General features: G+C 32.6%; 1 protein-coding gene across 1 annotated transcript; it reads left to right on the top strand.

Moving 5' to 3' along the window:
* Positions 1 to 5,746: 5,746 nt before the first annotated feature.
* On the top strand, positions 5,747 to 117,249 carry LOC131845416 (neuropeptide SIFamide receptor-like). The gene is made up of 5 exons (XM_059194480.1): positions 5,747 to 5,901; positions 60,650 to 61,187; positions 88,276 to 88,456; positions 108,120 to 109,193; positions 116,208 to 117,249. Exons 2-5 carry the CDS (start codon positions 60,743 to 60,745, stop codon positions 117,247 to 117,249), a joined length of 2,742 nt encoding a protein of 913 aa, XP_059050463.1. The 5' UTR covers positions 5,747 to 5,901; positions 60,650 to 60,742.
* The last annotated feature ends 26,930 nt before the right edge of the window (positions 117,250 to 144,179 follow it).

A 144,179-nucleotide genomic window follows, 5' to 3' on the forward strand; every position in this document is an offset into this window, starting at 1 on the left:
AACATAGTGATGTCCCACAGTTCGGTTTAACGTTGTACCTACAACTGATAACAGGCTTGTCAAGTGCGTATCAGACTCACAGAGTGGTTGTCTTCCGTAACTAGTTAAATAACTTTAATATACATAATTACTGTTTTAAATTTGACGCAATCATTATTTATAAGTATAATTAGAAAAAGCACGGGATAAATATATAATGCTTAATAATTAATTAATGAAAGTCTTTATTGTTCCCCCTGCTGCTAAGTTGTCTTATCTAATCAAACATTACAACACATTGATTCCATCAGGTAGCTGGATCTTCATCTGGCACGGAGGCTCACCTGGACAATCCACATAAAAACAAAAAACAAACGAGACGAAATCAACCTCAGATTTAGGAATTTGTACTGGATCTTAGGTAGAAACTCTAACTTTCAGTAGAGAACAAGTTTCTTCACAGCCTATTCGATACAAACGAACAATCAATTATTTCCTCTTTATAATATTAGTATAAATGTGTAGTGTGTACTACAGTCACATAAAATATCCTTTGGTAAGTTTACACTCTATCCTGAAGAGATAAAAACCATCGCTCATAAGAATATCCTACAATTCTTGTTCCTGACGGATCTAGGTAGCGAACTCTGCAAAAGGGCGACTACAGTAGATCTATATAGGTAGGTCGCAGTGCTACAGGTCCAAGCACCTGACGATAGCCCAAACTGTACCAATAATAAAAATAACAAAATGAAGACTAATCTAATTATTAGGTTATAGCCAGTAACTTATAAATATATATTTTTTTAAGAAAACGACGCAAATCGTTTCTGTTTCATATCATTGTGTAATTTACGACTTGTTTACATTGGCTAGATAATATTTAGGAATAATTAACACCGTTCTGTATATATAGGTTTTTTTATTAGCTATAAAAAGCAATAAAAATATCAATTAAACTAGTGGCAAACTAATGTAACAAATAAACATATGAAATTAGTAATCTTACAACAAGTAGATCATTTGAGAGCCTCGGTGGTTTAACGATTTAGCACACCTATTTACTTCGGATAGTCGCGGTTTCGATTTCTCGAACGGTACATACATTTGTATTCATAAGTATGACAAAGTTGTCTAGTATCCTTTTTTTCGGACTACTCTAATGCTGTTGGCGCAGCTGGCCTTTACAGCTTCACTGGAAAGATAGAGGCCGAGTGCAGATGGCACTCCAAACCCGCGGAAGGACTTATGGAGCGGCTGAAGGCCAACTTCCGCCTGACGGATACGACTTTAGTCTGAGGGTACCGCTAGGGGTTCGAACCTCGATTCAGGTCGTCGTAATTTTGATACCCGTTTGAATGTGATGGGGGATCGATCGGACGTAACAATCTCTGCTTAGCTAGGGACTACAAGATGCCGCTGTGTGGATTGTCCAGTATCATTATTATTACATATCATTCATGTACATACTTACATACATGATGTCAGCATATCTATCGTTTTATGTATGTTATCTATACGTATATAGATATAATGTATTGAATAGATAAGTACATAATAGTTAAAAACTACTAGTGATCCACCTCGGTAATGCGCCGTTATATTATTTATATAATGTAGGTAAATCGTAAAACTATATTCATAAGTTGCACATACATATTTTCTCTATGTATGAACTATACATATAGACCTTTTGTAAGAAATTCTCAAACCGATAGTGAAAATCGTATGAAAATACTTTATGTGGTTTAGAAGAAATAAGCGTACAAACAGACATGCAAAAACAATGACTCCTTTATATTAATAACAGGTACATACTAGCAACTTTTATTAGCGATGTAAAATCGTCCAGTCTCACCTGTTTCAGCCGCCAATCAGCATGCTTTATTAGATGTGTTTCGGTTGAAGGGATAAGGTAGTGAAAATGCAGGATAAGAGGATATGGAGATGATTTCAATTAGTAATATGTACATACTAGCAATTTTTATTAGCGATGTAAAATCATCCGCGTGGGTATCTCAGTCTAAACTATTTCAGAAGCCAATCAGCTTACTTTGTGAGATGTGTTAGTGTGGAGATGGTTGGAGCCTAGAGATGAAACTCTTCGCCCTAGCATCAACACCTGTGGCACCATTTTTTTGTTTTAATTTTTTTTTAATTTATTTTCTTTGTTATATATTTTTTTCTCCGTTTTTCAACAGCATTGTGTATTAGCGATTCCATAGCTACTTAAAGTTGCAACGATTCGGGAATAGCTTGGTTGAGATTTAATAAGTAACGTATTACAACAGATACAGCAATAATACTATGTAATATAGATAATATAATATTATTGTCTATATTACATAGTATTACGTATATATGTATGTAGAGTAGCGTGCAGTTGCGGTATCGAGCAACTAAATTGGCGATGGCTGATACTAAAAGTATTGCGTGTGCTCCGTCCTATCGGCTTTGTGAAACAATGTTCATTACTAATTGTAGAAAATGCCTAAAACCTGAATCGCGCTAACATTTTTTTTTATAATTCTGTATAAATACAACGATTGTACTAATCCTATCGGTCTCTTCTGAGACTCGCTGATTATCGACTCACTATTGCGTTCCAATACGTGTGGTCGGGGTCAGTGTTTACACCGGATACCGCGAAATTAGGCAAGATAATTAACTGGACTAGTTGGGTGTTCGATGGAATCATTTGACTTCACCCTTGTGATTGGGAGAATATCGTATCAGTGGTTGTAACCCCCTATGGAGGGGTTAAAGACATATCTTCGATTTAAGGGGGGATATGTATTTCGATGCAGTGATCTTTGGAGAGATCCATATGATTTGCTTACTTTGAATATGCCATCGACCATTTCTCTTAGGGTTCTTGTGGACATTTCATAGTGGGTACTTTGGTGGGGAGAACGTTCTCGAGCTCAGGTACTGAGGAAAGTATATTACGCGAGAGAGAGTACATCGAAACTAGTGATATGCATTCCTGGTAATCTGGTTCCAGAACGCTGTTCCCGCTACCAGTATGATGGCAGAATCCTGAGTGAAATTGTTGATGGCATGTTCAAAGTGTCCAAATATTAATTATCTTCCTGGGAAACGTAAGCTTCCAGAGGGTGGAAGGATGCGGGGAAACCATACTCCGTGTCTTCCGCGCCTGGGAAGCATACGTTTCTTTTATTACTTAAATAAAAAAACGTGATCAGAGAATAATGTAACTGTTGTAACTGTAACTGTTTCTCTAATTTTCCAGCCCGAAAGGGATATGGCGTGAACATAGATAGATGATAATAAGCAATTAATTTATATTATTTTAATTTATATTCCTTAACATACATATATGTATGTATATTTAAAAACAATGTCATATTTATTAATTTTTAAAAGTTATACATGTACTCGTTAATGTTCTCCTATCTGTTAGAGGGTGAGAAGCTGGTGACCTGTAACATAGGATAAACGTACCTAGCTTAGGGCCCAACTATCACAAATGTACTATACATACTTACCTGAATTTTATTTATATTTGTGTTTTGTACGAGAGTAAACAAAAACACACAATACTATTATTACAATACGAGTGGTTTCTATACTCTCTCGTGCAAAACTTCTACACGGATTGTAACAAAATTTAGTACACTGATAGATCGTATTCTAGAGTGTGAGGTAATCCGCTGTATGTAGTTAGTGCTGGAATAATACTGGTGTAACTAGCAGCTTGTCCATCATTCATTTTAGAAACTTTATATTTTTGGTATCTGTTTTATATATCACTATCCTTTGACTACATTTCTTCTTCCCTGAGAGCCCTTTTGGGAAATATACACATTTATTACTATTTATAAACATTTATATATTATTCAGATTTTTAATGAAATAGTCATTGTGTTCTCGTTCCAGCCACAACTAGAAATTCCACGCGTCAAGATAAGGTAACGGGCCGTACACAGCAGCCTCCAAACTTTTGCAGTGAAACTTTGAACATAACAACACTTTACAGAATTGTATATAGAATAGAATGAGATAACTCTTATATCCATACTTAGGTATCCATAAAAAAACACAAAAAATTTCAGTCATCTCAAGCTGGTCACATTTTATTAGTTCAAATTGCTGATGAAATGTTACAAAATCATAAAACCCTCCTAGGATTTCTAGATTTTTTGGATTTTGAGACTCCTCCGATCAATTGTTATGTTGAATATATTACCAGTGACGTAGGTAACTTAGGGATGAACCCTTATATAAAACAATATGAAAAATATTTCCATTATCGCATTACTTTTTCCCAGATTGTCTTTGGCAAATGCACCAATGTTCCGAGCATAAAAAAAAGCTCCGAGCTAAAAATAAAACAGGATCAACTCATCAGGATCAGGAGAACAGGATCTTGCATGCTTGCACGTCAATTTAAGAACACTTCGTTATTGAGAGTATATAAAAAAATATTTACATTAGAGAAATAAATATTTTGTTGTAAAACGAATTGACAAAAATTAATTGAAAATGTTATTATACTGAAATTTTAAAAAAGGTTTTACGTTTTTGTTTGCCTTTCAAATGGGTCGATAGTCAATACATATACATAAAATTGGAGTGTCTGTTTGTAATATTGAAATAACCATTACTAAATGTATATTAATATAGATATGGAACATACACCAAAATTACATTTTTTACAATTTTTGTCTATTTGTTTGTTCCGGCTAATCTCTGAAATGGCTGGACCGATTTTGACGGGACTTTTTTTGGCAGGTAGCTGTTTTAATAAGGAGTAACTCAGGCTACTTTTATTGTTTTATAATAAAGTTAAATACCACGCGGACGAAGTCGCGGGAACAACTAGTAAAAAATAAATTCATACCAGTTTATTATTTATGCGTGTGGCATGAATGTGTCTATTACATTTTAAAGGTATTTAAATTATAATGTAATAATTAAATTACCTTTATTTTATAATAAAAATGTTTTTATTGTAAATTGAAATATTAATTGTTTTCCACAAAACAGAGAACTGTTGTTTATATACTCTATGGCTTCTTTACATATGTATAATATTATGAAGTGTCATAATAAGACATTACATTCGGTACCTTTGTTTAATAAATACGTAAATTGTATAAATTAAATAAAAATATTTCCCATTGTCATTTAAAATTATTTTTAAATAATGATTCGCCTTGATTTTGCAAGTATTAATTTATGGTACGGATCTATTTTTTTTTAAATAATTTCCGTGTTACTTACAAATAACGTAGCTTTGTATATTGCTATACTCATTACAAATAAAGAAAAACAATTTATATTGTAACTTAGATTTAAATAAGAAATGATAGGTGCTCATTTCTTATTTAAATCTAAGTTGAATCTTAATAGATTACCTTACCTTACCTTACATACACAAGTACGAAACTTTTTGTTAGGAGCCTTGGCCGGTTTTTTGTAAAATTAGAAATCCAACCTTCAGGAATACCACTCCAACTTGTAACACACAATACCAAGAATCCGTCAATAATTAGTTTTACACTGTAGAAAGAGCCCACATATTTTTTTTCACCATTGACCTGCTTTTCGACTAAGTTACGGAAACTTTTTCGTTCGACGCGTCATCGTATCCGAACACGTCATAGACAACGGCATTCATATTTCGAACGGCTTTCCCGCCCTCGCTAAAGCGTGATCCTAATGAAAATTCAGATATGACGAAGTATTTTTTTCTGAGCTTCACTTCAGATCAGTAGACGCGCTACCAGCGTCTTGTTCGCACGTGTTTTCTGTATTGGACGCGTTCAAAGTTTCTCGCGCACGTTACCACGGAGTGTAAATATATTTACGATTGTGTTTTTCGGTGTCTAAATATTTTTATTGTGTGCTCATATGTGATTTGTTATAATAGAAGTGGCGGCAGATTTGTTTCTCGCAGTAAGTGTTTTATTATCTTTATTTTCACACTGACTTTTATAATAAAATATAATTAATTATTTAGCAAAGAAACAACTTCCTCTTGATATTTGTTTAATTTTCAATTTTTTTTATTGAATAATAATTTATTAAAACAATGCAAAATTGTTTATTTTTATGCGACCAAAAACGAAAACAGTTTTATTTTTAAAGAAAATAGCGAAATAAGTGACGGATAAAAAAATAAAATGTATAAGATAAAATTTACAAAATTGCAATAAAATTATTAATTTAAACAAAAAAAAAATTACTTTACCTATATTAGTTAAAAACTTTTGTGTAAATTTATCAATTAATAGAGAAACTATTTATTTTTTGTTATTAATAACATTTTCACCTACATATAATATTAATTTTTTTTTAACAAAAATACGTATTATTTCTTAAACCTTGGACGCTCTGTAAATAGCGGTATGGACGAATTTAGTTTTTAAAATGTTTTTTAGTTTAAATATTTATTTCTAATACTCACTTCATATGAATTCACTATATTTCGATTTATATAAAACAATTTTCTTCGTTATATTCAATAAATACTATTTCTTATATTTAAAACTACACATTTAAAACATATATTCTAAAACAGAATATACCCGAAAAATATTTGCTGATGAACTAGTGCTGCCTCCTGGTCTGCCCTGATCAGTATGACTGATTGAAAAAATGGTAGATAAAAAAATGAAACGATATAGAGTTTGTAAAAAATGGGTTTTAAAAATATTTGTTTAAAAGAAAAAAGCCAGGATTTTTGCAAATTCTTCTTGTACTAAAATAGTAAAAAGTGGTAGATAAAAAAATAGAACGAAGTAGAGTTTGTAAAATATCGTCTTTTCTTATTGTATTTCTTCTATAGGCACAATAAAGAGTTTATAAATAAGAATAAATAAATAACACTGGACAATTAAAACAGCGCCACTTAGTCCCAAGTTAAGTTACCTAAAGCTTGTGTTATGAGTACTAGATGACTGATAAATATATACACATATTTTTTCGTAAATACATACATAATATACATAGAAAACACCCAGACTGATACAAACAATCATACTCATGAATACAAATGTTTGTGCCGTGCGAGGAATCGAACCCACTACCATCGGAAGCAAGGCGGTGTATTGAAGTTTGTATAAAATTAAAATGTAAAAATATATGTTACAATATTAATGTTACGATGTGTTGGACATGAGAGCTAATAATAACAAATTCTTGGGAAGTCCTACTGACAGATTCTCTATTTTTACAATGGAATGCGACTAACTGATTGATTATCTCCAAGCAAGTAGCCATAAATATATAATTGAATAATATATTTATTAAATGAAATCTATATATTTTATACTAGCTACATACTCGCCTCGGATTCGCACGGGTGTACATGTATTATATATATAAACTTTGCTCTTGAATCACTAATCTAAAAAAATCGCATCATAATTCGTTGCGTAGTAGAATAAGATTTATACATATATAGGGTGGGACAGACAGCGAGAGCGACTTTGTTTTATACTATGTAATGATAATAATTATAATATACGGAGCTTACATTGGTAATTTAAATCTTAATTAATGTTATAAACGCGAAAGATTGTGAGTATGGATGGATGTTTGTTATTCTTTCACGCAAAAACTACTGAACGGATTTTGATGAAACTTTCAGTAATATACTCTAGGTATTATAGATACTCTAGGGTGGTGCGACCATAACAGCAATACAGTGAACACCCAAGAGGAAAAGGGATAGATATAAAGTTGTGAATCTAAGAAATATGACAAAATCAGTAGATAGACGGCGATAACATATGTAACACTAGCTGTGCCCGCGGTTTCGCGCGCATGTTTTTATAGCTTATATGTTATTCTGATGTATAAGCTAATTATTAAATAAGTATTGTTAAATAATTTAATAATTCTGATGTGTAAGTTTTTTTTTAATTGAGGGTTTTGGGTTATTGTCAGGCTGTTAGACCTGTACCACTCCGACCTAGAACATAGATATATTTTGCTCTTTTTCAAAGTCAAGTCAGTGTTTAGAATCGTCAGGGAGAATAATTGAAGATTTCTATATAAAGATTCTATATTTTTAGGAACAATGGTATTTATCTCCTCAGGATAGAGTGTACTTTCCAAAGGAGATATTTCGTTTATGCATGAGCGGGCTACAACCACATAGGATGTGCAGTGGCGTTTCTTCAGCATGGTAAAATCTGTAGATTTTCGGAAGAGAGAATCTGAAATAAACTGCTGTGCTAATTTGTTAGAAAGTTACAGAGTACGAAATGGAGATGAAAATATGCAACTAGTTGGCTTATATTATCACATCCATCACGATATGAAGACAAAGTTGCGGGTAGTAACTAAATAAATAAATCACCCTGGACAATTAACACAGCGTCATCTAGTCCCACGGCGAGCAGAGCTTGTGTTATGGGTCTAGTGACAACTGATAGATATAAATATTTTTTTTGTTAATCATCATCATCATCATCATCGCAGCCCGGAAGACGTCCACTGCTGGACATAGGCCTCCCCCAAAGATCTCCACGACGATCGGTCCTGCGCTGCTCGCATCCAATGCCTTCCAGCGATCTTGACCAGATTGTCGGTCCACCTTGCTGGAGGCCTTCCCACGCTGCGTTTTCCGGTCCGTTGTCGCCACTCGAGGACATTACTGCCCCAACGGCCATCTGTCCTGTGTTTTTGTTAATACATTCATAATATGTATATAACAAACAATCATACTCATGAATACAAATGTTTGCACCGTGCGAGGAATCGAACCCGCGTCCACCAAAAGTAATGCGGTGCACTTAACCGCTAGACTACCGAGGTCGTCAAAGTTATTCTTATAATAATTCCGTTTCATCATATGATGCATCTAAATCATGCATCCCTAAACACCTGGACCCATTATTCCGCTCCAAATCTTTCAGCAGACCATTTCGGCCCATAACAACAGTAATAAAGCTGGTCTTTTGGCTATAAAAAATCTGACCCCTCATGTGTCTTCATTAAGATATACAGGAACAAATGTTCTATAATGCTTAGCCGTTGTGACCACACGTTGTCAACGATAAAGGCTGTCCTGAGAGTTGATAAAGACTGTCCCACATAGGGTTAATATTGTAACAACAGAATATATATACTATACTTTTTTAAATTTGAAGCGTTTACTAATATTATAAATGTGAAAGTAACTCTGTCTGTCTGTCTGTCTCGCTTTCATGCCAAAACTACTGAACCGATTTAAATAACATTTGGGATACATATAGTCTAGACCCTGAGAAAGGACATAGGCTACTTTATAACGTGAAGAAAGGGTTGTAAGTGGTTGAAAGTAGAGATGAAACGTTCTATGGAAATATCGTCATTTTTAAAGCTAGAAGCTTGAAACTTATTTTTTATGTTTTCGACTATCAATATGATATTCAAAGTTTGTACGAATTTTACCCTTAAGGGAGTAAAATGAAATAGGGGATGAAATGGAAATTACTTATTAGTCCTCTATTTCTTGCGAACGAAGTCGCGGGCACAGCTAGTTAAGATATACAAAAACAAATGTTCTATAATGCTTAGCCGTTGTGACCACACGTTGTCAACGATAAAGGCTGTCCTGAGAGTTGATAAAAGCTGTCCCACAAAGAGATAATATTGCAACAACAGAATAAATCTACCTATATACTGTTTAGTATTTATGATTATAATTAGGAAAATAATGGGCTCTTATCACGTTCTATTTAGTAACAATAATTACTACCAGCTGCTCTTCAGTTTACCCGTAATCATGGCGTTTTTTTTTAATATCTCAGGACAATTCACACATCGACATCTAGTCCCAAGCCAAGCATATCTTGTGTTATGGGTACTAGCCAATTGATATAAATATATGGATACATTTTTTTGTAAATAAATACATATTATATACATAGAAAACACCTAGACCGATACTAACAATCATACTCATGAATACAAATGTTTGTACCGTGCGAGGAATCGAACCCATGATCAACGGATAGTAAAGCGGTGTGCTAAACCACTAGACCACCGAGGCTTGAAACACTGTCGAAATATTGGGAAGAATTTAACATGTTGGAAGAATAAAACAATAAAACACTCAATAAAAGAAATAAAACATGGTTAAAAATCACGGGATGATGTTTTCTAATTTTATCTAAAAAAAATTAATCGTGAACCTCTGTTTTTAAATAATATTATTAAATACAGAATAAAATTTACACTAACTTTCTAAAAAAACACTAATACATAAAAAATAATTAGTTTTTAGCGTAGGTAAACGTTTAAAATCAATAATAAGCTATAAGCTGTAAAGCACCCACGCTACTTGTTCTAGTCGAATAAATTGCTCCTTAATAACTTCCTTTTCAAGAGAAATAGTAGTTAAATAATAAATCAAAAGGAATAGTAGACAAATGAAACCGATTTTATCAATATTATAATTACTTCTATTGTCTTTTGAATTAAAAGAGGAAAAGACGTGTTCTGTAGTTTAGTGTTGGGTGAGATTATTGAATATTTTTTCTTTATATGCGATTTATACACAATAACGCGGCGAGCGGACGAAGTGTAGGGCTCAGCTAATCGCTCATATATGCTCTACGTGACCGGCCCACTTCCAAGTGTTATACAGTGTTTCAAAGCGTCTATAACCTTCGTTGTTTCTTTTATATAAATTTTCTTTTTAAATTTAAAATACTACGTTCCATTTTTGAAATGTCTGTAATTTTATTTGGAAATATAAATTGACAAATATTTTTATTTGTTGTCGGCCAGTAGATACGGACATAGAAAATTCTTTATTAAAAAAAGCAATTTTGAATTTCGAACTCACGAACTTTAGCATCTTTGTCGTGGTAGTAAACCAAGCCATTACGATGTCTGAAAATAGATATATCCCTGGAATTAACATATACCTAATATATTATAGTTTGCTCACATAGTACAACCCATATTCATATCTAAATAACCCATTAATATTATAACTGCACTTTATCATACCATTAGACAATCTAGCGTTCAATAAGCAATAAATTGTCCGCATTTAGACCGTACTCATGGCCACCCTCGCCGGATGAGGCGACTGCACTGGCCATAAATCCTGTCAATTGAACACAAAATTGATACTAATTTGGTTGGTAGCCGAATGTAACAGAAGTAGTTCTATTTTTGTCTTTTTTGGGCAGAAATTGGGACACCATATATGACATAAATAAATAAATAACCCCTGGACAATTAACACAGTGCCATCTAGTCCCACGGTGAGCAGAGCTTGTGTTATGGGTACTAGACAACTGATATAAACACTTAGATTTTTTTATAAATACATACATAATATACATAGAAAACGCCCAGACCGATACAAACGATCATACTCAAGAATATAAATGTTTGCACGGTGCGAGGAATCGAACCCACGACCGTCAGATGTGAAGCGGTGTGCTAAATCGCCAGATCACCGAGGGTGTCAAATAAAGACTTAAAAGGTATTGCAAAGGAAGGTGGAAGATCAGGAAGTAATTACACGGATCAGATAAAATATATATACTTTTAATAAGACCTAATTAAGTAATTATAATGGATTTTCAACTTTAAAATTGTAGAATTAAAGTTGAATATTTATTTAATAAATGATATCATATGACAAGCCATAAAGCTGTGTGGAAGTTTTAGTAATTATATTTGTGTTAATTAACATTATTTTGCGTGAAATTGGCTCATAATTTGGTTGGTTTCTTATTTCTTTTTGCGTGTGTTTTAATATATCTTCTAACTATATCTTAACTATATTTAGTAACTGTATGATACCAACTTTGCTTAGTTTACGAATAATAGCGGTCAGGTCAGGTCAGTTAGCACATGATGAAAAAATTACTAAGATTTATAATGATGGTTTCCAGTGAAACAGAGTGGAGTTCCCCTTGGAAACCATCGTGATGAATTCAATTTTACCATGTATGGTAATTTACCATGAGTTAGCCTATAATGATCCTGATCTCATGCTCATCTTATCATCCGTCATTGCCAGCGTAAACCTCACGCGACAACTGCACCATTCAATTATCATTCATAAGAAAAAAAATGGTCTAATAACATAAATAAAATAAAATACATTACTAATTAATATTGATTGACAACCTCGGTGGTCTAGCGGTCTAGTACACCGCTTTTCGAGCAACGGTCGCGGGTTCGATTCCTAGCACGGCACAAACATTTGTATTCATGAGTATGACTGTTTGTACCGGTCTGGCTGTTTTCTATGTATAATATGTATGTATTTACAAAAAAATCTATGTATTTGTATCAGTTATCTAGTACACATAACACAAGCTTTAGCTAGCTTAACTTGGGTCTAGATGGCGCTGTGTGAATTGTCCTGAGATTATTATTATTATATTATTCTTACAAAAACAAATACAATTAATTTAGAAAAAAATGTGTTAAAAAATGTTTAAGATAAGATAATTTATTTGCCGGAACATTTACAATATAAATTATACTAGTATTTAGGTGCAAATGTTACTCTCATATTCAAGAGGTTTGCAAAGTAGATTTGTTAGTGACTAACAAATTAATAAACAGAAGATTAAATGTTAAGTCGATCGAGTCGACGATGGTCGTGTGTTCGATTTCTCGCACCGTACAAAAATTCATGAGTATGATTGTTTGTATTGTTGCAGGTGTTTGCTATGTATATTATGTATGTAAATACAAAAAAAAGGTGAATTAATAATTATAATTGTTGTCTAGCACTTATAACATAAGCTCTGCTTTGCTTGTGACAGATGGTGCTGTGTGTCCAGGTCTATAATGTAACTTTATTTAATACTAGCTGTTCCCGCGACTTCGTCCGCGTGGTTATTTAACTTTATTTTTCTAAAATAAAAGTAGCCTAAGTTACTCCTTATTACATCAGCTACCTGCCAGAAAAACTCCCGTCAAAATCGGTCCAGCCATTTCAGAGATTACCTGGAACAAACAGACCGACAGACAGACAGACAAAAATTGTAAAAAGTGTTATTTTGGTGTATGTACCGTATTTATATCCATATGTATGTAGTAAAAAACGGTTATTTCAATATTACAAACACACACTCCAATTTTATTTATATGTATGGATTAATTTATAATATATACATATATGATCCAATTATTATAATTTATTCAACAAATAAACGAGAATGAAAAATATTATATCCAGATCACATTAGGTATAGGTTTCTTAGAATCATTCAGCTTCGGTAGATACATATCACCATACAGACAGACATTTGCATTTTATTTACATGTAAATCTTGTAGCGAACTAAGCAGGCTATAAAACAACTAAAGCGGAAACTAAAGTCTCACTGTTTCAATTTCTAATAATACTGAGAGAACGGTCTTGTCAAATCTTACTCTGTTCCAATATAATTTACGAAAAGACTGTATACTTATGGAAACGTATTTTTTATCGATGATAATGGAATGGTGCACCCGCCTGCGCTAACGGTTTACGCTGGCGGGGCACAGTGGAAGATAAGATGAGAATGAAGTCAGGTCAGATAGCCCATCGTGAAAAATTCATCTGGAATTTATCACGATGGTTTCCAGGGGGAACCGCGTGGAGGTCAACCTGACATGGTACATTTCTAGCAATGGGGTCGACAGTTCACATTACTAACAATCCCTTTTCCCCCCATGATAAGATGTACATGAGGTCAGGTTAGTTAGCCCATCGTGACAAATTTACCAAGAATTTATCGCGATGGTTTCCAGGGAGAACCGCGTGGAGGTCAACCTGACATGGTACATTGCTTGTAATAAGATCATCAGTCCACATTACTGACAATCCCCTTTCTCCGTACATATTTATATGATTCAAAAATTAATAACTACTTTCTTATCTGAATGTTTGTATGCCAATATTTTTATAGGAAGAGCACAAACGGGTCTGTGGCTCACCTGTTGATAATGATAAGTGATTAGAGCCGCCCATGAGCAACCGCAACATCAGAGGAATTGCAAGTTGCCAGCCTTTTAAGAAGGAATAAGCTCTTTCCTTGAATTTCTTATTTAAGGGATGTAATAATAATAACTTCACAATATACATAGCACCGTTTAATCCCAAGCCTAGATCTAGTGCTATGAATTCTAGGCAACTGATAGTGTTGTAACTAGCTAATTAAAATATAATTTTTTATTCCAAATTTGTATTTGAATATATAGTAGTTTTATAGTGCATTCTGTACTCTCATTTCAGTTCTGTTCAGACATATATTCAGAAAGTGTCAATACTTTTTGAATATATTTTCTCCTTATACCTATTCTTTTTCGTTTTACCTATATACACAAATAAAATAAAATCACAATAGACGAAATACTCAAACACTATTTTTAAAATACACACATAATATACATAGAAAACAACCAGACCGATACAGACAAGCATACTCATGTATACAAATGTTTGTAGCGAGGAATCGAAACAGAGACCATCGGAAGAAGGCGGTGTGCTAATCCGGTAGCCCACCGTGGCCGAGATGATGCAATCTAGACTGCATATAATATATATTTATATAGTTGACTAGAAAGTATAAAGATATGACATAAATTTATATGTTGAATCATAATATATTATGCATATTTAGATTTACATTAATAACTAACTAACTAATAACTAACTAAGTTTATTTTAGTTTACAAGCAGATGGCCGTGTCTTCGTCTTTTATTTTATTACGACGAGTTTTATATCCCTTACAATAGAAATTATTAATTACTCATACAAACGTTATTAATTACTCAGACATTTTTTTAATAGTTTAGTTTTTAATAATAGTTCTAATTGTAGATTTAATTAATTTTACTGTAATGATGTCTTTAGCTACTAAAACAGACAAAATCTTTGCGTCCATACTATATATACTAGCTTCCCCAACCAACGGCTTCGCACGGGTGTACATGTATTATACATGTTAATCTTCCTCTTGAATCAGTCTATCTGTTAAAAAACCTTTAGTTTTAAAGATTTAAGCATACATAGGGACGGACAGACAGTGACAGCGACTTTGTTTTATACTATGTAATGATGCGAAAACAATATAACTGTGTATATATTTATTTTAATTGTTAATTATATAAATAAAGAAAATTCACCTAAAACAATCTAGTAATCAAAAATCTAGTCTATAATCGTCTCTTATCGTTAGTTTCATCTATCTTTATACAAAAATTCATCATAATCACAGCTTGAAAAGTGTAGTGGTTTAGCATACTGTTAACATCCGATGGTCGCGGGTTCGATACCGCAAACGGTGCAAACTCATGAGTATGATTGTTTGTATCGTTCTGGGTTTTTTCTATTAATATTATACAAATAAAATATTATTTACATCAGTCGTCTAGTACCCATAACAGCTTATGACTAGATGGCGCTTTGTGAATAGTTTTTAGATATTATTAATCAATCAATGAAATCATGAAACCTTCAAGAAAAGAGCTTATTCCTTTTTAAAAGGCCGACAACGTACTTGCAATTCCCCTAGTGTTGCGGGTGCTCATGGCGATAATCACTTACCATCAGGTGAGCCGCACGCACGTTTGTCCCCTGTGTTATAAAAAAAAAAATCAGCATTTTATTCAAGAAAATATGATAAACAAATATACGCATTTATAAATTTTAATATAAGTTAGGATTCAGATACAAACTACTATTTTTCTGTTAATCCATGCTAATTTTATAATCTCTATTTTATTACACGAGTTATGAAAGTTGTTATCCATGTGTGTGTGTAAACCTAGATGGTTGAGTGGATTAGCACAATGTCTTAATTTCCGATAGTTGTGGATTCAAATCCCGCATATTACGTGTGCAAACGTTTGTATTCTTGAGTGTATCTGTTGATATTAATATTTATGAATATATATATATGTATACCAATAGGAGACTAGGCTAACGATATGTATGTATATTTATGAGTAGGTATATATATTTAAAGACTAAGATGTATAGAATTTAATCGATTATATAAAACTTTCGTGTCGCCGTGTTTGTTACCTAACTCCTCTGAAACGGCTTTATCGATTTTTATAAAATACTAGCTTTTGCTCGCGGCTTCGATTGCGTTAATTTAACCCCTTAGGGGTGGCATTTATCAAAATCCTTTCTTAGGGGGATGCCTACGTCATAGTAGATTTATGCAAGCAAAGTCTCAGCCCGATCGGTTTAAATTGACAAAGTTTCATACAAACTTTCATCCCCTATTTTATCCCCTTGGGGGTAGAATTAATCAAAATTATTTCTTAGCGGATGCCTGCGTTGATAGATCACTATATCAGTCACGAAAAATAATATATATATATATATATATATTATTTTTCGTACCATTCAATGACAAGGGTGACCCACACTTGAATATTTTTTTTTATTATTAGGACATATTTGTATTTATTTTTTTATTAACCCTAAATTTTCTCCTATTTTTAAAAGCGATTTCAATTTATATGCCAGTAAAATTGAAAAAATTGTTAGTAATTGCGTACATATAATAATGTTTGCCTCAGCTTCTCAATATCTGGCGTGTGGATAGATAGACGTACTGTTGCTATCCAATAATGAACAAACTATTTGGAACAACGATCTTCTTAAATTGTCCCGGCGTGCTAGCAAAGTGGAGGGATTCGATTAATCCGGGAACGAGTTTGAGTAGTGTAACGCTGATAACGGATTAAAAGGGACTTTCCTGATTGTACCAGAACTAAAATGTTACATTAATATTTTAGGAGCATCGTTGTTTTAGTGGTTCACTATCCCTATTTAGAAACAATTGTTTAAATTTGGAACGCATAAAAATGTAATAACTAAAAAAATGTTGCATTAATAATTCGGGAGCATCGTGCTTTAGTGGTTCACTAACCAAATAAAAAAAATAACCTAGAATAATGAACCTGAAACAAAAACCTTAAATTTTTTTTATAATAACTAAAATATATTATTAAAAGGTAAAAAGTCTTTAGTTTAAGGAAGCGTTAGTTTAAGATGTCGTAGACCTTTTTGACCACACACTCTAGTGTTATATCTTGTGATAATATTTTTTTTTGTAAATGTTCAACATTTATATTAACTATCTCCATCTCTGGTGTTAGAATGGGATATTATAATAATAGTAAAAACTTCAATAACGTACAGACATCGTCTTGTAATGTTGGATTATAATTGTTAGTAACAAAATTGCCCATTGCTAGCACTGTGTAGATTTGATAAATCATATTCGTAATATTAAGAATCCACGTGGTTCCTTTACATAGTGATAAAACAAATTTATTCGCGTTCTGGTACCTGTACCTGTGGGGAATGTATGCTGTCTAACCTTTTTTTAAAACTATGCTAATGCTGTTTTTATTAATACCGGACAATATCTGCGCGTGCAGATGGCTCTCCAAACCTGCGGAAGGCGTGGGAAAGTAATTGTTAGTACTGTGAACTTATTACTCCATTGCTAGCAATGTACTGTATTAGGTTGATCTCCACGTCGTTCCCCTTGGAAACCATCGTGAAAAATTCATGGGGAATTTGCCATGGTGGGTTAACTGACCTTACCATTATGCCCATACTTATCTTATCATCCTCCACTGGTGCTCCGCCAGCGTAAATCGTTAGCGCATGCAGTTGCACTATTTCATTAGCATCCACAAAAAAAAAATCTCTGTGAATTCTCGCAAAGTAACAGCTTTTTATTACGGGCCATTGGTGTAGTTCTTATTTAAATATATTTAATAGCATCTCTCGAATTACTTGCGATATTTTATTATATACTTGTACGTATAATGTAACATTATTTAAGTAAACTTTATAAAATTATGTATATAGTTAATGTTTATAAGTCAATAAATTATTTAAAAGAGCAACTCCCAAGTTTCTTGCTCGTTCTTGTGACGAGACAGTTTCCGAATGAGCGGTAGATTAAAAAAATTAAGTAATGACTATTCAAAATTGCTTAAATGTAAGTTTATTTCATTAAGAATTTTCTATTCTATTCTATTCTGTTCTATAACGCTTTCCATTTACTTCCGGCCCCATCAAATCATTTACTACGCAGTAGTACAAAAAAACATGTTCGGGCAAAACGCCAAACCGCAAATAAACAATCTTTTTACCACAAATCAAATCAAAATATCTTTATTCATGTTATATATTACAAACAATTACTATAAGTAAAAAAAACTCGTTAGTTTGGAATGTAGGTTTAGCTGAGGAGATGAGAACGCATTCTAGTGTTATAATAATAAACTCTTTTAATAAAGATTTGACAGCCTCGGTGGTCTAGTGGTTTAGCACACCGCTTTACTATCCGATGGTCGTGGGTTCGATTCCTTGCACGGTACAAACATTTGTATTCATGTGTATGATGATTGTTTGTATCCGTCTGGCTGTTTTCTATGTATAATATGTATCTATTTACAAAAAAAATGCATTCATGTATGTATGTCAGTTGTGTAGTAACCCATAACACAAGCTTTGCTTAACTTGGGACTAGTCGGCGTTGTGTGAATAATCCAGGGTTGTTATCTTATATATAAAATTTTAATTTTTCATCCCCCTAAATGTTAGGGGTAGTCCACCCCTAAATTTTATTTTAATTTAAAGGGACAGCTAGTTATTATTATATATTACTTGTTTTTTTTGTAATTTGAATGGCAGACAAGCTTACGGCCTACCTGAAGGTAGTGGCAACTGTCTATACTTTTTTTCGAACTACTCTAATGCTATTTTTTTTTTTTATGGATGATAATGGGATGGTACACCCGCCTGCGCTATCGGTTTACGCTGGCGGGGCACCAGTGGAAGATGATTATTATTATATATTACATCGCGTTTTTTTTGTAATTTGAATGGTTTCAATGACAACCGCGTGGACGGTCTACTTGAAGGTATTGTAGCAATGTCTATACATTTTTTTCAACTCCCCCCACTCTAATGCTATTGGCCGCACCATTACCGGACGATAGGGGCCGCGTGCGGATGGCACTCCAAAGATGGCACTCCAAACCCGCGGAAGGCGTGGGAAAGTAATTGTTAGTACTGTGAACTTATTACACCATTGCTAGCAATGTACTGTATCCGGTTGATCTCCACGTCGTTCCCTTTGTAAACCATCGTGAAAAATTCATGGGGAATTTGCCATGGTGGGTTAACTGACCTTACCATCATGCTCATACTTATCTTATCATTCTCCACTGGTGTCCCGCCAGTGTATACCGTTAGCGGAGGCGGGTACACCATTCCATTATCATCCATAACACTAACCCTATATATAGAGGGAAGGGATTGTTAGTAATGTGGATCGATGATCTTATTGCTAGCAATGTATCATGTAAAGATGACCTCCACGCGGTTCCCCCTGGAAACCATCGTGATAAATTATTGGTGAATTTGTCACGATGGGCTAACTGATTTGACTTCAAGCTTATCTTCTCATCATCCATTGGTGCCCCGCCAGCGTAAACCGTTAGCGCAGGTGCACCATTAGTATGAGATCCGTCTGCTTGTCGTGGCAGATTCACCAGGAATATATCACGGTTGTTTCTAAGGCGACCCGCGTAGAGGTCAACCTGACATTACCATTGCTAGTAATGGGGTCCTAGTTCCCATTACTAATAATCCCCTTTTCCCCCATGTACATACGTTATACGTCTACAAGATTAGAGCTTACAGCTAAGCTTAATTAAATTTACGTCTATTTCCTTATCCCAAGATTGCTCTATGTTTGGTTACATTACTCGCAAGCTACCGATCTGCTTTGTCGGCGGCGATAGGAAATGTGCAATTATTTAGTGTAAGTTTTTATTTAACTTGCATTAAAGTTGATCTTAAGTTAGAGTTAAGTTTGTCTTCTAAGTTGTAAGAGGCAGTCATCAGTGCCGAGATGCCGCTGAACAAGTGATTTATTAATTGAAGTGTCTTTTTGTAAATTCAAATTAACAACTTTTCATTAAATGCATAATAATACGGTATAAGGTACTTAGATAAAAAAATATAAAAATTTTGTGTTTGCTTATTTGGTCTTGCTAATTTCTGAAACGGCTGGATTGATTATGACGGGACTGACGCTTACTGACACGCAGATTGCTAACGTTATAAGGAGTAACTTAATCTACCGTTATTTAAGAAATTTAAATGAATAAAAATGAAGGCAAGGAATGAACAAGATGTAATATTTTTTTATTCATTTAGATTATTAAATATAAGTAGTTTTATAAATTTTAAAGACGACATATATAAGAATATGTAGATATTAAATAATTATATATAATATATGATTAATGAAACAGTTCAAACTAAATCTAAGTCGCGAAACTGACAACGCCAGTCTGCCATGCGAACAGCAGCATCGATACATCTTCGGCCAATAGTCTTCTTTCATGAAGGTGAACAGATCACATTTGTAACAATTAAATAGACAATTTATCTATGTATCAAATGATTTTGTAATAAATTTAGAATTTAACACTATAGTAGTTAAAAAGAGTCAAAATACACGATTATATTCATAGCGTTGTTATATTTCTGCAACGTCGGCCCACAATCGTGACTAGACGTCGTATCATTTCAGTTTATGGTTGTCTATTCCCATGAATTTGTTGTATCACTTGTAACAAGTTAAAACGACGTGTCACGTTACTGCCCTCTCGGATGAGTTCGCTCCAGCACAACAACTCACAAGTTGTTGTGCTCTTATTTTTCCGAGCACATCACTTAGAGGAAAGTTTGTGTTTTAAAGGATTTGTAATACTCGAACAAAACAAGTAGTATATAAATATATATCTATAATACACGGATAAAACAACTATATATATCTCCTATTAATATTATAAACATAACAGTTTGTGAGTATGAATGGATGTTTGTTATTATTTCACGCAAAAACTACTGAACGGATTTTAATTAAAATTTACAGTAATACACATTGTGCGTCTCAGAATATAATATATATTGTACAGGTTACACTATAGAGAAAGAACAGAAAAAATGGAAAATATTTTTATTTCACTAATATTATAAATGGGAAAGTTTCTGAGTATGGATGGATGTATGTTTGTTACTCTTTCACGCTATAACTACGGAATTTGATGACACTTTATAGTAATATAGCTTATATATCAGATAACATACAACAGGCTATAAGTTAAAACGATATAATGTAAATTGGGCGAAATATAGCGATAAGTGTGATGCAGACGAAGTTTCTGAGTAGTAATGGGAAGGTATCTAATTATGGATTAATAGATATATATGTCACACTTTCACCCAAAAACTACTGAACGGATTTTGTTAAAACATAACAGATATCTATGTTATAAATCGGCCTCAGTGGTCTAGCGGTCTAGCACACCGCTTTACGTCCGATGGTCGCGGGTTCGATTCCTCGCACGGCACAAGCATTTGTATTCATGAGTATGATTGTTTGTATCGGTCTGGGTATTTTCTATGTGTAATATGTATGTATTTACGAAAAAAACAATTATCTATGTATTTGTATCAGTTATCTAGTACCCATAACACAAGCTTTAGCTACCTTAACTTGGGTCTAGATGGAGCGGTGTGAATTGTCTTGAGATAATTATTATTATTATTAAAAAAAATTCAGAATAACACACAAGCTATAAATTTCATGCTGGTGAAATTACGGGCATAGCTAGTGGATACTGGAATATTGCACCCGCTTGTGCTAAGGATGATTATGATGCTTATATAATATGATTAGATGATTATGACCTCATTCTCATGTTATCATCCTCCACTGGTGCCCCGCCAGCGTAAACCGTCAACGTAGACAGGTGCACCATTCCATTATCATCTAATAAAAAATAAGTTGGGAAATGACAATAAAGACACTGACACTTGAAATTAAAATTAACAGAGCTTTATTAATTTTATTTCTTAAAGATTATTATCTATCTGCAATCATTAAACATAGAGTACAGAGTTTTCTCACGCTAAAACGCATATGTAATAATTACCGTACCATATAATCATTGGCGTTCGAGTAAATGGAATTCTAAACGCGTTTCAAATCTTACGTATTAACTTAACTATTACTATACATCTCCCTACGACGGCCTCGGTGGTCTAGCGGTTTAGCACACGCTTTACTTCCGATGGTCGCGGGTTCGGTTCCTCGCACGGTACAAACGTTTTGTACTCAATATTGTTTGTATCAGTCTGGGTGTTTTCTATGTATATTATGTAGGTATTTACAAAATAAGTCTAAGTATTTATGTCAGTTGTCTAGAACCTATGCAGACTGCGAACAGGGATGAATGGAAGCGAAAAACATATTACGCCGACCCCAAATAAATGGGATAAGGAAGAAGCGGATGATGATGATGATGATGATGTCTAGAACCTATGCACACAAGCTTTACTTAGCTTGATACTAAGTAGGGGGCCGTTCAAGTATTACGTAAGCACTATAGGGGGGCGGGGGGTCTTTCCTTTGCTTATTTTGGATGACTATGTATAATGATTACGTCATTGTAATTTACTTTTTTACACGAATGGCAGCCCTCACATTGTCTTTGTTAAAAAAACAATACATTAATTGAGAAATGTTTACGTAAGCATGGGGGGAGGGGTAAGAGCTTTGCTTACTTTTGCTGACAACGGGGGATGAGGGGTAAATAATTGTGATAAATCTGCTTACGTAATACTTGAACAGCCCCTAGATGGCACTCTATGGGCATTGTCCAGGAATATTATATTATTAGCTGACCTGCGCAACTCCGTCTGCGTTACATTTCCCCACGCTTTTCAATATTTTTCATTGCAGCTCTGCTCCTATTGGTCGTAGCGTAATGTTATACAGCTTAAAGCCTTCCTCGACCAATTGACATATCCAACAGAAATATAATTTTTCAATTCGAACCAGTAGTTTCTGAGATTACTGCGTTCAAACAAACAAACTCTTCAGCTCTATAATATTAGTATAGATCTATTATTTTATCTGGAATTAACCACGATAGTTCTCAGTGGCGACCTTGTGGAGGTGAATCAGACATGGTACACTAATATCAATGGGGCCACTAGTATCCCTATTGCTGTTACTACTAAGTAATTTTAATGGTATGAGGAAATAGATGAACATACGGCCATACCTACTAAAATCATAACCCTCCTTTTTGCTTCTCCGTAGTTGAGTAATAAACATAAACACTAAAGAACAACTTCAGGCAGGCTCATCACGTGAACTAGAGCGTTACATATATCAATTGATATGAATGAGTAGTTCTGGGAATAATAGTTCGCGATTGGGATCGGTCAATTTATTTCACCGCTCTTCTTTTAACCAGTTCGTTCGCTCCTAACTCGATTTAGAGAATTGTAAATGGCGTAAAAAAATAACTAAAATAAATAAGAATATTTAGTTCTTATTTCTTTAGGTCGTAAACCATTTGTTCAAGCGTCAATTGTAGTATATTCTTGCTTTTTATTAGGACGTCCCACATCTGGCCTGTTTTTCTAGCCAGCAAACATGTTCTTTTAAAGTGAAACGTCTAACTAATACAGGGTGTATTAGAATTATTCGGTTAGAAAAATGCGTTACCGTCGAGGAAGGCGTGGTAGCGGAGAGAGGTCGTCGGCAGCCCCCTGGAGCGCTAGCAGAGCGCTATCGTGTTGTAAGAGAAAGAAGTAGAGAGAGAGAGCGTTGAAGTTTTTCTTCTACTATGTGTCCCAGCACACATTCCTTTTTTTTAACCACACTTCTATAGTATTAATTACTATTACCAATATAGTTTTATGACGAAACGAACTATGAACTAAAGAGCGGAATATCTGCGAACTCTTTCGTTTTAGTTCGCTAGCGAACTACACAAGACTAAATATGAGATTTAAACAGCTTTTTAAACGTAAGTGGTCGTTGTAGCAACTCATCAGCTTATAAACTCATCACACCGTATCTATCTGCGTGAAGGTTAGGTGATATGAGCTTGTTGCATATACATACATTAGTACCTAGCATTATTAGTCGCAATACCTAAATATATAAATACCATCTATAAGTGTGTTTGTCACTTATATTCTTTTAACCGGCTAGACTGATTTTGATAAAATTTAGTCGTATATTTCAATGGGTTTCGGTTTCTTAATACCTGTTAAGTACTAATGAACGGAATTTGGTTCTTGTAATGTTTTTTGTTATTGTATTTATCATTTATTTATCATTCATATTATATATTTAAATACTCAATAGGCTACGGTAACCGTTTACCATCAGATAGGCCGTATGCTTATTTGTATTATGTTTGAACCTAAATTGTTTAATTAACTTTCTCACTTTGACAAATTTAAATAACTCGTAGTTTGTATTTCACTATGTACATTTGTTTTTACGAAATAATTTAGTTTTCTTAATTGTATTGGTATATCTTTATCTATTTTGTGCAAGTAAAGACTTGTGTGTGCTAGATATTTCCATTATACAATGGTTACAGCAATATAAAACAGGAAAGGAGTCCCGCCAACGCCCCAGGGCTCCAATTAAGTCGTCTGATAGACATGCAACAATTTACTATGAGTGCTTTAAGATATATCGAACGATATGTACAATTAATTCGCAATAGGATTCAATGGAAATAGATATTGTTACTTAATTTTTTTATAAATTTTACTTAATTTGCCGGTAAAAAAGATTTCATTGTCTTATAAAACATTTCCTGTGTAAAAAAGCTTGTTATAAAATTGAAGAATTTATAAATGATCATAAAGTTTTTGTAGAAAACATGTAATTTAAAATTCATAGCGCTGACAATGTTATGTATGTTATATATATGAACAATGTTATTGAACAAAGATCAAGTGTGTAGCGGTTTCTATGTTGATTGTCGCATGCCTAATCCTTAATAATGTAAATCTACTTTAAACAACATTTATTTAAAAGAGCAACACACAACACACAAGTAAAATAAAAAAAATGTTACTAGTAAAAAGTGCAAATTCCAAATATTTTTATTCATGTTCTCCAATATGATGCAAGAAACTCTGTGTTCCGAACATAGGTATTTATATAGGTGTATATGTCTAACATTAAATAAAAATCCAGTGCATGAACAACTATCGCTATGCACGCTCGTCATTCAAGTAATCGTTTAGTGATTAACCACGATTAGTTAATTAACCACGACGATTTCCAAGGGGACCGCGTTCGTAAATATTCAAATTTTCAAAATATTCATGTAGATCTATTACAGACTCTATTGATATGTCAAGTCTACCATCAGTTCAGAATTATTTCGAGATGAGAAGAACTGACAAGAAACTCAGCTCGTATTCTTTTCAAATAAATGTTGTACATGTTCACAATAGGTTCACTATGCCTCGTTACTAACAATCTTCGTGACTAATATTCTCTTAATAAATATATAGGTACATTTTATATAAGTAATACGAGTAACCAAGTTGAGAGCGCGCCGACAATCAAAATATTGGAAAAGTTTCTGAAGTTCAAGTTGAAACGAAGTTTTCGACAATTAGTTTTAAGATAGAATATACTAATAGATAAATAAATAATTTATTGTCAACGACTACAACACAACAAATTACAAATAAGAAATAACATATAAAGTTGGCAATAGGAGCTGCCCACACTGTTGCTGATATAAACACAACCTCAATAAGGTGCACCTATACAGCGCTGGTCTGTACTAGATAGAAATACAGTCAGTTTTCGCTTTATTAAATACTAGCTGACCCGTGACTTTGTCTACGTGGAGTTTAACTTTATTTTTCTAAAACAAAAGTAGCCTAAGTTACTTGTTATTACATCAGCTACCTGCCAATAAAAGCCCCGTCAAAATCGGTCCACCCATTTCAGAGATTAGCCGGAACAAACAGACATACAGACAAAAATTGTAAAACATGTTATTTTGGTATATGTACCTTATTTACATTCATATGCATGTAGTAAAAAACGGTCATTTCAATATTACAAACTATTTTATTTATATGTATAGATAATGATTTGCCAAAAAAATTATTAGAATCTTATATAGTCTGTACTTATATATTGTAAATTACAACCTGTACGTCAGTTAAGAGGAAGTGGAACACTATCGCTGCACAGCATAAGTTCATTTCCTTTATTTGCAAAGATAACTTGCTTATTACAGTAATGCATTTTTCCTGTTCATTATGAACGTACTGTATTGATAACGGTTTTTCCTTTAAACGATCGGTTTCCACCTTTTTTATGCATTTAAAGTTACAAATGAGTAACGATAAATGGTAGTAAGTCGCGAATTTTTTTTTATGGATGATAATGGAATGGTGCACCCGCCTGCGCTAATGGTTTATGCTGGCGGGGCACCATATATGGGTACATCTCAATCTTATTAACATAATAAACGCGAAAGTTTGTAAGTATGGATGTTTGTTACTCTTTCACGCAAACACTACTGAACGGATTTTGATGACATTTTGCAGTAATATAGTTTATACATCAGAATAACATATAGGCTATAAATTTCACGCAGATGAAATCGCGGGTACAGCTAGTAGTATTATAAACGTGAAAGTTTGTGAGTATCAATGTTTGTTATTTTTTCACGCAAAAACTACTGAACGGATTTTGATGAAATTTTACAGTAATATAGCTTATGCATCAGAATAACAAATAGGCTACACACAATAATTACATGTATATATAATAACATATATTTTTTATCGAAATTTACATATTGATATTTAACGAGGGTGAAACCGAGGGCACAGTTAGTTATATATATGTACACTGTAGGTATGTAATATTCTCTTATCTGTACTGTAACTTGGTTAATATAAACGGTTTCTTACTAAGGTTCAAAAGAAACGGATATCCGATTATTTTTTTTTTATTTTAATTATTTATTGTTTTTTGTGTGTATTTTATTTTTTCATTTTTATTTTACGTCCATTGTAATTATGAATGTCGCATTTCTAATCATAAACTGAACAGATACCATTTCATTTATTTCCGTTTGAAGTAACTAGTTTATTTATATTTTTATTTATAAATCTATGATGGTAAACAAGCATACGGCCCATCTGATGGTAAATGTTTACCGTAGCCTATGGACGCCTGAAACATCAGGGGTGTTACTTGCGCGTTGCCGACTTTCAAAAATCCTTTAATTATAATCTAGTTCCATTTAGGCTAAAAGAATTTTATTATTTTACAAATGTACATAGCTATAGGTATTATTTTTGAATAGGACCTGTTTATCCTATCAACAACTATGCCCAAAAACATTTACACTTGGCCCTATATTATAGGCCAAGGTAAATTGAAACGGATTTCCGATAAATGGCCCATTCCCGAACAGAATCCGCCAATAAAACTTGTATTTTATTACGCTAAACAATCCTTGCGGTCTGTGTGGATAACTCTGTCTCAGGCAGGTTCCTTTATAAATTGAAGACTTCCGATATGTCAGTGAAATTATAGTGTAATGGGACATAACGTGTTAGTTTTTTTTTAATCTACCGCTCATTCGGAAAGCTGTCTTATCACAACAAGAACGAGCAAGAATCTTGTGTGTTGCTCTTTTTAATCTCACGACAATTCACACAGCGCCATCTAGACCCAAGTTAAGCTAGCTAAAGCTTGTGTTATGTGTTACTATATAACTGATACAAATACATAGATATACATTTTTTTCATAGATTTTTTCATAGATTTGTACATAGAAAATACCCAGACCGATACAAACACATATACATACACATGAATACAAATATTTGTCCCGTGCGAGGAATCGAACCGCGACTGTCGGAAGTGAGGCGGTGTGCTAAACCGCTAGACCGCCGAGGCCGTCCATTCGAGTTATAAAGATAATGTTTTCTATATCCGTTAAATATTGGCGATAGGGAAATAAGAGGATCGTTAGTAATGTGGACTACCACATTGCTAGCAATATACATGTCAAGTTGAACGGATGGTGGCACCCTCTGGAAACCATCGTGATAAATTGATGGTGAATTTACCCGATGGGCTCATTGACTTGACTTCAATCTCATTTTATCATCCTCCACTGGTGCTTGTGTAAACAATTAGCGCCTGGGTGCACCAGTTCATTATCATCTATAAGAAAAAAAATATTGGTACAGTTACTACCATTTATCGTTACTCATTTGTAACTATGGTACAATATAAAAGATCTATTATACCTATATTTAATGCAATCGACACTCGGTTAATGCACTCCATTTCAGTGGTCTGTTGCGGATCACTTACAAGTTAAGTGCTCACTTCGTTGTGAAGATCGTGTGAACTTGATGTTTTAATAATAGCAGTGACGAAACGAACATGCATTATTTATATATATATATATATAAAATCTCGACGTTATTATGTCAATCCGTTAGTCGGTAAACTCGGAATCTATGAATATAATGAATGAAAAAATACATAGATACTGTATCGTCCAATGTTGCGCGCTCCTAGCAACTATGTAGTTACGCGTCTGTTTGACATTTCATTAATTTACTTTATAATGTTAGTTTTAAAACATAAAGAACACTCAGTTGACTAATTTGTTACTTACATTTCAAATTTAGAACCATAGTCAGTCACGTGATGTTGGTGGCGTCACTATTATGCCGCCACCAATAGACAGAAAGAGATAGAAATAGTACGCGAACAAGGAGGGAACGTGCTTCTTTCTTTCTGTTCAAGGCAACCGAGACGACCAGACGTGAAATAACGCAATTTATGTGGAGTGTAATTTGAAAAACGAATAAAATAAAGTACTGCTGCATCGACGTATCATTTCTGAAACTTCCCAATAATGATTGAGCGCAGAGAATTTGAATTTTTTTGTAACGTAGAACGTAATCTGGACGTCATTAATTATACGCGGGAGGGAGTCTTTGGGGATCTGTAACACTACTCTCGCTACGATGGACTTCGTTATGGCGACAATCCATTACGTTTCCCGTAATTGGAAATTTCCAGATTTGAAAGTGACTTATTGGCAACTGAATTTTTGGCGGAACCTTCCATGTATTTGATGATCTGATTCATCTTATTGATTTAATCTTGTTGTGTATAAATATAAATACATTGTTTCTATTTAAAAATGTAAACTTACAACGATTATTTAACACAAATTTCTTGCACATTCTCTTGTGATGAGACATCCTTCCGAATGAGCGGTAGATTTAAAAAATTGTGGTGATTATTCAAAAGTGCTTAAATTAAGGTTCTTTGAATAAAGAATTTTCTATTCTATTCTATTTTACGGCATTTATGGAATTTTTTTATATAAATGGAATGGCATGCTAACGGCCAACCTTGCGGTAAGTGATAACACCTATATATAGCAACAGAACTACAGATATCTCGTTATCATGTAACGCCAGGAATACATCTCTTACGTTGCAACTCTGAAGGACTAAAATATCGTACCCTATTATTTTTCTAGATAGTGCAGCTAAGGTAATTTGTTCACTGGTGAGGTAATGGAGTGATTAGTTTTAGGGTACAAAGGCATGTACTTAGATGGTACAAAAATCCCTAAATTTAAATTAAAAAAAAATCTCTGCCGTCTAAACACATCTTCCAAAGCAAGCTGTTCGGCGGCTGAAATTAGTGAGACAGAGACACCTACCTGCGTAGGTACCTAGGTAGGTACGACTTTCTACAATGTGTACCTCGAATACGCCACTTTGATCTAACAAATCCTTCGTAATTCTCCACAGGGGCACCACCAGCATGTACTGTTAACGTAGATACTCACCTGTGATAACGGAAACTTTTCGTCACACACAACCACATTGAAGAATCACCTTCCAGCAGTGGTATTTTCGAACCGATACGATATTAAGATTTTCAAGAAAAGACCTGACTCCTTCTTAAAAGACCGGCACCGAACCTGCAATTCTCTTGGTGTTGCGAGTGCTCATGGGCGGCGGTAATCTCTTACAATTAGATGAGCTGAGTATGTTTGTCTCATATGCTATAAAAAAGTTGTAAACTATTGTTTAAAGAATACTTTTATTCATTTTAATTCCCTCCGAAGTCGCGGGTAACAGCTAGTACTAAATGTAAATGTATTTGGTGCACAACGGTGTAGGTATATAGCAGGTATAAATATGCAATTCGGAATTAATTCGCGACGGGCGATGGCGGCCGTTTTAATAAAAACATTTTGACACCAATCTACGAAGATAAATTAAAACCATAATACATAACATTACGCTACTATCAATAGGAGTTCAACTGCAATGAAAAATGATGCAAAAACTGGGAATATGTAACTCAGACCTAATTCCGCGAATCAATATTTAATATGATAAAAGTTAAAAAGAAAACAATAACACTAGTCACATTGTTTTATGGGTACTAGACAACTGATATAAATACTTAGACATGTTTTTTGACAACATATACATAATTAACGTAGTAAACGTACAGACCGATACAAACAATCATACTCATAAATACATGTTTGTACGATACGAGGAATCGAACACGCGACCATCGGAAGTAAAGCGGTGTGCTAAACCGCTACACCACCGAGGTGGCCAATAAATCACCGTATCCATTCAACTGTCGTCCTGGTTTTGTACGCCTCACTTGTTACAGCTTCGCAAATGACAATTTGTCGTCACTCGCTAATTAATTTTAAATATCCACACTGACGCATGCAAGTGTTGCTCTTTCATACAAAAACTAGTAAACGGATTTTAATGAAACTTTACAATATTGAATATATCTTCACTGACGCATGCAAGTTTGTGAGTATGGATGGATGAATGTGTTGCTCTTTCATACAAAAACTAGTAAATGGTTTTTTATTAAACTTTACAGTAACATTGAATATATCTTCACTGACGCATGCAAGTTTGTGAGTATGGATGGATGTTTGTTAATCTTTCATGTATTATTTCGTTTAATCAATATTATGAGTTTAGTTCAGTATACAAATATAATTCAAGCATGATATCAATATATTATATCATTACATATTATAAAACAAAGTCGCTGTCGCTCTCTGTCCATCCCTATGTATGCTTAAATCCTTAAAACTACTCAACGGATTTTGAAACGTATTTTTAATAGGTAGAGTATTCAAGAGGAAGGTTTACATGTATAATACATGTAGTGGTAGTAGGTGGATAGCTAGCTAGTTAGGTCATAATGCACTCAAATGAATTGAGACGATGATAACTATTAACTAAGACCGTGATAATTGAAATTTAATCGAGCATAGATTAAACATAGATATGCATCTACGGACACAGTGTAATTGTGTAATTAATTCTGACTCGCGGCGGGAATATAAAGTGATTCATTTTGTACTTTGTCGCAATTAAATTGTCATACTTGCTTACGTGAGTACGTTGTTTTGTTAGATGTTAATTAGTTTGAACAAGTTAAAAGTGATTTTGAACCTCTTTACTCTGGTAATAGGATGTTTTATAATCTGAAACATGTTATTATATTTTTTTTATTTAGTTGTGTCTTAAATAAATGGTCACGCGCTTATTAGTAGATTTTGTTTTGTCTATGATTGATTGTGAATTTGTAGGATTATGTCTAAATATGATATTAAAATTAATTGCATTATAAAATATCTTTGAAACTGATTTGATTGAATAATAAAAATGTTTAAAATATATATTGAATCTTATGGAAGTTGTTTTACGATTATGATTTGAACTTTATACAATTTCTTTTTTCCTTTCAATTTGATGCTTACCTTCAGTAAATCTCTGTTCAAGATGTTTACTAAAGAAAGCTGTTAAATGAACAATTGCATTATTATATCACTTTTGCTATTTATTTATTTTATTATATTATAACTACTTATATCCTTACTAATATTATAAATGTGAAAGTAAGTTGTTACTGAACCGATTATCATGAAAATGAAGCGTCATCTAGCAGCCAGTAAGTATACGCCGGGTATCGACTAAAGATCAAAGTCGTATCCATTAGGTGGGAGTTGGCCTTCAGCCGCTTCATTAGTCTTTCTACGGGTTTGCAGCCCCATCTGCACTCGCCCCTTATCATCCGGTTAACCTAAGGGGAACAGCATTAGAGCATAAAGCAAGCTGCTTGGTGGTTGAGTTAGATGAGACAGATGTATAACTTTTGCAAAGTCATTTGGTACTAATACGACCAAAAATACAACATAATAGTCTTTTTAAGGGTCACATAGAAATACTTCATTGATTATTAACATTAATTTAATTTCAATTCTATTCCATAAGAGATATGTTTTTAAATGGAACTTCTTGCAATTTGAAATAAAGCCAAAGCATCGTAAGACGTGTCGCGGCATTGTCTCACATCCGTTCTTTGAGACGTCACTTGTAATCTCAAAGCTTTCAGACACAAACAAAGCATCTTCGCTAATGCATCTCATGCACTATACACATAGAGCTGTGGAAAACGTGCATTAGAACTTATTAAAACTACTCGAAACCGGGGACAGCTGCTGTCTATCGACGGGTTGGAGGCGGGATTTGTTATTACAAGGGCTAGTGAAGTAGCTTCTTTAATGTTGGTATATAAACAAGCTAATAGCCCGGCTGATAGATTTTTTTTAAGTATTCTAATGCTGTTGGCCGTAGCTGGCCTTTACAACTTTACCGTACGTTAGTGGCGAGGACTTATGAAGCTGCTGAAGGCTGGCTCCTGTCTAACGGATATAATTTTAGTCTGAGGGCACCACTAGGGTTTCGAACCTCGGCTCAGACAGCCGTAATTTCAATCCCTGTTTGAGTTGGATAGAGGACCGATCCGGGCACGCGCAGGAACTCCGTTGTTTGTGCTGAATAGGATGGTTGGGGTCATCATTTTCGCCGGAGAGGACGGTGTCGTGTGCTTGTGATATAGTGTGGTAGGGACGGAACGGATGAACACTTAGGCAGGTTAGTGACCGTTATGGGGTCGTCGGGGTCAATAAGAATAAGCGTATATCACGTCATCGTTCGACGCCCGCAGTAGCTCTAATACGTTGCAATTTCCATTTATTTGAAATTTGAGATAAAGTTTCTACAAACTCACCTGTATGTGTAATATGTGTAACTCAGTCTTACCTAGTTAAGCAGCCAAGTAGCTTGTTTTGTAAGTTTTCTTTCGGTTGAAGGGTAAGGAAAGGTAATTAAATTACAGGATGTGAAAGCATAACATCATTGTCCTATGGAGATGCGACGCATATGTAGTATGATGGCCTAATGTTTTTGGAGTTGTTAATATGTACATATAGGCGACGGTTACCAATTACCATCAGAAAGGCCACCTTATTTACCATTTCAGTTATAAAAAAATAAGATATATCATAAATATAATAAGTATGTTTGCTTTTTATGTATTTCTAAATAACGCTTATTATTATATATATATACGTTCATTCATTGTTATAAGAATAATCTCAGGACAATTCACACAGCGTCATCTAGACCCAAGTTAAGTTAGCTAAAGCTTGTGTCATAGGTACTAGATAACCAATACAAATACATCTTTTTTCCACACATACATACATATTATACATACAAAACACCCAGACCAATACAAACACATATTCATCGATATAAATATTTGTGCCGTGCGAGGAATCGAACCTCTGACCATCGGATGTAAAGCGGTGTGCTAGACCGTTAGACCACCGAGGTCGTCAAATAAGAATAGACATAATCTTTACGATAGAGATGGATTTAATACACTATATATGGGATCCATATTATCTCAGTTAAAGAAATCGAAGTAGTGGGCAAATGGCAGTTCGACATAAATGTCCAACAATAACAAATTTAATTTTATTTACGACTCATCGTACGAGTATAGCGTAAAGAAACTGATACGTAACAAAGTCAACATGTAAATCTGTGACAGTGTTGCCAGATGACTGATTTGTTTATCCCAAAGTTTTGCTCAAAATTGTCCTTATTTTAGGGCTCGAAGAAAATCCCCCCAATAAAGAATGGCTGCATTTGTAGTGATCGTTTAACAAAAAAAATGCTCCTTTGGTTTCTTTAGTTTTTCACTTTTTCACAAATGATTTATATTTGTATATTTCCAAGATGCGTAAATCTTATGTTCTTCTATTTTTTAGTCATCCTCCTGATAATGTGTTGTTCTTTCCAAAAATGAAAATAACATATAATTGTCTATTTTAGAAAAATATATATATTTTTTTAATTTTCGGTCATAGTTATGGAGAAGTTCACACTATCCTTTAACTGTAATTTTTGTCCCCACAAAACTCCTCATATATTTGTTTTCTCCAACACCAAAATCCTATGTAACTTTGTTGGGATAATTCTCAATCTGGCATCACTCACCGTTGCCCGTCGAACTTCATTTAGGCACCGAGCAAATGATCACTACATTTTACATTTGGAGCCGTTGACGTTTTGACATATGTTTTGGCAATGTTGCCAACACTACGGCTGTCATGACGTTTGGAAAGACTTTATAAGATTAGTAGATTGAAAATATTGTTGCTTCAAAATGAAGACTTACAATTATGGAGTGTTGATGTAAGGAGATCTGTGATCTTCCTGATTCCCAGCCATCTGTATTGATGGTTATTTTTATAAATGATAATGGAATGGTGCACCCCCTTCTTACTATGGTGGTGTGGTCAACTATCCTAATTCTTCTATGCCACTTTACTGTATCCTGGACATTGTACTCAGAGAACTCGAGCTCCATTTTGTCGTTAGCACCGGCCAATATTAATGGTATATGCTGACGGGGAACCAATAGAGAATGAGTGAGTATATACACTATATACCACTTGTCAGGTTGACCTCCACGCGGTTCCTCTTGGATCTCATTGTGATCAATTCCTGCTGAATTTACCACGATGGTCTTTTGATCTGACCTCATGCTCATCCTATCATCCTACACTGATGCACCACCAGCGCAAATCGTTAGTGTAGGCGCGTAAAGAATACCATTATCATAGGAGATTTAGATTATCATTGGAGAATGAGGGTATGAATAAAAAGAAAAATACGAGTATAACTTAAAAAGAGTTTTGCTCACAGATAGACGTTGAATCTTTGCTCTACTGTCATCATTTGTTTAATAGGGATAAAACTGTATATTACTACGTAATATTATATTATCTGTGATATTACTATATACACACAATATTTATTTGATTTAGGTTTAAAATATACTTAGATAATATGGTTCACCTATAACATAGCTTCTGTGTTTAGTATAGAGTTGTGGCTTTACAAATAGGTAGATATAGACTTAATATCAATATTGATAAAGGAACTACAGAAAACAATTGTATTACGAGACAATATTGTACATTGGAACTCGTAAATATTTTTTTCTCTGTTCCATTCCGAGTCCGCATTGGATTCAACGGATTTCATATGAGTATAACTATTGATATGCATTACATATACAGACGGACAATTTTAGTACGTTGTATTATATATTAAGATATAAATAGAAATAGATTTATTGACGACCTCGGTGGTTTAGCGGATTAACACACTGCTTCACTTTCCGATGGTCGAAATACAAACATTTGTAGTCACGTGCATGTTTGTTTGTATTGGTCTGCATGTATGTTTTATGTATATGTTTATAAAAGTTATTACGTGTGTATATAATTTATTTAATAGTTATACTGCAAGCATACATTTGTTCAGGAAATATCTATTTAAAACCTAAACCTTTAATTGCCTGTAGTCTTCAATATCGTATTAAAATTAAAGGTTTTCATAATACTAGTGACTACATCTACCTACTTATTTCCGATAAAACATTGGCCGTCCTATAATATAGTGTACCTTTGTTAAAAATTTAAATCTGTTCAGTCCTTTAGTCGTGGAAAGAAAAAGAAAAGAAATATTAGTAAGCTCATTTAAAAAAGAGTAAGAGCTGATATTCTTGTCAGTTCTTAACTCGAAATCACTCCGAGCTGACGGTATATTTGACATATCAGAAGAATCTGTAATAGATCTACATGAATAAAGGTATTTTGACTAGATTTGAGTATGAATAATTGCGATTTAAATATCTTGTATGTAGTATAGAGAATGCTCGTCGTTCAAAAATACGATATACAAGATATTTCAATTAAAAAGATATACATTTCCAGATGGATAGTTAGAAGCATTAGTAGATTAGTAGATAGAATGTTAGCATTTTTTACCGTCATTCGAACTCTTTTAACGAATACCTATTTGTGATGTAAATGGGACTTTTGAACAAGTCCATCGAAATCCATTTAGCGTTCGCTGACAGTTTGACTGATGTTTTGGCAATGTTGCCAACGTAACAAATTGAAAACAGAGTACCACTATGGGCGAACAGCTCATGGGGAATAGTGACACACTCACACAAACAAACACAGAGGCGAACTACTAGGCGTTTAAAAAAAACAAAACAAAAAAAAATCTTCCCTAGCGTGGCACTAATTCTGAAGTTAAGTTAAATTTAATCCATAATTCATTTTCTGTCTTTTTTTTAATTCTTTTTCTACTATTATTCGCTTAATTAGTGGAGCACCCAGTTACTAGTTACCTAGGATTCCAGAGCAGATGCGGATATGTATTAAGATGATCACCCCGAAGAGGTCAGTTCATTTTTTAGTGGATGACAATGGAATTATACATTATATTAATTTTTATTAGCATGGTGAGACCACATTGGAGGAAATGACTACCGGATGAAATGAGTGATCAAATTCCGATTCGTTATCGGAACAAATTCATCCAGGAATTCATCACGATTGTTTCGCCTATGGACGAGGCATCATAATGTATTGAATGGAGTTCGGTTATAGATTGGAAATCTAGTATTAACTGTTTGTGACAAATGTTGTCGTGAAATAAATATATTACTTTTATATATACCAATGATATTTTAATAGTAGTGAAATTGGCATAAAATAACGATTTTTTATAAGAAAATTCATGTTTTTTATGGATGCTGATGGTAAACCCGCTATATATACATGCTAACGGTTTACGCACCACCTTTGTGAAGGATTATATTAAGATGAGCATTGAGGTCAGGTCAGTTTTTTTAAAAGTGAAATATATTAATGACTGTGTTGTCTAAATAAATTTAAACGCTAAGTACCAGTGGAGGTATAGGATGGATGAGGTCAGGTCTATCACGCAACAAATTACAGGATTCATCACGATTTTCCAATGAAACCGCGTGGAGTCATGCATCTGACTGGTATATTGCTAGTAATGAGTTACATGAATACATCATTACCAATCAGTATAAAACAATTCTTATATATAGCTCGTATTAAATTCTTTAGTTTAATTAAATTCTCGTATTAAGTTAAATTCTTGGTGAATTTGTCACGATGGTTTCTAGTGGGACCGCGTGGAGGTTACTAATAATCCCCTTTCCCCGCACCTGTGTCATGTTGTCGTGTCAGAAAAACACTCGTATTGGCGTGAAATCGATTTTTTTTTAATAAATAAAATAAAGTGTGTTGTGATGGGTTCTTTTGTGGTAAACACTCGACTCTATAATATGTATGACCTTAGAACCATTTTCTTGGCGGCTGAAATAGATGAGATTGAGGTCTACCTCGTTCTTAAAACGAAATATATTAATGACTGTGTTGTCTAAATAATATTATAAACGCGTAAGTTTGTGAGTATGGATGGATGTATGTTACTCTTTCACGCAAAAACTACTGAACAGATTTTAATGAAACTTTACAATAATATAGCTAATCAGAATAATGCATAGGTTATAATTTAAAAATATATGTTAATTGGGCGAAGTATAATAATAAATGTCAAGTAAGTGACGCAGATGAAGTTGCGCGGGGCAACTAGTGTGACATATATACATAGACATACACGTGGTACGTGATAGTCGTCAGCTAGACAGCCCGGCGACAAAAAGTTGAGCGACAGTGATATATTCGGAGTAGTGCGTCAGAAGTTCTGGGCTTATCATGGTTTTTTTATTCGCTGCTATATAAATTGCTAATATTACGTTCCCGTGCCAATGACTTTTAGTTTATTTATTTTAAATGTTATATGTACACTACAAGAGTAATAATATTGTAAATGCGAAAATTTGTATGTATGGATAGATGGATGTATGTTTGTTACTGTTTTACGCAAAAACTACTAAACTGATTTTGATGACACTCTACAGTAATATAGCTTATACATCAAAATAATTCATGGGTTATAAATTTCACGCGGGTGAAGTCGCGGGGACAGTTAGTGGATAATGGAATGTGTACCCACCTGTGGAGGATGATAAGATGGGCTTGATGTCATGTTCATCTTATCATCCTTCTGTACGCCACTAGCGTAAACTGTAGCAAAGGCAAACTAATTCATATGTATGGAAATGGAATATTTCCATACATATGAATTACACGTTATAGGCGTACTTACAAGCTTCCAGAACAATCTGGTAGCTGTAGAATTAGGTGAGATATAGGCCTCGTCACAGGCAACTTGGTACAAAGCCATATCCTGGCTAACGCATGTACAAATTTATTAACTTCTATCGTTGATTAAATAGAAAACTCTCATTTTTCAAAATTAGAAGCTAGAATTGCCTACTTTTATATAAGTCAATTAAATTAACCACGCCGTTTTAATCATTATCTAAATAATTTTGAAATGATATATAATACTTTTGTGTAAGTTTAAAACTTTAATAAAGAAAAAAATAATTTCTATAAATAAAAAAAAACTTTAAATGCTAGTCTTGTAAAGAATGTACATTTTGAATACTGCCATTTTTCTATTTAACCGACGATATGTCTATAATCTGTTCATATTATGAGTTAAATTGAGTTTTATTTTTTCAAATAAATTAATTACACAAATATCATTTTTAACGCAAACTGTTTTTGAGAACTTGAACGAATCGACAAATAACCGTCCGTACATCGAATGAGTATAATAAAAAAAATGGCCATTCAACAGTACTTAAAGTTTATTTGAATAAAGATTAATTTGTATATGTACCTATTACGAACAGTTTTTTATCCAATACTTAACGTCAATAAAGTTAACTGTCTTTAAACATAGTTAAGTGTCAGTTGAAGGACATAATTGTATTAGAGTGGGCTCACATTATCAGGTTCAGTCCGTACGGTCCGTACCGATAACGGTGTTTGATTGGCGCATTTCTAAAAATAATAATCTCAGGACAATTCCAACAGCACCATCTAGTCCCAAGTTCAGCAACCTAAAACTTCTGGTCTGTACTAGATAACTGATAAATACATAGATATAATTTTTATTAAATACATACATATTATATATAGAAAACACCTAGACCGATAATCAATCATACTCATGAATACAAATGTTTGTGGCGTGCGAGGAATCGAACCCGCAACCATCGGAAGAAAGGCGGTGTGCTAAACCGAGACCATCGTCGAAAAAAAGGCGTAGCGTCGCAGCTAATCCGGCAATCTACAGGAGTAACGTCCGGAATTCTTATCGGAAATGTATGGATACCTTTATTAACCCGTAAAGTGTTTGACATGTTAGTGTTGATAAGTAAATATTAGCAGACAGACGGAGAACGTAATTAAATTTTATTCATATTTCATATAAAGTTTTATTGTGTTGTTTGTTTGTGTTAACAGCGGACATGCTAATGATGTTTATTTTAACTGACTCTCTGAAGAACACTCGATACATTCTTAGATCATATTAGAATACTTATATTACTTATATACTTATTGTAGCCGACGTGCCTCGCGACTGCGAACCGGACCTGTAAAATAAAAACTAAAATATTAATAAAAATAAAAACACATAAAACATATAGAAATAACCATAATGTATATATAAATCCATACTTACCTTTTACTATATATATGTATAAATTGATGCTTCACTGGTAAAATATATTGTTCGTTCGTAGGGTGTATCTGTAAAACTTAATGTTACATACCTGTATACCTACTTATTTGGTAATTAAATTGATCCCACCGCTTGTGCGTAGATAGCGACACCTATACCAGTTATCACTTCCCTCGCACCGCACGCGAACGCGTCCACTATCCTCACGCTATATATGCGCAAGCGACACGGACAGCTGTACACTTCTATCGATTTTCATTACGGAATATTTCACCACTCCACGCTTAACTGTATCGGCTTCACTTATGCTTTTATCTAAACAAATATTACATAGAACAAAGGTTGATTCTTTTTTATGTTTATTTCTTTCTTAAAAATTAATTAAAACCGCAAAATTAAATCGTAATAAAGAATCTTTTGTGCATCAACACACACAAAACTCCTAAGAGGTAATACGGCTAGTGTATTTCCGTACAAATATATTTTCTTGTTTTATCCCTGGATGACAGAGTGAATATTTAACAAATATCGATAATGAATGTGCTGATTGACTAGCACACACAACTTTAAGAGGCAACGAGATTAGTATTTCTATACGAAATATTTTCTTGTTGATGACATTAAAGTGAATATTTTTCTTTTCATAAAAGGTACATTTATTATTGGCACGACCTTTTGTTTTCTTGTTTTGATGTGTTATTTTTAAAAATATAAGACTACACGAAATCTAGTCAATTCTGACTGTCGTTAACCGTCTCACACTTCATACAGGCGCGTTTTCCCTATGTATGTTATTTTAATATATGTATATATGTATGTATATGTATATCAGTTGTATAGTACCCGTTACACAAGCTCTGCTTAGCTTGAGGTTATATGGCGCTGTTTGAATTAATAGGGTAATTTTTTTTCTCTTTTTTTGGCAATAAGAAGCCGTTATATAAATACGTACATTAATGTATAAATATAAGCATATTTTTACAATAATAGTTTATTACTAAACGTTAGAAGCAGATATAGCATAATACACTAAAAAGATTCCATGTCAGAAACATTATTTTTTATATTGAAAATGTAACAAAACGGAAACTCTATTTCAACAGACAGTCTGACAGCTTACATGTAGACATCATCAATTGCCGTGTTTATTATTTGTACTAATATTATAAAAAGCTCTCCCAGAGCTTGTTTGATTGGTTGTACGCGCTAATCTCAGGAACTTCTACGAATTTAAAATTTCTTCCAGTGTTGGCTGCCTGGTTTATGTTGGAAGGCGGTAGGCCTTAGTTGCGGCCTTAGGCATTTAGCTCTTTAGTTGCGACGGTCGCGGATTCGATTCCTCGCAAGGTACAAACATTGCATGTTTGTTTCTAGCAACCTGGGTGTTTTATATGGGTATTAAGTATTATAAGTAATCTATGTATTTATATCACTTCTCTAGTACCCATAGTACAAGACCTGAATTTTACCAAGATTTTTTTAATATAATATCACGCTACGACCAATAGGAGCAGATCATTAATGAAATTGTTGCCAAAACGATGTAATGGGGTCAGCTGGTGTTGTATAAAATTGTTTACTGTATTACAATAGTATCGTAAGTCTCAACTATTTGTAAATATGTTTCACATATTTAACCCAATGTTTTATTCATAGAGCTTTTCTTTCCTATGAATTGTATGAACTGTGTTGAAGTTTCATGAATAAATACATAACATATTTCAGTAAGGAACGTACTGTGGTACAGTTTTTTCGATGGGAAGTAATGGGGTTGTTAGTAATGTGGACTGATACTGCTCGGAATGTATCATCTCAGGTTGACGTCCACGCGGTTTCCCCTGGAAACCATTATGTTCAATTTCTGGCGAATTGGTCATGATGGGCTAACTGACCTAACCTCATATTCATCTGTCAGCTAAACCTTCAGCTGTTTTATCAGTTTTTAACTTCTAATCTACGCGACATAGTTAGATACGGTTTTATGGATAACTTTTACAGTTTTATTTACTTTTAACTTATTTTTTAGTTTTAGTTACTATCAATATCTTTAGTCCAAAGACATAAGAAAATAATAAAAAAATATAGAGAATGATATAAAGTATCAGCATTCCCTTAAACAGGACATAGTCAGTAGGTATGGAAGAAACAGAGACCATTTTTTCTAAATTGTCCTTAAAGCATACCTTCAGGTGCAGTATACATCATAGGTAGTATACGGGATCAATTAATTATTGTAATATATATATATACCGCTATGTCCTATAGTAGGGAACGCAGATAGAACATTCAGAAGAAAAAAAAACTTAATTTAATCCAAAAGAATTGCCATTTTCTTGTACAGTCTGCTCTATATTTAGAAAGCTAAACACATAATGTTGCACCCATTGACGTCAGTTTCAACCGGCAAAGCCAAGCGACAACCATAGAGGTAATATGTATTCACGTATTAGAGAAACCGCTACAAATAAACATTGCGTCATGCTTGGAAAAAGAGAAAAAGTCGTTCCTTATTCATTGCATATTTAATTATATTACTTTTGTAATTTTACAATTCTTAATACACATTATGCCAGATTATAAGCAGATAACACTTTTATTTAACCAAATGCATTAATGATGATGGTGTACTGTAAAATTGTAGCTATTGTTGTTGTACACACGATAGGCGATATTTAGTTTATACTAAGCCCATTCATGTAATTTAGAATTACCAGGATTTATCTGTTGTAAAAATAGTCTTATTTTATGTTGTAATTTATCATTGCCAAATTCATTAATTTATTTGCACCATATGGTAGATCCTTACTATTTTTTTTTTAATAATATTGCTTTTTGGCATTCAATTGCAAATATACTAATATACCATACAATGGCGATGTCACCACATTTAACTGCGATATCAGCAACAAATGCGTATCTTTGTTTAATTTATGATAATAATCAATTTTGTATGAATATGAAGTGAAGTGTGGTGGATTCACTACAATTGGGATTGCGTGACAAATTTCTCTAGTAAATACATGATACCACAATGGCAATCCCATACAATATAGTTAACCGATACATAACTGAACCACAACACGAACATGCCACCAAAATAACTATACTCACTATGTAAAAGCCATTACGTCAAAGATAAGCCATACAAGTTTCCCAGTGACATAAATCTAGCACCATTCACTGCGTCGAAAGCTCACACGCTTGGCTAAGGAATAATATATTAACCAGGTATTTGGTGTTTAAAAAGAGCTTTCATATTTTGTGTAATAAAATGATTATAAGGACGATTAAAAGATGCTGATCTCATTTGTTTGTGGTCGGCGTAATATATTTATCTCTTCCATTCATCTCTTTCTTACCACATCATCTTTCACACAGTCCCTCTATCTATTTTTCGGCTTTCCTTAAGCAAATGATTGTAAGGAAGAAGCAGATGCTATCCCATTTATTTGTGTCGGCGTAATATGTTTTTCTCTTCCTTTCATCTCTTTCTTACCAGATCATCTTTCACACAGTCCATCCATCTCTTTTTCGGCTTTCCTTAAGCAAATGATTGTAAGGAAGAAGCAGATGCTATCCCATTATTTGTGTCGGCGTAATATGTTTTTCTCTTCCTTTCATCTCTTTCTTACCACATCATCTGTCCATCTTTCACACAGTCCCTCTACCTCTTTTTCGGCTTTCCTTAAGCAAATAATTGTAAGGAAGAAGCAGATGCTATCCCATTTATTTGTGTCGGCGTAATATGTTTTTCTCTTCCATTCATCTTTATTTGCAGTCATCTCGTTATTCACTCCGTTCTTGCCATATCATCTTTCACACAGTCCATCCATCTTTATTTCGGCCTTCTTCTACCCTCATGACTATCCACATTCATATGTAACACCTTTCTTAATATACTAGAGTTTTTTCGGTGAGTGTATTTCGGTTGGGATGGTAAGGTATCTCATCTCAACTCACAATTTAAGAATACGCTTTAGGTAGATAATAATTATATGTACTATAAAAAGTCTACATTTAATGTTAGTTATTTGGCTACAAAATAGGGTTGTCAACTTTAAAATACTGTCTCGTATGAAGAAGAAATAAAATATGTAAAATTTCGTCAACAATAGTATTTGACCAATTTTCGTAGTTCAAAATCTCGTACAAACTTGTATGAGGGCAAAATGTCCTCGTACCGAAAAAAATCTCGTATTTATTTATACAAGGATAGTTGGCATCCCTGCTACAGAACCGTTTTCTGTCACGTGCATACCTAACATGCCCAAATGTACCACATTGTGATTTAGTGTTTTAAGCATAGTATTTATAACTTACTAACATTTAGGCTATTATTTCACTTAGATGTTGATATGAATGTTTTATTGCCGTAGTTTAGTTAAGTTTTAGAAAATGAAATATGAAATATTTGCTACCCGTGCACTTCATACACATATTCTATACATATAAACCTTCCTTCCGAAGCCGGGACGGGTGGAAGGAAGAACGACTGGACCTGGACAATTAACACATCATCTAGTCCCACGGTAAGTAGTAGTTGTGTTATGGGTACTAGACAGATGATATAAATAATACGATATATATTTTTTCCTCGTTATGGTGCCACTGAAAATCATCTGTATGTTCACATAGGACATACAATAAAGCTGAGTTTCAGTGTCTATATGGATGTATAAATGATTATTTTATGTTTATTTTTAATTATCTACATGGTAAATTAAGTTTAAGTATATATACATTTTATTTAATCTTTTTTTTCGTTTGTTTGTTTTTTATATTGTAACATTGTAGAAAAGTACTGAATAAATATTTTTTCTTTCTATATTTTGTAAATACCTACTTAATACATATGGAAAGTGTTTCTCCCTCCGCCACACGATGCATCTGGCTCCCGCAGGGATCCAAGATTCATCCATGCTTAGAAGATAGCCTGTTTAGTTAACTATAGTGACATAATTGAAGCATGGTATGAGTACACTACTCGAAATTTCAGTAACAATTTTCAGCCAAACCACTGTCTGAAGATATATGCTGTGTGGGACTGTGTATAGGGCGCTTGGGTCGGCGCAGCCAATGATGGTGGTAATTAAAGATGCAATATGTAAAAGTAATTGTATATTATAAAAATATATGTTGTAACAAATTATATGAAAGCAACAGCAATACAAGGAATCAAAAGAAAGGAATAACAAAACCATAACAACCGATCTAAAATTAAATATTAAAAAATAAGGAATAGTCGTACAAGCCAGCGGCCCAAATGTAGGGAGTCCTGTACATATGCCAGTAATTATATGTATATTTACTATAGTTTAATATTATATTTAATTTGTACGATAATTCTTGAGCTTATATATTTTGTTTATTTATGTAATTACATAATTTTAGAAATATATTAGTTCGTATATTATTATTTTTCTGTATTTTATGCTTGTGAAATTACACCGCCTCTGAACAACGCGACTATTGACTGGTACAGAATGACATTAGTCATTAAGTCAGCCATGTATATTTTTTTTTGTGTGCAAAAAAAATCAATTTTGTGTGCAAGAGAATAAATAATATATTTTTTTACATAAAAAAGCATCTGCAGTCGTTATCAAAAATTCTAAGTGGTTGAATAATAAATTTCGGATATAAATGCAATAAATCTGCAAAATGCAAGACAAAATGCAGGCAATATGCCAAACAACAATTTGCAATAAAGCTAGGAGCGGCCAAGCGGCATAATATAAATAGATAGTACGTATTTATAGTCTAGGCCGTTGTATATTCGTAAGGCGTATTGTAATATTTCTTTTATTTATATCGTTGGAGAAGCTACAGTTGTATAGTAATGGAAATTGGTGTTTGTTGTTCTATTATTAGGTATAGTACCTACTAGCTGACCCAGACGTTGTTTTGCCATATAAATTAGAATCGCTATTGAAATATTGGGGTTCGTGCTAGAAGGGTGAAAATTTAGGGTTGTATGTTGTATTTTTCAATCCTAAATAATAATAAAATGTAAATAAAATATTATGTCGAAAAAATAAAATTTAAAAATATATTTGGGGGTGGATATCCCTTACCACTTAGGGAAATGAAAAATAGATAGTAGCCGATTCTCAGACCTACTGAATATGCATATAAAATTTCATAAAAATCGATTAAGCCGTTTGGGAGGAGTATGGTAACTAACATTGTGACACGAGAATTTTATATATAAGATATATATTATAGTGCGATTATTAATATTTTAAATATATTGTGTATAAAAATATATAATGCATTATTTACCTAAATGTATGACGACCTCAGTAAACTATCTATGATCGTGGGTTCGATTCCTCGCAGGGTGATCAAACATTTGTATTCAGGAGTAGTGATACCTCTAGTGTCTCAGGCGCCCATAGGCTACGGTAACCATTTATCATCAGGTGGGCCGTATGCTGGTTTGCCACCTACGTATTAAAAAAAGTGTTTAATGTAATGACCGATAAAATATTATATATTGTATATGTATCCACAAAACAAATGTATCTAAGTGTTGTATTTCTAACAGTAGTTTAGTACCCATTACACAAGCTCTGCTGTTTAGCTTGGGCCTAGTTTTATAGCATATAATTGTAATATATATATAAATATATCGTTACTGTAATCCTAGACGGGGTTGGTCAGATAATATTATCTTATCTGTGGTCAGATGCACTGTCAACTGCTGTCATCGCGTCATGGCGACACTTGACATGTCTAAACTCGGATGAGCCTATAATAAAAGCTGACATTTCAGAGGGGAAGATCTGCTGCTGCATCTCGTTTTAAATTGGTTACATATAAATGTTGCCTGAAATAAATTGCCATAAACAAATAAAAACTCACACATGTATTTTTTTTTATATTTGTATGTTATGAAGGTAAAATCTGTAATCACGATGCTCTTATTTTATGTTACAAATAATAAAATGGTAACCAATGCACCTGGGTATGTCACAAATGAACAACTGCATCATGATCTGGAGATAGACACTGTCAAACAAGAGATTTTAAAACAAACCAAATCATACGATGAAAGAATGACAAATCATCCCAACCGCCTGGCAAAGACACTGATGAAAGTGAGCCAATCTAATCGCAGACTAAAACGCAAAATGCCTCAGGACCTTGTCAAATAAGCAGTGCATATATGAAGTAAAGTAGGATGTGTGTAACACATAGCGAGCCTGTCACGACGAGATGACCCAACAAACATACTACTTAATGTTCAGTTGTGACAGATTGTAGTACACAAAAATAAATAAAAAAAAATAATAATAAAATGAAGCCGCCTTTGCTGTCTGTTCGCTTAAATCTTTTAAACTGCGCAACGGATTTTAGGGATGTTTCTAGTAATTATGTAATACTAGCTGTTCCCGCGACTTCATCCGCGTGGATTTAACTTTATTTTTCTAAAATAAAAGTAGCCTAAGTTACTCCTTATTACATTAGCTACCTGCCAAAAAAAGTCCCGTTAAAATCGGTCCAGCCATTTCAGAGATTAGCCGGAACAAACAGACCGACAGACAGACTTATATTTATAAATAAGTCGGCAAGTTATTTGTTTATCAACTTTAATAAAATATGTACCAAAAGTCAAACATAAACATGTTTTCTTCTGCGATATTTTTTCAACACTTTGAAAACTTCCAAATGTTATAATTAAATCCAACAAATTATCTGAAACCGACGCTTCCAAACGAAGTGCGAACTTCGGATACGTTCAACTTTTCCATTATATGATTTGTTACGAAACGGTGGGCACAGGAAAGCTTGCATAAATCCCACTCAGCTTTTTACTTTTTTTTTATCTCGCAACCGATCTGTTTGAAGTTAAATTTATCAAACACCTGATTATAATCGGCACTTTCTTAAAAAGTTTTGGACAAATTATAACATAATTGAGGAAGTTGAAGATCAAAACCAGATTGGTATCTGGACGCGACACTACTAAATCTCGAGTAGGCTTCAGTATGTCATGTTATCGTTGTATTTCATTCAAAAATACCTAGTTCACATTTCTTGTGATCATATCAGATGGGAAACTGTCAACACGGTAGAATTATGTAGTCAGTAGTCTAATCTAACCTTTATGGCAAGCATTATTTTTTTATTTACTCGAGTTTTCTATTTGACGGCCTCGGTGGTTTAGCGGTTCAGCACACCGCTTTAATTCCGATGGTCGCGGGTTCGATTACTCGCATGCCACAAACATTTGTATTCATAAGTATGATTGTTTGTATCGGTCTTAGTTTTTAATATGTATTATGTATGTATTTACGAAAAAATATATCTATGTATTTGTATCAGTTACTAGTACCCATAACACAAGCTTTAGGTAGCTTAACTTGGGTCCAGATGGCGCTGTGGGAATTGTTCTGAGATTTTTATTATTATTATTAGTTAATGTAGTGTATTTATTTTATATTATTGATGGTGTGTAGCCAGGTGTACTTGTTTTTTTAATTTATTATAGATATATTATTTATAGACAGAGATAAAGAAGTATTGCTTAATAGCCTGCCATAGTACCCTGTTACTTATAAAAACGTTAAACTATTGAACCTATCTTTCTGATTTGAATTGAACTGAAAAACTAGATTGTTTTGTACTTTTCTTAACAGTTGTTTTTTAATTTGTATATAAGGATAAGGAATGCTATTGAGGATGGTGGAATGGAACATTGAAATTTGTATATAGGTAGTAATGGAATGGTTATGTAATGAGCGAGAATTAAAGCTTGGAATTAACAATTAAGACAGCATGAGTTTCAACCTTACAGGGTAATGAGAACTACATATCAATTTTGATTATTTAAAATGCATTTCAAAGATTTTCTAATAATCTACGCAAAAGGAGACTGGTTGAAAATACGCTCAAAGTTTATATTTTTTTGGTTCAGAGTGGAACTACTGATTGGTATAGTTAGCGCATGCATGCATTGGCTTGGCTTCTCTCCAGCGTTCTGATGTCGCCGCACAATTCATTATCTAGCAAACCAAAAATGGGTTGTCATATGAAATAATTACGTACCTATCGTACAATAACATAACTAATTACTGTAGTACCATATTTTACAGTTTTTGTTATAAAATGTCAAGCCATTCATTAACATTCATTACGCATATATCATTAAGGCGTCACTTATAATTTTCTGTTTTTAGAATTTCGTAACTGTGAATGATTGGTTTTGTTTTATGTTTGAATGTCAGAGGAAAAGAAATAATAAAATAAATAACTAACTCTGGATAATTACTACAGATCCATCTAGTCCCACGGTAAGCAGAGTTTGTGTTATGGGTACTAAACAACTTATATAAATACTTCGATCTCAACAACATATTTTTTTGTTTAAATGCAAATAAAGTATTATACATAATATACGGATAGAAGGAGAGAAACCGGCAAATCAGAATCTAACAGCACAAAGTACGTTTTTTTTTTTTGTAAATGCATACATAATATAAATAGAAAAGACCCAAATCGATACAAACAATCATACTCATAAATTCAAATGTCTGCAACATGCGAGGAATCGAACTTCCGACCATCGGAATTAAAGCGGTATGCCTAACTACTAGACCACCGAGGCCGTCATAAACGACTTCGAAGTGAAATCGTAATTTTGTTGTAATAAGTCATATTGCTGAGACAGTTTATAGTTTAGTTTTGTAATGTAATAAGAGAAAATGTGGAATATTATAGTTTATGTGACTAGAATGACAGTTAGACAAAGAAATACAGAGTAAAAAAAAGAGACAGTCGACTTATAAGACCACTGCCTCTTTGATGGTAGATGGTATGTTGACCCACCTGCCATAACGGTTTACGTTGATGGGGCGCCGGTGGAGGATGATAAGATGATAAGGACAGGTCAGTTAGCCCATCAGGTTAATCAACGGTAAGTTTGGATTTTATTACTTTTTATGTAAAACGTTCCACGTTATGAAATCTGTACGTAAATATTAAACAAAGAATAGAATAGAATAGAAATATATATAATCTGTATTTAAATAAACTCAATATAAACACTTACAAACTATTAAGTCATATTTTTTTATTCGGAACGCAGATTCACAAGAAGAATAAGCAAGAAACTTGTATTTGCTCTTTTGAATAAATGTTTTTTGTTTAAATAAATAATTGCACAATAACAAGTAAGAGGCATACGATAGTCAAAATCAAAACCGCTACGCACTAATTTTTAGTGCAATCAGATAATATTGTCAGCGCTATGAGTTTTAAGTTTTTTCTATATAAACATTATTCCCATTTACAAACTCTTTAATTTTATAATGAGCACTTTTACAGTACAGTACAGTGTTTTATATGACATTTGAATATATTTTCAGGCAGATTCAGATTGTCATTTTATAACTTTAAATATATATAAAAAAGACAATGCAGTCGACACAAAAAGAATAGTAATAACCTCAATTAATTGAAAGTCGGTTTGATAGTTACATCTTGGTGTCAATTAGGATCAACATTTCACTGGAAAACAGCTGGATTCTTTAGAATCCGCCATATTGCGTTTTATTAATTGAAAATTCTGTATATATATTGGTTTATTTGTAACTTTGTTTACATAATTTCAGTATATTCATTGACTTATATAAATAGGTACCTATTGGAGAAATCTCCATGCCAAATCATTCGTTGCTATCTTCTATCTTAGTAAGAGTACCTACTATAGAGTCGACTAAAGTAGGTACATATACTTTTATTATATTAATAAAAATGTTATCTGTTAATCAACTAAATTAAAGCTTGTCTAATTAATATGTGCTAATAGTAGATATATATATATATAAGTGTTTGTTTACTTTTTTACGATTTTTTTTTCAGTCATTTATTAATATAAGGATTTTCGATCAATGAACCCACTTTATTCAAAGATCATTGACTAATAATGCGAATAAACTACGTTATGAACTAACAAAGTCAGCATCAATATCTATGCCCGATGTATAATGAACGTCAGGCAAGTTCAGTTAAAGGGTCGCAGGTAACAAATCAAATCACATTTATTTAAACGTAAGAGCAGACAATTTACTTAAGTTATAATTGTGATATATCATTTTTTTTTGGTAAATAAAATTAAATCACAAAATAATGAAATTTGCATTTGTTAATAATGATTATTTAACAGAAAGTTCGACTAATTTATACATATAAACTTAACATTTCATTTTACTAATGCAATATTATGTTATCTGTGATTATACCATGTTATTATTTGGAAGTAATAACGAATATTAAAAAATCATTATTTTATTTGTGTTTACAAAAAAAGCACTGTTATTTTTTAATTGCACTGTATGTGTATTTTCTAAATGATCATCGAGAAATATAATTATGTAAAAATGTAGCCTTGCAGTAAAATTCCTTCACGGTAGTAAAGTAGCAGTCAGAGTCAGTCAGAGTCAGTAGAGGCAGGATCATCAGATTGTTTAGCATTTTTAATCGTATAAATAACGCTATGACCCAATGGTAGTAGAGCGAAATAGAAACGTTGGGTAGTCGTTACGCGGGTCTGAAATCATGTTTAATTATTATGTATATTCTGGGTGTTAGTTTTAAATAATCTGACTAACGTCGTCTTCATCATATCTTATTCTGGTATCCCGGTACTAGAGAAAGCTAAAAAAGCTAGCGAGCTAGCGTATATCAGGGCACCTCCTGAATGGAACAGTGTTCCTAACACTACATACATCATCATGTATGTAGTGTTTCTAACACTATTCGATTTGATTCATTTTAAAAAATACTACGACCCTCGAGTAGACAAGCACTGTATTGCGTTATCGAATAGTGTTCCTAACACTACATACATGATGATACATGTTGTGTTAGGAGCACTATACGATTATGATTCATTTTAAAAAATACTACGACCCTCGAGTAGAGAAGCACTGTATTGCGTTAAATGTTGATATAAACAACACGATTAAAGTTATTTATGTTGTAGTTAGGGCGACTAAATCGACTAATGTCATAACAATAATCATCAATTAAATTGTTTGTATCTAGTTTTGTAGTTATTAATCTGTGAGACGGAGGTAGGCTTGCCTCTTCTATTTTGGATTCAAATAATAATATCTTAAGACAACTCACACAGCGCCATCTAGTCCCAAGTAAAGCAGAGCTTGTATTATGGGTATTAGATAACGGATTTAAATACATAGACACGTTTTTTTTATAAATACAGTGATAATATATATAGAAAATACCCGACCGATACAAACAATCATACTCATGTATAAAAATGTTTGTACCATGCAGGAATCGAAACTGCGATCATCGGAAGTAAGACGGTGTGCTAAACTGCTAGACCATCGAGGCTGTCAAATATATGTAGGAAATGTGACTTGTTATATACAAATTCGTTGGTTATATTTAAGTGGTGCGTTCATCAGATGTGTATAGTTGACAGTATTTCTAGCTTGTCAGATCTAGTTATCAGATTAGGGGTAGCTACCCCTATCGGATAACAATCGTAAAGATATATTACTATTACAATCTCTATAATTTATTTTATTATTATTTTCAAACGACTTAAAAAGGTGTAATTTTTTTAACTGTATTTTTGAAATAAAGAAAGGTTCAATTAAATGGTGTTGACCAAAATTGATGAATGGCCATCACGTACTCATTCATTGCTATTCGGAAGGACTACATCGCCAACCTGCGTATTCTGTAATTTTATTGTAACTCATCTATCAACCAAAATACATGTTACAAAGCAAACTGCTTGGCACCTGAAATAGGCGAGACAGAGGTGCCTACGCAGACTAATTTGAACGAAGTAGATAGTCTCGGTACATCTATATTCTTATACATATAAATAAAATTGGGGTATCTGTTTGTAATATAGAAATAACCGTTTTTTACTACATGCAATGAATATAAATACGGTACATACACCATAATAACATTTTTGTCTGTCGGTCGGTCTGTTTGTGTCGGCTAATGGCTGGACCATTTCAGAGATTAGCCGTAATAATTGTTTTTACTACATGCAAATGAATGTAAATAAGGTACATACACCAAAATAACATGTTTTACAATTTTTGTCTGTATGTCTGTTTGTTCCGGCTAATCTCTGAAATGGCTGGACCTATTTCGACGGGACCTTTTTTGACAGGTAGCTGATGTAATAAGGAGTAACTTAGGTTACTTTTATTTTAGAAAAATAAAGTTAAATTCCACGTGGACGAAGTCGCGGGTACAGTTAGTTGATAATATAATCTAAGTTTGACTCTATTCTCCGCATTTAGCGTCTCATTTAGACCGTTGTGCGTGTAGAGATGAGACTACTAAAGTAGCCAGCCATGCTCCTCCCAGAAGCGCAGAAGTCTCCTGGAAACTTCAAAGGCTTCACGAAGCGACCTCACCGAGGATTTGTGTTCGTTGTGTGGCTACTGCTACGCACTCCAGGATTACGTGAGCAGCTGTTTCTTTGGCTTCAAAACAGCCCCGACGAAGAGGAATGTCTGTAGCACCTATTGTGTACAAGTGTTTGTTTAAGGGACAGTGGCCCGTCATGTTGATACATTGGTTTGAAGTTTCCTTTTTACAAGTACGAGTTTGATATGTAGCCAAATTATATAAGATATTTTACAAGCATAGGATTCTAACAACGCAAACCGAAAGAAACTTCGACCATTAAATCTGTAAAGTTTCTTCGGAAAATGGTTATAATGATAATTATATTTTCCAGTTTTACGGCCAAACATTTACGAACATTTTGCGAAGTAAATAATTGGATTTTTTCCATCTCCCTCTAATCGCTTCGCTCAGTTGCTGTATCTCGCTTCTCGTGTAAAAGACATTTTAATAATAAAGCAGGTATGGTGACAAAGTTTAATAAACTGTGACACGGCAATAAAGGTGTTGTTACAGTATACCGAGTGCATCAAATACTGAACCACTTTAGTATAGTCGTACCTTTAAACAATATATTGTATGCACTGCATTTTTAGAAAAAGTTACCAAAATTAATACCTACAGGATTACTAGTATATGGAACGGTATAATTAAAGTAAATATGTAGAATACAAACCAATATCTTTCCTAGAACTAGAGTAATTCTTTTACTAATTTTAAAGTATAGAGAAAGAAAGAAGAAAGAAAGAAAAATATTTTATTCAGTGCAATGTCAGATATCAGAGAAATAGTATTATTTCTCTATAGCACCTCATTTGACCTTTTACTGTTGATTTGTATATATTTAATTGTATGTATATGTATTAGTATGTATATACGTAAATATTTATTAATTATTATGATTCAAATTCAAAATATCTTTATTCATGACAAGAAACTCTGCTCGTATTTTTTTTTAAATAAATCACGTTTATATAGACTCTATATATAGAATATGTTTTAAACTGTCTATATCAAATCTACCGTCATTTCGTTCCATTACCCTCTACCGGTGTCTATTCCGTTATTACCCATAAATAATAGAGATGAGTTGGAAATACTATTTTAACTATACTATTTTTTTAACTGGACAATTCACACAGCGCCATCTAGTCCCAAAGTAAACAGAGCTTGCGTTATGGGTGTTAGACAACTAACAGAAATACTTATATATATATTTTTTATAAAGTACATGGAAAACACCTAAATCTAAATCATACTCCTGAATACAAATATGTGTATCTTGTGAGCAATCGAACCCGCGACCATCGGAAGTAAAGCGGTGTGCTAAACCACTAGACCACTACGGTCATCACGCAATTACATAGTTGCAGAGCTGGCTGAATTACTTTTATATTAAATCAAGTACAATTCAACTGTTGCTTGACTTCTGCAAGTGTAAATTGGATTTTTCTCAGTTACTCGCTCTTTATTAAGAAGTTAAATGATTAAATGCAGCGCAATATTTCCTCTGTAAGTTGCGAATATTAAATGTCAAATCATTTTATTATTAATATCGTTAAACGCGTTTTAACACGAATAATTTTATGGTAAATAGAGGTATTTAATTTAAATATTATGTCGATTTTCTAAAATATGAAATTTTTGTGTTAATGATGTTTTGAACTTAAATGGACTCAATCATTACTAGTCCATCTTATACAAATATATATGGGATTATTTGTGAAACATCATTTTTTAATTCAGAATTATTATATAGTTTTAGCACAGATAATATAATATATCATCATCATCATTGCCTTGCCTTTATCCCATTATTTGGGGTCGGCGCAGTATGTCATTCTCTTCCACTGCTCTCTATCGGTATAGATAATATATCTTTATAGTTTTAGTAACGGTTATCATATTAATTATAATTACGGTTAACGGGAGTTATAGATCGGTAATCGTAGAAAAAAGTTACATTCTGATTAAGAATATCCTTCTTTTTTACCCTAAATCCAGAAACTACAGATAATACGAAACAACGATGTAGACTTACATTTGCTTTATCTGTGGTTTTATTAAGGTGACTTACTACGTGAGTAGTTGCATAGAAATATTTGTTTTAATTAAAATATAGGGATTGTAGAATTTAGACCCCGAATGTTGTCCTAATTGAAATAATGTGTACTTTTGTTTACGATGCTAGCATTTGTGTGTACAACACGACCTCAGTGGTCTAGCGGTTTAGCATACCGCTTTACTTCCAATGGTCGCGGATTCGATTCCTCGTACGGTGCATTTGTATTTATGAGTATGCTTGTTTATATCAGTTTCGGTGTTTTCTATTATGTATTTACAAAAAATTATCCAAGTATTTATATCAGTTGTCTAGTACCATAACACAAGCTCTGCTTACCGTGGGAGTATATGACGCTGTGTTAATTGTTCAGGGTTATTTATTTATTTTTATTTATTCGTATGTGTATGTCTGTTTATATTGTTCTGTATCTTTTATATGTATATTCGTTATATGAACCTAAATCTCACTGAAAATATTGTTTCTCTTCTCTTCAATATCTAAACGTAGTAATGTTTAGTTACAACAAAATATAGGATATTATAACTAATATTGCTATTTATAACTATCAACTTACAACCCTATTCTCATATGTTTAGGTCTCTAAGCGACGTGTACTAGCCTAAAGGGTACTAATAATCCCGGATTTCTTGTGTCCCGACGTAACTCGATTTCAATCAGTTGTTACAACACGGTCCCTTGAGGAAATCACGACTTATTTACTTATTTTATTTATTATATAATTTTTTTAGACGTGACTTAGTCTTTTACTACTCGGCATAGGTCCTAAAGGTCGTAAGTTGAATTCTGAAAATGAGCCGAACTCTATGTCTCAATTTATATTTTTAACTGACTGTACGGTGATTGAAAACACCGATAACAAACCAAAATAATCGTAGTTGCCGAATTTTAAAAAGCATTAATTATTCTTCTTGAAAAACCTCATGCTGTAGTCTCTAAGGACAATCTCGGCAGGTAGTTCCACAATCTAAGTGTACGCGGGAGGAAACTCCTCTGAAAACGTACTGTGTGAAACCACTTAGGTTCCAATGTGTGGGGATGAATTCCATGTGGATGGAGTGGATCGATTTAGGTTCCAATGTGTGCGGATGAATTCCATGTTGATGGATGCGAGTGGATCGATGGTACCTAGACTGTAATGGTTTGTAGTGCTTTAATATTATACATTTTTTTTTGTATTTGTATATACATACATACATTTATATGCAAAATATAAAAATATACCACCTAAAGCCTGACTGTTATAGTTGTTGAATATAAATAAGAAAAGACCCGAAATTGACAATTAATTTTTTTATATATTTGTCGAATTAGGTATTATTTTGTGGAACTCTATTCATTCGCAGTTTGGTTTCGCTGAACATCAATGCCTGATGAAGCCTTGTACAGAGGCGAAAAACTTGTCGATATATGGATATATATTAATAGAAATATGATTGTGGGGACACAAGTACAATAAAATATAAAATAAAATTAAATAGCGACACCTTATATGTACAGTGGTGAGGTGATAGCCATCGTGATACAAAACCGTATATCTCATATATAAAATTCTCGTGTCACAGTTTTCGTTCCCATACTCCTCCGAAACGGCTTGACCTATTCTCATGAAATTTTGTGAGCGTATTGAGTAGGTTTGAGAATCGGCCATCATCTATTTTTCATCCCCCTAAATGTTAGGGGTAGTCCGCCCCAAAATTTTTTTTTAAATTTTTTAGACCAAATTTCTAGTTTCTTTTTTTATGATACAACATACAAAAATACATACAATCCTAAATTTTCACCCTTCTATCATCAACCCCTATTTTTTATAGCGTTATTAATTTATATGGCAAAACAATGTTTGCCGGGACAGCTAGTTATAAATAAAAACAGTGCACGTGTCTCTCCAGTTTGCTGTCGTGACCCGGTCAATATTGTACTCGATGAGATAATTCGGTTGCAGTGTTGTTACACCACTGCTCTGCAGGGAGCCAGCCTCCGGCTAGTTAATTGCTGATCACCCCGCTTTAATAGCCTATTATGTACCTAGTAATGTACCGACTTGGTGATTTTCAAACGCTACTCGTAATTTTCTATGGATACTAGTCTCCTTTGATTTATATGTACATTATATATGCATTTATGTTTTACTTATTTAGGTAAATAGGTAAAATACATTTTGACGCCTACGCTTAGTGCAGAGACCTTTTTAAATAAACACAACTCACCACTTTGTTTAATTGTCATAGGTTAAAGTTAAGTTAAGATCTATATTTGTAAAGTTGTGTCTCATGTGAAATGTCTTTTCTTAAAATAAATATTATTATTTCCAAAAAAATGTATCTAAGTATTTGTAAGCTGTGTAGTACCCATGATGATGAGTTCATCGTCAGGGGTACATAGGTGGTTTGGGATACCTCTGTGTTGATTGTTTGAGGTTGTTATCGGTATTATTATTTTTTTATAACTTGTGTTATGAGTACTAGACAATTGACATAAATACTTAGATACTTTTTTGTAAATACATACATATTGTACATAGAAAACATCTAGATCAATACACACAATTATACTCATGAATGCAATGTTTGCATTGTGCGACCAATCGAACCCGCGACCATCGGAAGTAAGGCAGTGTGCTTAACCGCTAGATCACCGAGGCCGTCGCATATAATATGGCGCATGGGTGGAAAAAAGTCATTAAAATAAACATAATAAATATTTCTTCACTACTGTTCAGTTCAGTATACAGATTCAATTGAGAAGAACTGGCAAGAAACTCATTAGTTTTTTTTCAAGTGTCAGTTTTTTGCAATGTATACTTATGTAAATGTCTATATCTAACATTAAGTAGAGTCCCGTGCATAAACTATTATTGAAATGCATATTTGTCTATCATCAACAGGGTGACAGAGTCCAGGGTGATAGATACCAGTCCAATCTCTTATAAGATTATTATATTACTCCTCAAACAGCAGAACAGTTTCGTTGCGCCAGAAATAAGCATTAAGAGTTAGTTCTGATGATCACACAGCATAGAGGTACATTTGAAATAAGCACTACATGAAATAAGCAGTGTTGCTTATTTATTTAGCAGCGCTGATGAGAAAAGTTAGCATGTATGACTTTTCTAACTTTTGTTAAACAGATAGAGATGAAGCTTAGGGAACTTACGCTTGTTATATTCGTACTAATAATACAACTACTACATTATTTTTTTTAAATATTGGTGTAGTCTTTATAACAGTGTAATTAGAACATAATTGCTTATTATAAGTCGTATAACCAAGAGGTTGTGAGTTAAAAACTGGTCGATATCGAAAGAATATTAGTATTTATATTTCTGACTGATTCTCGGTGCGGCTAAGCCAATTTTCTCACTGCTGAAGTGATGTAGCCCTAAAAGTCCCTAATATCCCTATCACAGAAATAAAAAAAAATTACCACGGACTTAAAGCGCCTTGGAAATAGACAATACTCACATCGAAAAACTAGTTCCGTTGTCACAACAAAAAAATCTCGCTTATATTTGTATTTATGACAGTGCTATTAAAAATACTAGATGAACCTATCGAAGTTCTAAGAAGTCTATCTATGTTGCTATAATAATGGGTTCCCTAGATCCCATAACTAACAGCCTTTCCCAGATTTTTGTAGCGTAAATGGCATACACCAAGCCACACTAAAACAAATTAGACTTAACTACAACCAACAGTATCGAGGTCGGTGTTAAACTTATAAGATTAAGTGAGTGGGTAGAGTGTAAGTTTGGGTATCTAATTTACTTAAGTTACACAGGTAAATTACGAGTTTGCCTTCTAAGTTAATTTTGTTTTTCTTCACTTTTTTATGTAATTAATAACAATAATAATAATAAATAATCTCAGGACAATTCACACTGTGTCATCTAAACCAAATTAAGCTAGCTAAAGCTTGTGTTATAGGTACTGGATAACTGATGCAAATACATAGATTTTTTTTGTAAATACATACATATTATACATAGAAAACACCCAGATCAATGCAAACAATCGTACTCATGAATACAAATGTTTGTACCGTGCGAGGAATCGAACCCGCGACCATCGAAAGTAAGGCAGTGTGCTTAACTTCTAGACCACTGAGGCCGTCATCGAATCGTAATTGGAGTTTCAACAAACTGATGATCTACATGTTCATATAACCGTCGCTATATTATCATTATGCCTTTTCTTTTGAAAATCCTCATAGAGACCCGAACGCAATAGAGGAGGTAAACAGGTACTGCCGGACTAACCTACACTTACCGGCTAAATACCTCAAACTTAACCTTCTGTCAACGCATCAGGGGAGGAACTCCCGGACTCTTACCGGCTAAAAAGAAAAGGCATACATTGGGGTGTGTCTTTTCTCTCATATCAGTTGTCTACTTATAACACAAGCTCTGTTTACTCTGGTACTGGATGGCTTTGTGTAAATTATCCAAGGGTTATTATTATTAATCCGAGACAACTGTAGGCTCGCGTCCTGCCATGTTGAATTGAAATATTTTCAGCGGAGGACGCTGAAAATAAATGACAGGTGTTACTTTCAGCAAAATGTCGACAGCTGGCAATGATCCTGATTGCCTAATTTAGGATTACATCCGTGAGACAATATTTTTCTTGCGCAAATATACTTTAAGCAACCAAAAAAATCTCTATTTGCTTTAATTATATATTACGCATATATAATTAAAGCAATATCCTATATATATTATAATAGCAATATATATAATTAAATGTATAATATATTAGCAATACATATATATACTTAAAATAAAATCACGACTAATATCCCAAATGGCAAGAAAAGATTGACTACCAATCTTTTCAATTATCCACGTAGTGTGAACGATCAGCTTTTTGCCATAGGATAAATGTTTGGTTTTAATACCGTTGTTTTTTTCACTGGAGAATCATTAAAAAAATTATGGACACCAAATTTTACTTGTTTTGCCGAGATTTGAACTCACGTACATATGTATAAATAGTGGTTACTAAGCCTATTTGTTGCTTCAATTATTGCGTATAGAAAGAAATTTTAATAAATTGTATTAATCGCAATACAAAATTGAAGTTCATTCATTATTGTCTGTTCTTATTAATTAGCAAGTTTTCTTTAAAACATTATGTTACACGCATTATCGAGGATGTTTTATGAAATAGCTGTTGTTAAATTTATAATCTGTGTTATTTTAATGTTTAGCTATATATGTTAAGCTATATTACTGTAAAGTTTCATCCAAAACCGTTCAGTACTTTTTCTGTGTACCTAAGAGTAACAAAAATCCATTTCTCCGTCCATACTTCTAAACTTTTACGATTATAATATTAGTTAAAGCAAGACAAGGTAGCAAAAGTCCTACAAATATTAAAATTAATGTTATTTTGTTTCAGATTACAACCAAATATCGAAGTATGAGATAGAGTGGCGCACCGTCGACTCACCGACGAAAAATGTGAAATAATGAACTCACTACCATCACTCACATGATTTCAATAAACAATTACACACAAATTCAGGGTACACCACAATACGCTCACATCTCATACAAAAATGACACCCACAATGCGACGCTACCAAAAATCGAGATGTTCAATTACGATTACAACTCGAATAACACATTCGAGTACGGGAGTGCGGTCAATGGAACTGCGGGTGTGTCGAGCCTTAATTTCACGGAATACACTGAAATACCGTATTACATAAAGGCCACGTCGATGACGTTCTGTATAGCCATAATGTGCTTAGGTGTTATAGGAAATGTGATGGTGCCAATAGTTATTTTGAAGACCAAGGACATGAGGAATTCGACTAATATATTTCTAGTGAATTTGAGTATAGCGGACTTGATGGTGCTGTTGGTGTGTACGCCGACTGTGTTGGTGGAGGTGAATTCGAAGCCTGAAACGTGGGTGCTGGGAAGAGAATTATGTATGTACATAATATATTTTTAATTTTATAATTATAGGTGGGAAAGAGAAGGAAGCATCGTGTCGTCTCTAACCCACACAGCTGGCGTCATGTGGCCATTATATTGTGTGTAACGGTGAGAGAACAGTGGTGTGTATCTGAAAGGCGATAATTAGGAAGACAAGCAGTACATATTAATAAAACAAGTACTATTATATACTTGCTAGTATTTATTTTATTATATAAGTACTACCAAGTACTTTTTATGTGGTTCATGATAAAAAGTAGGCTGTATCGTTTGCCATTCCGTATGGTTTTATGTTAATATTATGTAACTAGAATAGCAAACAAAGTGACGGCTCACCTGATGGTAAATGATACAATGGATATCACGTTATCATGTGACACTGGTAGTATTGCTATTTCAGAGAAAATAGTTCTGCATCTGTATTGCATTTCTGCATTCATGTATTTCTCTGTCATATCTCACTCTTCAAACTAATCAGCAATTAGTTTACAAAGCAAGTTATTTCTCGTGCGAGGAATTGAATCCGCGACCATCGGAAGGCGGTGTGCTAAATCGATAGACCATCGAGGCCGTCTAACCACACAAATATTTACTATGCTTATATAGTATAAGTATAAGTACAATAAGACATGCTTCAATTTATAACACCTCTAAATGTTCTAAACTGAGAATTGAACCAACGATTCCTCGAATAAAAGCATGAACATAACTTGAATTCAAGCAAACATGACACTGAACTCGGTTTCAACTTTCTCGTATTATTAAGTTGAAAACACAGTAATCGAGTTGTAAGCTTGGAAATATCGTAATTTTATTAATAAAAAATATGCATACACAAATTGGATTGTGACTCGCAAAATCGTTAAATTTTGACAGACGAAAGATTATGGCGAATTTATGTACAATACTGGATCGTTTACTTCGTTAAATGCACATTTCGTGCGAACAAAAAACAACTCGTATAACTGTCATTGGTTATTATAAAAGAAATTGGAGTCATGTTATAATGCAAAAATGGATGCAGTTTAACCGATTTGAAAAAAAAGGATATCATATGCAGACATATTTTTTTAAATGAATAACATTGTGTTTACAACTTTGTTACATGTAGAGTGTTAATAATAAATAATAATAACCCAGAGCCATTCAGACAGTCCCACCTAGTCCCAAACTAAGCAGAATTTGTATTATGGGACAACTGATAGAAATACTTAAATACATTTTTTTGTAAATAAATACATAATATACATAGAAAACACCCAAATCAAAATACAAACAATCATACTCTTTAATACAAATATTTGCACTTGCCAATATCCACCTGGCCCTTTTCTTTTAAAATAAAAAAAAAGTTTCTAAAAATAAAATAATTTCAAAGTAAGATTATGGTTTCTATAATTAAATGTTTGAAACTGTGTGATATAATCAGTGATTAAAGTTTTAAAGAAGATAAACTTCTTCCTCGATGTCAGGATTTCGGTTGGCATTGTAATTACATTTGATATCAAAAGTATTTTAAAAAAGTTTCTATTTGAGGTGGAGCATCAGAAAAATCTTAAACTGTATATTATTTCTGTCACTCATATTCTTATTTATACCAAGCTGACCGGTAGGGATAGTGATTACATGTTTGACATGTGTAAGTGGTAAAAAATAAACGAATTTGACTTTCATTTTGACTTGGTATCCAGATACATAAAAAAAGAAAAAGTATATCTCATATATCTGTGATAACTACGATAATAATAAAGTGCTCTTTGCCTGTTTCATCACTAAAAAGGAGATGGACGAATATGGGAAAAAAAAGTCATTTGATTGCATTCTTATTTCAAATCTTATTGTAATTTAAAAATGAATACCAAACAGATTTCAAATTCAAATTCATAAGCGACGTTCTCGTGTAGTTTTATAGGACAAGTTTATAACATTTACTAGAAAGTATAGTAAAAATGTTATTTAGATTATATTAAAGTTTAATGTGGCAACATCGAGGAATTGTGAAAGGTGCATCTTTTAAATATTAAAGTAATTGAGTACAAACTTTCACGTGACTCTAACATCATACAGTTACGTATTGTTCGGATAAAGCTGGCAACACACGTAACTTCAGATACGTTCTGATGATTCTTTGTTTATGTGTTCAAAGTCTGTTTTTTCTCTAATTAAAAAGGCAAAACAAGCTGACGCATGACGGCCCACTTGATTGTAAGTGTTTTTTTTTCACTCTACTCTAATGCAGTTGGTCAAAGCTGGCCTTTACAGCTTCACCGGACGATAGGGGACGAGTGCAGATAGCACTCCAAACCTGCAGAAGGACTTTGGCAAGTGTAAACCATCGCCTATTTACATGAACATCATCGCTGATATCACGTTGCCATTTCTGAGGAGTATATAGTATACGGATATTACGCTTTTATTCTGTAATTTCAATGCATTATTCCATCTTTACATTGAAATATATCTTACTAAGCAAACTGGTTGGCAGCTGAAAGACGTGAGATCGAAATGCTACCTTGTCAGATTGACCTCCATGCGGTTATCCTCTGGAAACCATTGTGATAAATTTCTGGTGAATTTGTCATGATGTAGTTGATTGGGAGACTGATTGAGGCGCTGACCTGACCTCATGTTCATCTTATCATCCTCCACTGGTACCCCGCCAGCATAAGCCTTAGCGCAGGCGGGTGCACCATTCCATTATCATCTATTAAAAAAAATTGGTTTGTAGAGAAAAGATCTATTACGACAATACAAAATATTATAATAATGTAAGTTTATTTGTATAAATGATTACGTATTCTATTCTATTTTACTCTGGTATCGGTGATACAAAAACTAATATAACCAACTGACCACAGATTTGGCAATAGACAATTCTAACATCAGTAAACTTGTTCCGTTGTCGAAACAAAAAAAAAACTCGCTTCTGTTTGTATTTATATCAATTACTGTGGCAAAGAGTGTCATCGCTACCGGCTCTATTGAATGAGGTGGAGTCACACTGTAAGCGGAGTCTCAACGAGTTATCTCTTATTCTAGCCGACCCACGTAACTTCGTTTGCGTCACTTATTGATTACTAGCTGTACCCGCGACATCGTCCGCGTGGAATAATACTTTATTTTTCTAAAATAAAATAATGTTTCTAAAATAAAAGTAGTAGCCTAAGTTACTCCCTATTACATCAGCTACCTGCCAAAAAAAAAAATCGGTTGGTTTCAGAGATTACAAACAGACCGACAGACAAACAGATAAAAATTTTATTTATATGTATTTACCCTATTTATATTCATATGCGTGATTAAAAAACGGTTATTTCAATATTACAATATATAGACAATTTATATTTTATGTATTATTTTATAGAGATATAGATAGCGTGATTATATATCCTATATCCTGTCTCGATAAATGGGTATATAACACTATAATAATTCTTTAGTAAAGATATAGAGACAACTTATATTTTATTATTATTTTATATGTATGTATGTCTATAATGTATTTATAATATGGGCCATTAGTAATCTGAATTACATACTTGAAATTATGAATTAATTCATTCTATTTCCTGAGATTAGCGCTGTCAAACAAACACTCTTTAGCTTTCTAATATTAGTTTATATATATATCAAAAATATCTAAAAATAAATATTCAATAATTAGTTCTTTACTTTATTATTACAGTAATGAGTACCTATCTAAATTAGTTAATTCTATCGTTAAAGTAATTTCTTTAAAAAAAAGATATTTTTATTCGTTTATTTTTATTGTAATGTGTGCATTTTATCGGTATGGATATCAAAAACATATTACTGTAATTTTTTATCTACTGCTACCGAGTTGTAACATTATAATAAATGTACGTGGTAAACATTTTATGGATTTCCATAATTTTTAATGAAACCGCTTATTTTTATTATGTAGATGTCCTTGAATAATACAAATGATTATATATATATATGTATTTTGTCCAGTTCAATGACCTAAAATCCGCTACGCCTATTATGTAATTAATCCGCTCACATACGAACCATATCCTATTGCTGACCATTCGCAGCATATGCCGACATTGTGTTAAATGACCTACACTAACAAATACTAGGCTACAGCTGCGTCCACCACAACCCTTATTGCATTAAATTATAGTTCAATTTTGTTTAAATTTCACTCCGGAATATCGTGGCTTTTTATACCACAATGCGCCCTAATTAAGTGTAATAAAGCGTACGTCGTGGATTGTCGTGGTATAGGGTTGCCACTTTATGTTCTAGTTAGTCTGCCATCCACACAAAAGGATGCGAGTTTAGACGGGGTGGAATTACAATGAAGGAGAAGGAATTAGGAGGAGAGAGGGAATTAGGAGGTTAGAGGGGGAACTGAGGCATCGCCTTCGTGAGCGTAGCTTCGCCTTGGCAGACGTATCAATAAGATTTCTTCCAAGTGTTGCGTTGAAACTAATTCTCACAGTGGACCGCCTCTGGGATTGCAGTAGAATGCGCCAGTGACTTTGAGACCCAATATTTTTTTTTAAGGATGATATAGAATAAAAGACTCGCCTACGCTAACGGTTTACGCTAGCGTGGTACCAGTAGAGGATGATAAGATGAGCATGAGGTCAGTTCAGTTAGCCCATCGTGACAAATTCATCAAAAATTTATCGTAATGGTTTCCAGGGGGAACCGCATGGAGGTCAACCTAACATGGGACATTGCTACCAATAAGATCATCAATCCACATTACTAACAATCTCCTTTCGCCCCGCCGTATGGTGTTAAGTTCGCCAAATGTACTGTACTGTATATTATATTGTGTGCATTAAAATTAACTGTGTAAAAAAAAAAATGTAAATAAATAACTATAAACCTGTATTTTAGATAATTAAATAAATAAATTTTCAAATAAATTTTCTTTTGGACTGAAAAACAAGCTGTAAATATTATTTGAATTTATGACTTTCTCTGTTTATAATTCAATTTTTTTCCATTTAACTCTCAGTTCATGACTGTCATAGTATTTGGTATATATGTAACGTTATACGTGGCATATATATTATATATTGGAAGTTATATATTAATTGTATCTGGATTCACCGGCTTTGGTGGTCTAACGGTTTATTCACGGTCGTGGGTTGTACCCGTCGTGTAATAGAAATATTTATATATATTTTCATTGCTTATATTTTGTTGAATTTTTTTATGTTTATTTTTAAAAGACAATTATTCTCTGCACCACCTATGGTTGATCAAATGAGCATGGTGTTAAGTCCGCCAAATGTACTGTACTATATATTCGATTGTCGTGGTTTACCCGTCGTGTAATAGAAATATTTATACTCAAGAGTATCATTGCTTGTATTTGGCTCAGTGTTTTCAATATTTTTAAAAGACGATGCCACTTGATGGTTGTTGTGGATCATGAAAAAGCATGAGCTGTAAATTTGTATTTGGAACAGAATCGATGGTCATTTGTTTATAATAGAAATATTAATACTGAGTATCATTGCTTGTATTTGGCTAGTGTTTTCTAAAGTAATTTTTTTTAAAAGATGTATATATATTTATGATCATATGAGCATGAGGTTAAGTTATTTAGCCCATCGATGGTCGTGGGTTGTACCCCTCGTATAATAGAAATATTAATACTCAAGAGTATCATTGCTTGTATTTGGCTCAGTGTTTTCTAAGTATTTTTTTAAAAGACGATACTGATGCACCCTCATGCTCATATGAGCATGAGGTTAAGTTTTTAGCCCATCATATCAAATTTACCAGTAATTTATCACTATGGACCTGACATGGTACATTGCTAGCTATATTGTACATACTCATCAGTTCACATTACTAACAATTCCCCTTCTGAGTACAAATTGTAGAATATAATGGTAGTGTATGTAATATTTTATTTTATAATTTAAATTTAAAAAAAAATTACATAATATAAAAAAATTGTATTCTGCACTCCTTCCCTATATAAATCATAAGAGTGCGTAATTTCATATTTCTCCGTTCGCGCAAATTTCGTAAAAATTGGTAAAAGTTTTTGTTTCACGTATAGATAAATATATGCTGATACAGAATTTAATTATCTACAATATTTTGAATTACCTTTCATTTGTAAAAAAAACTAAAATTTACCATCCAATTAGTCCTATTATATTTTTTCGCGTGTTGTCCACGTTGACAGCCCTATCACAAGTGATTTAGGATGCCCAAGAATTAAAATACACTTTCCGCGAATCGTGTTGAGACCATCACACTTTATGATCTTTTTATTCCCCACTTACATTTGTATTTTCGGTTGATATGTGATGATAATGACGAACACTTGGCTATTCTTGTAATGACTCGGTGTTACAGCAAGCTCTTTTATTGCCATTCAATGGGTATCATCTCCAATTGATAATACTGTCACTTTTTTTTATTATACGACTTACACGACGACTTATAGGACGACTTATACGACGACTTATACGACTTATACGACGACTTCGTCCGCGTGGAATTTAACTTTATTCTTCTAAAATAAAAGTAGCCTAAGTTACTCCTTATTACACCAGCTACCTGACAATAAAAATCGTCGTCAAAATCGATCCAGCCATTTCAGAGATTAGCCCGAACAAACAGACAGACAGACAAAAATTGTAAAAAAAATGATTTTGGTGTATGTACCGTATTTATTGTCATATGCATGTAGTAAAAAACAGTTATTTCAATATTACAAACAGACACTAATAAAGTTAAATTCTACGCGAACAAAGTCGTGGTAACAGCTAGTTTAACAATATATTCGTGACAATTTTATTCTAATTAATACAACTGTTTTTAGGTGTAATAAGTAACATACAAACAAACAGATAGTTTTTGTCTCGTCAGATAACCAAATAATGTTACCGAATTGGGTTTAAGGAAAAAACAAATTCAGTGAATTTTCTTCCCAGTTCTTTCAGTAAAATCTGAAACTGTCTGATAATAATACAAAGAAATTTGACTAAAATATTCTAAAAAAATAAATGATTATTAAATTTCCGAATTGTTATTTCAACAAACTATTCTCATATAGTAATATACCTGGACAACTCACACAGCGCCATCTAGTCCCAAGCTAAGCACAGCTTGTGTTATAGGTACTAGACGACTAACATAAATTATTAAATACATTTATTTTCTAAATACATACATATCATACATGGAAAACACTTAGACCAATACAAACAATCATACTCATAAATAAAAATATTTGTTCCTTGTACATGCGCGGAATCGTGCCCACGACCATCGGAAGAAAGGCAGTGTGTTAAACCGCTAGACCACCGAGGCATTCATTGACTAAAAGTCGTACATCAATAAATGATTATTGAATTTGTGAAATGTTATTTGAACAAACAATTCTCGTATACATAGACCGCCACAACGAACAGTGGCAAGATATTTGCACCACATTATTCTCTGTCGTGAACGCCAGAATCAGATATTAAATTTCTAGGATAGCAATGAAATTGGCTTAGTAATGTGAACACAAGTAAGTTATACAATAGGCAGTTGTAATTCGAACTTAGTCGTTCTTTTTTTTTATGGATGACTTGCTACTCGCCCTGGCTTCGCCCGGATGTACATGTATTATACATTCCTCCAGAATCACTCTATCTATTAAAAAAAAACCGCCTCAAAATCCGTTGCGTAGTTTTAAAGATTTAAGTATAAATAGGGACGGTCAGACAGCGACAGCGACTTTAGTTTTATACTATGTTATGGTAATGGAATTTAGTGCACCCCCTGCGCTAACGTTTTACGCTGACGGGGACCAGTGGCGGATGATGAGATGAACACGAGGTCAGGTCAGTTAGCCTATTGTGACAAATTTACCAGGAATTTATAACGACGGTTTCCAGGGAGAACAACGTAAAGTAATCAGTGCATATCAAAAATATATATATGATAATTTAATAGCTCCATTTAATATTTAAAAGAGACACGAACATCTTAGCGCTCCATGAATTCATCGTGCGGGTGTCGGCAGAGGGGAAAACTCCGAGCAGTTCCCGAGATTTGTGACTCGGTTTTTTTTTCGGACTACTCTAATGCTGTTGGCCGCAGCTGGCCTTTACAGCTTCACCGGACTATAGGGAGCGAGTGCAGATGGCACTCTAAACCCGCGGAAGGACTTATGGAGCGGCTGAAGGCCAACTCTCTCCTGACTGATACGACTTTAGTCTGAGGGCACCGCTAGGGGTTCGAACCTCGGCTCAGGCCGTTGTAACCTCGGTCCGCGTTTGAATTGGACGATCGGAGGGGGTGACTCGGGTGTAAGTCTAAGGGGTCTCTTTGTCGACGTACGTCGACACTCACCTACACAGTTCCTGTTTCTCTCCCTGCCCAGCCAAACCTTACAGTACAGCTTTATATACACGTTTTAGTATCAGTATGGATACAATTGAAATTCGACAACTATTATCGGAATATTATAAAAACATATCCACAAGTTAGTTATGTGAAAGTTTCAATAACAATTACAATAAAAAGTATGTTTGAAAACTAATATCGGAAATTGTAATCACACAGGAATAACTATGAAACTAGGATATTCCCATATGTTTTTTTATGTTTAAACTACTAGATGTTATCAGTGACTTTGTCTACTTTTATTAAATATAAGTTAGTGACTAGCCCGTCTTTATACTGTAATAGTCTACGTACACATCAAATTTCATTCAAATCCGTTCAGTATAAAAATGTAAGAAACAAACACATTTACAATTTTAAATAATGTTAATATAAAGAGTATGAATAATATATGGTTTATTAAATAAACCACTTACATATATTTATAAATCTATTTTCGTAACCCAATTACTTCTTTCTTATCCCATTCATTTGGGGTTGACATAATATGTTTTTCCCTTCCATTCATCCCTGTCCGTAGTCATCTCGTTATTTACTCCTTTTCTTGCTATATCATCTTTCACACAATCCATCCATTGTCAGCCTATCTCTGCCCTTATAACTTGCCACATTCATATGTGATGTGTTCTTTAAAAAAAAAACTCTTCATTCTTACGTATTTAGTAACCCAATAAAAGTAGACAATAATATCAGTTAACATTTTTAGAATTTTTTAATTATTAATGTACATTAATAATTTGAGAAGTATATGTTTTTTGTATGTATATAAGTATTATTATGTAGTTAGATGTACGTGTATATAATATATAATTTGTATTTATTTAATAATACTTGCTATAAGTACTTGTTATGCCTCGACTAGAACAGTCTAATCACTCCTCTCCATCCTAAGGTTGCCTCAAAGAAATCGCTATTTAGCGATAAGGCCGCCCATCGTTATCTCTATATTGTAATTGTTGTTTTTTTTTATATTTGGTGTACATATTAATTTATGTAATTGTTAATTTATTTCTGTAAGAGAAACAATAAAGAGTTATTCAATGCATTCATTCATTTTTCAAATAAATAAACTTTTACAAGAATAGTAATTTATTCATTCGTTTGCAAGTTAATAAGCACAGATTTAATTGAAAAATTAATCCTGAAAACAATAAATAATTTAAAAAAAGAATTATATCTGTTGTTCTATTTGCTTCGTAAATTTGTTTCCATTTACACAAATGTTACTTTTCCCAACACAAAAGCTGTACTAAAATGAATAACCTATTTTCTCTTTAATGTAAAACAATTAATTTTCAATTTATTCCATGTAAAGGCATATTGCCTTTGTTTTACTTGAGGTTTACTGTATATTTAATTAAGTGCGTTGACCTCGATTGTCACTTCCGACTTATGTCATTTTGCGTCTTTTCAACTTATTTTTAAGACGAAAACTAATAGTCTGTATTTTAGTACGCGAAGCAAAAACTACATAGGTACCTCTTTTTACGAAAATTGAGCGGTTGGAGAAGTAAGAAATTGCGCACACTTATAGTTTACTACCTGTGCCCGCGACTTCGCCCGCGTGTTATAGTGACATTGACCAAATATAGAAAAAAATATTTGATAATCTAACTCAAAAAAGGCAACGAAAAAAGATTCCTAGTAATAGAACACGCAAAAACTACCGGATTTTAATGAAAAATAAGCTTATTCAGAATAACACATAGGCTTCCTTAAAAATGACTATTTTGAATACAAACTTTCATCCCCTATTTTGTACTCTCTATTTATTTTGTGTCAGGCGCGAGTTGGCCTTCAGCCGCTCCATAAGCCCTTCCGCGGGTTTGGGAGTGCCATCTGCACTCGCCCCCTAATGTCCGGTGAAACTGTAAAGGCCAGCTGCGGCAAACAGCATTAGAGTAGTCCGAAAAAAAAATGACTATGCAAACACTGTAAACCTATTTTTCAAGTAATTAAAAAACTAGCCTGGATTCTGATTACACCATCAAGGGTCTTGATTTTCACTAAAAGGCGCAAACACTACTAAACAAATATAATATACATTAATTTTTACTACTGAACAGAGATTAAGTGCGTAGCGGTTTCTATGTTGATTGTCGCATGCCTAATCCTTGTTGTTAATTAAATATAAGTAAATCAATATTTATTTAAAAGAGCAACACACAAGTTTCTTGCTTGTTCTTCTTGTGATGAATCTGCATTCCGAATAAGGGGTAGAATAAAAAAACTTGACTATTCAAAAGTGCTTATATTAGGTTTATTTGAATAAAGATTATTTCTATTTCTATTTCTACTAGTGGTCGGCCAGTGTTAAGAGCGATTTTAATTTATATGCCAAAATAATGTTACCCCGCAAACATTGTTAAAATACTGATAAAAATACTAATGCATTAAATACGTAGGCGTGGATAATGGAAAACGGGCCAACGATATCCCGCCAGAGATTCCAATAGTTTCCGTGCCATTTCGGAGCCACTATGTCAGCCAACAGACGTAGTCTTCTGCATTGTCAGCAAATGTCCTTTGGGATCCATATCACTATATCCGTAGTAAAAGAAACTCTATAACGTTACTCTTAAAAGCGTTTTTCAATTGAAACGATAAGTTAGTGTTTTTAATATTGCCCAATTATTAACTTGTAAAACAACTGTTTATATCGTACGCTTATATTGTACTCCATTGTCTCGAATTTAAATTAGACTTTAAAATAAAGTTTTCAAAATTTGAATATTTTTTATAAAATATGACTTCCATAAAACTAGCAGTACCCTGCAGCGATGCCTGCGTACTTAAAATATGTTATTTTTCTTCTAATCGGTCACTGTTTTTGAGTTTATACATTACAAACATCCAAAAAGTTACTGTTTCCTCTTTATAATATTAGTCTATGATATAGACAAGCTTAATTTGTTCCATAAAAAAAGGCTATTTCGCTAAAAAATACATAAAAGGCAAATCACATTAATTATTTAAATTTAAATACTTTGCTTATACCAACAGATCAGGCTACTTATATATATATTTTAAATTTTAATATGTTATAAATGTATATAAGATTTTTTATTAAAAACAAACAACCCTACCTATAATGATAAGAAAAAAATACTGATAAAATTTAAGTAAATTATTTGTGGTAAAAAGTAGCTAAAATATTTTAAACAATTTGATATCAAAGAGAAATAAAAAAAAATCTTGTTACAACATTTTATCTTTCAACAGTACCTTCAAAACGTTACCTCTAGTAAAAGAAATATAATTGACAGTCTGAGATAACAGCAAGGGCCGTTTATCTTCGTGTAATAAATCAGTGGTCGCCATTTTGTGTAGATCAGTGTTTCCCAAAGTGGGGCCCACGCCCCACAATTGGGGAGCAATTTGATTGATAAGGGGCCCTTATCAATCAAATTGCCCCCAATTGTGTGGAAAATGGACTCTATTAAATAAATTATAAAGAATTCGTGATTCGAAATTTAAATTTTTCATTATATGTGTCGAAAATTTACTTACTATTTCGTTAATCATTTTCTGGTGATTTCTTTGTAAATCCTATTGTTTAAATTTTTAAAGTAAACAATAAAATTGTTTAATGTTATAAATTATGTATGTTATATGGGGTGAGAATTTTAGAAAAACTAAGGTGGGGCATGGCACTAAAAAGGTTGAGAGTTTTACAGGCTTCTACGAGTATAATGCAAATTGAAGTTAGGTCTTAACTACTGACATCACTTTGTAATTGATCACATTGAAATTACTATGATGATCAATCCAAAGATATGATAACATAAGTTGGCTAGACGGCTTCGAAATGTGATCATATTAATATAATATTACTGGTCAATACACACAACGCCATCCAGTCCCAAGCTAAGCAAAGCATGTATTATGGGTACTAGAAAACTGATAAATTCCTTTTTTTGTTTTTGTAATAATAATAATAATTTCATGACAATTCATACAGAGCCATCTAGACCCAAGTTAAGCTAGCTAAAACTTGTTATAAGTACTAGATAACTGATACATATACATAGATATTTTTTTGTAAATACATAGATATTATACATAGAAAACACCCAGACCGATATAAAGAATCATACTCATGAACACAAAATGTATGTGAATCGAACCCGCGACCATCGGTCGTAAAGCGGTGTGCTAACCACTAGACCACCGAAGCGCAATAAAATTAAAGTCTGCGCTGACCGCTAACATCGGATATGTATAGAAAAATACCCGTAGAACACTAGTCTGTATCTTTCCACATAGACCGACATATTTATTACATATAGATAATTTCGTCAAAACAATAGTGTCAACTGAAATAGCTATGCGGGCGCAATTCGTTTGATTACGAAACACCCGACTAGAAAACTCCAATTATTGGCCGTTTAAATTCCTATATATATATATATATATATATATATATATATATATATATATATATATATATATATTTACACCTTTGTTACCTGTTACCTCCCAATGGAACCACGATCCAGGTTTCATGTTTGGACATCGTTCTTACCTGTGTTGGGGACACACATACAAGAACTTTCACGTTTACTAATAAGACGTATGTCTGGCCGTCGTGGGCTCTTGCTCTATTACAGCTCTTGCGCTATTAAAGGTAAACAAATAAAAGTAAAAATTTTTTTTTACTTTTATTTGCTTACCTTTATATATATATATATTTGGATTTACAAATTCTTAGGCTCCCACTGCCTTTTAACAGAAGTTTTCACTGCAGGATATATATTATATTATATTATACATTTTTAATAATTACATATATATTATATACGTGAAATATTTGTATATAATAGATTTAATATTTAAAAGTTTACGCGTGTATGCAGTGTACATATTGGGCATCCGTCTAAGCTAACGGTTTACGCTGGCGAGGCACTGGTGAAGGACGATAAGATGAGCACGAGGTCAGCTAGCCCATTGTGACAAATTCATTAGGAATTTATCACGATGGGCTAACTGACCTGACCTCATGCTCATCATATCATCCTCCACTAGCGCCCCGCCAGCGTAAACCATTAGCGCAGGCGGGTGCACCATTCCATTATCATCCATAAAAAAAGGCAGATATTGAAGACTATACTATGACGATCTCGGTGGTCTAGCGGTCTAGCACACGACCGATGGTCGCGGGTTCAATTCCACGCACGGCACAAACATTTGTATTCATGAGTATGATTGTTTGTATCGGTCTGGCTGTTTTCTATGAATAATATGTATGTATTTACAAAAAAAATATCTATGTATAGGTATCAGTTATCTGGTACCCATAACACAAGCTTTAGCTAGCTTAACTTGGGACTAGATGGCGCTGTGTGAATTGTCCTGAGATTATTATTATTACTATAGAAAAAAGATGAGGGAAAATATTAGAACTCCTGATACGGCAAAATATTTTATGAAAATTATTATTGAGGTAAAAGTAGAAGGAAAGATGGGGTGGGGACGACAAGGCACAGCTACATCAAGCGAATTAAAGACAAAATTACAATTGATTACAGTTGCTACATTTGAGATCAGCACGGACCTTGTCATGGCACTCAAACATAACAAAATTATTATTATTGTGATACAAATTATAAATACGTAGCATTTATAAAACATATATATGTATATAATATATAATTTGATATTGCTCATATATACCTATCATATTAAAACTTAGTGATTCTTTTAAGTATTTTATAAATAGATTGTCGTTATATAAAAAAAGGTCATGAAGTTTGCGCCTTAAAGAAAAGAAAAAGTTGGGCCGTTCAAAATCTTCTTCAAGGTTCTAGAAACTTTACTTCGTTTATCATCTTTCTTCTCCTGGAGTTAGATGTATGTAAATACTACCTGTTGCTGTCGGCTTTGTTCGCGTCGTCTCGTAAAATTAGAATTGTCAAAAGTCTTTTCATAGTTAATGTATATGCAAAAGTTTGTGAGTATGGATGTATGGACGTTTGTTACTCTTTCACGCAAAAACTACTGAACGGATTTTGACGAAACTTTACAGTAATGTAGCTTATACTCGTACATCAGAATAACACATAGGCTACAAATTTCATGTGGATAAAATCGCGTGCACACATAGTACATTATATAATAAACCTATTTAGAAAGAAAACTATTATTGTGTACTGTATTATTCAAAATAGGTTTTAAATAAACTAAGTATTATTTAAAACCTATTCTGAATAATAGCTTTCTAGACCTCGTTTTCACTTTGCGTTTATAATCAGTCAGGATAAATTGACTGATGACGACCTCGGTGGTCTAGCGGTCTAGCATACCGCTTTACGTCCGATGGTCGCGGGTTCGATTCCTCGCACGGCACAAACATTTGTATTCATAAATATAATTGTTTGTCTGGGTGTTTTCTATGTATAATATGTATGTATTTACGAAAAAAAATCTATGTATTTATATCAGTTGTGTAGTACCCATAACTAGCACCAAGCTTTTGCTACCTTAACTAGATGGCGCTGTGTGAATTGTCCTTATTATTATTAAACTATATAAGTATAGATACATATTTGAGAAGCATTATAATATATATCACTATTTGCTTTTCATTATCGACAGTATAATGGAGCAATGTGTTAATTATTTGTTATCCAGCTTAAACCACTTATGTAGAAGCACGAGTTTATAATCACTTGACTAGGCTTGGGTGTGTTTATGTTCGTACTTCAAGGAATCTTCATATACAGATAATATTAGATAGACGTAGAAATATTTTATTTATCTTCTGTACACAGAATAGAAAATAAAACTAAAAATTGAGGATCGTTCTTACCTGTGTTGGGGACACACATACAAGAACTTTCACGTTTACTAATAAGACGTAAGACTGGCCGTCGTGGGCTCTTGGGATATAAATAAAATAGATCCTCAACTAATGATAAAAATGTATATTTAGAAAAGTTACAGAAATTGATACTAGAAAATATTATATAGAATTATAGCTGTATGTGCCGAGTAGGGTTCATCGGGAAATCGTAGGGATTTGTTCCCGGGAAATCAAGCTCGAGAAAAGTCGAGAAATCAAGTACCTACATATATTGAAATTAAATTGCCGTTTGTTTTGCTGCGTGGCGGCGCAATAATTCAAAATATTAAGGTTTTCTTTCACCAACCTTGAACTCCGGCCGCCCACGGGGATTGTGTTGCAGGTCGAAATTTCCAGAACGAAAACGTTGGAACCAAAAATGTATTGTTTTCTTTTGCGACACCACCGCCATACACATCATTAATACTTCGAGCCGTTTCGGCAGCACTAGTGCCATGGCGGAACTCGTACTCGTACTGGTAAGTGACGCGATATTTTAAGTTTTTCATTTTGTAAGCTGAGCAAGCATATATATTGCGGTTTTCGAAAAACAAATGCATGATTGAATAGCCGTATAAATTTGAAATTAGAATTCCTAACCAAAGAGGAGATATTTAAGATCAAAGTGGCCAGTACGACAAAAGGCTAATTTCATTTTTTTTTTGATGTTATTGGAACCAAATAATATCAGAAAACGTACGTAAATGTAAATTTCTCAACAACCCGAGAAATTAACCTCGAGAATTCGCGAGACCCGAGAAATTGAAAAGCTCGAGAAATTATGAACCCTAGAGACGAGTGACGGATGATCTGAGAATATTTTATAGGTGAAATGTGGAACGTGTCTCTCTTGTATGTAAGCGGTCAGTTGTCATGAAAAGAGGTAATGTGAAATGATTATCATACAAATATATACAGTACACCATAAACTCTGATTATCAGATATATAGTCTTCAGTAGGTAAGACTGTGCAATAGCTTATATAGTAGAAGATATTGTTGTATACTAACAATTATGCTCCTAGACAATACATCGAGACCCAAGGTACGCAGAGCTTGTATTATGGATACTAGACAACTAATATGAACAGTTGAACACTTAGACATTTTGTAAATACATACATAATATACACAGAAAACATCCAGACCGATACAAATAATCATGAATACACAATATTGACACAGTCATTAAAAAACATATATATATATATATATATATAAACACCTCTTTGGGCACTTTGTTGATCACGCCACAACCTAAACACTTGCCGATTCCACCTTTTGCACTGAATAACTTGACTCCTACCGCGTATATCTCAGGCGGTATGGCAACGTCGCATTCTATTTTGCGATGCGGCCATATATATTCGTCGATAGTACGATATACTCGACACTTTTTTTACTAATAATTCGTGACTGAATGGCTCCGAACGGCTAAATTTTTGGTATACACAAAGACTTTTTGGCTCTGAATATATTCCAAAAATCAATTAATTATGTTGATCACTTTATATACTCGTCCTTACTGCGATACTTATCATATATATATATATATATATATATATATATATATATATATTATATATTATATATTCACAATGCTCCATATATGCAAGCTCCAGCAACGGTGGAGGCAGGGTCCCCCCTGCACCGTACACCGCACCCCGCGCACACAAACAAATTAGATATTTTTTGAATACACAAAGACTTTTTGGCTCTGTATATATATTTCAAAAATCAGTTAATTGTGTTGACACTTTATATACTGGTCCTTACTGCGATACTTATTTTAATCCGAATATATATAGATACCGTAACGGTCTATCAATTATGAATTTACTAATCTAGATATTTTATATTCGCAATGCTCCATACATGCAAGCTCCAGCAACGGTGGAGGCAGGGGGAGCACCGTACACCGCACCCCGCGCACACAAACAAATTAGAATAAATTAAATTCATAAGATTATTTATGTATTTCGACTGCCTCGGTGGTCTAGTGGTTTAGCACACCGCCTTATATCCGATGGTCGCGGGTTCGATTTCTCGCACGATGCAAACATTTGTACTCATCGGTCATCGATTGTTTTCATCGGTCTGGGTGTTTTATATGTATTTACAAAATAAAAATATCTATTTATATCAGTTATATCAGTCTGTGTTAATTGTAGGGTTATTTATTATATTTTTATAAACGGTTATCTTTTTATATATCGCTATCGACAGTGAATTCATAGAAATGTCACTCTAAAAACAAAAATAGTTTTGTGTTTTGTATTTCAAATACTAAATGCAAAATAGATATTTTCAAAATACTTTTTAAAAATTAAGTACCTTTTGAATTTTTGTCCAAACCTCAGATATTTTATTTATTTTAGGTATATCAATCATTACATAGTAATATAAAAACAAAGTCGCTGTCGCATCTAACAGTACATAAACAAAGAAAGAAGACTTTGGCTCTGATACCGTAACGGCCTATGAATTATGAATTTATTATACCTAATCTAGATATTTTATATTCGCAATGCTACGTACATTGTAATATCCGCCTCCATTCATTGTAACGGTGGAGGGACTAAATAGTTGAATAAAACTGAATAAGCAGTTGCTCCACTCTATAGGTACTGCGTCGTCGTCGTATGCTGTTCATTTTTTCACTCGTTTTGGCGCCAAGAGAGGGTCACATAGTCGTGGTCAAGTTAAGAACTTATAATTTAATTTTGATAACAATAGATACAAGTAAAAAGTAGGTATTATATTAATGTACGTAAGTACTGTACTTAAAAATATTTATTCTTTACTGTATGTACATTTGAAAAACTTAACACTTAAGGACTTGTACATATACACGTACATACTGCCATTTTCTCTTAAAGACATCCAGAGAAGCACTATTTATCAAATACGCGGGGTGCACCGACCTTTGACCTTATAACACCTGATTCGCGCGTAACGAATTACATTGCTACTTTTTGGTATTTTATAGTGGATATGTCACTATAAAATATTATTATTTCTTTAGATTATGACATAATAACATAGTTTACATGATTTTAAGGGAAACATACGATAAAAAAAAATCCCGTAAAATGTAAAAGATAAAAATGGTTATTGTTGGTTATCCTTAAGAGATAGACATATACCATCACGGACTTTTTTGTTGACCTTATTTTGATACATCTCAAAGCACTAGACAACACGCATTTTCATTAAACAGTATTGTATTTTTTTATTTCTTTAACTTTAATGCACAAAAAAATTTGTACATGTGGCGGACTTAATATTTTGCCGCGTTATTTACCAGGCAACCATGAGTGGTGCAGCGAAAGATTATTGGCGGTGCACTAATATAAATAAGAAATGTCAAAAAAAGATTTATAAAGATAATAAATATAAGCAAAATATAAATTTCTATAAAAAAATAACAATATACATACATAAATATATATCTAAATATAACCCATAAATGTATAAATATTATATATAAGTAAATACATAATGATCCGATAATCAAATTATAAGTACAGTCTCAAATTGAAAGTAAGAAAATCAGAAAATATAGAGAGAACTATATGGATATAACAGAAAGATGTGAAAAAAGGAGAAGGACAGTAAAAAAGTTACAAATTTAAATAATGTTCCCGCAATTTCTGTTTAAATGAATTTATTACATTATTATATATATTAGGCATACGACTAGCCTTATGACTGTTACTTTTTTTTTAATCTATACATCTATACATGTAAATAAAATTGGAGTGTCTGTTTGTAATATTGAAATAACCGTTTTTTACTACTTGCATATGAATATAAATACGGTACATACACCAAAATAACATATTTTACAAGTTTTGTCTGTCTGTCTGTCTGTTTGTTCCGGCTAATCTCTGAAATAGCTGGACCGATTTTGACGGGACTTTTTTTGGCAAGTAGCTGATGTAATAAGGAGTAACTTACGCTACTGTTATTTTAGAAAAATAAAATAAAATTTCACGCGGACGAAGTCGCTGGGGCCAGCTAGTCTATAGATATACCGAGATTTAATGTTTAAGTTGCTATTATGTTGTTGACAAAATTTTACTGTAATGTTACTATTACGTTATCCTACACAATTTGTATTATTTTGGATGAATAAATAAATAAATAAATAAATAATAATCTATACATCTATACATTTAATAAAAATTGGAGTGTCTGTTTGTAATATTGAAAAAACCGTTTTTTACTACATGCATATGAATATATATAAGGTACATATACCAAAATAACTATTTTTATAATTTTTGTCTGTCTGTCTGTCGGTCTGTTTGTTCCGGCTAATCTCTGAAATGGCTGGACCGATTTTGACGGTACTTTTTTTGGCAGGTAGCTGATTTATAAGGAGTAACTTAGGCTACTTTTATTTTAGAAAAATAAATTTAATTCCACGCGGACGAAGTCGCGGGGACAGCTTGTTTTTAATAAAAACTGTTTATTTGATAAAAAAACATCTTTTTTGTGGTACTTGAGAATGTTGAAGCCTGTTGTTTGTAATATTGAAATAACCGTTTTTTACTACTTGCATATGAATATAAATACGGTACATACACCAAAATAACATATTTTACAATTTTTGTCTGTCTGTCTGTTTGTTCCGGCTAATCTCTGAAATGGCTGGACCGATTTTGACGGGACTTTTTTTGGCAGGTAGCTGATGTAATAAGGAGTAACTTAGGCTACTTTTATTTTAGAAAAATAAAGTTAAAAACCACGTGGACGAAGTCGCGGGAACAGCTAGTGTATAATATATTAGAGATACCTACGTGTTTTTTTATTGATGACTAGCTGTACACGGGATTTCGTCCGTGTTGAATTTAACTTTATTTTTCTAAAATATAAGAAGTTAAATTCCACGCGGACGAAGTCGGGTGTACAGCTAGTTGTCGGTAGTCTAGCGATTTAGCTAGCACACTGCTTTGATTCCTGCTTGGTGGTCGAGGGTTCGATTCCTCGCACGCTGCAAACATTTGTATTCATGAGTATGATTGTTTGTAACGGTCTGGGTGTTTTCTATGTATAGATAATATATATGTATTTACGAAAAAAAATCTTTGTATTTATATCAGTACCCATAACATAATCTTCAGCTAGCTTAACTTGGGTCTAGATGAAGCTGTGTGAATTGTCCTGAGATTACTATTATTACTATAATAAATCTTTTCAAATCAGCCGATGTTTATTTTTGCCATAATACGTGCTGTTACCATGTGATAATATTACGTACGTACTTATTAAACTATTAACTTATTATTAAATTGTTTGTAACGGTCTGGGTGTTTTCTATGTATAGATAATATATATGTATTTACGAAAAAAATCTTTGTATTTATATCAGTACCCATAACATAATCTTCAGCTAGCTTAACTTGGGTCTAGATGAAGCTGTATGAATTGTCCTGAGATTACTATTATTATTAATTGGTACACAGGTAAACTACTAACTAGGCCATATTGGTGTTGTTTGTTATGGTGAAAAAACTAGTAGGTATATATATAAGTTACACGTACAATTTCAAAGACTTATTTCTTGAAAACTACTGGCTATTCTGAAATAAAACTTTAGTGTTTGTATATGTAATGTTTGCATATAAAATATGATTAAAGGTTACCAGTGTATTTACACTTTTACTGAACAAACAGAGTTGTTTAATACTGAAAATATTGTGTGGAAGGCATCAATTACTTTCAGTGCATGTATAGCTTTTTTCTTTTCCTAATTATTATTATTATTAAGTTTAAAGTGGTTGAATTTTACGTAAGGGGTTTTTATACATTATTTCTAATGTACCATTTATTTTAAGTTTTTTAAACTCTATTCATCGAGACCTATCTAATGAGTCCAAACACGATATTTCTGCGGTAAGTTTTCGAAGAGTATGTTCATCATCTGATAATACTGGTGCCAGCATGAAGTCAAGGTTAACAGATAACTAATTACTTTTATTTCGTCAAAATCTTTAGATTACGTATAATAAATTCATAATATCGCTACCTATTCAAATCAAAACAAGTATTAGGTACTTCATGTACTAGTATATAAATTCATCAACACACAAGTAAATGATTTTTAAATATATTCAGAGCCAAAAAATCTTTGTGCATTTAAAAAAAATGCCGATACGGATTCACTATTGCAGGAAATTGTTGAAAAAATATATATCGAGTATAAGTATCTACTACTATCGACGAATACATTTGGCAACAACGCATGGTCTCGGCCGGAACGGCAACATCGCATATTAGAATACAAAGATAGTGATAGAAAGAGAGAGACAGTGGATCAGCAATATCTACGGATCGTGGCTGGATCAACTAAGTGTGCAAGTGTATATAAATATATATATATATATACATTTGTCTTTAATTCAAAGGAAATATAAATAATGAACGCATCACATTTAAAACAGTATAAATAGTTAATAATTTAATAATAAGTTAATAGTTTAATAAGTACGTACGTAATATTATCACATGGTAACAGCACGTATTATGGCAAAAATAAACATCGGCTGATTTGAAAAGATTTATTATAGTAATAATAGTAATCTCAGGACAATTCACACAGCTTCATCTAGACCCAAGTTAAGCTAGCTGAAGATTATGTTATGGGTACTGATATAAATACAAAGATTTTTTTTCGTAAATACATATATATTATCTATACATAGAAAACACCCAGACCGTTACAAACAATCATACTCATGAATACAAATGTTTGCAGCGTGCGAGGAATCGAACCCTCGACCACCAAGCAGGAATCAAAGCAGTGTGCTAGCTAAATCGCTAGACTACCGACAACTAGCTGTACACCCGACTTCGTCCGCGTGGAATTTAACTTCTTATATTTTAGAAAAATAAAGTTAAATTCAACACGGACGAAATCCCGTGTACAGCTAGTCATCAATAAAAAAACACGTAGGTATCTCTAATATATTATACACTAGCTGTTCCCGCGACTTCGTCCACGTGGTTTTTAACTTTATTTTTCTAAAATAAAAGTAGCCTAAGTTACTCCTTATTACATCAGCTACCTGCCAAAAAAAGTCCCGTCAAAATCGGTCCAGCCATTTCAGAGATTAGCCGGAACAAACAGACAGACAGACAAAAATTGTAAAATATGTTATTTTGGTGTATGTACCGTATTTATATTCATATGCAAGTAGTAAAAAACGGTTATTTCAATATTACAAACAACAGGCTTCAACATTCTCAAGTACCACAAAAAAGATGTTTTTTTATCAAATAAACAGTTTTTATTAAAAACAAGGTGTTCCCGCGACTTCGTCCGCGTGGAATTTAACTTTATTTTTCTAAAATAAAAGTAACCTAAGTTACTCCTTATAAATCAGCTACCTGCCAAAAAAAGTACCGTCAAAATCGGTCCAGCCATTTCAGAGATTAGCCGGAACAAACAGACAGACAGACAGACAGACTAAAATTATAAAAATAGTTATTTTGGTATATGTACCTTATATATATTCATATGCATGTAGTAAAAAACGGTTTTTTCAATATTACAAACAGACACTCCAATTTTTATTAAATGTATAGATGTATAGATTATTATTTATTTATTTATTTATTTATTCATCCAAAATAATACAAATTGTGTAGGATAACGTAATAGTAACATTACAGTAAAATGTTGTCAATAACATAATAGCAACTTAAACATTAAATCTCGGTATATCTATAGACTAGCTGGCCCCAGCGACTTCATCCGCGTGAAATTTTATTTTATTTTTCTAAAATAACAGTAGCGTAAGTTACTCCTTATTACATCAGCTACAAAAAAAGTCCCGTCAAAATCGGTCCAGCTATTTCAGAGATTAGCCGGAACAAACAGACAGACAGACAGACTGTACTATGCTATACTATGTATTGATTGATATACCTAAAATAAATATAATATCTGAGGTTTGAACAAAAACTCAAAGGGTAATTTATTTTGAAAAAGTATTTTGAAAATACCTATTTTGCTTTTAGTGTTATAGTACTTTAACTGTTATGTTTTAAGTAACAATGTTTAATTATAATTAATACTACTGCACCAACACTCCGATCGTGCAAAAAAATTTGCTGTTTCATTATTTTTTAGTTCAATTAGTGGTCTACCTAAATCCTGGGCTAAGGGGGGGGAGAGTCATGACCCCCCATGACTCCTAAGACCTCCATGACGCTCCCCCCTGGATCCGCCGTTGCGTCTTCTCTTCATTCGCTCAGTAACGTTGTTACAAAAGGAAAAATTCCCGTCCAAAAAATAACAAGTATTGAGGTTTGATCTGGAGTCACGTTACTCCAGACTGATTTCTATGAATATTTAGATTAGATAGACTATTATTCTTGAAATACTAGCTAGACATTATTAAGTTACTGTAGCCATAATGTAGTAGCCCAAACGTGCCAATGAGGAAGCCCTTGGCAAATGCTGCACCCTGATTGGCCCGTTTGAATTGGATCAAGAACTGCTCGTATGCCAAAAAGGTGGATTTGTATAAAATCGTGTATAAATCGCGTAATTATTATTATTACTCGTCGTGACAGTTGTGGCTCAAAACGGATCAACATTTATATATGGTCATCTGGCATTAGATCAACAAAAGGCCTCCGGATCAACAAGTGAAAAAGGATCAACAAAAAACTACCTATACGGCACGTCTGAGCCACAAAGTGCCCAAGGGGATATTTATATATATATATATATATATATATATATATATATATACACTTACTATTTAATTATATACATTACTAGAAGACACGGCCACGCGTTGCTGTGGCTAAGGTTCTTAAATAAAATAATATTGCGACTATAAATTGAGATGTCCTATCTTTCAATTTGGATCAAATTGCACACAATGTGCAAATCAAACTTGCAATCGGTTCAGTAGTTTAGAAGTCCATCGCTGACATGCAACGTGAGGGGGGAAAAGGGGATTGTTAGTAATGTGGATTGATGATTTCATTGCTAGCAATGTACCATGTCAGGTTGACCTCCACGAGGTTCCGCCTGGAAACCATCGTGATAAATTCTTGGTGAATGTGTCACGATGGGCTAACTGACCTGACCTCATGTTCATCTTCCACTGGTGTCCCGCCAGCGTAAACCGTTAGCGCAGGCGGGTGCACCATTCCATTATCATTGATAAAAAAAAAAGACATGCAACGTGACACGTAATTTTTGTATATAAAAATTACCCAGATAAAACTACATTGAATGTCAAGACTTAATATGAACAGTGGTAGGTACAAAAAGAAGATTATTTGTTAGAATATGTTACAAGTTATATGGTCAGTAAGTCACCATTGTAATTGTGATAAATATGGCGGATTATATCCGCCATATTTATCAGAGATTGGGCTGGGTACATAAACACCCACTCAGGACCAAAATAATACATATTGCTACTTCATATCAGTATTTGTAAGACGCCCACTACACAATAAGTACATATTTCCGTTTCTTGTGAGGGGTCGAGTAGATTTAATTCAGAACATGAGACTGTTCTAAACTATATTGCACCAGTAATAGAGCAGAGCTGCGGATAGATGAAAAATTATGGGCTGATATATTCGTCTACCTTAACACGTTTTCATTTGTTGCTTATGTTTTTACTAGCTACTCGCCCCGGCTACGCACGGGTGTACATGTATATATGTATATATTTAGAGTTAATTATATTGGAAAATGTTAATAAAAATCAAAAGAATAGAATAGAAGATTCTTTATTAGACAAACTAGCTAGCGGGTGTACATGTATAATATAATATATATAAAAGTTCCTCTTAAATCACTCTATCTATTAAAAAAACTTCTTCAAAAACTGTTGCCTAGTTTTAAAGATTTAAGCATACATAGGGACGGACAGACAGCGACAGTGACTTTTATACTATGTGAAGATATGACTAGCTGTGAAACTTCGTCTATATCACACTTACTTGACATTTATTGTTATATTTCACCCAATTTGACAGCCTCGGTGGTCTAGTGGTTTAGCACACCGTTTTACTATCCGATGGTCGTGGGTTCGATTCCTCGCACGGTACAAACATTTGTATTCATGAGTATAATTGTTTGTATCGGTCTGGGTGTTTTCTATGTATAATATGTATTTATTTACAAAAAAAAATTTTTGTCTACGCATTATTATACCTTAAGTCTTAAACAAATTAACATAGTAAATATGTTTAAATACTTTTAAATAGTCACATTTTTATTCTTCTCTCACATTCTGAGTTAGCAAGTCGGCACGTAAAGAAGATTGGTAAAGAAAATTACTGATGTCCTTTGGAAGAAATCTTGATTTTTAAGATTTTATTGTAAAGTTTTATAATGATTCTATACATAAATATAATAGATTTTTGCGATAGTGTCTTAATGTATATGGAAATAACTATATAGATCGCAAGTTTAATAAATACCTTTTATAATAATTATAGATTTTTACAAAAATTACTTTAACGATTTGTTTTATGGTTGACATTCAAGTGTTTTTAAATTTTATGTTTGTTATTATAGGTACGGTAATATACTCAACTTGGTTGCTAAAGCATTAAATACACGTAAACATATAAGTAAACACATCGTATCAAATATCATACATGAAGTACAGCGGATTCTTTCAAATTCAATGCAAATACTTATCCACTAAAAGCCTTCACACACACAGATAAACAACAAGATAGAACCCAAACAAATTGAATATAAAGTAGTTTTTTATTTACTTGAGCTCATATATAAATATGTTGTTTGGGAGTTTGTCGGCTGCAGCGTTTGGTAAAACATTACAGTTCGTTCAATATAGTGTAGTTTCTTAAAGTTGCTTGTAATTTAAATTCTGTAATGCAATTTTAGTTTACTTTCTAGACGCAATAAAGAAATGTTAATCTACTCATCGAGCTATACTTTTTATATAAATTTATCTGCCTAGGACTGTCTCAAAATCATGCGGGTAAACAGTTGCGTTTATAGCGCATAAAAGTTTCAGTGTTTCAGTTTGAAGAATGAAATGTGGCAGTGAAATTATTGAATACAAAGGCATCACACCTTGAGCTTCGGAATGATAATACATACATGGCATTACTAGTACTAGGGTAGTAGTAAAGTCCGGCTGCTCAAAGTGTGCGTTTCTGACAGGTCGGGATCGAATGGGCGATGTAACTTTGAACTGACGTACAAATTACGGTAAAATTTTATATATCTTTTATTTGCCTTATTAACGAGTAATAACATTAAAAATTTAATAAATATTCCAACTCACAATAAACTTATTAATTTTGGTCTAAAATTATGAACTATTAAATACTTAACAAATATAAAAAAACATTAGTTTTTAAAAGTCAAACCACATCAAACTGCGCTGTTTCAAGGTTATTTGGTTATATCAATACAAAAACAAATAGTTGACATAAATAAATATTAGCATTCTGCACTCCTTCTCTATATAAACTAAGTGTGCGAAATTTCAAACAAAGTCCGCGCAATATTCGTAAAAAGGCCTATAAAAATTTTGCTTCATGTATTGATAAAACTATTTATTGTGATATTTATTTCATTAGTACAGAACCATGGATTTGCAATTCCTTATCGCACTTGCCCATTTTTATTTCAGTTCATGACGTAACCACATTTTTGTCTAGCGCCAGTACAAAGACACGTTGTTTCTACAACTAATACACAATAATTTATACCGCCCACCTACCTACGACAAAGTGGCATATACTCGTAAATCCAATTTTCGTGTCATCTAATCTCGGGCCATCAAAGCAGTTAAATTACAAAGCAACTCCTTTTCGCAGGCTTGGCGGTACCTTTCGTGGAGCTGACTGTCACCCACGCGTCTGTTCTAACAATTTTGGCGATCAGCTTCGAGAGATACTACGCGATCTGCGAGCCACTGAGAGCCGGCTATGTGTGTACGAAGACCAGGGCAGCTCTTATTTGTGCTCTGGTTTGGTTCTTCGCAGCATTATTTACCAGGTATATAATTGATAAAGTGATGATGTTAATTGAAATTTAGTGATTATATTGATGATGTTTTGGGTGTTTATTAATTAAAGCGTTGAGTGATTGGGTAATAATTAAATATTTAGTGTGATAAGTATTATGGGTGCACCATTTTTATAATAGTAAATAATTACGGTTGAGTGTTTGGGTGATTAAATAATAATAGTTGAGCACTTTCTAAAATAGTAATAATCTATTGGCGTGTTAATATTTGGGTACAAAGTATATAATTTTTAAATAATTACAATGTGAGCGTTTGGGTGTTAAATAATAATTTTTGAGTTAATAATTTATTTAATATTAAAATTAATTATTAAACTATTAAATGTTTAGAATTATAATTTATTTACTAAACATCTGGGTGAAAAGTATTTGATATATTAAATAATTTCAGAGTACTGCGTCACATTTTTTTATTCGATTTTGGTATATAAAATAATAATAGTATTGAGTATTGGGATACTGGTATACAATTTGTCCTATTTAGTGTCATAATTAATTACAGTGCCTAGTGATGAGATGATAATGAATATAGTGTATTTTTTTATGTTATAATAGTCTCAATGTATCAAAATATTTGCTTTACTCCTCCTAAATTTATCAGTTCTATTATGCTCCTATATAATATCGACTTGGATATACTTTTTTACTATATTGAGAATGCAATAAGAGTTTGTAATTGTCATCACACGGTAATATTCATTCGTTATGGGTTTGAATCCCGTCAGATAAAGTTACAGTAATATATATCTTTGTTAACAATAGTATAAATCATAGTTAAATTGTGAAGATAAATAAAAACGCCATGATGGTTTTTTCACATTTCTCAATTAATATTTTTATTCATAAAACAAATGAACGCTATGCATTCGAAATTAAAAATATAAAAGAGTTTTATATCTCGTATAAATATTAGTAACTATATTTAGAGGATATCCAAAAAGACGAACATAATAAAAATGACATAGTTGGACAATGATTAAGCGATACTGTTGTATAAATATGTAATAAAACTATTAATGACTGAAAATTGTATTTTAATGTTATGGTAGATAGAGAAGATGACATGATATAATTTTTGTTTTATATTTTTGAATATAGAATAGAAAAAAACCTTTAAATATATTAATATCAAAAGAGTTTTCTCAACATATCCTCCCGTAATCAAAACATATTTAACAAAACAAAACGTAACAAAAACAACAGTATCAAAAATACAACGTAGTAAAATATATACACGGTTCCTTTTCAACCTCCGTGTACTCCACTCCAACGGCTAGACCTTTTCTGAGTAAGTCCATACCTAATCGACAATATTTTTATACAACAGATACTAAACATTCTGCTTAATAAAATTTTATGTAGTTTTCAAGATAATTTTATGTAAATCAAGAATACGAACTTTGCAGTGTAATGGACGCATTAAAATATAATTTTCTTCAAAGACAGAATAATGACGCCTAGAAAAGACTCTGGGTGTATTGTGGATTTTGCTTTTCGCTAACCTGTTTAGTTATAAGTGTTTATATTTTCTGTACTTATTCGTATTTTAAAATTATATACACTAACTGACTCGCGCATCTTCAACTCCATGACTTTTCTTTGATGGTACGCTCTTATTGTTTTTTTTGGACTACTTCGATTTTGAAGCGGTTTTTGTAACAGATAGATTTAAGAGGAAGGTTTATATGTATGATACATATACACCCGGGCGAAGCCGAGGCAAGTAGCTAGTTATTTACTAAAGCCATATAGTTGGATAATTATTTAGAAACTGAATTGACAGCCTCGATAGTCTAGCGGTTTTCTAACTCATCTCCTTTCGGTGGTCGCGCATTTGATGCCTCACAGAGCACAGATATTCATATTTACAGGTATTTTCTATATATATTGTGTATGTTACTTATCTAGTACCCATAACACAAGCTCTGCTTAGCTTGGGACTAAATGGCACTGTGTTAATTGTCCAGGGCTATTATTATTATTAACTAGTTGTACCCGTGACTTCGTCCGTGTGGAATTTCACTTTATAATTCCTCAAAATATTTTTTCTAAAATAAAAATAGTCTAAGCTACTCCTTATTACATTTGCTACCTGACAAAAAAATCCCGTCAAAATCGGTCCAGCCATTTCAGAGATTAGCCGGAACAAACAGATAAACAGACAGACAAAACTTGTAAAAAAAGTTATTTTGGTATATGTACCGTATTTATATTCATATGCAAGGACTAAAGAACGGTTATTTCAATATTACAAACAGACACTCCAATTTTATTTATATGTATAGATGTATTTACAAAAATATATATCTATGTATCTATATTATTTATCTAGTACCCATAACACAAGCTCTGCTTAGCTAGGGACTGCTGCTTAGCCTGGACAATTAACACAGTGGCATTTGCACTGTGTTAATTGTCCAGAGCTATTATTATTTATTATTAATTACCACTCTGTTACCATTCCAAGAATATGACTGGATAGTAACCACTAACAGCTCTAACTATAAATTTTCATTTCATAAATTTAATTCATTCACACAGAGCACGTCTGAAATTGCTCAGAGCAATCGATCTGCGCCATCACGCGTGTGGTAAATCTGGATAGTTTTCATTCTAGTTCGCTCCATTGAACGTGATACATGTCATTTTATAGTCTTTTAACCGAGTTCAAAAATAAATAGTGCGATATTCCCGCTTATAAATAGATGTGGGTGAATATTTTTAAATTAAATCGCCTTTGTTGATAATGAATAGAAATAGAAATAGAAATAATCTTTATTCAAATAAACTCATTACAAGCACTTTTGAATAGTCATATTTTGATTCTACCACTCATTCGGAATGCAGATTCATCACAAGAAGAATGAGCAAGAAACTTGTGTGTTGCTCTTTTTAATAGATTTTTTTTTTTTTATATAAATAATTACAGTATAACAAGTAAGAGGCATGCGATAATCAACATAGAAGTCGCTACGCACTCATTATTAATGTAATCAGATAATATTGTCAGTGCTATATATTTAAAGTTTTTCTATAAAAACATTATTATCGTTAACGAATTCTTAAATTTTATAGTAAGCTTTTTTGCAAAGTAACTGTTTTATTTGACATTTAAATCTTTTTTCTGGTTTATAACTTGCTTGAATGTGCTTTCTCTGAAATTATTTTCGTTTTATATAATGATTAAATTATGATAGTTAAATTATTATTAAAATAATCTACTTGTATATATTTGTAAATAAATATATAACAAGACTCGTTTATATAAACTAAAGTAAATAAGCATGAATAAATAACTTGTTAAAACAAATTTAATTGAAATGAATCCTTACTTTTGGTTATCCAATATATAATACTATATGTCCATTTTTGTTTTATTTATTGATTCCATAGTTTTTTATGTAAGTGGAAACAAATAATGTAAGTGGTAATCATTATATATCTTATCTTATATATAAAATTCACGTGTCACGGTTTTCGTTCCCTTACTCCTCCGAAACGGCTTGACCGATTCTCATGAAATTTAGTGGTGGACTACCCCTAACATTTAGGGGGATGAAAAATAGATGTTGGCCGATTCTCAGACCTACTCATTACTCATTACTCATTACTCATTACTCATACTCATTTCATCCCCCTAAATGTTAGGGGTACTCCATCCCTAAATTTTTTTTTTATTTTTTAGACAAAATTTTTGTTTTTATTTTTTTATGATACAACATATAAAAATACATACAATCTTAAATTTTCACCCTTATATTATCAACCCCTATTTTTTCATAGCGTTATTAATTTATATGGCAAAACAACGTTTGCCGGGACAGCTAGTATCATAATAATATACATACTCGCGGGTTCTATTCCTCGCACGGTACAAACGTTTTCACGTGTAACTTTAACACAAATGGACAAACAGACACTTTTCGCCTTGATTTTATCTATAAATCTATACATATAAGTAAAATTGTAGTGTCTGTTTGTAATATAGAAATAACAGTTTTTTACTACATGCATATGAATATAAATACGGTACATACACCAAAATAACATTTTTTATCATTTTGTCTGTCCGGCTAATCTCTGAAATGATTGGACCGATTTTGACAGGACGTTTTTTGGCAGGTAGCTGATGTATTAAGGAGTAATGTAATTAGACTACTTTTATTTAGTTAAATAAAAAAATTATAAAGTTAAATTCCACGAAGTCGCAAGTACAGCTAGTTATATATAAAATTGATAGAGTTAGATATTTAATTCCTACAAAATTGTTGGTGTCGATCAGAATCTACGATCTCACGATCCGTGATGACAGTTTATTCTCATAGAATTGCAATGGCATATGCTAGTGGTCATTCTATTCTTCCTAATTATTATTTAAAAATGAATATGCATTTTTATAAACATGTACAAACTCATTTGAAAGCACTCCGAACTGACGGTAGAATTGACATATTTTAAGAGTATGTAATAGACAAGGCCTGCACTATTCAAGACTTTATTTCCATAAATTTATTTCCAACACTGTGAAGAAATTGTAATTTTTTTTTTAAGTTTTTGTATTTTATGTTGGACTAAAAAGGACTTGTATCCAGAGCCGTAAAATATTAAATAAAAAAAAAGACCTACATAAATAAAGATATTTTGATTAAGATTTTCATTTGATTTGATTTGACAAAGTGATTGTGACTGTTATTATTTCTATCAACATTTAGTCTTCACAATCAAGTTGTAACTTAAATCAAGTTATATCTTTATGGAGGGTTACATTTATATAACAAATAGCTTTGTTGTTATACAATCGTCTTTATATATGACTACGGTTGAAGGCAATTAAAACCAACCTTCAAATGGGTCTCGTTCCAAATGGTTTTACATAAATGTACAATCAATTTTTGGTAACTAATATATTGTTTTATAACACAACCATTTAAGTTTCCAATTGGGAATATTAATTTAAATTTATATTTAAGTCGATATATTATAGTTTATAGTTAGTTAAAATTGCTCACTGTCAAGAGCGTGGCTCTTAAATTATAAATGAATGGATTGATAAAAATTAAATAAACTATTAAACTTGTATTGTCTTTAAACTTTTCAGATATAACTTATGCATATAATAATGTCTTTTTTATTTTTCTACTACGAGCAAACAAGCATTCTGCCTATTTGATGGTAAACAGTAACAGTTGATGAACGCCTGAAACACCAGGGGCGTCACGTACATGTTGCCGACTCTAAATACTAGTTCTATTTACGATAGATTATTATTTATACAATAGATTATTTTTTTCTCATATAATATTATTGATTTTTATTTATTATTTAATTCCAGGATTATACTAGGATATTTAGAAATAATCTTAAATTAAAACATACTTGTCACATTATCATGTGGTGCTCGTAATGTTTCATTAGTGATAACGTATTTTTAAAAAAGTAAGGTAATTAAACGAGTTTCTAAGATATCTTTTTATTTTTGCATTTAAATAAAATAACGTCTGTACACGTAAACCTTTTAATGCTATTATATCATCTATTCTAGTTCCACTCCAGTTCAGATTATTAGAGCTTTATTTGAGAGGAGCTAGGAAGAAACTAATCTCGATATCTTTTTAACTCTGTTTAATAACAATGCCGATGTCATATCTATAGTTAAATTAATATTACTGAGTGCTGAGTTTAATACTCAGCACTCAGTAATATTAATTTACGTATGTTTACCATCCATACTAATATTGTAAATATTAAAGTATGTCAATATGTTTGTTACCGGTTGGTGACTAAAAGAATACTAATATAATCTAAATATATATAACTCAAAGGTGACTAACGTAGTGGTCTATCAACGCGCAGCCCAAACCACTGGACGGATCGGGCTGAAATTTGGCATTCAGGTAGATGTTATGACGTAGACATCAGCTAAGAAAGGATTTTGATAAATTCCATCCCTAAGAGATTAATTAACGCGAGCGAAGCCGCGGGCAAAAATTAGTTTGATATAAAGATAGATAGTATCATATTCAATCGTTTATATATAAAAATTAAATAATGGCGCGAGAGATAATTTGTGTGAAATATGTTGAAACTCCAGCGACTAAACCACTAATGCCATATACCTATATGGCGTACGTTTGTCTTCTATGTAATCGTTTACTGTAGAAAAATAGACTTTAGCAGAGTAAAAATTAAAATATTTATTAGTTATATCAAAATTCGAATTCATTGAAATGTCCTCCGGTATCTTCTATCCAGTAACTTCGTACGTTCTTTAACAAAATCGTAAAACCCTTAATATCCGGCTGAGAAAATTCCCCACAAACTTAGAACTATAAAATTTCAACATCCCACTCATGTCCAATAGTTACTTGCAAGTTGGATATTGTCGGCAGTGCATTTTATGGCCCATCCATAACTGTCGCTCCATATAAATTCAATTTTAACATTTTACTGACTTAAGAAATTGTTCCAGTCGCTGGACTTTTATTCTTCTCTATCGAAAATTGCCCGGTAACCCTCTTCAAGTGGTTGGCAGTTTGATTTCAATTCCTGAGTGCTGTTCTCGATCGATTTATTTCGAGGAAGTTCAAATGTCCTTGGCTTCATTTGTCCGGATGAGACAAAGTAGTACTCTATTCAAATCTTTGATCGTCGCACCCTCGAAATAAAATTGCGCGTCAAAAATCGTATTGGACAATAAACCTATAAATTTTGTTGACGATACTATATTTCTAGGTATCACATTAGATTACAAGTTGCAATGGGGTGCTCATATTACTAAATTGGCGAGTCGACTTAGGCACAGCTAGTACAGTATAAAAATGAAGTCGCTTTCGTTGTCTATTCGCTAAGATCTTTTAAACTACGCAACGGATTTGAATGCAGTTTTTAGCATTATATAGAGTTATTCAAGAGGAAGGTTTATATGTATAATATGTGCGAAGCCGGGGCGAGTAGCTAGTTATAAAATAAAGTAAGAAATATTCTATTACACGTTGTATTTAATGGAATAAAAACATCAACTTAATTTACTTTGTGTGGTATAAATTGTTTGATATTATTAATTTTAAAGAGCAAGTCACGTAGGAGTCCTATTAGGGCGCACGCTACGTTCCGACCCGCGGCGTCTCTCGTGCGGAAGTTATTTATTTGTGCCCACGACTGCAGCGGCCGGCTCACATTTATTTTACTGAACACACGCCAATGTGATTTTCTTTAATATACTTTCAACCGACTTGAAAAGGGCGAGATTCTTGATTATTTTATTCTTCTTGTGATGAGACAGTTTCCGAATGAGCGGTAGATTAAAAAAATTGTGATGACTATTCAAAAGTGATTCAATGTTATAAAATTATATTGTAGTAAGTAAAATTATACTGTCCAATATATTCTTGAGCACTGTATCACGATTAAAAGCAATGATTAACACTACTATAATAGTACTACTAAAACACTAAACTAGCGAGATAAAATCATATCATCAATCTAAATCTATATATATATATATATATAACTCAAAGGTGACTGACATAGTGATCTATCAACGCACAGCCCAAACCACTGGACGGATCGGGCTGAAATTTGGCATATAGGTAGATGTTATGACGTAGGCATTCGCTAAGAAAGGATTTTGATTAATTCTACCCCTAAGGGAATAAAATAGGGGATGAAAGTTTGTATGAAACTTTGTCAATTTTAAACCGATCGGGCTGGGACTTTGCATGCATAAAGCTTTTATGACGTAGACATCCCCTAAGAAAGCATTTTGATAAATTCCTCCTCTAAGGGGATAAATAAACGCGAGCGAAGCCGCGGGCAAAAGCTAGTACAACATAAGACTATACGTATAATTAACAAAAATTACGGAATCTTACCGTGTTTTATTTTCTGTGAGTTCCCAATATCTACATACATATAAATAAAATTGGAGTGTCTGTTTGTAATATTGAAATAACCGTTTTTTACTACATGCATATTGAGATAAATACGGTACATACACCAAAATAACATTTTTTTACAATTTTTGTCTGTCTGTCTGTCTGTCTGTTTGTTCCGTTGCGTTTTATTTAAAAAAGAAACTTTTATTTTTGAAAAACCAAGTAAAATTCCACGAGGACGAGTACAGCTAGTTTAATATAATATAAAACATCCCGTGGGTAAGTACTCGTAATTTTTAGTAATTATACGAATAAATAATGTCCGCGTCAAACTTAAAACAGTACATCACATAAGACCATATTCATGAATACTAATGTTTGTATTATGCGAGGAATCGAATCCGCGAATTGGACGTAAAGTATGTTAAACCGCTAGACCACCAAGCACGTCATTTGTGTATAATACTAGCAGTTACACGCGAATTCATCCGTGTGGAATTTTTCGAAATTCAAATAAATAGCTTATGTTACTCCTTATAATATTAACCATCTGCGAGTAAAGGTCCCATCAAAATCAGTCCAGCCGTTTCACAGATTAGCAAAAACAAACAGACAGACAGACATACAGACAAAAACGTTATATTTTTTTTATGTAAATACCGTATATACAGTATATATTTTTATTGCCCATCAAAATCAGTAAACTTTACGTTTCTTTACATGTATATTAGCAAAAAAACAAATAAGATAAGTCCACCTAGACAAAAACGTTATATATTTTTGAAAATGTTTTAAATACAAACGTATATACTCTATTCATTTTCATATATGTGCAGATAAATAAATGACGATAACGCGTAATATGTTAAAAAAACATTTAAATTAAGAACACTCATCCTTAATTATAAATAAATAAATTTAAAAAACGTTTAAATTAAGAACACCCATACTTATTTATAAATAAATAAATTTAAAAAACATTTAAATTAAGAACAGTCATCCTTATTTATAAATAAATAAATTTAAAAAACATTTAAATTAAGAACAATCATCCTTATTTATAAATAAATAAATTAAAAAAAACGTTTACATTAAGAACAGTCATCTTTATTTATAAATAAATAAATTTAAATAACATTTAAATTAAGAACAGTCATCCTTATTTATTAATAAATAAATAACAGTCGTCCTTGTAGAACTCTGTTCAAAACAACGTTTAAACACTTTCAATTAGGACATATATGCCTTTTTAGCGAATTAAAAAAAACGTTTACCGTTGCACTATCGAATATACAATCGATCATCGATTTCCAACTACACATTGATTATCGATTAATATTCACCCGTTATGACAAGACGCCATTGTTTCTATATTTGTATGGTGTGATTGGAATCACTTTGAATGTTGATAAATTTTATTATAATGTAACATTATAATAAAATTTATCAAATACATTTACATATGTGTAATGCACTAAATATTTATTTATATTCACGCCAGATCTTTCACGGGGAGGTAGAGATGTTAGAATAAAATAGAATAGTAAATTATTTATTCAAATAAACATACATTTAAGCACTTTTGAACAGTCATCACTTTTTTTTTAAACTACCGCTCTTTCGGAAAGGTGTCTAATCACACGAAGAATGAGCAAGGAACTTACGTGTTGATCTTTTAAATAATTTAGTTGTAATTTTACATTTTACAACAAATCAGAATAATATATAGGCTACATTTTAAAAATATATTATGTAAATTGGGCAGAATATAATGATAATTGTCAAGCGTGATTTAGACGATGTTGCGTGGGTCAACTAGTTTATATATCAATATGGTTTATATAGCCATTTAAATGTCAGATTAGAAATAAAAGTGAAATCAAATGTAGTCATTTCCTAGTTCCAACTTCGTAAGTCTCCCTTTTTCAAATTTGTTTTTTTTATGTCATAACCTTTAAGGAGTACTTAATTAATACCTTAATTTAAAGAGTATTTCATTATCTATTAAACACAATTTATTTCATTAAGCTAGCATTCTTAGTTTCCGAGATATATAGGTTTTTTTAAGTGACCGGATTCATTGCTCTCGAGTGTATAAAATTCTCGTATTACAATGTTAGTTACACAGATAATATAATATTACATAGTTATCATACTCCTCCGAAACAGCTTGACCGATTTTTATGAAATTTTATATATTCAGTAGATGTGAGAATCGAATGTCAAGCAAGTGTGATGCAGATGAAGTTATGCGGCTCAACTAGTTTGTTATAAATTGAATTAAAGAATAAGTTAATATTTAACGTCCGGGTGTAGCCGAGACTGATACACAAGTCTTCGTAAAGGCATCTATACATATGTTTATACGTGGCTATAGCTACCGAGTAATAAGCTTGAACTGACCGAAATCAGCTGATGTGAAAGGAGAGGGACTTTTTATTAGCAAGCATCCCTTTTAATTTGGGATTCAGGATAGGCAGGTTTCAATTACTAAAGGAGCTGCGACAGCGACCTCTGGTGTTCACGATTAATTACAGGGAACCCTTCATTTCTTATCTTTCAAGTCACGCTTCACTTGACTTGGATTAAGTATTACTTTTTAATGTTGATTCAGTTAATGTTGACTAATGTAATAATAATAATTACATGTAACAGCCCCGGTGGTGTAGCGGTTTAGCTTACCTACAATAAACGGGCTCGGTGGTCTAGAGATGCACACTATTTTACGATGGTAGCGGGTACGATTCCTGGCACGCTAAAAATATTTCTATACATAAGATTGTTTGTACCGGTCTGGGTGTTTTCTGTGTGTATTATGTACGTATTTACAAAAAATGTATCAATGTATTTATTATATATCAGTTGTCTAGTACCCATAAAACAAGCTCTGCTTAGCTTGGGACTAGATGACGCTGTACGAATCATTCTGAGATATTGATGTAATAATAATAATATACCTCTATATATTTAATAATTTGACTCATTGGAGACTCATTGAAGTTCGGGCTATTTTCTAGTTTGTATTATACGTCTTTGAATTAACGTGTGTGTGTTAAACCTACACCCGGGTTATAAGTCCTGAGAACTGCTCGGAGATTGTTTTTTTTTGTTTTTGTTCTGTAATTGGTGCAAAAAATAGTATAAATAAAAAAAATAAAAAAAATAAACCTACATCCGGGTTATAAGTCCTGGGAACTGCTCGGATATTCCCTCTCTGACATTAAACCTACACCCGGGTTATAGTCCTGGGAACTGCTCGGAGATTCCCTCTCTGACATTAAACCTACACCCGGGTTATAAGTCCTGGGAACTGCTCGGAGATTCCCTCTCTGATAATACAAAAATCAATTCCCTCTCTGACTAATCAGTCCTGGGGTAGCCTCTGATATTCCCTCTCTGACATTAAAAAAATTAATCTAACATGATTCCCTCTCTGAATACACCCGGGTTATAAGCAATTTCTTCGAAAAATATAATTAATGTTAATAAAAATCAAAAGAATAGGATAGAAGATTCTTTATAAGACATGGAAAAAGTAATCTAACATGCTGAATCCAGCAATTTCTTCGCTACCCACTCCGGCTTCGCACGGGTGTACATGTATAATACATATAAACCTTCCTCTTGAAACCGCTGCAAAATCTGTTGCGTAGTTTTAAAGATTTATGCATACATAGAGACGGACAGACAGCGACAGCGACTTTGTTTTATACTATGTAATGATAAGATAAGATTCAACTAATTTAAATTGAAGCATTTTTTAATCTACCGCACATTCATAAAGCTGTTTCATCACAAGAACTACGAGCAAGAAACGTGCGTGTTGCTCTTTTAACAGTGTTGTAACTTTACATTTTTAAGTTGAAATGTGTATAGAAACTTCGAACTAGCATTAATTCATTAGAAACAAAATGTTAAACAGTGGAAATGACTTGAAATGAAAATTCTGTATTGTTCTTCTCGCAGAAAAAAAAAACAAAAATAATGTTTAGTAAAATACAATAATAGTATTATTTCAATAGCCGCTATAATTTCAATAAGAATAAGAGAAAAGCACAATCCGAGGCAGGGCATGCACGTTACGCAGTAAGCTACATACTAATATTTGATAAAACGCTTGCTACTTTGCTATTGAAATTCCCGTCTGTTGTCAGCATAAAATAAGAAAAATACACTGTATTCCGGCGCATCTTTAATACTCGCCATATTGAAGTCACACGCCGAGCCACAGTGAAAACATACGGGAACATAATGTGAATATAACTGCTTCATTTTTATGTAATTCGGATGATAAGCTGATGGTAACCGCCATCTGTATCTATGTAAGGTATGGATATCACGTTATTATTTAAAGCCTGGCACCTCACGCGTTACCATTCTACAGGATTAATATAATTTTAACATCTGGACAATTCACAGAACTCTGGACAAGTCTCAAGCTGAGCAGAGCTTGTTTTATAGGTACTAGATAACTGGTATAAATACACAGATACTTGTAAATACATATATAACAGAAATAAAACAAGAAAGCGACTGATATTACAAAAAATATACATATATTCATAGCGAACACCCATGCCGATACAAAAAATTATACTTATGAACACAAATGTTTGCACGTGCGAGTGTCGAAACCGGGAACATAAGCAGTAAAGCTGTGTGCTAAAACGCTAAACCACCGAGTCCGACATGTTATGAGACATAGTGTCTATGCACTATGTAATTTCACTGCTTGGTCTCGATCTTCAGCCGTAACACCTCTTACAAAGCCAGCTGTTTGGGTGTTGTATTAGATGAGAAAGAGGCGAGACGTGTTTATACAAACTTATAAGAATAACTTGTTTTTATACTTATAATATATCTATATATATTAATACGTGCGGCAAAAACTTTAGACTCTTTTTAGAAAAATTGCGCGGACAGGGAATTATGAAATTTCGCACCATAGTTTATTTTTTGTACAGAGAAGAAGAGGAGGGGAAAATGTTATATATATTATTTTGTTTAATTGCAATTTTTAGTTCAATTTTTAAAATATTTTTATTCTGGTCGAATTTCGATCACTGGGCGACCACTAGAACAAATAAATAGAAAATAGGGTACATTATACGACGGTTGTCTCAGATGCAGTCACGGGCTACTACTATCTGATGGAATACCTACAACTGAATAGAAAGAGTAAAGGGCGTGAAATTATTACGAGTCGACTTACAAGATATGCAGATCTGCTACTGCATATCAAGATGACGTCACAATATCGAAGTTGTATCGATTTCCGATGCAAATAGAATTCAACTTAAAGTGATATTGGCACTTGCTTTGAATACAAATGTCAGCTAAGTATAAACTTAGAGGAAGTTCTATTATAGATTTCATAAACGCTATCATAATAACAATAAAATATCTATATTTGTAATGTATACCTATATGTTAATACGTGAAGCAAAAACTTTGTACCTTTCTGAAAATTGCGGAGGAATATAATATTCGCACACTTATAGTTTACTAGCTGATCCCGCAAACATTGTTTCGCCATATAAATTAAAATCGCTATTAAAAAATAGGAGTTGGTGATAGAAGTGTGAAAATTTAGGGATGTATAGGTATAGGTTAGGTAATTTTTGTAATACCCCATTATAAATAAATAGAAAAAAATGGAAAATATTGTTAGGAGTGGCAACCTTAATCGCTTATAAAGGGGAATAAAAAATAAATAGTAACCGATTCTCAGTCCTACTGAATATGCATATAAAATTTCATAAAATCAGTCAAGCTGTTTCGGAGGAGTATGGTAACTAACATTGTGATACCAGAATTTTATATATAAGATATAGAGGAGTGCAGAATGCTAATATGTTTTTTTTAAACGTATAAAAAAGCCATTAAATCATTACACACACTACCATTACATTACACGATTGTTAAAAAAACGTCAATGTTAAATAATATCAAAATTATTAATTGTCATATAAGTGAATCGAGGTTTGTTTCTGTGATGTTATCAAAGTAATCTATATGAAGCAAGTCCTTGACAATAGAATTTTAATAGTATCCAAACTTATAATTTAACTTAATTTTCGGCTACTGAACAACCACTAGTATCAATGAATACAGTGTACTTTAAGATCCTGTCGAAGACATACCAAGACAGACGTCAGCTTGTTTGCTATTCATATTCCGAAACAATAAACAAGAAAAAAAAGAAAACAAAAAAAGATAAGCAAATAGTTTATATCACTTTAAGGGATGTGATTATCATATTTAATGAGAGGGCTTGATTATGTGATAAAAATACATATCTCTAGGTAGAATAATTCAAAGAAGCCTATTTACAATATTATTATATGAAACATGAAAATGAAATTTTATCAATATATTTCCCTTTTAATAAGTCTTCTCAGATGGGGAATAGTTAAATCAAATTTTCATCAAAATGTAGACATATCCATTGTTGCGTTCTCCACAATGACCTATGTATGTTCCACTGATGAACCTAAATTACTAGATAAATTCCTATTTAGCCAGTAGGGATTCACTTCATACTTTAATAGTATAATATTACATATATAGTATATTAAAAAAAGACTTACTCGATCTAAGAATTATTTCTCTTCCCATCATATAGCTGTAGTTTAAATTAAATTATTTAATTTTAAAGACAACAATACTAAACTAATTATATCATTTATATAACTTAATTATACAACTACAACCTAAAATTAAAAAGCTTAAAAAATATAATACAAAAACTAAAGTATATTATTAAAAGGGGTCCCTTTATTTTAATATATAATGGTGGTACTTATATAATATAGGTTTCATTATATTCTGCTGTTTCCAGCATACAAATATTCATTCTGTAATCCAAGCCCTAAAAAATGTATTATAAATTGTAAACATTAATCATTCATCATAACTTCTTACTTAATAAACATTATAGAATGTAAAATAATGTTAATATTACTATTCTAAACGATAAAATTGATACTATTTTGAAATATTATACATGAAAATCACATTACTGGCAGTTATTTGTCATTAAGGATTTTCCATAATACAACCCTATATATGTACACAAAACAATAAACAAATAGATGACCGCTAAAATATTTTCTTAATAATTTCACGATTTTCTTACAATCTGTCTCTAGTAAAAATAATATTATATAAACTACAAAATTTTGTTATTGACTCGTAGCGGAAACGGAAAAAATATTCACTCGTATATCTTCTGCCATTGTCCCGTGGATATTGGTTCCGGCGTTTAAATAATAGATGGCGTTGTCAGCAATAAATCCAACGGAAACCGTCCGGACACCATATTGCATTGTTAGTTTTTCCCGCCTTTAAATGTAGTTTGCGAATGTTTGAGTTCACAGTCCATTATATAGCTGTATGAGTGACATATTTGTGATATCTCCTTTCATTTCTATTGGCAGAATGTTCTTTATTGAATTTTATTGTTTTCAAAGCCAAGTTGAGCTCAAGGCAGTAATTGCAAAATGCTTGCTTTTAATTTTATAGATTTTTCTTAAATAATCTGTGACATAAACTGGATCTTCATTCAAATTAAATATATTAATAGGATAACAAAATATCAGAGTTTCTAGCCAGTTCCTTTCAACTGAAGTAAGTAATTTAATTTCAATGATGGGCAAAAATATTTCATATAATATATGTGAAATGATTATTTTGAATGTGACTTTGATTTCATGAATATTTCTGTAGTTAAATAAATAATTAATAATAATATATTATTACTTAATAGTCAGTATCGAGTTGAGATGAAATTATTATTATATCTGTACTTCTATAGTGGTACTAAAGTACCTATTAGACTATAATATTTGTCTGTAATCGAACTCATGACCTTCTGCTTTTGATATTATATTTTATTTTATCTCAGGACAATTTACATAATTCTATCCTAATCCCAAGCTAAACAAAGCTTGTGTTATGGATACTGGACAACTGATATCAATACGTAGAATCATTTTTTTTGTATATAGATACATAATATAGATAAAAAACACAGAAACCGATACAAACAATCATACTCAAGAATATAAATGTTTGTATCGTTCGATGAATCGAACCTGCGACCATCGGAAACAAGGTAGTGTACTTAACCGCTAGACAACCGAGGCGTCATATTGGATAGTAAACCTTCAGATTTGTTGCGAATACGTAAAGAAAGACAGTTGATTGATCACAGACATCGTAAACATATTTTATATATAAAAATATGTTTTACAGTTTGTTTTGCTCATTAGCGCAGAAAATTAGAACACATCAAGGTCATTTTTTTTATTATTTAGTCAAAATAATAAAAAAAATAGGTTATATGAAAATGGAGCGTGCAACGAATTAACCTGAATATTTAAGAAACTTTGCATTTTATTATAGAAAATAAAGAAATTTTATTTACATATTAAGGACAATAGTAATTTTAAATAAAATATTACTTTTATTTATACTATATAATAGATTATTTTTAACAGAATGGTCCAAATAAAAATAACAGTGGAGTTTCTTTTCTTCTTTATTGAAACTGTTACTCAACTGCATAATATTAATTTTATATAATAAAAAATAATGTATTGTAGTATTAAGATACATATATACAATGAAACATAATATCTAAGTAATATATTTATATATCAGATTTAACACAAGGAAAATTGGAAAAAATGTCGTATTATTAGATGACCTGACCATATCCTTTACCTTACGTGTATTTAAGTACTCGATTACTAAAAGCTGTTATAAATCCGAAATTCCTTCATTGAAGACAACATTAACCATTTTGTAAACTTTGTATAATAATAAAAATCTTTATGAAATTCACTACCTTTACCTACTATTATCTGTAAAATGGAGGCCCCACTGAAAATCAGCGCAGATTTTCAGTATGAACATTATGTCCTACTGAAAAGATTTATACTGAGCGGGAGTCACTTCTGACGTTTCTAAATTAGACTTCATTGTTATGAAATAACAATAGTGTATTGTCAACACTATAATATAAAGGAATATTCTTATACTATTACATCCAAATTGGCCACTTCAATACAACACGACTACAATAAACATTTAACGTTTTATACAGACAAATAAAAAAGATTGGTATTAAAAAGTGAAAAGAAAAATGAAACATTGCTTTGAGCTATAAACCCTTTGTGAACAAGGTTCGTAAGATTTTAGCTTTTCTATCTCGATGTTGACAGCTACGATGTAAAAAACGCTTTATTTGTTGGTGTATAGGGTGCAGCTAGACCTTTTGCGAGCAACGAGCGAGTTATACAATCATTTCAATATTACAAACGATGTAGCAAATTATAGTGCATTTGATTTTTTATTATTTTATTTATCCTTTAACGGATATGCACAGTGAACTGCGCGCATACAGCCATGTCTGCATGTTTTTGATGTTCTAAGCGGATTCGAATTTGGAACGAATGGCAAATCGAAAATGTTTCGACATTTGAATTTACAAACTCATTAGTTACTATTATATATTTGAATTCGTTTATCCGTAATCATGGCGGTTGAAACCATGTCGAAATATCGAGAACTCAATAAAAATGAACAAAATTTGGTAAGATCCTATGGTTTTTCCTAATTGTACGTATAATAATGACCGCTACAAAAAAAAACCAATATGTTCTAATAATGAGTTACAGTAAAGTTGAATTTCTTGCCAATTCTGAATTGGGAACGGTAGAGAAAAATTTTATACAAAAAACTTGATGTTCATAAGCGGCTAAAATGTCCTAAATGAAGAAATGTATGTGATTTGAATTGATTGGATATGATTTGTAAAAAATGGATGTAACTCATATTTAATAATATTTATATAGTTCAATATTTGAAAATTCTTTCTCGCCACAGGTCTGGCCGCTCCATGACTACAACACGTCGTAGTTACGCTTGTACTGCACTATTAATTTTTATTTCACTGTTTCATTGCATTCTACTGTGAAATGTTTTGTAAGCTTAATAATTTCAATAATATTAATTGTAGCATGATATACTAGGTTTGTTACTGGTTGTTTACACACCAGCTCACGCGTTGACCGGAGCGCGTTTATTCTTAAAAACTTTACCTTGTGTTCTTAAAAATAAAAATCTTGACCGTTTGACTTGAATTTTTTTGAGTGGTTAACGATGGAGACCCGAAGAAACCTTCGATGAAATTTTGGTCTCTATCAGTCAAGTAATTTCAGAAGAATATCATTGCAAAGAGTGCAAATCTGATATCTAAGGTAGCTCAGCACTTCACGCTCCGCTGAATGAAATAAATGGTCTCAGAAACAGTAGGTTCATACTAAAAAAATCAACGTATCACATGCTATTTAGTTTCAAAATGATCAGAAAGAACAAAGATTATATATATTTTTCTATATTCGCTTCATTTTTGGGGGTCGCGAGTTGGATTTGTTATAGATGTATGTAGTTGTATGATCTGAGTATATATTATGTAGGTATTTATAATAAAATTATTTATTTGAGACATATATTAGAGCAATATTTCCCAATCTTTTTTTGTACCATGCACCTATTCTTATGCACCACGCTACCTTAGCCGTTCTAAAATTCTTATGAGTATATAACATACAATAATATTAAAAAAAAATTACTCTTAAGACATTTAAATAAAAGTAAAATCTAAGAAATTATTAATGATACAATAAAAATTGTTCAAAACAATGAAAAATTTCATTCACTTTCCATAAAATTTAAAAAAAGCGTATATTTTCGAATTGCCCCTCTTAACAATCAAATTGCCCCCTGGGCGTGAACCTCACGTTGGGGAACACTGCATTAGAGGCTTAAAGGAAAATTTCTGCTCAGTTTGAAACTAGATGGTACTATGTTGTACGTAAAAGGTATACAAAAATAATATACCAGACATAAGGTAAACCCTTCCTAATACAAATTGATTTTATTTAATCTGTATCACATATATTTACAATATAATAATAATAACAAATAAGTGAGAAAGTTATATGGAAATGAATAATTAACTTTCATATATATATAGTTATATTATTGAACAAACCTTTCCGTTTATCTAAAGTTATTTAAAACAATATTGTACCTAAACCAGTTAGTTTCGAATTTCATTAGGTACTTTGTGATCCCACCCCTCTACTGTAAATTTTATTAGAATTTATAATCTGTAATAGTTTTTTTATTGCGAATCTGGAGACATGCTACAATTAATAGGCTAAAGAAAACCAACTTAATTAAGTCCATATAAAATAGCGAAGGTTTATGAGGTCCCTAATGGCCCCATTCAGCTATAAAACACATCAGGGTATCTCAAGTGGCTATCGCAAACTACTCCAAACTATCTCCTGTCACTTTTAATCGTGTCTAAAAATATAGAGACAAAAAACATTACACATTTTATTTCTCTATTATTAATGTAGTTTTAAGATTGTACCTTTCATATTCTTATTTAATTATATTATTAATGCTAGACTTTATTCAATGGATATACTTGTGAGCGATAAAGAGAAATAATCTTTGAGTTGCCTGTAGTTTACATTTAGTTTTTAGCTTTTTAGCTTTTCACGAATTAGAGATGCGAGAATGTAAAGATTCTGTTTAAATATTATTAATGTTTAAACAAAATTATGTAGTTTCGCCCACAAGTGTATAAGACTTTTTTTCTTTTTCTAAAGAATATCTTTTGTCTTATTCAATTTTATTGAATTGCTTTTAAGTTAAGATTCTGTTTTCTTTTCTTTCAGTCCAATCCTGGCAATCGCCGAGCATCATACTGTTCACCGTCAGGACGGAACCGTCTTCTCCCAGTGCCTTACCCAAGCCGTCAGTTTCTGGCAGATCACATTCTTCATTGCCATCATTATTCTTCTATATTTTCTGCCCCTTGTTATTCTAATCATTCTTTACAGTATCATTGCCAAAAACCTCATCACTGCCGCCTCTAAAGTGGTGATGAACAAGACTGTAGACCCTTATAATACTAGAGCAAGAAAACAAGTTATATTAATGCTCGGAACAGTAGTGTTGTGTTTCTTTGTATGTCTCATGCCGTACAGAATTTTAACATTATGGATTATACTAACTCCAACAGAGACTACTGAAGAGATGAGTCCAGAGAAATGGTATAATATCCTTTATTTTTCAAGAGTGATGTTGTATATAAACTCCGCGATAAATCCAATTCTCTATAATTTAATGTCGTCGAAGTTTCGGATCGGATTTTGTAAAGTTTGCATCTGCTGCAAGAAAACTTCGAATACACAAAATAAACGAGTACAAAGGACCGCGACCAACGGCTCGACGACCAGCAGCAGTTTGTCAAGAACTACGAACAGTTTGAAAAAACTGTTCACACAAAGAGGCAGCATAGACAGAAGCGAGACCGAATCGGAAAGTAAGGAAGGCGACGGTTTGGAAGCGAAAGGATTTTTCGACAAGATTTTCACAAAGAAAACATTTGTGAGACAACAGTCGGCACCGGTGTGCTCAAATATCGCTCCGAACAGAATAAATAGGATGATAAGCGAAGGGAATATGGATGTCTCAGATGTTTTAGAGGTAGATCGTAAAACAAAGCGAGTTGATATGAAAGAAGGCGATGCTGCAAAATTTATTGGACATTCCGATGTTAGTGCTAAAAATATTAGGTCAGATATTGAACTAGAACGGACCCACGGCTCTTTGAGGCGTAGTGTTTTAATAAACAGCGCGAAAGCAAAAAGCGTAGACTGTGACACTAATAAAAAGTTAATTGCGTACCAAAAGATGAAGGTCGACTGTGTGGTCGCCTTCCAAAAGTCGAAAAGCGTTGATTACGAGTTCCTGGAGAGTTTCGTGTGATTATTTATGTATGTAGATGTTTATAAGCTGTTTACTCACAAAGTCCTCTGTATATATTAGCTTTTAGCGGCCGGAGAGCTAAAGACTTGTTGTATAAGTTAGAACTTTACTGCCCTATCGCTTACAGAATATTTTAATAGACCCTCCTGTTGAGTTACATTCGAAAAATATTTTTTATTTTAGTCAGAGCCAATTTTTTATAACAATTACAACTTTCATTTGTCATATTGGAAAGTCAATATTTTTGTTTAATTTATGATTTTTTAACCACACTTTTCTATATTCACACTTTTTTATCCCTACCCAATAAATAAGTGTGTAGTATAAGTAAAATTTGTATTGGTCTGGGTTTTTTCATACGTAATATTATACATACATATAAATAAAAAAATGGAAAGTATAAATTTGTACATAAGTATTATTTAGTATTCATAGTACAAGCTCTGTTTAGGTTGAGACTAAATAACTCTCTATATGTTATACAGGTTATTTATATAGTAAAAGTCGATGAGGTATGAATGCTAGTAGGTACATAAATCAAGTAAATTATTGATGTTATTGATCATAAAATCATTCGTGTTCAAAATATACTGTCCAGATGTCCAGGAAAATATAAAATAGTCAGTAACTCAACTAAATAAACAGAATAAATCATGAGAAAGGATTACAAATATGTTTATAATTATAAAACCAGGTAGGATAGACAGAAGGATAAAAATAATAATAAAGTTTCAGTTAATAACTTCAGGTACTTGATATCTTCACTAGTTTGTACACTGTTTGAAGCTAAAACTTATATTATTTGTAATATAAATTTTTGTTAATTATATGTGAGGTCCTAAAAATTTAGAATTTATCTTTTACTAGCTAGCCACCCCGACTTCGCACGGCTGTGCATGTTTATATATGTATATATATATATAACACCTAATGGCATTTTCTACCAGTCAACCATGAGTTGTGCAGAGATAAGTTGTTGGCGGTGCACATATATATAAACCTTCCTCTAGAATCTCTCTATCTATTAAAAAAATATGTTTCAAAATCCGTTGCCTAGTTTTAAAGATTTAAGCACACATAATGACCGACCGCGATAGCGACTTTGTTTTATACTATGTAATGATGATGATTATTTCAACAAACTAAATCTTGTAAACACTTCGAGTGACATTAACATCAAATTAAATCAAATCAAAATATTTTTATTCCTGTAGATCTATTACAGACTCCTATGATACCTCATATGTATCGTTAGTTCGGAGTTCATTCGAGTTAGAAGAACTGACAAGAAACTCAGCTGCCATTATTTTCAAATACGCTTTTGTACATGTTTACAAAAACACAGATTCATTTTTACATTCAAGCAGAGTGACCACCAGCATATGGTATTGCAATTTTGTCAAAAGAAAAAAGTATAATCGGTCTCCGCCAGCTCCTAATTATTTTAGAGAAGCTTGTACATAATTACTTAATCCACATTAATTATTAAATTCAATATATGAAGGCTATATATTGTATTAATTCCGGATATGGTCATATTAATGGCCAGATTTGGTTCATATTTATTCATCCGTTTTTATAAAATTCTATATACAACTATATTATTATATATTAGTACAATTTATAGGATTTTGTGAGTAAACATCAAATGGTGTAGATGAAATTTATTAGATGTAACATAATATTTAATTAGACAAATATAATTAAAACATAAATTACAGTAGAATTTTGTAGTTTTCTTTTATAAAATAAAGTAATCTTGATTTTTTTTTCAGCAAATATTTTAAAGGTAAGTCTTTTATTTATTTTTTTGCATTATAGTTAGTAATGTTTATATACAGTTAGTGTAGTTTTTATTTATTATATAGAAGTAGTGATTTGACGCGAAACAGTGTGTGATCCCTAAAATGTATGATTTTTCTACACTTACTACTTTTTTTACCATATTAGAAGTTATATATATGTTTATTCTCTTTAGGTAGGTAATCAGCAATGTGTACCTATTTGACTACGAAATATAACTCTGTTGCATCCAATATATGTCATATATTCGACCAATTTCCTTTCGAAAACTTCTAATATGGTTAAGAAAGTTGTATTATAATGCCTAGTGAAAGTCAGCTGCCGTTCCGATGGAGAGCTGAGGAGCAACACCTTCGGAAACATGTAAAAAAATCTGTAGTCCTACCGGCTCTAATTGCTATCAACTTCTGGTTAAACCTGTATTTTAAAGGTAACAAATAGTCGATTATATTTCAGATGATATAATCGAATGAACATGCAAAAAATTAGGGATTTTTTCTCACTTCAATAATTGTCAGATGTTAGTTTATATTACAGTTTGAAAAAATAAAATAAAGCTAGCTGTAATGTGGTGCCATACCGTAAGAAAATAATAAACTAAAAAATCTTAAAGGCTTGCGGACTTTAAGACTTTATATTGATTTAAGGGGTGACAAAAAAGTTACTTAATATCATATCAATGTACTTAAAGTAAGGGATTAAAGCTTATTATATTACACATATCCACTTAACTTTGTATATATATATAGTTATCCAACTTTTTACAGTAGAAACTAAAAAGATTGTCATACGATTCATTTACTTTTATAAGGGACGTACTCATATAGATTTATCTTCTTCAACTAGGTAAATTCGTTCAGAACTCTCCGGGGAAATTAATACAAAACGGCGACATTACAGTTTATCTGCAACATTTCTTACTGTTATTAAAAAAATCAGTCAAAACAACAAAGATGCAGCTCTTCGTCTTGTTAGCTAAAATGAAATTATATGAATCATTAAAAAATACTTAAGTCTTAAGCCCGAGCTTATTGTTTCAGGCTTATAAGACGATAAAGGAGCCTGTTCCCAGTGCAAAATAAATTACAAAAAATCAGAAAACATAGACTATCAAACAAAAGTTTATTGTATAATAAAACAAAATTATATATTATACGTTATTTAATTATATGCAATTTTCAATTACAATAAATTCTGCATTTGGTATTATAATTTGTGTATTTGGGGACTTAAAGGATTTCATAAATTGGATGATTCGTAAGTTTCATCTGATAATATCAGAGCCTGCAAAACCGGGGTTACCGAGTCGAGCGAATCCCTACTTGAAACAAGTTTATAATTGAGTAACCATTTTTCAATTGAAATAAATTTTTACATTTGGTGACAAAACAATCTAATATATTATTTATAGAATTGTCATTGCTTTAGTGGTTTGGCACGCCGCTTTACTTCTGATGGTCGCGAGTTCCATTCCTCGTGCGGTGCATACATTTGTACTCATGAATATCAGTGTTTGTGTCGGTCTGTGTATTTTCTATGTATTTATTTACAAGAAAAATTAAGTATTTATATCAGTTGTCTAGTACCCATAATACATAGATTAATTCTGCATAATAGATTTCATAAATTGGATGATTCGAAAAATTTTTCAGACAAGATTGCAGCCTGGAAATTTCTCCGCTTACCTAGCAAATTACAACTTGAAAAATGTTTATAATTAATGAAACATTTTTCAATTAAAATAAATTCTGCATTCGATATTATAATTTCTCTATTTGGTGACATAAAAAATTTCATAAATTGGATGCTTCGAAAGGTTTTGTTGACAAGATTGCAGCCTGGAAATGTCTCGGCTTACCGAGTCGAGCAAATTCCTTGTTACATCATAGAAATACTATTGGAGTGCAAATTCTGCACATCCTTTGATTTCTATTTTAGAAGTCTCGTAAATGTGAAATGCCATGTCTTTTATATTATGCTGACCTGAATTTACAGTAATCCATCGCGTGATAGAGTCAGTTATTGTATCTGGAGAAACACGAAACTGCCAACCGAAATTTCGCTGATATTATTTTTCAACTGTCAGTTAACTAATATTAGAAAAACGATTTAAAGGTTTTCTACAATCTCCAAAAAATTGTTTAAACTTTAATGAACATTAATGGATTTACCATTAAAGTTCATTAAAGTGCTTAGAATCCTGGGCTATCTTTTGGGTGATTAAAGTGAAACAGCTAATGTTTTTTAAAGTTTTAAAAAGGTAAGGAAGTAGAACACACTACTCTATTTAGTATTATTGGACTAAATAGACCCTCAAAATATTTTAAAATTACAAAAAAAAAGAGGGAATAATCTGATTATTTGTAATGGATGATCTGACCAAATACTTAATCCATATATAAGAAAACTTAAACATTTATTATTTACACTAACAGCGAGAAAGATGTATTTTAATTTGAATTATGGATTTAATGGCACTAAAATATGGGTTCCTGTAATAAATACACACTAACAAATCTAAGGCTAGTAGTAATATTCATGTAAATCGGCAGACTCTCTCTTGGACCGGCGTAGTGCCTGGTACAGAAAAATTCTGTCCAAAATTTTAACTCTAAATAAGACACACAAAAACACGCACAACGCCCCGAATGAGAGGCCAATTGCGGAAAATGGAGTCCAACCTACAAGGCACACAGAAATTATCAGACATTAGCAATTTTGAGTAGCCACAAGAATTCGTTTGTCCGTCAGTACAGTTCATATACTGCATAACGTCCGGTTGGTTTCAAAACAATTTTCTAATAGTGTGCGGGTTGTACTACAAAATGTATGACGAGCGTGAATTCCAACATTCTGATCAAACAAATTTCAGACATCCCGATGGCGTGCATCCGACCTGCACCGTATCGTGCGTACGAAACATCGAAATTCTAACTATTCGCTAGTACAAAATTTATGTGGAAATGCCTCATCATGCCAAATTTCTGAACATTTTGATAATACGCGGCTGGCTTCTATTTTGCGAGCGCTGATATTGTAAGACACATATTCCATTTTACAATAGAAATGGAAAATATGTTAACAACACTCCAGACGCATTTGTTTTATTGGACACTCTAATGCTGTAGGCCTCAGATGGCCTTTACAGCTTCACCGAGGACGATAGGAGGCGAGTGCATCTTAGTGCGAGAGTATGTAGATGAATAGATCACGTAAAATTAATTGATGTATATTAAAATAAGTTACATAAACATGTAGTAATTGTACCAACCATTGTTGGAGGAAATAACATCTATAGCACAGGTATTACGGTCTATAATGCTATTGTATAAAACTGAATAAATATTGTTATTACTAAAAAAAACTACGCAAGTATTTCGCAAATAATTTTGTGGCATGCATAATATAAATGCGAAAGTGTGTAAGTATGGATGGATGTTTGTTTTTCTTTCACGCAAAAAGTACTAAACGGATTTTGATGAAACTTTACAATATCATAGCATATACATTACATTAACACATAGGCTATAATTTAAAAAGATATTATGTAAATTGGGCCATATGTAATTATAAATGTGAGGGAGACGATGTCGCGCGGGGCGGCTAGTATTTCATATACTACAGTTTCAATACTATTCATAACATCACATCTGTCCGATGCAGTTTGTAAGGATGAATGCACAGCGGGATAACTGCACTACGTCACGACATAGACCAAGAGCATGTGTTAGTGTTTCATCTACAGTATATGAAATATGTACATGTATACGTGAATAATAATGAATATAACATAGTAAACTATGACTATAATATAGAAAATACAAATTGAAATAATCTTTATTCAAATAAACTTAATTATAAGATAATCTTTTGAATAGTCATTAATTTTTTAATACTACCGCTCATTCGGAATTCAGATTCATCAACACAAGAACGAACAAGAAATTTGCGTGTTGCTCTTTTACATAAATGTTGGTCTAAGTATACACACATTAACAAGGATTAGGTATGCGACAATCAACATTGAAACCGCTACTCACGCAATCTCTGTGCAATTAGAATATTACTGTTAACGCTATGAAGTTAAAATTAGAATTTTTCTACAGAAACATTATTATCATTTATAGGAAACTACGGATGTCTAATATACAATATACTTAAACAGTTAGATAGTTTTGTTTTTTTTCTGATGGATTTCCGGTAGACTGCCAACGCGACTCCGGTAAAGGCGCTCGTAGGTACACAGTGTGGTTTTGGTGGGTAAACCACATCTCTCTCATCAAGAACACTCACGTCGTCTTTTGGAGGTTTATCCACACTATAAAAAAGAATATAGTTTTAATTTTACCATTCAAAACATTACATAAGAAATCACAAAGTAAAAATCACAAGTACTTCTTATCGTTAAAATCGACAATGAATTTGTAATCGATATTATAATAAATATTATATATTGATCACATTTTTTATACTTTTAAGTTACAAGTACACAGTGTATTTGTATTTAATATTGATATTACATCAAATATTTATTAGAATAAATATTTTTGTTTGTTCGTTAAGCGAAAATAACTTTTATAACTTTAAGGACGTTAATTTAAATGTTAAGTTATAACACATAATAAAAATATCAAACAAACATAAGTCAAGTTATAATTAGATCGTAATCATTAATTAATCAAATACGGTAATACATCCTGCATTACCGTATTTAATTATTGATTACGTAGAGAACTATATTTAATATAAAAACGAATATCTCTAATTCTAGAAGTAACCAATTTACTGACAAAAATTGTAGCTTGTACTAATTCCTTAATTAATTAATTAGCTTAATTTTCGATTAGCCCTTGGTCTAATATAACATTTACCTTGTATTCGAGGATTTAAGTTATGAAGTCTATAATTCTAAATTTAAACTAAATATTAGGGTTAAAATGAAATTCTTGAATAAACAAGTGGACTTGGGTCAAATACAACACACGATACTAAAACTGAAATTCACAGTTCAAAACTGCAATAAAATTAGAACGTGACATACATTATTACATATCCTATGTATTATTTTATAAGAATAATATAAAAACAATAGGTAAAATTAAAGTTATAATATTTTGTTATACAACAACAAAAACATTTAGTAAAAATAGTAATAATCTATCAATTAAATTTTATTTTCTTTTCCGCAGCCCTATCCTCGCTGTGGCGACTTTCACCTATGAAGAATACGAAGACGGGACGCAAGTTCCAGTCTGCCTCACGCAAGCCGACACCTTCTGGTCTGCACTATTCTTCATCCTTACCATAGCAGTCTTCTTCATCGTACCTCTTGGTGTTCTTCTAGTCCTCTATAGCGTCATTGCAAAGAACCTCATGGAAAACCCCGTCATAATAGCACAGAACACCAAAAATACTAGCAACACTGGAAATGTCATTCGCTATAGAAAACAGGTAATATTAATGTTAGGTACAGTAGTTCTATCATTCTTTGTATGTCTATTGCCATTTAAAGCGTTAACTTTATGGATAATTGTATTCCCACCAGAGACAATAATGTCATTAGGTATAGATGGTTATTATATACTTTTGTATTTTTGTAGAGTAATGTTATATTTAAATTCGGCGATAAATCCAATATTATACAATTTGATGTCATCAAAATTTAGAGAAGGTTTCATAAAGTTGTTGAAAATAAATAAGTTGATGAGATGCGGTAGGAATTTAAGAGTGAATATGCAAAGAAGGGACACGTTTAATACTACTACTTCTACTGGCTTTTCGAGTAGTCAAAACACATCTGATTCTTTTTGGAGGAGGTACAGTAATCGCGCGTCCTCTCAGAAGAATGTACTTAGTCGCGAAAGTAAGAAAGTTAAAGAAATAGTTGATACCAATGTGCAGCAAATGAAAGTCGGCGAAATAATTAATGTCCAGAATACAAGGCGTAATAGTATGAAAATAATAGCTGCAATGAATGATGATATACAAGTAGAAGTCCATAACGATCACATTAATGATACAGATGAAGCAATAACGTCCACTGCCACCGAGAACAATAAACAAATACAAATATTGAATTTAGATGTTAAGACCAATAATGTATATTCTATAACCCTAGATGTAAGTGATGCGAATGAAGGTAAAAATAGATTTGTATGCGTACCAAGTCAGAGTAAGGAGAATAAGAATATATTTGTATACGACTTTAAAAGCAAGGAAAGTTTTGTTTAATTGTTTTTATAATTATGACATGGGAAATTATATTGGTTTACTCTCATACTATAAATTGGATAACACACCCCAGAATTTCGAGTTTCCAGTGAGAAACACTTGGAAGTGAATGTGACGGGATATATTGGTAAAATTGGGATGTATAATCTGATTATCAAGTATCCTCTGTCCTATAATATTAGATTATATATTAATAATAATGAATACAACATACTAAACTTTGACTGTAACATACGAAATATGAATGCATATAAAAGATTCTAAATTTCAGACCAAAATTTCGTACATACCTACGTATACGTATATAATAATAAGAAATAACCTTGGACAATTAACACAGCGCCATCTAGTCTCACGATAAGCAGAGCTTGTGTTATGGGTACTAGACAACTGATATAAATACTTAATCGAACTGAAATCGATCCCGCGACCATCGGAAGTAAAGCGGTGTGCTAAACTGCTAGACCACCGAGGCAGTCATATTATTTATGAGATGTTGGTTTGAAATTGAAATCGTTTGATAACTTGGTTTATTTAAATATGTTTTCTATTACCAAGACATCTGCGTTATATATTTATTAGACATATAAACAATGTAGTATTCATAGTTTACTACGTTATCTATTATTGTATATGAGTAAAAATTTATTGTAAAGATGTTGTATTTAGGCAAAATGTCAAGAAATTCACAATAGGCCATACTGCATCTAATGGCGGGAGTTCAGCAAAATAATTTCCCAAGTACAAATAAGTTTGCTTTACAAGTCGACGACGGTGAAACGAGTTCTAGACAAACTTCGCTAACTTCTGATTACAGCTGCCACGTTTATTAATAAGATGCCTACAATTGACTTTGTACCAACCAGATTTGCATTTGATTAAATTATCCATGGTTTATTGGTTAATTTTGTTTATTTATGTCTTATTTCTGATTTTGATAAAAGCAATAAATTTATTGTTACCACAAAAGGATAAGCAACGTTGCGTAGTATAAAATTACATTAAGAATAAGTAAATTCTATAAAATAAAGGAATGATTAATTTATTTTAATTCGGTTGAAATGGAAATTGAGAGCTCACCGCGAAAAGATTATATCATTCTACTAAACCTCTAACTTATTAAAATCAGTTATTCCGTAATTTTGACTGCTTTTTCAATCAATAATAAAAGCAAAAGAGGATAGACTTATTTAGCTACGTTGCACAGTATAAAGTACATTAAGGATAAATGAAATTTATATATAAATATTTTGCTTTATATTTATATATCTTTATTTATATTTCTCATTTATATTAGTGCACCGCCAACAATCTTTCTCTCCACCACTCATGGTTAACTTGTAAATAACGCCGCAAGGTATTAAGTTCGCCATATGTGGACATTGTTTTTGTGCATTAAAGTTAAATAAATAAAAAAATAAAACTGAAATAACTGTAATAAATAGAATAATTCTAGATTTTCATTTCAATTGAGAACTCTCCGCGAAACGATGCCATCATTCTAAGCTAACTAATTAAGAATAATTTCTAGTCGTTTGCTTTTTTATCTCAAAAACATTACCTCAATATATGTATAGATAGGCTCGATAATCCAACCTCGTGATAGAAACAATTTTTTTTTCATTAAGTTTAATTTAGCCGTTAACAATGAAAAGGTTAAATAAACAGACACACTTTCACCATACATGAATATTGTTTATAACAAAAAGTGTTCTCATACACTTCTCACGTCAAATAATTCGTGGTTTTTAAATTTTGTTAATTAATTTGAATAGTTTAACATGTTACACGTGGTCTCTTTAACAGATTTTGTTTTGATTTGTAGTAGTTAATTCTTGGTGTGTGTGATTTTTACTAGTCATTTGCCTGTTTTTATGAACCAGAACTCTCATAAGAACATGCCATTTTAACTATAGCAAAGCTACTTTTAGATTATTTTTTACCTTTTTCTATAAGTACCGCTGTGGGTGTAATATCAGAGATTGGAAATTGGATTCAATTGCATCCCACTCGCAGGACTGTTCGTAGCAAACTTGTCACTAGTGAATTTATAGACGTCGCGGCGTCGTGAGTATTAATAACTTAGAAAGGCTTACGAGAAATATAGAAATGTATTTTATATTGAAACTTTAGATAGATCTAGTAAATCATTAATTTATTATTATTATAAATATTGTTTTATTGATAGAATAAAATGTCGGTTGTCGCCATTATCGAAAGAAAGTTACTTGGGGGCGCGGCGCCACTGTTTTCGCTCGGAATTCAGCAGCGCTATCTTTCCGACACAACCATTTTGAATTTATGTGAAACTTTTATGCATTTAATATGTTAAATATCTAATTAAGATTTAATTTATCTTTAAGTTAACTAATATAATTAAACAAAATAGTTATTTATATACTTAGGATAAAGGATAAAACCAAGATATTGTTTCACCGTGGTCCACGTTTATGAAAAAAAAAAGATTCTAATTTTAAAGACGTCAAACGTCTTTCCAATCTGATTTTGTTATTGCAGTATTTTGTCTCGTTAATAAGAGATACGTTTTGTATTTGAAAGAAAGAGAGAAAAACATATATAACCATATAATAAATATATTGGAAGTTTTAAATTATGGAAGTATAATATTAATATCTATTGATAGGTTAAGTTAAAGCATTTAAGCATGACACGATTTGATATGATTGAGCTTATGTATAGATCCAGCCAATTAATAGCAATGAAACCACTAGTTCTCTTATTACAAAAATCTGCAAAACGAACTATTACCCGCGACTTCATTCGCGTGTAATTTAACTTTCATTTTTAATTAAAATAAATATTTTTTCTAAAATATATGCAGCCTAAGTTACTCCTTATAACATTAGCTTTCTGCGAGTGAAAGTCTAATTAAAATCAGTCCAGCCATTTCACAGATTAGCAGGAATAAACATATATTTTTTATCAAATAAAATCAATTAATATTTTGAGATTAAAGTAGGTAGGATAGAATGTTTTGTCTCATGCAAACGTTTAAATTATTTAAAAATTAATTATGTAAAACATTTCTCGTCAGATCAATTATAAACATACATACAAATATTATTACGTACTTAAAAATTCGTTTAAAGACTATTTTAAAAACATTTATGTAGTAACCAATCATTAATAATAAATAAATTACATTAATTTATTAGTATATATGTACTTTCATAAGCATTTAGAAGAAAAGAAGCAAAATAGACAGAGTTGTACGAAAGATCGAACAGTGGGAGGTTGTACGAAATCTACTCTGCAGATTGAGTACCAAATCGAGTCATGTTTAGACGCCTATATGTACACGGTGCGATTAGTCTACTGCCAAGTAAATATATTATAATAATATATCAGTAAATTATATACTTAATATACATTTTACACATAAAATGTACGATCTTTATTTTAGTCATTAATATCCACAAATGAACGGTTGAGTTTTATTTTAATTTCGAATTCTATTACTTTAAATTCTTATCATCATCTATTAGTTTAAACGAGTAATTACTATATAATTATATTTCGTGTATTTCCGAAATGACTATAACAATTTGGATAAAATTTTGTAATTAAATGAGGCTTTGAAATTTATACATATAGGTGGTTTATCTAAAAGAAAATATATTTAACACAGTTTTTTCACACAAGAAATAAATATCTAAGTGAATAATTGCTATTAGATATATCATCAAAACTGCTTAATTCATCAACTAATTAATATAAAAACTCTATGAGATGACGCTACAAAACAGCATATCTAGCTTAAAAATATTTTGATTATGCTTTAGAAAAAATACTGAGCAAAGATAAGTTAGTCAAAAACTATCGGTGAATATGTACTTAATAACATGTACTATATAATGATTATCATAAAATGTGGCAATTGTGTATTAATTATACTATAATGTGACAAACAATCATACGGCCAGCATGATGCCTGTATATGAATTACATATCGTGCAAGTACCTAGCAATTATTTAAAAAGTAAAATAAAATACTAAGAAATAATGCAACCAATAAGAAATCTTCCATAAACGTAAAAACTAGTTTGAAAATGTTGTCCAAATCCTATATAAAGCATAAAATATAGACTGCATTTCGTTAATGTAAATTTTAGTATTTTCACTAAGTTTAGTTACAAGTGTAGTAAGTCCCTAATCAAATCTTAATACACAAATACATTATTATTGCTGTAAATTAGGATTTCGACAGACAAAAAAGTACACCAACCGCACCTCGTCTGAGCAGGCCCTAAATCACATGAACTCATTCAACGAAGAGTCTAGATTCTAGACTTCTCTCCAGAAAGTCGTTTCAGGGAAAATTGGATTTGCCGAGACAGAAATAATATCTACTTATTGCAAGCGAAGCCCGGTCGCCCACGCACTCTGAAAAATGAATCGGTAATGTTACTATTAAATTGCATCAATATTGAACTCTATTAGTTTTAACCGTTTTTAAAGTGGAAAGAAATCGCAATTCAATGATATTTTTAATAAAAAATATCTTCGAATTGCCATCTTCTTCACTTGACAATAATCAATTCTGAACCTAATATCATTATGCATTCGTTTTATATTTGATATCTTTCCAATTTGATTCCATACTAAATTTGAGGAGATTCAAATTGGTTATTTGTGTGGATCAATATATTAATTAGAGGTACTATATTTAAATATATATAATGTATTATTACAATTATGTACAGCCATTGTGTATGCAGTTAAATATATGTTTATAAAAACTTTTCAATTTTTATTTTATTTATAACAACCCTATTACATTTTTTTTTATTTTATATGTTAGGTAAAATACTTTGTGTAAGTGAGTAGTGAGGATAGTGAGGTAAGAATATCCAGTACCTGTGTACTCTTTTTAGTGTTTCCTGGGCTCTTTGTCACTTACCAGTCCAGGTGATGTTTTCACTTTCTATATTGTCATAGGTAAGGGAAAAAGGAGGAAGCAGAAACATCAAAATGGTAATTATGTTCTTATTTTAACAGGCATATGATTTATTTAGAATTGTATTAAACATATATATATGTTTAATACAATTCTTTTCATCAAAATCGATCAAGCCGTTTCGGAGGAGTATAAATACGAAACCTGTAACACGAGAATTTTATATATTAGATAACTTCAATGCACGTAATACAAATACAAAAATGACTTTGTACGAAGTACCTCTGTCTTACCTATTTCAGATCCTTTTTCAGTTTGTCATCTAAACTGTATTCTTATTTAAAATCTGAAATGTGACAGTGAAATTTCAGGGCATGAACGTAAAATATTTTTTTTTCGGACTACTCTAATGCTGTTGGCCGCAGCTGGCCTTTACAACTTCACCGGACTATAGGGGGCGAGTGCAGATGGCACTCCAAACCCGCGGAAGGACTTATGGAGCGGCTGAAGGCCAACTCCAATCTGACGGATACGACTTTAGTCTGAGGGCACCACTAGTGGTTCAAACCCCGGCTCAGGTCGTGGTAATTTCGATCCCTGTTTGCATTGGACGGGGGATCGATCAGAGGGGCCGCAAAACAATGTACTAGAGGTTTAACAGTTAACGTTAGTGACACTTTCTATAAGGAGACACATCCGCTGTTACTGCTCTATAATTATTATATATATTTTATAATATCCTTCTTAATACAAGGCTAACCGTAAAGGGTACGCCAAGCCAAAAGGTGTACAAACGAAAATGAACCATTTTCACCAAGCTATAAAGAGGAAATCTGATGTAGGTATATATATATATATATATATATTATATAGTGAACTTTTAGACTATTTTGATTCTGTGACATCCTTTATGCAGATTGCTAGCAATGACGTTTAACCAGGTTTCAGTCTACATTACTTTTACTTGGCTTTACAATTAAACCTGTATAAATATTTCTTACATCTTATCGTTAACATACTGTAAATACCAAAATCAGTGAGCAAAATCCTGTCCAGCTAAGTAGTAAGTATATTTTAAAAATTAACATATTAATAAGTACCTACTTTCAACGATAAATAGAGTCCAGTTTACATTTACAAGTACTTTCAACAATTTTAAAGAGAGATAAAGTCATCAACATTATTATTGATTTTGTATGCACATCAATTAATTTTATATTAATATCGAAAGTTATATGAATATCCCCGATACGAAATTAAAATGCTTGAATTTCGATTAATATTTAAGTACTGGATTACTACAATTATGTAGTAAAGTTTATGAATTTAATAACAATTACGGTAAGGTCCAAAATGTATTATCATTTTTTTTTGTATAAACTATTATGAAATTTATCCACCTGTGCTACTTCTCATCGCTTTGGTTGTTCTACCGAATATACAACGGACTGTGTTCTGAAGAATAGTCATACTTGACGCATACGGTTACCTTTTACCATTGCACCGCGCGTCATCGACAGCGACTTCATCCCTACACGCTGGAACCTAAGTGGTCTCGGACAGTGCGGTTTCAGAGGAGCGCTCCCGCGTACATTTAGATTGTGGAATGTACTACATGGCGAAGTTTTCTCGAGAGACTACAGAATGGGGTCTTTCAGGAAGGATTTATTATGGTTTCTTTTCATAAAATATTATAATTTTGGATACTATAAGTCACGAAAACCACCTATAAATTGATACAAACTATAAATGCAAAAGGTTAAAATTAAATAATTTTTATGAGTACATATACCTAGTACATTATAGAATAGAATAGAATAGAATAGAAAATCATTTATTCAAATAAACTTACATTGAAGCACTTTTGAATAGTCGGAACATTTTTTTTTTTAAATTACCGCTCATTTGGAATGCTGTCTCATCACAAGAAGAACAAGCAAGAAACTTGTGTATTGCTCTTTTAAATAATTTATTCTTACTTACAATTTAAGTTTAAGTGTGTGAATACAAACCACTGATTAGCACTAATTCAATGAAATAATAAAATAGAAAAAAAACATTCAATATACAACAACTGGTTAAACAATTAATAAGAGAAAATAAGTCATAGTGATTAGAGCAGTCCACACAAGCAGCACCCGTTCACGAGTATGACGGATGAGCCAGCCACCACTGCGCTCGACCATATTTTAGGGAGCCCAATGACCCGGCCCACCACGCCGCCACAAGTCTGGACATTTTAGTGAGCATGACTACTCAAAACACCAGACCACGTCATAGCTACTCACAATTGTCATCAGATGTTTATTATATGTAGAAAATTCACAATTAGACAAATAGAAATAATAATATTAATAAATAATCTTAGTCATAACAAGTTAGTGTGTTAAAAGCACTGGTCAACAACTGGCAACACAAATCTTGTTTCCTTCATTTTTTTTTGTTATTGGATATTTTTACAACTCTGAGTATGAGGGATATTGCTAACAGCTTCAATTTTTTATATACACAACTTTCTTTTGATGTATTGTTGATGCGTAGTTTTCACAAAGTTCGATATACGATTTCGATATTTTACAAATACATAATATATAGCAAAATATAGCACATATATATATATATATATGTATTTCAGTGTCCAATAAAAAATGCAAATTTAAGTTGAACATAGTAAGTGAGAGAAGTTATACTGTAATACAAAAACAAAAGCTGCGAGAGAAAAATTGTTGCTATATTCAAACAATACGCGTTAATTCGAGGTAAAAATGGAAAAAAATGGAAGGAAACATTTTTTTTGTTGACCAGTTTTACATATTAGAATACGTAGGCTATGATTTAAAAACACAAATTATGTGAAATATAATGATAAATGTCAAGTAAGTGTGATGCGAACGAAGTTGTGTGGGTTAGCTAGTGTTTTATTAATTTAAACAAGGAATGTTAACATATAATAATATCATAGGAAAGTTAATTACCACATAACTGAGATCATCAAATTTATACTAATTTGAATACATACCAGCTTCATCTTTGTCACATATGTGACGTGACAGCTTTCTGACAGGGATGTCACTATGCTGTTCAAAACTGAAAACTGGATAAGCACAACGAAATAGGGATTCTAGAAAAAAACTCGAAACAAAACAATATTTTATTATCAATTAATAATGTATGTAATGTATGTAAAACAATAAATATTCTTTTTTTATAAACGTAATGTCAAACAAGCTGATGTTTCACCAGATGGTAAATGGTAACAGTCGGCTATATGCATGAGCAAGACTGACTGTTGGAAATATTTATTACTACTTATATTTTGAAATTGTTACTGTCACTGTTCTTTTTTTGTTTTTTCATTGCAATTGATCTTTTACGGAAGCAAATTATTTTCATTTATTCACAATTACCTAGTTTTATTACAATCACCATAATAAGCAACTGAGAAATCCATAATCCCACACTCCACAGCTATGGACATCACGTTATCTATCACGAAACACACGCGATAGAACGCTTGTGTTGCCATTCCAACGCAAGGCGTAATATATATCATGAAATACATCCGATGGTCGCGGGTTCGATTCCTCGCACTGAGTGCACTGCAAACAAGAGTATTCATGAGTATAATTTTTGTATAGTCTGAGTGCTTTCTATGTATATTATGTATGTATTAACAAAAAATGTATTTAAGTTTATCTGTCAGTTGTCTCGTACCCATAACACAAGCTCTGCTTAGAATTGTCCAGTATATTATGATTATACTATTATAATTCTGAATAGTTGGCAGCCCTAGTTGTCCCGCGCCGCGCCGCACCGCAGTCCCAACTCAATTACGTCACATCTGTCTCAGTTAAATTATATAAAAGGACAGCCCTGATGCAATTGGTATGCCACTATATGGGGCATATTTGTAACTTCTCATACGTGATTAATTTTGATTGTTGTTATTTATAAAATCTATTACGAAAAGAGTTTATAGAAAACTAAAATAATAATAAAAAGAACTAATATAGTAATAATATAATAATAATATTTTAGGATAATTCACACATAGTTATGGGTACTAGACAACTTACATATATAAATATACATACAGTTCCTTTTTTGTACATATTAAATCGTATTATTATTTTTTATTGATGATAATGGAATGGTGCACCTGCCTGCGCTGACGGTTTACGCTGGCGGGGCACCAGTGGAGGATGATAGGATGAACATGAGGTCAGGTCAGTTAGTCAGGCAGTTCAAATAATTTTCAGGGGGAACGCGTGGAGGTCAACCTGCCATGGTACATTGCAGGGATGTTAGGGAGTTCCGTAACCGTAACCGAAATTATCGGCTATCCGATATAAAAAAATATTCATAACCGTAACCGAATTCGACATAAGAGTTTCGGATAGGGACGAAGCCTAATTGAGACACATTATGCAACCATATTATTAGCTTTTTGTATTTTCCTTTTGAAGTTCCTTAAAAAAATAATATCCGTAACCGAAATTATCCGAAAGTAACGGATAATCCGAAATAATTTCATATCCGTATCCGTATCTGTTGTGTGAATCTCAACGAGGTCCGTGGATGTATTCGTTATAAATAATTATCAAACACCAAATTGTAAATTAAATCGTATATATATATTTATTAAAATGTCGATATAATTGGCGGTGTAACAATATATTGAAGCACATTAAAAACAAATGAGAATCGTAATCATTAGAACAGAGCGTTCTATATTTAAATATTATGAAGTAAATAATTGAGGAGGTTTTAATACCAATTTTTGTTGGAGTTTCCAATATCCGTATCCGGTATAATAATCATTCCTATTATTATTCCGAAATTGCATATCCATAACATACTTGATATATTGCTAGCAATATGATCATAAAAAAGGGGGAAAGGAGATTGTTTGTTGATTCCCTTTCCCCCTAGATCGTCCTATTGAAGTGGTCGAAATAGCTTAACGTCTAAAATTCTATTTCTCACTGAAAATGATTTTAAAATTTCATTTATGCGAGTCAGAGGTAATATTTTACTGGTTTTCAGGTCACTAATCTGATAAAGACCTTTAATTTCATAGTGATTTATGGTCAAGGTCTTTGTTTCCGTTCCTTTCAACTAACAGACTCCTCTGGGGCACAGATAAATTAAATTTTGTATGGAAACATAATCTCCTGTTTAATGCTATATTAAAATAAATCGTACCTTAAACAAATATGGTCAGTTTTATTATAGAAGATTGTACAAAACAATGTACATTTCAAAATATAAATAAATACATATTTTAATTATATAAACTTACAACTAAATCATTTGAAGTAGCAGCAATTGCTCGTTCTTCTTGGGATATTAATTGTACATAAAAAAAATAAGTAATGGCCATTCAAAAGTGCTTAAATATAAGTTTATTTGAGTAACGAATTACCTATTCCATCACATCTGATATGTGTTGGTAACCGTCAAGTTTATGCAATTAAACCTATGATTTTGACTGGATTCCTGTCACTTGACACTCACAAGATCAGATTTTTTTTATTGGATGATGGTGAAATGGTGTACCCATGTGTGCTAACCGTTTAGCTGGGAGGGCACCAGTGGAAGATTATAAGATGAACATGAGGTCAGATTGGATTGCCCATCGTGAAAAATTTATAACGATGGATTCCAGGAGAAACCGCGTGATGGTCAATCTGACATGGTACATCATTAGAATGCCTAATCCCACGTTTTACAGTAATCAGATAAATTTCGTAAAAGAAGTCATTATGTTGGTTTCAGAGATTAAGTAGGCATTTATTTTCATAAAGCATTTATATATTTTCATAAAGCATTTATGTGTTATAAATGCTTTATGAAAATAAATGCCTACTACATATTAATAAAACAGCAGCACAGCAAGCCGTCGCCATCACGAAAAGTTTTTTTTATTTTGTTATGGATTTGGATAATGCATATTTATTTAACTGGGTTGCCAACCTTACTCAATAATCCTTACTAATATTATAAATGCGAAAGTAACTCTGTCTGTCTGTCTGTCTGTCTGTCTGTCTCCTTAACCACAGAAAAATTCACTGAACCGATTTAAATGATATTTGGTACACAGATAGTCTAGACCCTGACAAAGGACATAGGCTACTTTTTAATGTGGAAAAGTTTGTGTGCGGTTGCAAGGGGTTGAAAGGGAATATGAAAGGTTCTATGGAAGTACCGTCATATTACGCGGACGAAGTCGCGGGCGCAGCTAATACTCAATATTACTAACAATCCTCTGAGTACCAGTACGAGGTACGAGTATATCTAAAACATCAGAGGGGAGTCTACCGCCAGCTTTCGTATTAATTCGTTTTGTTATCGGTGTTTTCTCTCACTAGAGAGTTAGTGAGGAATTTAAACTGACACAAAGTAATTGTTACTGGCCAGAGTCAACAATCTTTTGAATTTTGAGGTCTATAACCTCCCCATATCATTTGTACGTAAGTATTAAATTTTATAGCGGCCTCTTTGAAGTATTCCATTCGTATGGAATTCACAAAAACAATAACGATCTCGAGCTTATTTTGTTTACGAGATCGAATATATTGTGATTGCTTTTGTGGTCAATTTGTGTTAACGAGTATGACGATTATATGGCGGACACCGGTCAGGACAGTACAGACAGTACGTGCAATAATTTATATTACATTGAATTTTGTATATTTTTTATGATGATAATGGAATGGTGCACTCGGCTGCGCTAACGGTAGCTGGCGGAGCATCAGTGGAGGATGATAAGATGGGCAAGAGGTTAGGTCAGTTAGGCCATCGTGATAAATTCACAAAGAATTTATAACAGGGGGGACCACGTGGAGGTCAACCTGACATGGTACATTGCTAGCAATAAGATCATCAGTCCACATTTCTAACAATCCTCTCTACCCCTAATTTTTATATAGAATGATATATCTATAATAACATTAACAGAAAAAATCACACAGCGCCATCTAGTACCAAGATGAGCAGAGCTAGTGTTATAGGTAGTAGACAACTAATATAAATGCTTAAATACGTGTTATTTTTATTACATACATAATATACACAGAAAACGCCCAGACGGATACAAACAATGATACTCATATAATATATGAATTTTTTTCCATGGTGCAAGAAATCGAACCCGCGACCATCGGAATTAAGGCGGTGTGCTAAACCGCTAGACTACCGAGTTTATAGGTTGTTAAAAATTACATACTTAGAATTATACGTATTTTTATAAATGGATAACTTTACGTAATAACTTCAACTTAGGATTATGTGGGTATTTGCAGCAAAGAAAAAGGTCATAAGTACAGTGTGCGAATTTTTCAGAGAATAAAACGGCTACTGTTTTACAGCTACATTCTATTTGCAGGCATGTTTATATATATATATTAAATAAGATATGTACATGTGTATATATTTATGTAATATATTATTGTATCTCTTAGGTATATATATATATATATATAGCATTTTTTGTTCTGTTTATATTTTGTTGCATTTTGTTGAAAAAAAAATATTTAAGTATCTGTATCATTCGTTTAGTACCTATAAAGGTTTGCTTATCATAAGACTAGATGACGTTGTGTGAATTATTATAATCATACAATGCATGCTTCTTACCGGCTCAAATAAGTGAAATATAAATAATCACAAAAGTCTGTAAATCAGTAAAAAAACTTATATAAATTTTGCCAATATTTCTCAAATATATCCATCCTATTTGTAATTATACTTATTCCTATACTCCATGGCTGAGGAAAATTGATGAATAAGCCTACATAGAAACGTTCACCAAACTATGTGAATTGAGTTATACGACCCTTAAGTTTTTAGTTTGCTCTTGTGAGTTGGGGATGACGAATGTTCTCAGTTGAAGGTTGTCACTGGCTTTACAAATCGAACCTGATCCCTGGATGAAAGATAAGATTAATTACATATCACATTAAGCACTAGGGTCATCCCGTGGCTTTTCTCACTTGTAATATAACCAATGTTACTCTCTAATAATGTAGTTATTAAAAGGTGCGAAAATTTTAAAAGTCTGCAAGTACATTTTGACATAAGATTTTTATGAAAGTACAACAGACTTTATACAAAATAATCTCTTTCATCTTTTTTTCTGTTTATTCTTACGCATACAGTGTTTAAAAATCTTATGTAAATAAATAATCTACGAAAAAATAAATAATCTTCTATTGTTTGTCTTCTTATCGCCTCTCAGAAAAACCACTCTTCTCGCTCGCCGTTCACAGCTTAGTGCCTGCAGGACGCCAGTGGTGCGCGATAGAGACGACATAATGCTTCCTTTTCTTTTCCACACATACTACAGATCTAAATAGTGCAAAGAAAAGATTTCTATAGTATTTATAAAACCAATGGGTTTAGAAGATTTTTATTATATTATACATAAGTTATTATTGATAATTAAAAGAAAGCTTATCATTTATTATAATTCCTAAATACGGTATATTATTTGCGCGCTTGAGGACATTAGTTCTCAAATAATAACAGTGGTATACAGGATTAAGTTTCTAGTCGCTTTTTTGCAAAGCGTGTTCAGATTTGAAGTAAGGAATATAGCAGTGAGATTACAAGGTATATAGGCAATGATTACAGATTATAACATGTGTAGACGATACTTACAGCTTCCTAACAAAAGAACGGCGAGCGTTTTCAAGTTGCATAAATAAAACAAGATAAGCAACCCTCAAAATGAAAGTCTATAACATGAACGTCATTTTCAGCTTACGCCTTGCTACACTAACATTATACAACGCATCCATATACCTTTATTGATGAACGTGGGTGAAAACGGATGGAGCTGATAATTTAGTCTAGTACTTTTTTTTTATCGTATGCAAAAATCTTCAACAGATCGGCCCCCGTCGGAAGGGTGACGAGGTGTGTGTGGGATTCTTTTCCATTAAAAAAACTAGATGGTGTACCTACGAGCGACATTGCCGGAGTCACGAGATTGCGTTTCTACCGCGATTTCGAATTCCTATTTGAGCCACCATGCAAGCTTGCTTTGTAAGATTGGCTGGGGTGAGATAGGGCCTTAAAATTACAGGACGGATGCATACCGTCTTAGTCATCCAGAGTGGCAACACATAATGTGACGAGTGTTGCCACGGATGTCGCATGACCACATTGCTGGCGTTCTTCTTTTATATCTATGGGCAACAGTTACAACTTACCATCATGTGAGTTGTCAAATTGTCTGGCACTTCATTATGTCCAATTTGCTATTTCGCAGTTTGTATTCGCCCAAAATTCAGAAAAAATGTGATTCTGAACACCATTTACTTAAACACGCATGTAGTCCACCTGACTTTTTTTAGAGCATAGGTGACTAACAATCTTGGAGCTCATCTTATGGTAAGTGATTATCGCCGCTCAACAGGGGACTTGCAAGTACATTGCCGACCTTTTAAGAAGGTATATAAGCTTGAAAGTTATATATTCTTGAAAGATTCAATATCGTTTTTTTTTCGGACTACTCTAATGCTGTTGGCCGCAGCTGGCCTTTACAACTGCACTGGACGTTAGGGGGCGAGTGCAGATGGCACTCCAAACTCGCGGAAGGACTTATGGAGCGGCTGAAGGCCAACTCCTGCCTGACGGATACGACTTTAGTTTGAGGCCACCACTAGGGGTTCGAACCTCGGCTCAGGCTGTCGTAATTTAGATCCCCGTTTGAATTGGATGGGGGACCGATCGGAGGGGAGCTTCAACGTCGTATCGATTCGGAAATACCATCGCTGTAAGGTGATTTCCTAATGACGTAGTACATTGCCACTAATGAGGTTACTTGTTTATATTATTAACAATTCTCTATCCGCTGTTAGTTGTAGTTAAAGTTATAAGTATTCAAATAGAGAATTGAAGTGGCAACTTCTGATTGCGACTCCGTCATTATTCATATATGCATTGGCGCGATATCGAAGAGCGCATTAGCCGGCGTGCGGTCGCATGTTTTATTCAAACCACATCGAAACGTGTCCAGTATTATTGGCTTCACACTTGTTACAAATGTCTCAATATTAGTAAGTTGTTACCTATAATTGTAATGTTGTGGGGTGTTGTTATTATTGGAGACTGTAGGTCCCATTGCTATTAATGTCAGGCATATGGTTAGCAATGGGACCTGCAGGCCCCATTCCCACAGTCACATTGATCTTCAGCCGATCTCCATAAAAATCATCATTTGTGTTTATTAGTTGGTTTGTTCATATTTTACAATGCTATTTTATTTATTGAAACACTTCCCAAATATAGGGGAATCAATAAAAATAAAACGTGGTAAGATCCCGTGATACGTATAAATAATGACGGCGTCAAATTTAAAACAGTATATATAGTAACACATATTTATTATTTGAACATATACAAACATACACATATTGAAATTTTCACAAATATCAATCAAACACTTTTATATATATATATAAAAAAATTCAAAAATAAATGATCAAAAATTTCATTCGCTTACAAACGTGATATGACAAAGCTACCACTCAGAGGATTGCGTTTTGCGTTAAAGACAGCTCATAAATCTCGGAATGTTAATACATAAAATTGAACTGAATTATTTATGGCCATATTACTAATATTACAGATAACATAATATTACATATTATAAATACGAAAGTTTGTGAGTATAAATGTATGGATGTTTGTTACTATTTCACGCAAAAACTACAAAACTGTTTTGATTTAACTTTTCAGTAACATAGCTAATACACAGAATGTCACATAGACAAAAATTTAGAAAGATAGTAATTAAATTGGGCGAATATATTGGTTCTACTTTTCCTTTTCTTATAGAACCTTTCTTTCACATCGGTTTACTTCTGATGGTCGCGGGTTCGATTCCTCCCACGGCGCAAAGATTTGTATTGATGAGTATGTCTGTTTTTATCGGTTTAGGTGTTATCTATATATATGATAATATATATATATATGTATTTACAAAAAAAAGTATTTATATCATTTGTCCAGTACATATAACACAAGGCCTGCTTACCGTAGGACTAGATAGTGCTATGTTAATTGTCCAGGGTTATTTATTATTTAAATTTTATTACCATTATAAATAACCCTGGATAATTATATATAGAAATGTCAGTATTTTCCTATATGTGGTGCAAGAAATTGTATAAATAAAAAAAAATATGATAAATATCAAGTAAATGTGATGCAGACGAAGTCGCGGGTCTGCTAGTAACTAATATTGGCATGCATAGACAAAAGTTAATCGACTGATGTAATATTGGCATGCATAGACAAAAGTTAATCGACTGTTGTAATATTGGCATGCATAGACAAAAGTTAATCGACTGTTGTAATATTGGCATGCATAGACAAAAGTTAATCAACTGAAGCGCGTCATGCTACTGCGGCTACGCGCCTTGCATATTGTGCATCTGTGGCGCGTTGCTTTTGCGCGGGAAAAACTAACTACAAAAAATACTTCCGCTGTAGACATTCTTTTAAACTATTATACTTCTGATCACTAATTATTTTATACTCTTCTAAATAATTATATGTCTGAAATTTACCTTTATTTTAATAAACTACTTATATACAACTAAAACTGGCATATAAAGAAGCCTTAGCATATGATTATAAATCATACCGCTAACAACTGTATTTATATCAATAGTACCCATAACACAAGCTCTGCTAACTGTAAGGCTAGATAGTGCAGTGTAAATTATCCAGGGTTACTTATAAATAACCCTGGATAATTATATATAGAAATCTAAATTTATCAGTAGAAAATAATAATAATAAATGTCAAGTAACTAGTAAGTACCTAATAAGCAGTGATGTGAGGGAGCTCCGTAACCGTAACCGAAACTATCGGATATTCGATATGAAGAAATATCCGTAACCGTAACCGAATCCGAAATAAATGTGTCGGATAGTATCGGATAGTGGCGGAGCCTAATTTAAAATTAATTTCAAAAGTAAAATACAAATGGTTACTTTTTAAATTCTCTAAAAAATTAATATCCGTAACCGAAATTATCCGAAACTAACGGATAATCCGAAATAATTTCATATCCGCATCCGTATCCGTATCCGGTATAATAATCAACCTATCCGTATCCGAAATTTCATATCCATAACATATCTGGTAATAAGTAATATTGGGATGCATAGACAAAAGTTAATCGACTCGTTACGTCAATATCCAGCCGTGGAGCGTTAAACTTGAACAATTAATCATACAGTAACGACGCCGGGTATCTTGCAAGCTGTCGCCTATTGGTGCGTTATTGTATTTTTTAGCTTTTCATAACTTCAATATTTGTGCAATATACAATGTAGTTACAGCCTCAATTTTATATTTACGATATGGCTTTTAATCGCGGCTTTACTTGCGTGAAAGTTTAATAGCAGATCACCATGTCTTTATCCCATTATTTGGGATCATATTTGAGCATAGTCTCCTTTTATATTATCTTTCATTACACAAGAGTATATAATCTTCTTCCACTAATTCCTACAGGCCTATTATATTTGAGCATACTCTCCTTTTATTCATATCATCTTTCACATCACACAATCCATCCATCTTTTCTTTCTGTCATCCTCTTTTTTTCATCCATCCATCATTTCTAAGGCGAGAGATAATGACTAATTTGATTAATTGTTAGCATTATGCTAACAATTAATCATTATCTCTTAGATTAATAAAATAACTTATGCATAAATAAATTTAACAAGTAAATTTAGGAAACAAACTTTATTATTAATAAAAATCTATTATACGTAGAATTTATCTTTGTAATGCAGATAACAAAGATAAATTAATTTAAGAAAAGAAAGACTTTATTTAAATTAATTTATTTTAAATATCTAAAGTATCTCACAATTTACACAGCGTCATCTAGTCCCACTCTAAGCAAAGTTTGTGTTATGGGTACTAGACAACTGTTATATTTTATTTCTAAATACACATAGAAAACACCCAGACCGATGTAAACAACCATACTCATAAATACAAATCATTATTGCACTTAAATACATTACTTATATATGTTAATCAGAAATAATGTTAACAAAGGAGGAATATCTCTAAAAGAGATCTCTTCTTGTCAACCCAATAGAGCGTGGCATAAGAATTATAATAATAATCTCAGGACAATTCACACAGCGCCATCTAGACCCAAGTTAAGCTAGCTAAAGCTTGTGTTATGGGTACTAGACAACTGATACAAATACATAGATTTTTTTTTGTAAACACATATATATTACACATAGAAAATACCCAGACCGATACAAACAATCATACTTATGAATACAAATGTTTGTGCCGTGCGAGGAATCGAACCCGCGACCATCGGACGTAAAGCGGTGTGCTAGACCGCTAGACCACCGAGGTCGTCAATTTGAGAATTGAGTGTTTACGCATTGAGTGGATTAAAATGTGCGAATATTATACCGTGTACCATGTTCGTATAGTACGAGGATCGAACCCGCGACCATCGGATGTAAGACGGCGTGCTAAATCACTAAACCACTGAGGCCGTCATTCTGAAATAGAACGAAAGTAACGAGCGGCGACCACTGGCCCGTCACATTTTAGACTAATGAAAATCTCTTGAAAATGCTTTCCGGTTACGAGGTATTAATTACACAAGGGTATCACTGCCAATTTTTTTATACATCTGCATGTTAACAGTATTACTTGTGCCAGAGCTAATGGATTCAAAATGGCGGTGATATTGATATATATACAGATTTATTTATAAAACAGCCGTTAGCCGCGACTTCTTCCGCATGGAATTAAAATAAATAAAATTTCCAAAATAAAAGTAGCCTAAGTTACACCTTATAACAGTAGCTATCTGCGAGTTAAAGTCTCGTCAAAATCGGTTCAGCCGTTTCAGAGATTAGTAAGGCAGACAAAAATTACTTAAATATTTTTTTATATGTACTTACATATATAATTTTACGTGCATTTAATGAAAACTTGTTAATTTGAAGTTACACACAGACGAAGAAAGAAAATATAATCTAAAGAAAAATATAAAGAAATATATCTAATACTTGTAGTAAGTATTAGATATATTTCTTTATAATTACCTATATAATATACATAGAAAACACCTAGACGGAAACAAGCAATTATACTCATGAATGAAATGTTTGTACCGTGTGAGGAATCGAACCCGTGACCATCGGATGTAAAGCGGTCTGTTAAACTACTAGACCACTAAGGGCGTCGAATGAATATAAACAAAAAGTGAGCTTCAACCGACAAAATGAAGATTCAACTATTAAAACTTCAAAAGAAGGTTTAGGTCATTGTTGAGATGTTTAACCTATTTTAGTTTAAAGTTTAGATGATATATATAATTGTAATGTTGTGGGGGTGTTGTTATTATTGGGGCCTGTAGGTCCCATTGCTATTAATGTCAACTATGTTGTTAGAAATGGACCTGTTTTTCGTATTTCTATAGGAGAAACATTGTTTTAAAGAGAAGAGGTATACCTACCGACTATAATTCAGTAGTTTATACATAACATTGGTAGGTAATTGGCTTTATCTTATTAATATTATAAACTCGAAATTTTGTGACTATGGATGGATGTTTGTTACTCTTTTGTTAGTCACGCAAAAACTACTGACCGGATTTTGATGAAACTTTACAGTAATATAGCTTATACATCAGAATAACATCATTATCATTACATAGTACAAAACAAAGTCTATCCGTCCCTATGTATGCTTAAATCTTAAAAACTACGCAACGGATTATGTAGCGTTTTTTTTTAATAGATAGTGATTCAAGAGGAAGGTTTATATCTATAACCGGGCGAAGCCGATGCGAGTAGCTAGTGTAGGCTATACATTTCAAGTGAGTGAAACCGCAGGCACAGCTAATATAATATAAGGTTGAACTTTTTTTTTTAGCAAACATTTGGCTTCCAAAAGCGCGGTGTGATGAAAATATTTCGTGGGACCTGAAAATTATTGCATAAAAAACTCATTTTAACTTCACAAGGAAAAATAATCGTATAATGGACGCTCGGAGATAGGTCGAGTTTCGCAGAATTACGGATACAAAGGAATAAACAAAGTTCAAATTTGTAACAAAACGGGGTTTAGGTTGGAACTTGTAACAAGTTTTAGACTGAGCTGGTTTGCTCTATAACTGGATTAAGGCCATCCTAGCTGTGTATTTTAATAGGACTACTTATATTCTTTTGTTTACGCAATATATTATAAGACTAGCTGACTCGCGCAACTTCGTCTGCTTTTCATTTCCCCACTATTTGAAATATTTTTCATTGTAGCTCCGCTAGCGTAATGTTATATATATATATAGCTTTAAGCCTTCCTCGGCAAATGGACTATCCAACACAAAAAGATTTTTTGAAATCGAACCTGTAGTTTCTCAGTTTAGAGTGTTCAAACAAACAAACCCTTCAGCTTTATAATATTAGTATAGGTGTGCATATAAATAAAACTTGCTCTTTGATTCACTGACTTATCTGTGTAATAATTTTTGATTAGACGTCTTTTAAGTAATTAGTATAGATTTTTTTTAACTTTTTTTAAATTTATTTATTTAATTCAGACTACTGATGGGCTAAATGGGCCATTAGTAGTCTTGACCTTACAGATTAATACGAATATACATATGAATATTTAAATTATTGTCTCTGTGGTCACGGCACTGCAACTTCGGCCAGTAGTCCTCATTAATGAATGTGGTCAGCATGTTTGTCACTCAGGCCACGAACGCCTTGAAACTCGCGTTATGACTTGATTCCATGCTTCACCTTTAAAGATTTTGATCCGTATGTAGTCGATAATATACTGCTCCTTAGTGGTGTAATGTAGGCGGGTAGATAGGTACTTTGCCGTGGTCGGTATAGCAGCATTTTAATGCTGTTGGCTACAGATTGACCAAATAATAGGGGTCGAGTGCAGATGGTACTCCAAACCCACGGTAGGACTTCTGGAGTGGCTGAAAGCCAACTTCTGCCTGACGGATACGGGCTCAGACTTCTGCTCAGACAGGTGTCGTTTGTCAGTATTGTAACGTGGTAAGGACGGAACGGATGGACCAGTAGAGAGGTCAGCAGCCGTTATGGGGTATCGGGGATAGTAAAAAAATACCGAAACCGATACCGACCGAAAATAATCGTCACCTTTATATATATCTATCAAGTTATCATGTGCAGCCCTTCAAGTTTCAATCCCGTAATTATGCTCCATAATTTCACTCTTCAACCGAAACACATTATACAATGTTTCGTACATAAGACAAACATTCACCTATATATAAATATAGGTATAGGTGAGTTGACGTATGTCTGCAAAAAGGGCTCTTAGAGTTGTGTCACAAGTCACAGGAACTGCTCGGAAACTCCCTCTCTGCCACATGGACCCGGCTCCCGCACGGTGAATCAAGGAATGCTAAGAAGTTCGTTTCACAATAAATTAACAAATTGCATAAAAACATAAATACTTCATTAGTAGATATAACTTATAGTCACCTAATAAAAACGACATTGATGGTTTTAAAATATTTATGAACGCTATTATCATATGGTACACTATTATAATGGCGGATCTAGAATAATAAAAGTAATTTATTACTTGTAAAACTGACATATGCAAGTGATTATAGATGTATATGCGTTCTAATTATGTGTCTTTGGATTTATAATGTTTGTGATATCTGTAGCATATGGGTCTTTGTTAATAAAAGATGGCATACCTCTTATTCAGGTTGGGTTGTGGCGTAATCAATGGCGCTACAAAATGCTGTTCGTAAAAGTCCCGGGTTGGGGTTTCAGAGCTCCGGGTTAGTGGTTCCTGAACCACGGGTTGTCATTACTTAAGTAAATTTAAAAAATAACTGATAATAGAATATAAAATTCTTTATTCAAATAAACTTACATCTAAGCACTTTTGAATAGACTTACTTATTTTTTTAATATGCGATATATTTATTCGAAAAACTGACTCATCACAGAAAGTGTAAAAATTTGCGTGTTGCTCTTTTAAATAATTGTTGTATCTTTAAATTCTTAGGAAATATATAAATACGGACTACCAACAAGCACTAATTTATTATTTTCAAAATATCAAATTCACAATCAACGGGTTAATTAACTAAGTTTAAGTCAGTCGTAGTGATTAGAGTAGAGGAATAAATAAACGAATATATAAAACTAGCTACTCGCCCCGGTTTGCCCGGGTGTACATGTAATATACATATAAACCTTCCTCTAGAATTACTCTATCTATTAAAAAAACGCTTCAAAATCCGTTGCGTACTTTTAAAGATTTAAGCATACATAGGGACGGACAGACAGCGACAACGACTTTGTTTTATACTATGTAATGATGATATATAAATTTTACAGTTCAGATCCAAACTTACGACCGTAGTTAGTCGCAGTAAACCACTAGGCTACGATGACTCTGTCTCGACCATGCAAATCTTTATATATAAAAATTACGTGACTCGTTGTTTGTCCGCGATGGACTCCTAAACTACAGAACCGATTGCAAATTTGATTTGCACATTCTGTGCAATTTGATCCGACTTGAAAGATAGGGTAGCTTACATTTCAAGTTATAGTCGAAATATTATTTTATTCACGAACCTTAGTCACAGCAACGCGTGGCCGGTTCTGCTAGTTATATATAGTTAATTATTTGTGCAATAAGTAAAGTGAGACTGCTAAATGCCTTTTGAAGTACGCACGCAATAATTGAAAGTGTACGAAATTAATTAAATACTAAAATGTACAATTTTAGTACTTTAATTTTATGCACAAGCTGTGTCGTTTGAAATAATTGAGTATATTTCAAATGCTAGAATGAATAATATACTTTCATGACTATAAGATGACTAGGTGGGGTAGCCAGTTTATAATATGGGAGACTGCCTCGGTGATTAAGCAGTTAAATACTGCTTAGTTCCGATGGTCGGATGGTCGAGGGTTCGATTCCTTTCACAGCACAACTATTCGTCATCATGATTATTTGCATTAGACTGGGTGTTTCTTACGTATGTATTTAGAAAATAATAACATAAATATTTCTAAACGTTATATAGTACCCATAATACAAGCTCTGCTTATCTTGGGATTAGATGGCGCTGTGTGAAAATTGTCCTGAGTTATTATTATTAACTCTTGCAGGTCGGTTGACAAAACTGCTTGCTGACTGCTTAACAACCAAAAGGATAGATTTATATTAAAAAATACACCTTATTATTAAGACAATAGCTCACAATTTGTTTCGACAAATATTTTTAGCGGTTTCATCGACCAATTACAAATAGCATAGAGTAGGAAATAAATCAGATGCCTATATGTGTATTGATACGCTTGATTAAGGTTGAATCATTCAACAGCAACAAACGCCATTTGATAGAGAAAAAAACTAATGTTCATATAATAAAACCTTAAATAAGTTATACCTTTGCCTACTTGTTATATAAATTTAAAAAAAAACACGAAACGTCTTACAATCTTGCTGCTATTAAAATTACATAACCAGTATATCAAATAACGAAAATCAATGTTTATTAACTCCATTATATTTGTATTTGATACTCTACAAATTTCAGAAAGTTTTATGTTCGTTTAAAAATTTATTACAACCAATATCCACTAAAGAATTTACTTTGTTCTTTGTCTTGTGTTATATATAAAGAGCATTGTTATTATATTTATTCCATTGCTGAAACTTTCGAAGTGAAAATAGTTTTTTATATATTTATTTCAGGCTACTATGATCAACAATATAGGTCCAAACAATATAGTAATAATAGTCGCTGTCGCTGTCTGTCCGTCCCTATGTATGCTTAAATCTTTAAAACTACCAACGGATTTTGAAGCGGTTTTTTAATAGATATAGTGATTCAAGAGGAAGGTATATATAATAAATGTTTCGCACGGGTGCGAAACCGGGGCGAGAAATCCCGAACTGACATTAGATTTGACATACCAATAGAATCTACATGAATAAAGATATTCTGAAATTGAATTTGAACAAATCTAAGTGTTCTTACTAAGAAATATGTATAATTATAATTACACGCCAATTTAATTGTAATATAATATAATTTACTTACACTTTAGGTCTGTTTTCCCTCACAATAGGGTCTTAAAGCTTTGGCTTCGACGCTGGAGATCGTTGTGTTCACCTTTTGTGAAGCACAACAGTCTTGAAAATGGAGTTTTATTTACGTTATAATGAGGCTTGGAAATGGGGGCTGTTTTATGGCGAGGTGTAAGCCGTTAGCGAGTTAATTTGCGTGTTGAAAGTAATATTCAACCTTTTGAGAATATTTATAGAGTATATTTCATTTTTAACCTAATAGGAGACAATGGAATTTCATTGGTCGCTTATATTCTTCTACCATATTTCATACATGAATAATCTGTCTGAATGTCTGTTAGTTCTTGCTATTTTCTTAAAAGGATGTAATAGGAGTCAATGGAATTTCGCTTCGGTCGCTTATATTCTTCTTCCAGATTTTATACAAAAATAATCTGTCTGAATGTCTGTTAGTTCTTGCTATTCTCTTAAAGGGATGGAGGTTCTTCGATTTTGACGGTTCTTTCACTCGCAGGTAGATAAGTTTATAAGGTGCACCTTAGGTTACTATTATTTTATAAATTATATTTACTGTAATCATAAAAAGTTATATTCCACTCGGAGGAAGTCCCAAATAACAGCTAAGTGTGGTTGTATCCCGTGCTAGAATTAAATAATAAATAACATTGGACAATTAACATAGCGCCATCTAGTCCTATGGTAAGCAGAGCTTGTGTTATAGGTACATGATAACTGATATACTACTTAGATTTTTTTAATGAAAATACATACATAAATTATATAGAAGACAACTATATCGATACAAACAATCATTCTCATGAATACAAATGTTTGCACCGTGCGAGGAATCGAACTTGCGACCATCAGAACCAAAGTGGTGCGCTAAATCGCTAGACCATCGCGACCTTGAAATATAAATAATGACCGCGTCAAATTTGATTGAAATGAAATCAAAAATCAAAGATTCAATTGAAATGTATAAAACTCTCAGATTGATACTATTAGTATGTAATATTCTGTAATATATATTATCTGTGATATTACATAAAAAATAGGAAAATCATAAAAAGCCACTGCTCGTCTGGCTCGTCTTATCATGCATAAAATTTCTACACAAGTGTAGTTTCCATATTTTATAACTGGCCATAAAAATGTACTGAAATCCCTCTTTAGATTGTATTACAATAATATATTATATTAGTTATGAATTAGAATATCTATGTCCAGTTAGCTTTATATAAGTATTTATATGAATATTTTAGTACATAATAGCCTCCTTTATCGGGGCTGCTTTGAAGCCGAAGAAACGGATGCTCACGTAATCCTGGAGTGTGTAGCAGTGGCCACACAACGTAATCAAATCCTCGGAACGGTGAGGTCGCTCCGTGAATACACCAGGAGACTTCTGCGCTTCTGGGAGGAGCTTGGCTGACTACTTTAGTTGGCTCTACACGCACAACGGCCCGAATGAGAGGCTAATTGCGGAGGCTGGAGTCTAATTTACATTACATTATATAAATAAACTAGCAGATCCGGCCACGCGTTGTGGTTAGCCTCAACAACGCGTGGCCGGGTCTGTGAAGCCTTAGGGTTCGTGAATAAAATAATATTGCGACTATAAATTGAGATGTAAGCTATCCTATCTTTCAAGGTGGATCAAATTGCACAGAATGTGCAAATTTAATTTACAATCGGTTCAGTAGTTTAGGAGTCCATCTCGGACAAACAACATGACACATAATTTTTATATATAAAGTTAGTTGATAGTATAATTAGTGTTAGTTCATAGTTTGTATTAATATATTTCAACTTAAAAATGTAAAGTTACATCTAAATTATTTAAAAAGACAGCTTTCCGAATATGCGGCATATTACAAAATATAACTATGACTATTCAGAAATGCTTAAGTTACGTTTATTTAAAAAAAAGGGTTTTCTATTCTATTCTTTTCCATTCTAATAAATATGACATTTGTTTATTTCATCACTTAATAGATTTCTATTAATTTATTAAATAGATATTTACTTAAAAATAAAAATGTACAATAAACTATCAAATAAAACAATGCAATTAACATCAACAGAATTTAAGAACAAAATAAAATCATATTTCGAGCAACATCCTTTTTATAATGTGACGGAATATCTGAATTCCAATGTACAATTATGACATTTTCCATTAAGTGACCTTTATTACTATGTTATATATTATTTTGAATATTTAAAATTGTAATTGTGACATAATTACCTTAAAAATGTAATTACTATTGACATGCTGTTGTGTAACGAGATTTGTTACATTTGTGAATAAAGTAATATGAAATATTTTGTTTAATTCAGTAACACAATGTTCCCAACATGATCACCTAGAAGTCTAGTATTGACTGTTCGGCGACTAAACTGCGAACTGCTGCTAAGGTTTACAAAAGCACATTTGGCATCGGCCATTATACACACATAGACTACTTTTGGTTGTTGGTGGACGTACAGAAATAAAGATATTATTTATATCGCTTAAATAAATAAAAGACATTCCACAAAATACCAGCTGCAATAGAAATTCTCGAATCATCTATTTAGAATTTTGATTACAATAGACCTACAAATACGATACAATACTACGATAAAGATATTCTGATTTCATTTAAATAATAAAGCTTAAATAAATAAACAAACCTTACACAAAATACAAGCCGCAATAGAAGTAAGAAAAAAGAAGTTCTCGAATCATCTATCACCTTCCAGATGCTTCAGTTTGAAGAGATACAATCCACTTGACTATGTCGTAAATGGTTTTCAATCAACACTCGATGAATGGATCGCCTCTTATGTCCATTTTCGGGGGTTTATCGTGATTGACGTAGTAAGTACCGATAAAGGAGTATTGTG

This window comes from Achroia grisella, unplaced genomic scaffold, assembly GCF_030625045.1.
Source record: "Achroia grisella isolate CSIRO2021 unplaced genomic scaffold, CSIRO_AGI_Agris_v1 utg474, whole genome shotgun sequence".
In the NCBI taxonomy this organism is placed as follows: Eukaryota; Metazoa; Arthropoda; class Insecta; order Lepidoptera; family Pyralidae; genus Achroia; species Achroia grisella.

Coding starts and splice junctions, on each gene's coding strand:
- LOC131845416 (XM_059194480.1), top strand. CDS start 60,743: ATGATTTCAATAAACAATTACACACAAATTCAGGGTACACCACAATAC. Junction 61,188..88,275: donor GGTGCTGGGAAGAGAATTAT/GTATGTACATAA, acceptor TCCTTTTCGCAG/GCTTGGCGGTACCTTTCGTG. Junction 88,457..108,119: donor TTCGCAGCATTATTTACCAG/GTATATAATTGA, acceptor CTTTTCTTTCAG/TCCAATCCTGGCAATCGCCG.